We start from the raw sequence: 144,179 nt of genomic DNA, 5'->3' as shown, positions 1-144,179 counted from the left end.
TTTATCTTGTGATAGCAATATTAAAAGCTAAATAAATCTAGTGATATTCGCGTACAAGCTACAATTAAAATCCCTTATCGCTTGAGGCCATGTCATTAACTCCGTGTTCTGATTGTCTGTTGGTCTGTCCCGATTTCACGGTACTTGATTACAATAAATATAAGCTTTGGATGACAGCAGCATCATTCTTTGGTAATTATTCATGCCGGATTATGTTTGTCAAATTTTTATGTGAGACTTTTTCGTTGTGTTTGGTTTGCATCAGCTATAACAATGTTCTGAGAGAACATTGCGTGTTCTCAGGTGACGTCATGTGACCGCGAAAAAAATATGTTTATATATTACTAGATCGCTACTGCCCTGGGCCTCGCTTCCGTGGGAATTTTGAGATAAAATATAGCCTGTAGCAATCTTGGATAATGTACTTTTTCCAATGGTGAAAGAATTTTCGAAATCGGTTCGGTAGTTTCGTAGATTACCCTCAAACATACAAACTAAGAAATGCTTACCTCTATATATAATAGTATAGATAAATATTTATTTAAAACTTTATAGCATAAATAAATAAATAAATGTTCAAATGGTGAACTTAACGCCGTATGGTATTTTCTAATAGATAACCATATGACTGTATAAAGTGCAACTAATAATTAATAATACAAATAAATAAACTCAGAAGTACATAAAATACAGACTCGTATATATATAAACTTAATGATAATAATTAAAATATTTAGCTATCATTTTATGACCGTCAGATGTTAATCCTCTTTGGAAATGCTGTTGTTTTCTATCAGGTGACAAGGTTTCGTGAGACACCCAGGCCCGTGCGTGACATCACTTGAAACTCGGCCACGTTTTTCCGTATAAACTTTGAGAGCGACTTTAAGCACTATCACGTAAGTGATAAAGCTTATACTGCAATGCATTGTGTATCAGAAATTTTAATGCAAGATTTTCATCTATTTTACGTTTAAAACACAATAATCCCTATTCGTCTATTCCATTGTGTTCGCGAACTATCCAAGTATTATTCAAAGCTTTCCTCACGACAAAACTACCCACGAACAGACTTGACATAAGCTTCAAGATATCTGTTTTAATCGTAGGACTTTGTGGTTTATTCCTCTTGGATCTTATTGTATCTGAATGGTTTTATACCACGGAGGAAATTGTTAAGCAAGTTATGAACTAGGTGAATAGTACTTTGTTAGTTTCCCTTAGGCTTTTATTTTTTATGAATCGATTGTATTTTCTAAAAATTACATATTTTATTTGTCAAAGTCGATCTTCAAGGAGTAAAATTAAAAGGTTACATATAATTACTTATTTAAAATGACAAATCTATTACAAACTGACTAACCAACAACATTCACAGATTATATTATGCTCCAAGGATAAAAGTCTGTATAGTTTTAAATTATATAATAAGTACTTAGATAATGTATATTCTCAGTAATATTTATTTTATTATATGACAAGTTATATATTTATGTACACTCATTATTTATCATGAAAATATTATATAAGAAAAGAAATTAAAACCAATAAAAACGTAATAAAAATGTATATTCTTGTATATTAATTGTCGATAAAGTAATATTTGTGATGTTTAACAGTGGGATGCGCAACAGTCAACTTTGACGCGTCAACTTTGACCAGCGCAGAAAAACTCAAATTTTACAGCTGGTTGAAGTTAACGTCAAAACTAACTGGCACACCTCAACCTTAAACTGCTTGACTCTGAACCGAGAGGTCCCGGGTTCAATTATCGGTCGGGTCATGATGGAAAATTAACTTTTTCTGATTGGGTGATCCAAGACACGGGTGGTCTTGGATGTTTATCTATATTATGTATTTGTTATAAAATATAGTATCGGTAAGTTAGTATCACATAACACAAGTTTCGAACTTACTTAGGGGTTAGCTGAATCTGTGTGATAGATAAAAATATTTGAATAGAGAACCCAACTACAAGATACAACAAGAACAAATCTATACAGGCAGGTCAAGGCCGACGTAACAAATGACAGAAAAGATAATTACTCCAACAATTTGTTAGCCCGAGTTGATAATTTAATCTTTTGAGTGGTTCTAGAATAACTTTCAAGGTACTGTTATTGATTTTGACGAAATCGAAGTGAAAACTTAATGAGATTTCTGTGTAAACAAGTGTAAATAAGCTGGCAGTGTTTATTATTGAAATTGATTCTTGAAATTTGTCAAAGATTTGTTTGCGTAATTGAATGACCGACAAAATTTTATATTAACGCTAGCAGTGGCACGAAGTGGCTTTTGTCAGACAAAATCACAATAACTCATTCCTCCGTTTTGAAGTGAATGTAGGACCAACAAATACACTTTCATATTATTAATATATTTTTAATTGCCGATTAAGTCCCACTGTTGGGCAAAAGGCTTCCCTAACTTCCTCCACGCATTTCTATACTTGGTGTTCTCTTGCGATTCTTTGCCGAATTTTTCGATGACATCCGAATATTTTGAAGATCAAATGAATTAATTAATTGATTATAATATTTTTAAGATTTATAATATTAGTCATAAAAACATAAATAAATAAAACATTTATTTTATTCTTACAATATCTAGAATGGAAGATGTATTTATGGAAGTGTATATTACAGCGCCTATTAGTTGCGCCCCGTGGCTTCGCTCCAGTATTGTCATCGCTCCAACTAGACCAAGCGGTCACCCTTTTGGCCCATATTTCCTGCACCATCTGTCTTATATTTATTTTAGTACAATTAAGTAAAAAAGAAATATTCAAATGCGTGGATAAATAGATTACTTTTGAAAATTACATAACACATAAAAGTACTCGCTTACGAATTAACTAATGATAAATACAGTTCACACACGAACGGTTATTCTACTGATTCGGTTGAGGTTGTGCTGAAAGGTGAAGCGTTATTTACATATATAAGTATACGTTTGTATGGTTTCGGATTAAATTTAGAAATTATATTATGACGTATGACAAACCTCAATAAGCGGAGCTATGTGTGATATTAGGGAGAGGCCTACGTTCAGCCTCTGTGGTATTCTTATAGCTGTGATAATGATGTTTATGTAAAATTAAACATAATTACTTTTTACAAAACTAGTACTAAACTCATATTTTTGGAAAATATTTCTTTCTTCCTTCCTTCCTTCCTTCCTTCCTTCCTTTCGAAATAAACTTTTTTAAAAAACTGCCGATATAACCAGCTTCCGCTTATGCGTGTCGACATACACGAATCATACACGTTACGATCCGACCCACAATATATTAACAGGCTAATGTATACCGTTTAAGTGAAGATACACATCCTTAATTATCTTTAAGACTGAACACCATTTTTATTTGTTGTGCTTTGATTTCTTCTCAGTTGGTTTTAGGGAATTTTTCTTCCTGCCCATTTGGGAATAAGGAATGCTGTTGTATCATTTATACAAATCCGTAGATATCCTAACTAATATTAATAAATGCGAAAGTAATGTTTATTTGTTACCTCTTCACGCTCTATCCACTCAACAAATATTCTTGAAATTTTGCATACATGTAGTTTGAAGTATGGAGAAGGACATAAGGTACCTTTCATCCCGGAAAAATTACTGTCCCGTGGGAAATCGATGACGCGGACGAATCCGCGGGAAAAAGCTATTTGTAGATAAATGACTTTTATCTAATTTAAGGAAGGAGACGTTTCAGTTTTCTTCAATGACTACTGTTTTATTTTGGGTAATGTAAAATAATGCGTATGTTTTATTACATAACTAAAAGTTATGCAGAGAAATGAACTGCTTTAACTATTTATATACATTTTCCACACAATTCTTCGTAAAATTACATCACTCAAAAACGTATTATCCTACTAATATTATAAATACGAAAGTTTGTGAGGATGTATGAGTGTTTGTTACTCTTTCATGAAAAACCTACCAGACCGATGGTTATGAAATTTGGTAAACGAGTAGAATATAATCTAGAATACACGGCACTTTTTATCCCGAAAATCCCACGGGAGCGAAGACCCGGGGCGCGGCTAGTTTATAATATATGATTTTCTTAAAACCACAACATATCTATTACAACTAGTGTGAAATAAGAGAAACGTTACGTCAGTAACAAAAGCATTTCTAGAAATAGAGAATTTTCATGTCTATTTTAATTTACACGACGTTCCGTCTACTGAGATGAAAGGAGAAAAACTTTTTCATATAAAATGTTAAGGTTTCCTTGAGTAATCACTTCATGTAATATTTTTATGGCTTTCAAGCCAGACTTACTTTTATATTGAGTTAATGTCTAAAACAAGTGATATGAACAAATTATTATACTTCTTGTAATGCTTTGGTATATAGGTAATGGCTTTATTTACACGCGGAGAATTGAAACCTAATTTCTAATTTTAAACCTATATGTTACTAGCTTTTACCCGTGGCTTCGCCCAGGTGATTACCCTATGTTCTCCCGCGTATTTCAAACTTCAGCAAGATTGCGGTTGAGTAGATAGAGCGTGAAGAGGTAACATACAAACAAAGAATAAAAGAAACATACTTTCACATTTGTAATATGTTTGATTTTAAAAAATGTGCTTGAGATGTACATATTACGTATAATCGGAATTTATTTATGTAGGCAGTATTTTGGGGATCGATTTAGCTGCAATAATTTATCTTAATTGAACTTATGACTTCAACTTTAAATTCAAGAATTGATAAATTCGCATTCTTCTTCATTGCATATCGACGCTTAAAAAGGTTTTTGAATAATATTTTTTCCGAATTTAATAATTAATTGTTAATTTAGAATTTGTATAAGAAGAAAAAAACGATAGATACAGCAAACTGCATTATCAACTTACCCCGCGTAAACCTCAAAGCGGCAGTATTCATTAAAATATAGATATGCTTTTAAATACAGAAAAGAATATTGTTTCTACATGTTCACTATGCTCAGTCAATGATTCTGAACAACTTTTAGTATGGCAGTAATTCCGATATCGTGAAAAAACAATCGGCGTTTCTATACAAAATTATATACGATCGATTTTTTTTTCGCGATTTCAAGGTTGCTTCCATACGGAAAGTTGTTCAGCACCATCGACTGAGCATGTAAATAAATAATACCAATGTATAAGAAATCAATCTGTATATTTAGAAATACTTTTTATATATTATTTTATATGCGTATGAAATGCGAATTTCTCTCTAAAACCGTCCATACGATCAAACCGATCCAATATATCAGGAGAAAATAAACATAAATAATCCGCAACGCTTCAAGATTTTACGAAATATTTTCCTAAGTCCTTTCCACCGTCAGCAATTTTACAAAAAAAACCTTACAGGATAAATAAACAAAGCTCGAACTATTGAGGTCCCGAAGAAAACGTCAATTCATATTTATGTTACTTCGCTGCCCTAAAACACGAAAAAAATATGGCACAGAATAAGAAAATACACATTGTTATTCACGTGAAATTCACACGTGGGCCAAGACCTTCCCATAAGGACATGTGTTTACAGTCAGCGTGATGCTAACCCAAAGAATTTAAATGGAATTAATTTTTTAAAAATCTTGGAAGTGCAGACTTCTGTTAATACATTTATCGCAGCCATTCGGCCATTTAATGAATGAATAAATGAATGAATGAATGAATGAAGGATTTATTTGAACAACTCATTTAATTGGAAGACTTGACATTCAATTGAATGCCTAGGCCGATTATTAATTGAATCGGCATCAATCAAAGTTAAACTAGTTCGCTCTTTAAAAACGACTAACATAAAATCAGGTCGCAGGTGATTTCAATTTAGTTCAGATTTTTTCCACTGCGATTTTAATAGATAGACTCTTTTAATAGATAATGATTCAAGAGAAAGCTACAGACCGGCTACAAACGTTTCGATTTAAGGGACTACAGAAAGGGATACATGTATTAGGGATAAAGAAATAGTTGTAGGACGACCTTCTATTTCTATTTAATACGTGCATTTTCTTCTTTAGACCCTAGATTGCCCCTGCGGCAGATGTGTGAGTAGCCTACCTTAGGCGTATAATTTGTAATGGTTTTAAACGAGCGAAGCCGGGAAGAGTCACTAATAAAAATAAAAAAAATCGCTTACATTCAAGCCCCACCCGGCAACGGGACGTGATTCGTATACTAAATAATAATTATTTACCCTAGGAGGTTACCTTTATAAGGCCAAAAAAGGACGTGTGTGTACTAGGAATGTATTCTGTTAAAACTTCAAAGCTTTGGGATAGTGAAATGTGAAATGCTTTTAAGCTCTTGTTGAGCTTAATATCCTAATTGCATTTGACGCCTGTTTAAACAGAGCTAAGAATTTTCCTCTTTGACCAAAACCTATTTCTTTTTGTAGTAAAACAATTATTAATTAAATTAAAATTTACTTTGAACAGTGTACGTTTCATTTTAGATTTTATGTTAAAAAGTAAATTTTATTTATTAATCCTAATAAAATTAAGTGACAAAATTTGAAAATCTCATTAGGTATATCGTTATTTTTTCTCTTGTTGAATATTAAGATTCTTGTTGAATATTAAGATTCTTGTTGAATATAAAGATTCTTGTTGAATATTAAGATTCTTGTTGAATATTAAGATTCTTGTTGAATATTAAGATTCTTGTTGAATATTAAGATCCTTATTGAATATTAAAAGAAAGTACAGAAAATATTAATACTCCACTGAAGAGGCTTAGTACTAAATTTTATTGATTATAGATACTTAATTCTTCTTCAGTTCTTTTCGAGAGTATTAATCACAGACTTATATAGGATGTTAATAACACTGTCAGATTTTATTCAACTCAAAAATTCTAAAAAGAACTATTTTAGCCTCAATTAGACCCAATAAAGAACCCCATAATTATTTTTCTTCAATATCTCCTATATAAAGACATTTCTCAGTTACAGTTTTACTAAATGTATAGATTTGTGAAACAACATTGAAAATTAAAAATGTTAATATTTCTAAGAATTTGAATTGCAAAAAGAAAAGCAACACAATCTTTGGAATCAACGAAATACCCTCAGGTAATTTTGGCATGTCAAAAACAAAAATGGCGTCTTCCTTAATTTAAACAAAACATAACCTCAATCTTGTTTAGGGAAAATTGAAAGTTATGAGGTTGTGTGATGTTCGGGGATGTGTCTTGGGTGCCATTCGGTATGTCTTATAATAATATGTCTTATAATAACATAGTCATGTTAAAAGTAAGTGTGCCGCGTATTTGTAAATTGCGTACATTAATAGTGAATCCCACTATTCCTATACTACTAATTATTATAAATGCGGAAGTTTATAAGGAGGTATGTGTGTATGGATGTTTGTTACATTTTCACGCGAAATTTAAAAGACGAATTGTTATGAAATTTGGTACACAGATAGAATACAACCTGGAATAACATATAGGATGCTTTTTAACCCGAAATTCCAATGGGAGCGAAGCCCCGGGGCCCCGGGGCGAATTCTAACTCCAAGATAATATTATAAAAGTAAGTTTGTTTGTTACCTCTTCACGCTCTATCTTCTTGACTAATCTCTTGAAATTTTGCATACAAATAGTATTAAGTATGGAGAATGACAAATGGTACCTTTCAACCCGGAATTCCTTTCATCAGCACTTGATCACAATATGTATCAGTATACCTTTTGATCATGTACTTTATTGTGTACTTACATTGTTATATTACTGATAAAAAATTATACATAAATTTATATTTAAGGGACCAACACTGTTTGAATGAGTTTCTTTCGGCATTCTTCTCAGCAGTGGTCGTTCCGAAATGCTAGTAGTTTAGTGTAGCTTTGGTAAACATCATTTAATTTAGAATATGACGTGAAAAAGTGCCCGTGAAGGCCTAATTTCTGAATAAATGATTTGATTTTGATTTTGTGAACATGTTTGTTACTTCTTCACATCACCGGACCAATTTTTAGGTAGCTGATTTATCACACAGGGTGCCTGTAGCCAGTATGCCTGTAGGATTTTGTCAAAAAGTCTGATATTCAATGGCGCTTATAAAATAGATACTGTGCTAAAAACTGTAAGTTTTTTTTAATATAATTACGCAGGTAACCTCATATAGGTTACAAATGAATTAGGAAATATTAACTATTATATAAATTTAGGCAAACTGATTGCCGCGTAAAACTATCAAAAATGGTTTTGAGTTTGCACTTAAATTATATACTTTTAAATATATATATATAGTCGGCGGCTATATAACCTGTACTTGTACTATCATACGGTAACCGCTCGAATACGATCACAAGCCCTTTCATTTGATACCGCCCGCTATTTCATTTTTTACTAACATCTAACTTGAGGCAAGCGGCATTCGAGCTAGACTAATATGGAAAAGGAGTTTTTAGTTTTACTTTTATAGTCCAAAAATATAATATAAATGTAAAAATATATAGGGCAATCATGGATCAGTTGAAGAAGAAGGCAGGAGTTATGTTGTATAGAGAGGTAAAATCGATGGCTGAGGAAGAATATGAAGGCAGCTCCACCGGTAAGAACAATGTTCTTAAATGCTTGATGAGTCCAAAAGTACGTTTGACCTGAATGTCAATCAATATTCTTTATTTAATAATACAAAATATTGGTTGATTTATTGAATAGTGGATCGGCGATACTTAATCCCACCTTTGGTTGGAAAAAACTTATAAAAATTTTAATCGTCTGGCAACTTTACTGGGACCGCAATAAACTAAGACGACGGTCTGAGTTGTCCGAGCATTGTTTCTAAAATATGCTCACTCGGTCTCATTGTAGCATTAATCATTGAATTCTTGGCAGCGTTTTAAAAAAAAAAGATTCGGGTTTACTTTTATGTCCTGTCGCTTTAGTTATTAGTTAAAGCACCTTTATGTTTAATTCATCATCGGCCTTTATATCCCATTTATGGACTTCGACCTCATCCATTAGACTCCAACGTTGGCAGTTTCGGACTTTAGCCATCCAGTTTTTACAGTCAATTTTACGTATGAGATGGATTGACGACATCCACAAAACTATCGTCAAACCATCTCATATGTAAAATTAGTCAGAATGTAATTTTAAAAAATCCTTCTCCATATTAACCAAGCATCGCAGAGAACGGAAGCCTAGAGTATTCGACGTCTGCACCCGGCAATCAGACAGCGATGCCCAATTTATCTCTAATATTGTCCAAGTTAGCCGGACTAGTTCCATGGAACGGGTTTGCTTGAAACATTATACTTAGAATCAAACAAAAAATAAACGTTAAGCGATTTAGAGTTCACATCCACATAATTAATTAAAAGCACTGGTTATTCACGTGTGATTATCGTTAGAAAAGTCGACTATAGTTTTAGTCTAGTAGTAGACTTTTTAGGACGTATGCGACTCTGCCCGCACCGCGCCCAATTATCACATTCCATTTGTGACAGAACACAAAAAATTGTATGTTTGCCACTTCTTCGTGTCGTGAACTTTATATCAATGAGGCAGCGGGAAAAAGTACAAATGAGTATATATTATACGACACGATAACTTTATGAAATATCTGATTGAAGGAAAAATCGAAGCAAGAAGAAAAAGAAAGCCAAGAAGGGCATTCCTAGATGAAATAAAAGAGAAGGCAGAGGTCGTGTCGTATAGGGAGGTGAAATCAATTGCTGACGACAGAGTTAGATGGAAAATGCTCCACCGACAAGAACAAAGTTCTTAAATTAATTCATGATGATGAGTATATATCGTATTCTCCTTTTCGAAAAGTGCTGGGTTATGAAGTCACATGCCTGATGGTGGAAATCATGAGAAATTTAAAAGAAAAACTTGTTGACACCGGACAATGAACTTTGACACATCACTTAACGACTGTGGAATATACAAGGATACCGCTCGTATGTGAGAGTAATGCAAACAAGTTTCATTTATCTTCATTTTCTGCACTTTCAATCACATAAACCAACTAACGCAGGGTATGCTTTTCAAAATGCGTTTGCGGCGAACAACTTGTATTAATTTCATCAGAAGCATCGACATAGGTAGGTATAAATATTCGCTAAACTGTGTGTAAGAGCATTCCTTCTTGCCATATGTTCATTTTTATTCAAGGCAATAAAACATACTAACGTTGATGCGACATACCCTCGCCGTCGTAAACTAGGGGCAATATTTTACTGCTGCGCAGCTCCAATGTCAAAATATGATGAACATAAACATTTTTATGACTATTTAACCGACCATCCAAAATGTTACCGCTACAATTGAATAAGAATGTTACTTATTAATTGAAAAATGTGTAGCGAAATTCGAATTAATCTAGTTACATGGGTATAACGCCCGACTGGCTACTGTATGAGGCAATTGTATACGTGTTACATACTAGATGTTGACCGGGGCTTCGCTTCCTTGGGAATTCTGAGATGAAATATAGCCTATAGCAATCTTGGATAATGTGCCTTTCTAATGGTGAAAGAATTTTTGAAATCGGTTTGGTAGTTTCGGAGTTTAGCACCCTCAAACATACAAACAATTCATATATTCATATGAATTCTTACATAGGTATTCTTACATTCATTTACTTTTCCTTTTGGTCGAATTTCAGCGTAATATATTTTCATACTATATGTTTTATCACATAATTATGGATGAACCGTATATATATTATTCAAAAATAACCTCATTAAATGATAATCCGTCAGGATTAAGAAGAGTATGAATATTAATAAAGCATAGTTAATGTATTGCTACAATAATATTTAGGTTACATTCTAATTTGGTGTCATAATACCTAATATTAATACTTGTGTCAAGGGTGATACTATTTATCATTAAATAGATACTTATTTGGTATTGAGGGATTATTTCTAGCGATCGTAATAAAACCTTGATAGCTGAGAGACAACGAGAGCATTCCCAGGGAGGGTTGACGTCAGGCTAGTGGCCAGCTATTTACAAAATTAAGTTTTTTTTTCTGACTGAGAATAAAACGTAGTTGAGAAAGAGATAAAGAAACACGGTTTGAAAGAGAGAGATCTTATGTAGAAATGCATTTAATACCATTTGAGTGAGTTGCGTTGCTGACATTTAGACAAAAAAAAATCCGCGCTGATTAAAGTTAACGTCAAAGTTGACGAGTGCAACCCACTCTTAAAAAACGTTTACAAATTTGACGATTCACGTAATGAATTCATAGTCAATTTGCATATTTCGTGCATTCGGTAAAATTAAATTTGTTTCAACTCATACTGCGTTAAAATATAATTAGGCCGATATTGATACAGACCGCATTTAATTAAAGCATTTCAATGTTTATTAAGCTTGTACGTACACATTCAATTTTGTGTGAACATTGTATTTTATCATTTGTTTTATCGAATATTGATCGAAACACTTATTATTAACCGCGGCTCCGCCAGTTACACATAGAACTATTCACCATAACAGACCAGACATACGAAACAAAACAGTTCATCTGATTGATATAGCTCTTTCTAACACTCACAACCTTAGCACCACGTATACAGATGTTGACCATATAAATATAAATAAATATATTAGGACGAATCACACAGATTGAGCTAGCCCCAAAGTAAGTTCGAGACTTCTGTCATGGGATACATTATATAGACAAACATCCAAGACCCGGACCAATCAGAAAAAGATCATTTTCCATCATGACCCGACCGGGAATCGAACCCGGGACCTCTCGGTTCAGTGGCAAGAACTTTACCACTACGCCACCGAGGTCGACATAGGTAGGTCGAATATATACAGATTTAGCAGTAGAAATTAAAACACAATAGCGTGCAGAAATCGTTAAAACTATCCCTATAACAATTTCGTCCACTAGTGGCATGCCCAGGGGGCCTACCATCATCTCTTAACGCGATCCACTTTACGACCTAAACTGAACTGCATCGCAAATTCGTACCATCGACTTAATTTTTAGTATGAATGCGATTCATTTTATGTACCTAAATTGAACTGAGTTGCTTTGGAATCGTTCCGTAAAAGTTGATGGTAGGCCTTCAGATCCTTACACACAAGTCTCAATATATTAGATATACATCCATTAACTTTGACCCTACTGCAAAAAGCAGTTATACCAAATACATCATGTGGTATATTCGCAAATCTTCAAACTCTTAATTTCTTTTTTTTTTTCAATTGGTTACGTTTGGCCACAAGCTCGCGTATCCAGAAAACTCCTCAAAGTTAGTTTTGAGTGAAATATAAAAAAATAACCTAATATAATTAATAATAATAAGAAAATTTTATTTCAAGTAACTCAGACAACTCAGATTCATACAATTAAGTTAGTAAAACACTTAGAAGCTATGTTAGTCAGTCAAATTACCCGCTAGATATAATAGACACAGCAACGATTTACATAAGCGCTGTCCAGTCTGCTCGCGAACATGGTCAAGATGCTGTTGTTGCCCCCTGCACTCAATCCAATCCAATCCTTCAATTTCGATTAAGGACCTAATTTATATTGAGTAAATATATCCTTTCAAACTATCGCTAGTTGACTGGAAGAGATCCTTTTATGGGGTAAGTCCGGCATTGCATTACCTTCTGATAGAAATCTCTTAGTGATAGAAAATTCTAAGACGTCAAAAATGCACAATGTTAATATTGAAGTTTTCATTTCTTCCGGCACTCCCGGAGTGCAACCCATTTATTTATTTATTTATTTATAAAGAACAATGTAAATATAAAACTTACAAATAGGAAACTAATTAAAAAGCTTATTTCTATAAGAAATTAGGTACTAATTTCTATAAGAAATTCTTCAAATAGGCTCACTTATTCGAAAATATGAACTTAAAAATCTGAGTAAAATAGCGTATTAATCGCGACTTTCCAAATAAGATCTTCTGCAAACAGTTTTGGGATAATCTTCAGCACGGATAACCTTTACAACTTTATTTGACTTTTACCAAAAGAAAACTTTAATTGGACTTCATGATTTGTATTACTTGTAAAGGGCTGAGCTTATTTAGAACTTTGAATTTGTATGTATCTTTTCAGAATAGAATTTGTTTTTAAATTCTCCTAAACTTATAAAGTTAACAACAAAAATGCCTAATATAAAAAATATATATTATATTTATCAGATTGTTATTTCCTTCATGTGATAAGTCCGCCATTGTATAAGTACTTACTTTCTTGTTATATGTGTTCTTTGTGCAGTAAAGATATTACAAACAAACAAACAAGATTAGGTACTTTTATGTAAAAATTATTCTAAAGTAGAAAAGTTCTCCCAAACATTTGGTCGCAGCTAACATTGTTTTCTTTTTCTGTTGAAAAATTAATTAATTAAAATTGAAACAAAACAAAAACGTATTTAATCAATAAATACGTAGATTTATTTTTGAACTACTTACATGCAATTACATACATAAAATTGAATTCCATAGATTAGATACACAAAGTCAAAATCATGCAGGAATTTCCTGTCCGATTTTAGTTTATGGTTAGAGAAGGTTTCAACATAACTACCTATTTATATTTATACTAATCTACCATTAAACTATTTTAAAGATAATTTAATTATATAAGAAAATATCATTTGTCAATTTTGTATACACAGATATTTACAATTTCTGGTTATATTTACAAATCATTGTTTATTTAATAGGAGAAACGAACAAAGGAAAGATGAAAAAGAATTGTTTGATACAAAAGACAGAAATTGAAGATCATTTTGAGGAAGTACAACAATAATATATAGTACAAAAGACGAATTCATATGAAAGAAATATAAAATAACTAAATATACAAAAAGGTACATCTATCCCTTTGTCACCGGTCTGACTGTCAATCTGTCCTAAATGTTTCCAAAAGCATTCATAAAAAACAACACACAAAACACACTACACTATAAAAATATTTCGCATGATATTTTCTATATCTACTCATTTCGAAATTGAAATTGAGCAGGAACTTATAAGTGATTTATTAAGTGGAGCGTTTTGATCGATACAATCTTTTGTTTTACCATCTGTTTTAAGCTGCTTTTGAGCTGTACCGATTAAGTTTTCATTGAAATTTGTATCTTGTCTCGTCGGTGTAAGGTTTGAATTATATTGTTTGGTTTTAGTATTTATACCATCACGTGTCTTATTGTTTTCAAATACGTTTATCAAATGCGTTTTTTACGGTACCCAATCAGCCACATTATTGATTAGATTAATGATATAATGTACTGCGCTTGTTGCTTAGAAATTTTCATAAGAATGCAATCTTAAGTGATTCTTTAATGATTGCCTTATTGTCGGTAAGCGGTTGTAACACGCCACGTATTTTGATCTTGGGATAATTAATTTTGTAATGCTATGTGAGACTTAATTGATTGAACGTTTTTGATTTCTTTTTTCAATCAGCAATTTTAGAGATGAGTACTTATTGTTGAGGCATAAAAATCTAAGTTATTTTCATAATTTGATGTAGAATTTAAACAGACCAGCTACAATATAACGGCAAAAGTTATGTTCAGCGTAATAACTAATTTTACTTAAGTGTTTCATAGTTTAGTTTTATTATACACAATAACATAAGCTGGGAATATCTCCACGTGGTGAAGGCGGTAACAGTTTAGGCCTAATTTTCGATGTCATATATAATTGAAACTTGCCTGAACTGGCTAATTAAGACAACCTCAATTTCGTATTTATAAATTACTAGAGTCATACACGCAAACGAATTCGCGGGCATCAGCTAGTTTATAATAAAAAATAGCAAGAGAAACATCCTAAGTGACTTACCTTCGGCATGATAAACTTTTAGCAAATAATTGGAACATCGAAAACAAACATTCATTTTTATTTTCATCCAAATGAACTATAGATTGGTTTGTATACAGATGCAGTATATTACATGGTTTTGTTGAATCAGTGCCTTGTTTTATAGAACAAAAATCTCAACAGTGATATTGACATGCGAAACGGATGTGTACAAACTGAATAACGTTGGATTTTTGACGACAGGGCCACAATTTCTGGATTTCGTCTACGACTTTCAACATTTACATCCAAGGATGCACCGTCAAGGAATAAGGATGACGAAGAACACACACAAATGGATGAAGATGTACAGAAGACACAGTAACTTCGGTAACATTTCCAAGAATGTCGCCAACAAAAGAATTTACGGTAGGTAGTTTTCTTGCTAATTAAAATGACGTCGACTAATCGAATGAAGTTTTAATAATTTTATTTTTTTAGTTTAAAAAGCTATTTGACGTGATGGACGATTTCGTTGAATTTTAGTAATCACGTAGTTAAAGAGCCCCGTTTAAACATAAACAACTTTTTTTTAATCAACTCCCAAAATATTATGATAAGGGGTGAAAGTTTGTATGAAAATCATATCTGTTCCGATTTTTAGATATAATCACGCGGGCGTAGCCGCGGGGCTGAGCTAGTGTACAACATAAATAAAAACTAAATAAAAAATTTAAGAAATCCTCGGAAGTAGTGCACCTCACTCACGCCACCATCTCATGCTACAAAAGGACTGTTGATTTCCAAACAGCTCTGATGATTTCCAAAGAGCTAAACGCACATTTTCCGACTATATAGCTAAGATTATTCTCGATTAAATTCTCTTTAAATAAAAAAAAAAACTAGATCATAATGGGTTCAGCCGTTTGGCTGCTACGACACCACGGACAGACATGTAGATTATAGATCCCCTTATGTCATCCAGGGTTTAACAGTTTTTTGATGTACTCATAGATTCAAAATTCGAACGCCAGCAAAAAATGAAAGCCATCGAAAGTACTCGAAGTATCGATTGCAATCCACAGAGCGGGACGCAATCAACTGTAATACCTACGGTAATAGGAGCGTGTGTTTGCTTTCTAGTCCCAATGCAATCCCGCGAGTCAATATAGGAATTGAATTTAAAAAAGTCCACAATTACTTTTTAGTATCCTTATAATTTTCGTAGCTGCTTAAAAGAGCTCGATGGTGAAGTGGTTCGCGCTCTCGGTTGTTAAGCAACTTAACAAGCAAGTTAACTCGAAGTTAAGCAACCTCGTCAATCATCGGTCATTGGATGGGTGACCAAATTACTTTTCTCGAGCTCCTCCGTGATTCGGAAGGTAGCTGAAAAGCAATGGCGTAAGCCAATATAATTCAAGCCAGATGATTTTATTACAGTTCAGCGAAAGGCATCTGACAAGACTCACAAATATATGACGTGACACGAATAATATTCGAATCTGGGACCGTTCGACTGTAGGTGTCTTAACCACTGGACCACCGCCGCTTCACAACACAGTAATAATAGCAGATGCAATTTCAATGAGGACTCTGTAGTCAGATGCCTGACTAACAGGGCGGTTTGAACTGGCACAACACATCGATAATCCAAAAATATGGTAATTCAGAGTTGGTTGCCCCAGTCAACTTTGCCCTCGACCTCCATGGCGTAGTGGTCCCCACGCCCGCCCGCTATCTGGAGGTCCTAGGTTCGATTCCCAGCGCGGACAAATATTTGTACCTGTGATCACAAATATTTGTCTGCGATTCTGGTCATGTTGTGTTTGTGTCCGATCGGACCCGCGATACAAGCTTAGTGCTCAGTGTGAGTAGTTGAATATTGTCCATTGCCCCAGTTGAGTATTGCTCCAGTCAACTTTGACTTGAAAGTACTAGACGTCCTTTGCGTTTTTTTGAGAAGGTCAAAGGCGAGTTTGAGTCAGATTTAAAGGTGCTTTGCCTAAATGACAGCGGTGCGCTGAACTGATTTTGATCAAACATTAAACCACTGCATAAATATTATTATCTACCAAATAAAACAACCGTATCCAAATCGGTTCATCCGTTGATGAGCTACGGTGCCACGTACACAGACAGACATAGAGATGCACTTAGCGGTCAAACTAATAACATCCCTCTTTTTAGGTCGGGGTTTAAATATAACCAAAATCAGATTAAGTAGTATAGTAAGTAAGATAAAAAAGTAGAGAGAATTAGTCATTCAAATAAAATGTTGTATGTGTATCTCTGCGCTTTAAATGTTTTGTGGCGTCAGTGTGCGCACAAATTGAATTTTAGGAAAAAATAGTGCAGAAACCGTATGGAATAGCCTAATAGATATTTTGTACAATGCAACAGTCAACATAAATAAATATATAGGACAAATTTAGCTAGCCCCAAAGTAAGTTCGAGACTTGTGTTATGGGATACTAACTCACCGATACTGTATTTTATAACAAATACTTATATAGATAAACATCCAAGACCCGGGCCAATCAGAAAAAGATCGTTTTCCAACAACTTCTCGGTTCAGTGGCAAGAACTTTACCACTGCGCCACCGAGGTCGTCATACAGCGTCATACACCTAACAGCACAACAAGTTACCCTTTTTTTTCGTGTGAAAATACCCTCGTCTCATCCATCCAGCCACGGGAAGCCGGGCGGGTATGTGGGACTCGAATCCACTAAAACCACACGGTGCCAATGCAAACCGCATTTGTGCCGGGACCATGTGCTACTCTCGCTCCACAGCCCCGGCGCACAACAACTTGGGTAGGTTGATGACGTTGATGTGCTGTTCAACCAGTGTGTCCTCCCTACTATCCTACGTTGCCTAGATATGGACTCTTACAAAAGTAAGCATGTACAAGATTTTTAGGGGGAGGGCAAAGGGCCATGGAACGAGCCATGCTCGGCATCAAATTACAAGATCGAGTTCGCAACCTGGAGATACATCGTCGAACGAAAGTTCTAGACGTGGTCTCCAGAGTCCCGACATTAAAATGGAATTGGGCTGGGCACCTGGCTAGAAGGAATGTGGAGTAAAGTTATAACTGAGTGGTACCCCAGAACTGGAAAACAGAGCGTAGGACATCCGGCAACTAGATGGGTCGATGATGTAAAGGATATTGCTGGTAACAACTGGATGGGGATGGCCCAGGACAGAGATGGTTGGCGGAGACGGAAGGAGGCCTATGCCCAGCAGTGGGTCACGGAGGGCTGCAGGTGATGATGATGATATTGATGTGCTGTTGACCAATAATTGTGGATTTAAATAGTATTGTAGTAAATTATGCATTTGAAATAGTATTATTATATAAATAACTACGTAAATATTATTATTGAGAACAATGAAATAATCACAGCTACTAAGGGTTAGTTGCACCGTCAAATTTGACGTTGAATTTAAGCGCCGCTGACGTTTAGACATAATGGCATACTTTGCGTTTTTTTCACAATTCAACATTCAAACAGTTCAAAATTGACCTTAAGTGCTATTTTTGTTTGGCAGCTTCATAAACTTGTAAAAAAATTAAGTGAGATGACAGACCAATCACTTTTTTTACTAATATCATTGGACATCTCGACACGTGAAGTGATCATTCGGGCCATCGCGGTATAGCGGTATAGGTACTTAGTAAATAGCTCCTGTGTATAGAAATTGCTATAGCTAATAGATAAGGCTGCGGCCAGTAGTTAAGAGTGGGCTGCACCAGTTAACTTTGACGTTAACTTTAACCACTTTAACTTTTTGTCTATACATCGGCGGCGCGCAGGTTAAAGTCGACGTTAATTTGGCTGACGGAACACATCATAATCTATACTATTACAATAAAGAGAAAGGCGTTTGTGAGTTTGTGACTTTGTGAGTTTGTATGTTTGAGGCGGGTAATCTCCGAAACTACCAAACCGATTCCAAAGTTTCTTTCACCATTAAAAGGTACATTATCCAAGGTTGCTAAAGGCTATATTTTATTTCAAAATTCCCACGGGAGCGAAGCCCCGGGCAACATCTAGTAGTGCATAAAGACCCGCTCTTTGAATCTCACATACTTCTGGTTACATTTGAGGCTGTGAGGCTGCGAAGCCCGTAGTCAGCATAAAAACGAATCAAAAAATTTTGAACACTCTGCTGTGATTTCATGACCGGCCGCTTGACGCCTACCCTTGAATGTTATTATTGCTTATCAGTTCCTTTAGTCGCCTCATATAACATCCAAAGAAGAATATAAAGTAGTCGTATTCTAGGGCGGGACCACACATCGTCATTCGGACCATCGAGGTATAATTGCTTATGAGTGAAATTGCTATTATAATAGTTGTAAGTCGGTCAGTAGTGAGATTTCAAAGGCCTGTGCACACCGAACGCGTTAAGAGAACTTACGCACTACGATTTTAACTCGTACAGTCAACAACACATCAAGTTATCCTGTATGAACCTCTATGGCGCGGTAATAGCGGCTAGTTTGCAATGTATTTGGGAAGGTCGATGTGCTGTTGACTGTAAAGGTGTTAAAATCCCATACAACTGTGAGCTTCCATTTTTGCAGGAGTTATGAAAAACACCTATTAAACAGATAATGTACTGAAAACCCAGTATATAGTAGTTTAAAACTGTTAGAACTGATAGATAATATCTGAAATATTTATTTTATTTTTGCACACCCATCCTCGTCCTTATATATTATAAAACAAAGTCCACTGCCGCGTCTGTCTGCCTGTTCGCGATAAACTCAAAAACTGATGCATGGATTTTCATGCGTATGCATGTACAATTTTTATGTTTTTACACGAGCAAAGCCGCAAGCCGGCCGCTAGTACAGTATGAAACATGTAAGTATAATTTCTTTTATCATCCAATTATATGTAGTTAAGTTTTTTGCAAATAAATTTTACTTTTTTCTTGTCATATTAAAAAAAATCCTATCCACTACCCGCTATGTAACAGGTAGCTTTGTGTTATATACAATTAGATCCGTTTACTTTCATGTAGGTTAATACTAACTATTGTTTAGTCGTATCAAATTCCTACATACTTTCATTTAAATTGCCTTGTTCTAGATCTAAATCGTGTTACAATAAAACGACGAGCTTTTAAATATACATAATATAGTTGTTGTGAGTTGAATTCTTTTGTTAAGTAAAACAAAAGAACGATTTTACCTATAATAAATCTAAATTTCATTCATTTTTAATACCTGTGAATTTGAGTTCAAAAAATTCTATACAGGGTGACTTTTCATACATTGGCAATATTTTGTCTACATGCTTAGTCCATGATTCTGGAAAACTTTTAGTATGGCAGTAACTCCGAAAGCGCAAAAAAAAATCAGCTGTTCTATACAAAATTAAATACTTAAAATATTACACAAAATTAAATACATAAGTTGTGGAAAATGTATGGATCAGCTGATGTTACGCGATTTTAAGGTTGCTTCCGTTACGAAAAGTTGTTCAGTACCCGAGCATGTAGATAAAATAATGGACTAATATTGATGGGCTCGACTAGATACCTCTCCAAGATGGCGAGACGACATGGTTGATTTCCTACGGGGGTGTCAGCATACTGTAGTCAACAAATTTTTGAAAGAAGGAAGATGTGGCCTTTTTCCACCAGTGGGGAACAACTACAGCCTCGAAGAATATACAATTTGTAAATAAATTCTTGAACTTACAACGTCAATAATTTAAAAAAATATATCTTCATAACTACAAGTGTAAAGATTTATAAAAAAAGAAAAATTTATTAATTAACTAACGAACTTGGTATTCCAAGCTGCCCTAAGTATTTAAAAACTTAATCAATCTCTCCACAAGCCTGGAGAAATATTAGCCGCTCGACACGAGCATCAACTACGCATTTTTCCGCTAAACAGTAACTCTAGTAATCACTAATCTTAATGTCCCTAAGGCAACAAAATCAGACAACCAATTACTCTGATTTGAACCACCTCTGTTCTAGTAGAACCTACGGCTGTCTTAAATTCCTCCTAATGAAGCAATTATTCGTAACCTCACGTATGCATGGGACATACGGATAACAAGCTTGGTGAATCTTTTATTAAGCGAATTATTGCTGGGTCTAAAATGAAATGAGCCTAGAATAATAAAGCCTTGTATAGAAGTATAGTTCAGAATAGAACCGGAATAATGAATTTCGGAGAAAATTGTTTAGTTACGTAAAAATAATGGTATCAAAGAGAACATTGATATTGTATATAGGACTAAAATAATTGTATGAGCTGCAACACATGTATTTTATTATGTACAGATGCCTTTCTTGTTTTTTTATCTATTAAATTACTTTGGGTGTGTTTGTAGCATCTCAAGAAACGCTTAAGTGTGAATTTCACGATCCGCCCGCGGCGGCGTTCAAAACTTAAATCTTACCTTTATTTCTTGTTTCTTTTCCATTACGTTATTTGTATTCGTATAAAAATATACATTATAAATAATATACAAGGACACAAAATGGAAGAAATAAACATAAAGTAGGTAATTTTTAAGATAATATACTGTAATTGTTTAAAACTTGTGTAACACTTGATTTGCACTTGTGCATAAGTGGACAACACTCAACCGCCCACACTAAGCACTAACCTTGTATCGTGGGTTCGATGGGCTCAAAGACAGAAATGAACACAACACCCAAAATCGCAGACAAATATTTGTGATCACAGGTACAAATATTCGAATCAAACCTCAGACCTCTAGGTAGAGGATAGGCGTAGTGGCATGTAGAAAACAAAGCAAACCTTCTCATTTCGTATCTTTGAAACTCATTCTCCATACTTATCAGCCGTATGTACAACCGATTGGGAACAGTATATACGTTTTGATTGGCGTTAACTCGTATATTTTATTACACACGATTGTCTGCGTTATACGGTTAACCCTTGGTTTATCGATTATGTGAATAGCCAGCTTCATTGTATAGAACACCATTGTAATCGAGTCGATCATGTTTAGACTTGCTCAACCAATTAACTTTTCAATGCTGAACAATAGTATCGATATCTCGATTCTATATGAAAATAACATTTCGTAATTATATGAGGCGACTAAGCGAAAAATACGAAGATAATTTCTTGACGATGATACATAATTCTCTTATTTGATAAAAAACGCCGTTAGAAACCTAAAAGTAGTGTCAAATGTCTTTAGGCGACTTGAATAAAATCTGACAACAGTGTTACGAATAACAGACACGAAAATAAAGAATATTTATACTTTTGCGTTCCTGGAATTTGTCTATTATGTCACGGACATTCCGTGAATGTGCGAGGTACCACACATCCAACGGAACATTGTCATCTCCGCGACTCACAACTCCCTTTTGTGCCGCTCGAGTCCCTGCCAAACGATAGCTAATTATAATTTTCTCCGGCTGATTTCATAATATCACGGATGAGCTGTTGTGTTGTGATGAAGTTTACGTTTGGGCGCAGATGTCAATATCAGAAAAAATGTGTACACTCTTTTTTATCTACCCACACACTATGTCATGAAAGTTGATGGATGTTTTTGTCTTACATTTATTTTAATTGTTAAACGTTTTATGATACTTATGGTATGGGGTAGACCCAGCAAGGGATAAAACGTGATAGTTTTGAAACCTGGCTATGTCTGTTTCAAAACTCTGTTTCGTTTACCTGTATGGCAGACTTGTGGGTGGAATTGATATTATTATAGGTTACCAGCCCATACATAGCCTATGAAAAATCGATTGTTTACAGACCTTTCCCTTAGTTAACTATTACGATCTGCGCAAGTAGAGAAGCAGCTGATATATTCCATTGTTTTTGAGAACTAAGGCTGATTACGAAAAATATGATAGTTGCCTGTGTATAAATTAAAATTTATGTTGCATTCACATAATTATACACGAATCATGATAATCAAATGTCACTGTCTTTAATCGAATTTATGAAATGATGAAATTTAATTATACTTAGAAAGATCTAGTATTTTTTTGTTATTTTTGAATCGCTTTTTGACTTCTTGATTTACGATAACACGTGCCCTCAATCACATACAAGCTCCATATATTATTATTTTTTTACGCATGGATAAAAATAGGTATCTGATTTAACTTGAGGATCCATTGTACCTACTAATTTCGCTTTAAAATCGGTCGCGCTCTACAATTTACAACATATACAAAGCTAACTTTATGAGTAACGCAGTACGCACTCTATATAAATAGTAGAGTACCGGTAACCACTTCTTGAATAGTTTATGGTTTCCGTCTTCGATACCCGGTTGTAATTGCCGGATGGATCGAGTTTCTATTCGTCTTGTATCGATAAGATGTCATATTGGTATATTTTAAAACAAAATTAGATTCTAACATAATATTTAATCAATACGTTACTAACGAGATGATTTGTTAAATTTGTTGTGCCAAAAAGGTATTTAACGTTTCAATTGAGTTTCACAGATGGAATTAGTAGGTACTCCGTAAGTTAGTAGTTACCCTGCATGATACTCTATGGTGCAGTAATAGCGACGAGTTTACAATAAATTTGGGTAAGTTGATGTGTTGTTGACTGTACCTATAGTGCCTAGACTTTTTCATATATACCTAAAGAGACCCTTATGAAGGGCACAAATAATGCGCTGGCCGTGGCAGTATTCTATATTCTGAAAAAAAAAAGCTACATAGGTATGTTGCAATTAGAACGGGAATTCTTGTTCTTCGTCGACTCGAAGATGATATAAATACACACAACTTCTTAGTAAAATATTTAATGGAGCGATTTACCATTGTCTTCTCCATTTCACAATCTTGTAAAATAACTAAAATATATTCCATTTCCAACGAGATATATATGAAAAATGATGTCAAAACTCGCATTTAAACGAATATTTTCCCCAGCGAAATCCCATGGAATCGTAAACCTTTCTATTTTTCTTTCGAAGCGCATTCGATGCACAAAGCGACTGAAGCAAAAAATAAACAATATTAAAAAAAAATCCTTTTTCCTTTTATATTTGTTAGTAATTAAAATATAATTTCCCAGTTATTTAACGTAAAAATAGTATTTATTTAGATTTCAACGAATAAAAGAATTAACAGACTTATATACAAAAGTGTGCCATTATTAAAATAATTTAATAATAATAATAACTTTATTCACCAAAGAAAAAAAGTACAATAATTGACAGAATCATTTTAGTAGTTAGATTTACAATTTATAAGTTGGACTGTGGACTCTGCACTAAGCGATGCTTGTATCGCAGCGTCCAGAACGTTTTACAATTTACATTAAGATTTTTACATATTCATCGTATCGAAATAAACACAATTTGAAGTAACAGAAGAAATACATTACTCAGCGACGCGTTTAGCACTAAAAGCTATACTTAAAAACAAGATTAATTACAATATTGCTTCAAAAATGATGTTATTTATAGTGAAGAAATATACAATGATACATTTTATTAGAATTCTACCTAAAAACTTTTTGTGAAATTTCTTACACGAGTAAAGCATAGATTAGTGCTGTCAATCTAATCTCCGCATGCTCCTGTAAGTTACCAGGTAATTATACTCGTAAGTTTAAAATGAACACACTGTTCACTTTTGTAACATCGAAATCGGCACAGATTATATAATAATCGGTAAGAACCTAATATTTAAAAAAATGCAATGCAAACGCGATTTGACAACCACCAGAATATAACGTAAAAAATTTTGAAACACGTGCAACTTAATTGCAATTAAAGCCAGGAAAAATCTAACTCAGTGAAATTGGTAAGCTGGAGTCTTCTTGAGGGTTCCGTTCAATAAATTTACTTTATGTGAATACAACAAGCAGCAAAATTGATACCTATGAATGTGAAAATGTTTAATTGATTGCGATATAATTATTACAATCAAAAGATGCTTTTTCAGTTGAAGAGTTGGATAATGACAAAAGCTAGGTTTTTTGCCGCAGGCGTAGGCGCTGGCCAGGATTTAATAAATATAGTTTTTCATGTACGTGTACGTACACGAAAAACTATACGTACGTAGGATTATAATTGAAATTGCATTGACCTATAATAGATCAACAAACTCAATAAAATACAAATATTTAAATATGAAATACTAATTCAGATAGAATTGTTTGTACAAGAAATAACATATTACTAATTCTAAGGAAAACTCTATGAACTATTACCATCTTTTCAGCTGACTTCAACCCACATCTATATGAGTCTCCCTTTTTTCGCGCCACATTTTACGGTGAAAACTATTTTATCTTAAACCTCAAACGTTCCATGGAGTGAAGCTAGGGTTAAAGGCTTAGTGAAAAATATCTACAATATTTTACTTTTATCGACGGAACCCTAAAGAGGAAAAAACAAAATTTCTAATTACCGGTCCGAAGCACGTAGCACCTAACCGGTGACCATAATTTTTACAAACAACGATTGCAATTTGACATTTATTGTCGCATTAAGGAGGGCAATACTCGTATCACAATATACGGACGACATTTTGTGCATGAGGTGAATTCAAAATGGCTGCCTGTTGGCGCTGACAATCACAATCGTGTTTGCTTTAATTTGTATGACGAGTTGTAAATTTTGTTTGTTTGCTACACGTTTTGTAGGTGAAATTTAAGTTGCAAGATTACAGACAAACATCCAGACAATTGTGATTAAATAAACGTTTGTAAAAACAATCTTATTGATGATATATTGATAATAGCAATTCATAACAATCTTTCAAATAAACTTAAAATAATAATAAACATGAGGTATATATAACACAGAAGCAACGCCTTTCAAAAGCCTTGATCTAAATCCGGGCTAGATTACCTTAAAAGCTGCCTCAATATGTAACATCTACCGTCTTGCCACGCGAATTTATCATTACGTAAAATCTATTTCAACGACTGTTGGCTTGGATAGGTACCATCGTAATTTATATACTAAGTACACTTAAATGTAAGGAAAATGGCAAACACAAGGCTTAATTACTTCTAAGTTTATAATAATAACTAATATTGAAAATACCTGACCTGCGATGAGATGGGCGGACGATATAATGAAAGTCGCAGGTTGTACATGAATGAGAGAGGCACAGGACAGAGGAGGGTGGCGCACGCGAAGAGAGACCTGTGCTCAGCAGTGGCCAACAAAGAGGCTGGAATGATGATGATGAATACTGAAAATGCCAAAAAATAACGACACATTTTATGGATGTGGTTTAGGTATGTGAACAGACCATTTAATAAGGCTAAATGGTATGCGATAATTTGCTCGAGAATTTGGGATTTGCTTTTTACATAAACTAAACCAAATTATTGTTATTTTACGAATGATTCAGGAAACAATATAGAAGTATATAATAGAACAAAGAATACAAAAAAAAATTAGAAAAAATTGAATTAAATTGAATATACCACCTACCCACATTGATTCGGTGGTCAATCGACCATGTGCGTATATCAACATCGTCTACGTTTTCCGGTATCATTCGCGGTTGTAACGCCCCAAATCCCGGGCCAGCGTAAAGTAAAATTTTCAAATTTGTGATTTTACGACCGGACGTCAAGAATATGACATATTCGTTTAGTTTTTGCTACTATGTTCTACAAATCCATTCTATTTCCTTCTATTTGCAAAGCTATCAAAAGTTTCAAAGAATCGCGCCGTATTACCTTCATTTAAACAAAATTACAAGAAACGGAAATTAAAAATTATACTGGTACAATTAGAAAACATTTCTTTGTTATTTAAATATTTTTAACTAGCTGATGCCCGCGACTTCGTTCGCGTGGCTGAACAATTTTTGGTAAGGTGTCAAAGTTACAACTATAGATAAAAACGTCCCGCAGATTGTGGTCCCGCGGAAGCGTACCTAGAAGGCTGGCAGCATTGCAATATTCACCTGCATTTTAATAGACGTTATATGATGTGTATGAATTGTAAACGTCCACTGCGCAGATTTGAATGAAAGCTAGTTCCAATATATAAGATACTAGTTGTGCACCGGGACTCCGCTCTTGTGGGAATTTCAGGATAAAAATTACCCTGTGTTCCAATATTCGTTTATTTATTTCTACCGATACGAAATTCCCCGTACGAAATTTCATAACAATCCGTCCAGCAGATTTTGCGTGAAAGAGTAACGAACATACATAAACCCATACATCCTCATAAACGTTCGCATTTATAATATTAGAACACAAGCAAATCTCCGAGGCGCAGCTAGTGTTGCATTAAGTTCTTTGAGAATATTCAAGTGTACATTTGTTTTTGTATTCATTTCTACGTGGAGACGTGTCAAAGGATACTGGAGGCGCGGCAAGAAATCCCTTCACTTTACTTACGAATTGACGAGGGAATAGATGTACAACTTGGTCATTTGAACAAGATTTTAAAAAAAAATTCATTTTTGCCACAAGCTTTCATTGTCGTCACAGAGATCTTATGGCGTTTAGCACCTGACAAAAAAACCCATGTCCGTGCTGTAAACGGTTGAGGAGCTCTCTCGTTTGGATCCGATCCGGGCTGCACCATCAGGTCATGCTTATCTTATGATGGGTATTATGTAATCTGTGCTTATGATAAGCATGACCTTTACCAAAGAGTAAAGATTGTATTAAAAAAAAATATAAAAATCCGACCAGAGAAGCGTTTTGTTTTCACGTTCACAATGAAAAAATAAGTTATTTACATGATCTTATATGTTATTTTATTGATTTCTGCACAATTAAAAATTGAGATTCACGTTTATTTTTAAATCAGATAAGATTTTGTAAACTATTTCTAAAATAGTAACTGGGTAGGTAACCTACTAGTGTGACAATTTGACCCATGGGATAAAAAGAAAGACGCATGCATTTGATCTGTTTCTCATTCCAGTTTGTTTTGTTATTAAAATTTGTTTTCAATCTTGAAAGTCTATATATTTAATATCAGATTTTGATTAATGACTGCAGGTATCACATCTGCTAGACATAAACATTTATTATACATAAAATTGCTGAAAACATTATCGTCAGATCTGTACTATTTTTATTGTACTTGCCCTCATTCTAAAGACCCGCATTGCTTTGTGTTGTCACACGTTTTATTTAAAATACCTGTTGCTCTCATGAAAATGTGAGTTTGTTTCGCACTTTATAACACGCTACCGTAGTATGATATTCTAGACGTGCATTTGAATAGAATATATATATTTTTTCCTTTTGAGCATATAAAAATTTTTCAAGTCACCGAAAAGTTGATTATCAATAGTTTGTTTGTAATAACTATAAGCTACGAATATAGGTAATTAGGTGCCTACATAAATTAAAATTAATTTACGCATAATGCTTGAAGCGTAACTATTTGAACTAACCTAACCTTAACTAAAAGTTTTTTTTTAATTATGAAACATTTATTCGTATGTCAAAAATCAATTATGCCTTAAACCTATTATGCCAAAGAACAATGGAATAAAATTAAATATGCGAAAAAATGGATCCCGATCGTGTAAATTTAAAACTAAATTTAAATTTACACTAAAGTTGTGTATATAAATTAATAAATAAAAAAAAATGAAAAAACAAACACAAGTGACCGTAAGTGATAAAAAAATTATTTCTTTTTTTTATTTCATCCTCTTCGCCTCGCTAAAAAAAACGTCGTGACAGACAGATCACCATCTGACCGCATAAAGTTAAGTTCTAAAAAAATATTATGAAATATTATAATATATTTGTTTGGCCAAAAAATATTTTTCAAACAAATAAGTCATATTATATATTCATATTATGTATTCTTGATGTTTAATGTGAATAGGTGCTTAACAACTTAACCCACAATATTAAATAAAAGACGCCTGCATTTCACCCATATGGGATGCAAGCACGATACATTCAAACATACATACAGTTTAGTTTTATCGCGTCCTGTCCTCTTTGTAAAAAGCTAAGGAGCTGCTGTGGTAGATAACGTTTTATTTATACCAATTGCCAAACCGGCTACAGAACGAGTTACATATTGGTCGTTGACGACTTAATGTGTAGATGAAGCATCTTTTTATTGAAAGGCTAAAACATTGAAGGTAAAACTATCAGATCTAGAGATAAATGGATGGTGTCAGAGGCGTTTGGGATACTCTGTCACACACTACAGTGTGTGACAGAGTATTACAAACGCCCTCATTATTGTCTCATCTAAACCTTGTAACTTAAATCTTCTTCTTCTTATTATTTAAGAGCTATGCTCTTGTCGGTGGAGTATACGCCACGCCTCTCTATCCTCGGCTTTGCTTTTAAGCTCTCGATACGACACAACGCCTGCCTTCTCTTTCAGTTGGCTAGCTTTTCCTCGGTCTCCCTGGACCTCTTCTTCCTTTCACCTTTCCTTCAAAAATAGTTTTAAATAAGGCGTCCTGTCGTATCAAGTGGCCAATCATTCTTCCCCTTCTATTTTCTATTTCTGTCAGCAGTCTTCTTTTTTCGTTTACCGTTTCCAGCACTTCCTCATTGCTTTTTCTCTCTGTCCAGCTTATTTTTTTCCATCCTTCTCCAGCACCACATTTCAAAAGCGGCTAATCTGTCGGTATCCTTTTTGGTGAGTGTCCATGTTTCGCATCCATATAATGCTATACCATGTAACCTATTATGTAAACCACCTAGAAAACTTAAAAAAAGGGAAATATTACATATTTTAAGTTATAAGGTTGAGGATGAAAGAGTAATGAGAGCGTTTGTCGTACGCTGTCACACACTACAAAAGAAAGAATGAATAAGAATGGAGCGTTATGTGAAATCGCAAGTGACGGAGTTAAATGGAAGGATGTGGCGTGTGGATAGGATAGGAAAACTATCCATAGACCATATCCTCCCGTGGATGTCGTACGGGGCGACTAAGGGACACAGAGTCAGATGATAGGCAACAATCGCATTTACAAGGAGGGTTGAAGTCAGACAGGCGTAAAATCACAGCTGAATCTTCAAGATTTTAAGCCCGGGTGAGCGTGAAAAGATTATTTACGCGGACGCAACCGAGAACATGCAAAGAAGAAAGAGTGAAGCTAAATGGAAGCAGTAAGCATACTATACCGATAAGCCGATTCTATTTAATATAAGTGGAGAAAAGAGTATAAAATAAGAGAAGTTTCTTCTTCTTCATTTTAGGATTAGCATTAAAGATTAGCATAGTGTGTATTCTATCCTCCATTTTGATTAGTGTATGGCATTTGACGCGCGCGAAGGTTAAAGTCAATGTCAAAGTGTCTGATGCATCTCACTAAGATGAGAAAGGGAAGAAAGAAAATCCCTGAAAAACAGAGAATTTTAATGCTTATAAATTTTGCTTTTTACTTTGTGTCAATATATTAATAAGTTATCTGTGAAATCGAGACATGAATGAGAGAGAGAGACAGCAACATAAGCGTGCCGAGTAACGAAGAAAAAATACAGAGATCGTAAACGAAAGAAGGAGACAGGAGATATCGCGTGGCGGTAAAAACAAGAAACAGTATAAGCTGTATAGAGTTGTCATTTTAACATTATGAAATAGCGAATAACATGATACTTGACCAGTAGTTAACTTTAGTGTTTACAAACCTTCATCCAAACAGGTACTGTCGACAGCACATCGAGTTACCCTGCATGAACCTTTATGGCGCGGTAATAGCGACGAATTTGCAATGAATTTAGGTTGGTTGATGGAGCTAATGACTGTACTATAATGTGGGAATATTATAAAGTTATTGATATATCGTAAAATCAATACTAAGATTGTGGCAATAGAATCGTTTGTTATTTCTTGCATCGTAGTTATTTCTAAGGTTTATTAAGTCGAAGTTTAATATTTTCTTTTTCAGCACATTATCATCCAATGTCGAATTTAGGCATCTATCAGTTGTTGTCATAATTTATCCTCAATTTCTGAATAATGTTTATCCATACTAATATTATAAAAAGAGGTAAGCTTATTTTGTGCGCAAATAACCCGGCACGGTGATAGGTAGCGGTGACGACTGACGCGCAGTCATTCTACCTGCATTCCATTTTTATTTGTAATATTGCAAACATATATACTTTACTATTGCTAAACCGAATGGGTCGTTTCCGCACAGATTGATCATTTACTAGACGTACCTATCATTTCAATATTTATGGGTAAGTGTTATTTTTTGTACATTTATGCGAATGTGCAGCGCTAGACAAACCATTACATGGTTTTAAGTGTTTATAACAGTATTTTGTTTGAAATCCCCGGGCAACATCTGGTTATATAATCAATAAAAAACCTAATCGCCTAATTCTGTCCTAATATAACCACATTATACCTCCCGTAGATGTGTTACAAGGCGACCAATGGACCCATTAGCCTTGGCTGCCAGGGCAGCGGCAACAAAAGCATTCCCAAAGAGGGTGGACGTCAAACAGTCTATTGTAAAATCACAGCGCAGTCTTCAAATCACGCTAAATGGAGGTCTTAATTTGAAGGCTTATTTTTCGCGCTAACTCTTGGCTTCGTGGCATCACATCTCCATATGTAACCGTAGAATGGGAACAATGTGATTTGAACCAGAGACTTCACACACATCGACCGACCACTCGATCACGACCCTAATAGCCCCGGTGATTTATTTACAGACGAACAGACATCAATAACAACTTTATTACACATCTATCACGCAAATGGTTCCTTGTATCAACTCATATGACATACGTACGGCCCAATGATGAAATTAACATTGTTAATTACGTTTTTGTTCTGATATTAAAACTTCCAATAAAAACTAATGTAAACAGACACGTTATGAAAATTGTTAAAAATATAAAATACTTCTACGCGTCGTCCGCGTGAATGTCTCTACAAAAACGGAACCGAGATGATTTTCATACAATTTTTCATCCCCCATAGTTGGGGGTTGAGTTTTGAAAAGGCTATATTTGAACGGGGTTATATTTAACTACATAGGTACCTACCAAATTTTATCAAAATCGATCCAGCAATTAGCCGTGAAAGCGGCAGACAGACGTCCTCCTAATTTTTAATATATGTATAAGACCTATATTTGTTAATTGACGTCCTTGGAGAAAAGGCTGCGGTGAAGTTTGTTGCGCCGCTTCTTCTTCACCTGCGCTTTGGAAGCCGGCAGTAGACTTAGTTTAAGTAATTTTTTTGACGTCAATAAGTGATGTATATAATCTTAAATTGAATAAAGAATTTTGAATTTGAATATACGTTGACATTACAATGAATATATTCTATTGAAACAGGTATGAATTGGATATCTTTACAGAATCACATTTTGAATCAAAACAATAATTTTCGCCATCAAATTATGGTATTTTCCACGTTCAACGACCTTTGACATCCGCGACGCCCACTCCTCGGCCACAGTACAAAAACCAGAAGAACAACTCTTAATTCAAATCATTTTCGATAATAAATAAAAGAAATTGATAAAAATGTGATGGTGGCGGTAGTGTGCGGCCAATCTCAACAGAATATTTTTTATTTTTGTCAACCATAGTTTCGGGCGTCTTCTTATCCACTGGACCAATAATGGAATAGCTTTAATATTTTTATTTCAAGAATTATAAATTTTACAGCGATGAGATATTTTTTTTTCTCATATCTCTATAAGTTCCCGGTTGCATTCGGAGCTATAGCGCCATATAGCTCGGGGCCAGTGTAAAACATAACGATATTTTTTTAACATTCAGCTGTAATTTTACAACCGGCCATCAACCCTGCTTGGGAATGCTAGTGGTGCCCAACAGCTGCTCAGACTATGTTGTATTATCCACCGGAGGACAGAGAGTGGTTTTATTCTTAGATGGGTCCACACGCGATAAGACGTATTTCTTCTATACTTATACTATGGCACAGCCAGATAATTAAGTAGTATACTCGTATCATCATTCAAAAATTGCACCAATTTACGAGTACACCCAAAAAAAAACATAACGACTTCATCTAGCAACTTAATGTGCGGTTGATGAACTTTGTCGTGCAATGTAGACATACATTTGTTAATGACTTACTGCATTCCAGCGCTTCGTTTTAATAAAAAATACAGTTTAACAAGTTTTTTACTGAAATATCAATTTTTGCCAAACGTTTAATTTTTGTCGTCAAATCTATTATTTAGAAAGCTTTTCGCTATTATATCGTTTAATTATGCCCTTTAATAACAAACATTACAAAAAAATAGACCAATTTTCAGATCCATGAATATATATTAAAATTATAAATGCAAAAGTCTCTTTGATATGCATATAGCATATAGATAAAGAATCCCGTTGAAATATTTTATTTTAAATCAACACCCAAATGACTATAACGGGGGGGGGGGGGGGGTGAAAGTCAGATAAATTCACGGGGGCGAAGCCGCGGGCAAAAGCTAGTATAATAATAGCACTGTTATAAATTTTCAATCGTTCACATGTAACAAATTTAAACATTATAAATTAACGGGAACATGTACCTAAAATAAAAGAAAATGTGTCTGTTCCTTTTTCCAATTGGTTTCGTTCGTAACCAAATAGAAACAGAACGAAAAACATAAACCCTGGAAACAATGCAAGAACAGCATTCTGGTATTATTCGAACGCAAAAACGAGACAATTGAATAAACCACGTCTTGTCGACAGCCCATATTTTATTTCGAAAAATCCAAATCCCATCTACACCACAAAACCACTAAACTAAAAAATAAAAACAAAGAAAACTCTACAGTTTTTTTTTTCACGCGAACGTAAATATTTTAATAACGCGCCGTACGCTAAAAAATTACGTACTGAACAAAAGAAAATTTTTCAGTACGACAACGATTAACAGAGAAGTTTAGTATACTGTGGATAATGTAAAGGAAAAATTTCTTACGTCGAACGCACACGTTGATACAAATGTACCACTACCTCGTTTTTGAGGCTCTGCAGTGGTGAGAGACAGGGACGGGTAGATAGAGCTTTCGTGCGGCAGAGCGGGATGGAAACGTTATTGCACCGGTAGTGAGGAGTGAAAGAGATCAATAATGAGAGGCACGAGGAGTTGAAAAGGGATTTCAGATTAAGGTCGTTGTCGGGACAAAGATAAGTTTGGCGGGAAAATGTCAGATGCGACTTTGCTTTGTTTTTCTATTATTTGGAAAAGAAGCCAATTACATATACTAATTGGCTTATTCCACTAAATCCCAAAAATCGTTCCACTTCAAGCCCAAGATGAAAATAGTCAAGATTTTTAAAAACTTGAGTTTTAATCGCTAACAAATTTGAGATTTTAATCTTAATCGGATGATAGAGGTACTTTTTATTGCCCGGGATATAAAAACGATTATAGTTTTTAATCTTCATTTATTAGCCCTAGTTAATAATGTTTAAACTTTATTAAGGGAAGTTAGGTTATCTTCTGAATGTTATTTAAAATTTTGCTGTCAATATTTGTTGCTGTTTCTTTACTAATATTTATTATATAAGCCAACATTTGTGTGAGTTTGTGAATGAGAGTTACCTTAATTATTGACCTAAATTCCACTAAACAGATTTCAAACTTTGAAACAATTATTTGTAACACACGGTATTGTATGACCACATAATACTTCTGAAATATGAATAAAAGGAAAATATAGGTATTAGAATATGTACTTTTTATTCCGAAAAATTCAACAGACATGTTAATAATAATGTAAATAGAACATGTATAAAAAAAACTTGCTAGCATTTGCTAGAAAGTTGCATACTGCAGTTATCGAAGATCACCTTCTGTATAAATGCCTAATCTTTGTCCTCCCGGCTGGCCGGGTGAGTCGAGCTTACTACCTACCCTAGTGTTTCACCTCGGTCCGCGGCGTTCGTACGTATCTCGCGGTTCGTTCGCTTCGGTGTGACGTTATGACGTTACAGTGTTTACAGTGAGAGAAAATTAGAACTAATGTACTTGTGTGTGGATTAGTGTTGACTTCTGTGTGATTAATTGCAAAGGATTTTTTTTTCGTGGAAATTTCAAGGTGGGTTCCTGTGATTTTTTGTTTTTTTTTCAGTGAGATTTTTATCTCGACTAATAATTGATGATGTGGCGTTTTTATGTGTTAGTTTTTACTTTGATTACTTTATATTGTTTTAAAATTTTGTTTAGTCAGAAATTATATTAATGGGTTTTATTACTTAATATTATAAAATAGCTAAATGAAATATAATGATTTATCTCCTATTGGTATTGATTTAAAGATAGTGTAGTATATTTAAAGGTTTATTTTTATAGCATTGAGGTATTTTGGAATAAAAAGTAAAACAATATAAACAAAAAAAATATATAAGTTACGTTTATAAAACATATCTAATAAAATTTAACGACTTATTCATTTGGAAATTACAAATACTTAGCTTGAAACCTGAACTGGCATTGAAATCAATTTGTTCTTTTTTTACATTATCTAATTGCCAGTAACATCCTATTTTTTTCCTGAAAATATGAAATACATACTTTTTAATTATTATTTGAATTAATACATTTTAATAGGTATATGAGTAAATTTTATGTTCAAAATAAATTTTTAAATCCCGGAACATTTTGAAATAAAGATCATTTTTAAAGATTTCTAAATCAATAGTCAATTCAAATGAGATAATAAAAGCCCATTCAAATTGTCACTTGATCCATATTAAAATGAATTTGACATTTTCGAAATTTCACCGCGAAATCAAATTAAATGAGATAAGCCTATCTGAAGTATCGACGATCAACGGCTGAGGAAGGAACAAGAATCCTTGAATGATAGATAGAGTGAGCCGATCTAAAATTCCCGTGATAAAAATAATAATAATGCTCTGTGTAAATTTTCTTTATAAATACTTTACTCTTTACGAATTACTAAGTTGTCTGTGTGAATAAGTATGTACCTAAGTAGGTACTATCCAATTTTTATAGTATTGAATTATAATTATTCAAAATTGTAATACCAATTACTAGGTAAGAAAAATTTGTTATATTTAGTAGTGGATGGATATAATATTGTTAATTATTATCAAATAACAATATACTGAATACTTGGAGACCCGCATAACTACTGGTATTATTATAATTTTCCTAATCCTACTAATATTTTATTATTGTTTGTTAAAAAAATTAAAAAATTTAAACTTCTTGAAAATTTTTATACATGTACTTTCAACTACGAAAAAGTTGGTACATAGACTACCTTTTATCTCGGAAAACAACTTTTCCCGTGGGAAATTCACGCGAGCGGAGTCTCTGACAACAGCTAGTATTTAAAGCAACAAATCGTTCATCAATCCTTAATGACTGAACGGGAAGATTATTCCATGTCATCAAAATACCGGAATGAATGTTTAAATTACATTCATATAAAAGCTTTCGTTTGCTAATTTTGACCCCTTAGGGCGTATTATGGTATCTGAGAATTATCGGGTCATTATTATTGTTTTGTTTCAAATATAAAAAAAAAAAACTTGAATTAAAATCCGTTATGTAGTTTTCAAGATCTAACCATACATAGGGACATACAGCGGGACTTTGTTCAGCATTTTCAACGCGGCCCACGACTTAAACGTCTCATCCATAACATAAGCGCAATTTCTATATACCGCCAGTCATGTGGGGTAAATATGTGCCGGCGCAATTTGTTGATTACTTTGTGACGTCATCACTGTACGCGAGTAGAAATTTGTCTGTCTGTCACGTTATAAACGGGCGATTGTAACTTAGCGAGGTTTTGTTTGGATGGGGTGCGTGATCAGGGAAATTGTGAATGAGAGGTGTGTTTGCACGTGTTTCTATGTTTCTTTTTTAAATATACTTCAATTCTTGTACAATGTACATTTATGGAACTCACACAAAATCATACCCAATAAAAAAACATCTGTATATCTGGACGCTTTCATTCAAAAGGCATATAACGCGAATATCACCCTCAATTCACTTAGATCCATCGGCTATGATCAACTAGGACATTTTTTTCTCTTTGATAAATTGAAAAGTCTGTCTATCTGTCTATCTGTCTAAATTTTGATGAAATTTCACAGGTATGCATGTAGATAAAGACCCCCGTTTAAACATAGTGTACTTTTTTTCAATAATCAGCCTCTAAATAACTATAAGAGGGGGTGAAAAATTGTATGAAAATCGTGTCTGTTCTGTTCTCGTACAGAAATTGGCCACAGAAAGGGGATGATATCATACATTAAATATGAAAAGTCATACAACGAGACCAATACAATACAAATGAATAAATTTTCGTGTGAAGTTAATTCTTTCAAATTGGAAACAGGTTTGTTAGCACGCAACTCTTACATACGTACATAGCATTTTGCCGAATCATGCATGTTGGGCAGAATAAGCATACAGACCAAAATTGCCTTTTTACTCGACTGAACAGAAAAAGAGTATTATTGTTTCAGGATTTAAATTATATACCTGACTGTATAGGATAATTATAGGTAGACCAATTCAAACCTCGTCCAATTTCGATTTAGTCAATTTGCGATTACAGTTGAATTGAGATTCAGTCTATCAGAGATTTAATCCAATTGCGATCTAGTCTATTTATCTACCTAGTCTTATTAAAATGTAGTTTGTAAAGATTCTAACCCGTTTATTAATATGTGAGTTTATTTATTCCGCTATAACTCTTAAAAGCTTTATCAGATAACGATGTGTGGGGTTATTAATTCCCCATTTTACCCCTGATAATAGGCCATATAGCGTACAAAATAGCTGTTATTTTACAACTGGCCGCTTGCCTGATGTCAACCCTCCTTGGAAATGCTATTATTGACTATCGGCTGCTAACGCGTAAGATGTGACTAAGAGACACGTGTAGTCTTAGTCGCATCTTACGATATCCAGGTTATGGAGTGGTCGGCGTTTAGTTCCGTCCTAAAGTAGCGTCCTACTTTAGGACGAAACTAAACGCCGCAAAGACAAGAATTATAACAAGTGAAATATTTTTTAAACTAATAGACTATTCTATTAGTTTTAAAATACAATAGTGATAACTATTTCTTATGCTCTAAAATGCAAACCCAACATTATATAGTTACTTGCTGTTTCCCGCTGCTTCGCCGGCGTAAATATCCCACGGGAGCAGTTATTTTTCCGGGATGAAAGGAGCTATAATATGTCTTCCTCCATACTTCAAACTGTATGTATGAAAAATTTCAAGAAGATTGTTTAAGTAGATAGAGCGGGAAAAGGTAACAAACAAACTTACTTTCGCATTTATACCCTTAATATTAGTTTGGATGACTTTTAGAACGAAACCAATTATTAATAGTGTACACCATTTATATCAATTCGCTTTGTCAAGTGCTCATATTACAAATGAAACGTTGTGTGTGACCTACCTTAAGGTGTATTTCCACTAGAAAAAAATATAGTTTGCTAAGCTAAGGTGAGCTTCGAAAGTGATATAGTACATAACCGATTAGATGCAAGCTTTATGTGCATGGGAGATGTTATGGTCCGACAACTAGGGATATAGGCGACCTTTGCAAAAAAGTTGAGACGGAAAAGTAGGAAAGTGATCCCTTGGCACCAACACTCAATGGTTGAAGAAGAACTGGGCTCAAATTCAACGCTCAGATAAGAGAAAGAGATATTTTGTGTAGATATATATAAATTTGACCATGGACTTTGTTAGAGTATTAGAAAAATATTTATAAATAACTATACTGGTGATTTATATCTTTCCTTACATATTATAAAACAAAGTCCTTTACCACGTCTGTCTGTCTGTCTGTTCGTGGTAAATTCAAAAACTGTTGAACGAATTTTGACAATAATTCAGGATAAAGTGATTCCTGAGGAACGTTTAGGGTTATAATTTATTATGTTTTTACCCGAACGAAGCCGGGACGGGCCGCTAGTACTGTATAAAATAAATTTGACGTAAAAAGTGCCTGTGTAGATCTAATTTCTGTATATATGAATTTCGCTAAACATTATTTACTTATTTTGTACATAATTTTCTACCTAAATTTATACGATACTCTTGAAACTCTCACATTATCCTGTAATTACACTGCACTTAAATAAATATATCACGTCAAACCAGTTTAGCTTGGCTTACAATGTAACCCCAGCCTTATACAATTAAACTGAAACCTTATAACTTATTAGGGTGATTAATCAAACTCGAATTAAATACCCATACGTTTATATTCGCATTTCAGAGCCTTATTAGCGTAACTAATAGTTTTATTCGGAAATTGAGTAATAAACTTGGTTGTTATGTGGTTAAAGAGCTGCTGTGGTAAAGTGTTATGAAAAGAGGGGTGTAATAGTAGATTAGTAGCCAATTATTAGACATTTAGATAGTTCGAGGGTGCAATTGATGCTTACACCCGAGCTGACTACTCTGCTTTACATCTCGATTGTGAGGTAAGTAGAAAAAAAACGTAATTATAAAAAATCCCAAGTACAAACAAAATTCAAAGTAAAAGTTTTCTATTCCCGCCTTTTTTTCATTAAAAAGAAACAAGTAAAGAACTTTTTAATTTTTTTTTTTAAGAACGAAATTGAGCTTCGCCGTTCGATACCTATTTAAAATTGATAACTATTATATTCATACGAAGACAAGGCTGAATAGCGAAGCGACCTCTTTGGTCATTGGGCTGAATGCATGATGTCTATTGCCAGTCTGATGGTTAGATGTACGCGAACTTTTTGAAAGAGTGAAGTGGTTTTTTTAAAATTACTTACCGCCCTAGGGCTTTTCTAGCCACATTATTACCCTAGAGCGCTAATTGGTCACTTACGCCCCATTTGGGGGTAATAAGCACCTACTTACCGAACGTGAGATATATAAAAGTGATTTAAAATCTACAACCAAATATTTTCACTACACAGTATAGTAAAGTTGCCCTCTGTGTTAAGACAAAGTATAGTTCAATGACTATGATTTATTTGGTATTTCAATTTAAACTAAACAAACATGTGGAATTCTGCAGAAGTCTATAAAAAAATATTTATTGGGGGTTAGATTTTGTTGAATTACATTTTTACTTACTTTTTATTATTAACAAATTAAATTACTGCAATATATTTTTAACTGTGATGGATAAGATAAAAATAGATTACCAAAAAGAAGTTGGTTCAAAATGAGAGTTTAAAATTTAAGAACACCAGTAATTTTTATTTCGACACGTATTTAAACCTAACAATACAAAATTACATGTAGAAGCATAATAATTTTCTAAATTGGCAACCCTACCTGTACAGTCTACATATCAAGCTTATTTTATTTATTTATTTGTATATCAAACTTACATTTATATTTACAGGGTAATACGATAAATGCAACAAACTATATTCTAAAATCACATAAGAATGAATGGTGTCAGTATTTTTTTAAATGACGGTATCGACAACTTATTCTGAAACCTCGTATTCTATGGTAATAAAGGTGAATATAAAATTTTGGGCAGGCGTGTAGGTACAGTCAACAAAAACCACAACCCAGTTTTTGACAGTGATTTGATCTAAATCCTTCCATTGCGGCGAACGAACCACCAATTACTTTGCCTGCACTAATCACTGTGATTATAAAAACCTTATTTTGCGATTCAAAATTAATTGTCTTTACTTGATGACCGTTTTCGAGATGAAATTGGGGTCACATTTCTATCGCTTACGGGATAGACAGAGTCAAAATATGCTTAACTAGGAGGCTACGTTTAGCTGTATTGTGGCTTATTGTTAGAAATAACATATCAATTTAATAAACGTCGTCGCCCTCCGCGGTATCTGTTTTCAGCACCCAACGGATTTTATGCAGTTTTTTTTGTTTATTTAGACAATTGATTCCTGAATGTTTTTACACACATAAATGACCCCGTGCGAAGACCTTATTTTGCGAAATCGCTAGTTGGTAATAAAATTTATCATAGATTTTGATCAACTCGCCTATGTTCGATTGAATACAGTGATAAGCTTACTACTTTTGAGAATTCTATGCAATTTACAGCCCATTCCCTTGATTGACGTTTACAATAGGTGCGGACGTAGTAGCAGCTGACACATTACATTTGTCTCTGTCTTACGTCAAGGTCGATCCTCAAAATATATTTTGTTTGGTTATCATGTTTTACATCAACATTTTATCAGAACTCAATCACAATCATAACATGTTTTTTGTACCCTTTTGACCATTAAAGTAAATATTATTTCTAGTGAAGTCTACTGGCGGCCCTGGATTTGATTCCCAGAGTGGGTTATTTCTTTATTAGATATATTAATTTGTACGTTTTCGTAATTTTTCTGTCTTTCTGCACACGAGCTAATTTTCTAAATGTGAGCCGTTTAGTTTTATTCATTTAAATTATAATTTTTATTATCATTTAACTCAGAGTGAGTTTTGTATTAAAGTAAAAAAGGCGTAATAATGTGATTACATATTGTATAGGGACATTAAACTAATGCAATAAAATACAAAAACATTACATAATGTATAAAACGTTGGCGTCAGCTAACACAAATGGAATGGATCGTTTATTTTACCACGGAACCCTTAAGAATAGATTGGACATAGTTCGTAATCATGCAAGTCATTACTTCAACCATCGTGAACCCAAAATAAACAACAGCAGTCTCCACCTGTCGGACAATTATTACAAAAACCCGAATCCGGCAGGGCCAAGTTCGTACCTGTACCGGTATAAAACCATACAGTTGATTTCTCGCTATTACAATTACATATTAACTTCAGAATGAACATGATAAAAAATATATTTAATTGCCATATCGTTGTCGTGCTTATGTTTAATAATTATTAAACTGAATAAATATGTAAGTAAAATAAAGTATTTATTTAGTTATTTGTAAAAACTTACAGAAAATATATTCTAATACCGACAGGTCTAATATTATGTTAAGTCTTGTGACGTGTTACAGAAACAGATTTTAAAAAATGGTAATACGCATGAAAACGTTTTTGACTTCAAGAATATCTTCAGGTCATTCTATAAAATGGCCATTTCTCATTTTGACACGACCAAAATTTGATACCTTTTGATTCTGAGGTAATAACTACAAATACGCTTTGAATTCCTTGTAATGAGACCAATATAAAAAATAAGGTCAAAATTGTATGCTATTAATTTCACATAACAATCTGGCTCAATATAATTAACGGATATATACTACAATTCTTCAAATCCTTAGCCCTTTGGCGTTTAAAATAAAAATAAACGATGATACCCACCTGTTCAGTTGGTCAATTACAAAAACCCGTTCCCGTTATACCTGAGTCCTTACCTGGATGGTGGAACGTGAATGTCATTCAAAAGTTAAAGTGAGATAGTTTTTATTTGCTCCGCTTTTTAATGTATTTTCTACAATGTTTTTTTTTATCCTTCCCGAATCATCAGGATTTTTTGAAAAGATATTGTCACCGATTTTTATTAAAATATTGTCATTTTACGCGGGCGAAATCGCAAGCAAATACTAGTTGATAATATTGCCGAAAATGTATGGGTTCTGAGTAACGTTTTCTCTCTCATCTGAGTGTTGCCGGTTGCTTTCTCAGCCGTTGACCGTCGGAGCCCAGGGTCTGCATTCTTACTTTTTCGTTTCCACACACAGTCGTCGGTATCCCTAGTTGTCAGACCATTGATATCATCCTTGACGACATAAAGCCAGCATTTCTTGAGTGAGCCCCTTTGTTAGAGTAATTCATTTGTTTCTAATCAAATCTCGTACAATCCTTTTCGTTGCAAAGAAAATTTTTTATAAATGTAAGCCTGCATGTATGTAACTGTACTAAGGTACGTTCCATTCACTTTATTAAATTATAAATTGTTTCCCTAAGCACTTTTCATCACCATTGTTTTCGTTCGAGCGTGGCACCTGAGTATTGTAAACCGACTGATAACGTCAAGCTTATCAGGCACGTTACATGTAAAGTTGCTGATATTGTTTATGCTCTTATGAGAATTAGACATTATACTGTGTGGACATAATTTATGATTATTACACAATATTTATGTACTGTCATTATTGACAACATTTAGCGTATTAAAATGTATTCGATAAATCAATTTTAGCCACATCTGTAGCAATGATTGATATAGATAGAGTATTACATCTTTATTCCTTACGGGGCAGACAGAGGCAAGAGTTGCGAACTCTTATGGAATTGAGATTTACATATGGAATTGAGATTGAGAATTATTCACAATTTTGATATCCAAATCGATATTATTGATTAATATTTTTATTCTCTTGGTATTTAGGATTAATAGATCTACAATGTTGTCTGATGAAGCATTTAAGAATTATGGTTGAATAAAAAAACTCACACACATACAACATACATGTACCCTGAAAACATGTCACTCCTTTTTTGCGCAGTCATGTTAAGAGGAGAACTTACAATTGGAACTTTCCGTAACGGAAGTACAGTTTTCATCCCAGGTATCCAAATCGAGCTACCCGATTATATTCGCCCCTATCGCTACCGCTTAAAGGTCCGTCCAGCGTAACTTGAAATATGGTTGACTGTACATGAAGGTCGTAAACTTTTATAATAAATTTTTAGTACTACATTTATAGGTTTTCAGCAGTGCTGTAAATTAAGGTACAGTCTGCTGTAAGTCAAGTTAGCGCGTGTGAACCCCTATGTGGCGGTAATAGAGGTGAGTTGGGTCAGGTTTGTTCTGTTGACTGTCTTATAAGATGAATTGATAGAAAAATGTTGGGTTGATATTGTACGGTGAGTCTGATTACATTTTTAAAACACTTTTATAATTTGTGCGCTTTTTTTATTGGTTTTTCTGATTCTCTGTTTTTTAAAAGACCCACATTTTGTGATTTCTTTGGAGAAAACGTTGCGGTGAAGTTTGCGGTGCGTTTGTTTCAACTGCGCATTGGAATTCTGTGCCGGCTTAGTTTTAAGTAATTTTTTGACGTCAATAAATGATGTTTATTAACCTAAGTTTAAAAAAGCGGCCAAGTGCGAGTCGGACTCGCCCAATTTTCAGAACTCAACCAATTTTCAGTGGAAGTTTACATTTTTTATTTTATTTATTCACCAATCAAAAGTACAATAGTATGTATTCTAATTTCTAATAACATATATAAACCATGAGTTTTGTCCCTATGTTATTGGCGCGTTTCCATCAATCAATCAATCAATACATATAATAAAACAGTAAAAAAAGTGTTTCTGTACATTGAAGATATTTAAATAAAAAAAAAAATAGATAGATAGAGAATCAGTAATAGAATAAGAATTTAAAAAAAGTCGATCTGTTTATCTGTTTGTTTGCTTGCTTGCTTGCACACGCTAATCTCTGGATCTACTGGACGGATTTGAATGAAACTTTTTTGTTGTATAGCTATAAAGCCTGGTCAACATATAGGGTATAATTTATTTTGGAAACTGGAACAGCTCTAGCAGAACCTATAAAGACCAGCTAAACTGTAAGAAATATAGAAAAGTCACCTGAACAAAAATTGTTCGCCCTGATGAGCATTTTCTGATGACGTATAAAAATAGAAGATATGGAACACCTGATGATGAACTCAACAGACCAGATACACTATAACAGATATAACAAAAGCGCCTTAACAAAAGTTGGTCAGCCTGATGAGCATTTTCTGTAGACTTTTAAAAATCGAAGATATGGAACACCTGATGATGAACTCCAACAGACCAGCTACACTATAACAGATATAACAAAAGCGCCTTAACAAAAGTTGGTTAGCCTGATGAGCATTTTCTGTAGACTTTTAAAAATAGAAGATATGGAACACCTGATGATGAACTCAACAGACCAGCTACACTATAACAAATATAACAAAAGCGCCTTAACAAAAGTTGATCAGCCTAATGAGCATTTTTAATATAGGTATTTGTAAAAAGACTCAATTGGTCAACGTTTTTAACCATGATTCACACACATCTTGAGTCTCTCAAAAATCTATTTTATTCCCCATGTCTTCTTTGCCGCAAGTAACAGCTCTTCTATAATCACCTGCTTTGCAATGACAATAAATAAGTCACAGGGCCAGACACTCAAAGCCGCTGGTGTCGATCTAAGACCTGGGTGCTTTTCTCACGGACAACTTTATGTTGCCTTCTCAAGAGTCAGCAACGCTTCTGGACTCTTGTTATTGGTTCCGGAAGGAAGGACCACGAATATGGTTTATAAAGAAATTTTCTAACTTACATTTACTCTTCTGCCGTGGAAATTTCGTGTTAAAAAGTAAATACTTTTACTTTAACAAGAATAAAATTATTAATCAATAACAGTTAGTTGTTTAGATGTAAGTTGGTAACAACATTTTTGAAATCTTTCCATCGGCTATGACCCGAATGAGTAACAAATTGCATTACTTTCGCATTTAAGCATTATAACAAGCCAGAGTCATAAAGCTCACGCCAACGAAGTCGCGGGCAACAGCTAGTTTGAAATAAGAGTTTAACAAACCTATGTATATCTCGGTAAAAAGCCTAGTTTAATTAATAAACTACCGAGGTCGCTGTTTGCGCTTCTCGTCAAGAATATTGTTTGTGCTCTCACACCAATTATTTTTTCTTCAAACGGTATTTGGTATTGGGACGTGGGAGAGGAATGTCAACGTTCATTGTTATCCAGGTCGCTGGTGTACCCTAGGTCGTGGCGGGAAAAAATCGCGAGATTCGCATATTGTTACAATATTTTTGCAAGATTATATTCGCAGTGTTTCAAATGTTTAATCATTTTTTACTGAATGAAATTAAACATGTAGTATTAGTATATTATATAAGTTTATGTGTTCTTTATTAAGTTTAGAATAAAATCTAATACCAGATCCGCACTAACGCCAAACTCGGAAACATGCCGACTTGAATGCGTGAATATTGTGTTTAGTTAATATGTTTTTATCTAGTTACTTCGTACGGTATTGAGTGATCCTATTCTAGGGCGTAACCACATTCATGCGGGCGAAGCCGCGGACAAAAGCTAGTCCCAACTAATGTTTTAAAATATCTTCACGCTCTATCTACTCAACGAATCTTCTTGAAATATTTCATACATGTAGTTTGAAGTAGGTACGGAGAGGGACTTAGGGAATTTTTTGTTCTGAAAAAAAGAAATTGATCCTGTGGGAAATACACGATGCGCGGAGCCGCGTTCGAAAGCTAGTAAGTAATAAATATAGGCCATTTGGCATCTGTCGGTCTATTATAAAACATATTCGGTAGGAGATTTCAAATCTCGAATCGAAGCATGTATTGTCCAGCCTTTTCAAACATACAGTGATAAAAATAATATAAAGAAGTGCAACGGCTTTAATACAAATTCTCAAAGAACTATAATGACGTATTGTAAACCATTGATCTAAATAACTATTGTAGTTTCAAATAGAAAACAAACATAGCAAAACAATAGTTAGTTGGGATTTAAATAAATTGATCTTCCCAATGGCCTTGTTAGACACAAGAAGAGGTAATATTTTATTCTTTTATCGTACGCGTTGTGGCGAAATCCGGGTCGAAAGAGAAAAAAGCTAGTTCGCCCACGCACTATAGGGTCGCTGTGGCGTAACATACTAACCATAGACTCAATTTTAATATCGCATCGTTGTTATTTGACCGTTTAGGAAACTGTTATGAATTGGGTTATCAATATCTGTAATATTTAATACCAGCGGCTCCCGGCTTCGCTCGTGTAAACACATAATAAATTATACACGTAAACCTTCCTCAGGAACCACACTATCCATTGGTGAAAACTTTGGTGGTGGTTTTTGAGTTTATCGCGAACAAGACAGACAGACTTTGTTTTATAATATGTAAGTATAAAACTGTAACTGGACTATGGGTATACATAGGAGATATTTACGAAAAAAAAATTGGAGGGGACTATTTAGGGTCAATAGTATGTAATATCTCGCAACGACAACCACACCGCAATATGATTAAATAAATAATAATAAATATAATTAGGACAAATCACACAGATTGAGCTAGTCCCAAAGTAAGTTCGAGACTTGTGTTATGGGATACTAACCTAACGATACTATACTTTATAAGAAATACATGTATAGATAAACATCCAAGACCGGGGCCAATCAGAAAAAGATCATTTTCCATCATGACCCGACTGGGAATCGAACCCGGGATCTCTCATTTCAGGATGGTCCGGTGGCGCAGTGTTAAAGTGCTTGCCACTTTACTACTGCGCCACCGAGGTCGCCAATTGATTGGCTCTCTACGAATCGATTCGATAGTATAAAGTGAAATGCAAACCCGCACTAAGCCCTTATGTATTTTATTTTTAGTTTAGCTCGACATAGAAATAATAAATGTTGAAGAAAATACGATTTCGGTAAAACTCTTGATGTCTTAAAAGCTAAGTTTTTAATAAAACCGAGGAAAAACATTTCAAAACAAAAAGTTCCTGCTTCAGTTCCACAGGTCACGGCGTTTACTGAATATCAAAATAAGGAAAATGTAGAACAGTTATTTATCAAGTATTAAATCAATTTTTCCACCCACTCTCGTACGCGGCATGAACACAAACGCTGAGTTTCGTGTTGTAGCGTGCCGAACTACTAATCAGCTGTGAAAGCGGAATAGACAGACAGACAGACTGACTTAATACTAGTTGTTCGCCCTCGCGAACTCAAGAAATGTTTGATGAATTTTTACAAAATTGTCAATATGTCAAAAACGACTTAACCGATTTTGTTGCCTCACGAACTAGAAAATTCTATTAAAAGATCATACCTTTTAAATTTCATCAATCGGACCAACGGTTGGACGAACGTTTAACACGTTAACAACGCACATACATATATACATACATAGGTACTTAAACAAATACACACACATACATACAAAAATGTATTTTTGCCCCAAGTCGATTTGTAATCCCCGCTCGCTTCGCTCGCTCGGTCAATAAGTATGGAAGTATGGCTGTTACATCTGTATCTTCCGTATTTTTGTCAACAAAACCACAACTTTTTATTTGAAATCGGAAGCCCATTTCGTTCGGCGTTTCGATCGAACCATATTAATTTCGTTTCGATGGCACCCATCGGTTGTCGTATTGAATGTGACTTTCTGATTCCGCTCCAATCGACCACTACATGATTACAATAATAGTTGAGGAACTTTCATTTCCTTTCTCGTGGACAGAACATTTTATATAGTTCATACAAAATTTTGTTTTAATTGATATTGATTCTGCCTGCAGATGTTTCTGTCAGTAAGATACTTGCTGTCAGTTCAGCTTCAATATTTAGATGAGTTTATGATTGTTTTAACTAAATATATTTATTTATGATTCGAAAATGTGACCAAGTTATTATTTTTCGATATACCGAATTTTAAAAAAAAATAATGTGATATTTTTTCAATCATAAGTGTAAAAATTCGGTAATTGTATTACATCAAGATCGTTTAAAAATTGCTACGGAAGATTAAGCTTTCATCACAATTATCTACTTTCTAAAGACTTTCAATTGTTTTGGTTTACGAAAGTTAATTCAGTTTTGACCGCAGTTATGAGGAAAGTGTATCGTGGTTTAACCACAAATTAACGATTTGTCAGACTAGAGATAACTATTGCGGAGTGGGTTGCACCAATCAACTTTGACGTTAACATTAACGCGCGGGTTAAAGATAACGTCAAATTACGCCCGCACCAACACCCGGTCAATTTTGTTGGGAATTAGGTAGGTATGTCAACGGTAACCAGAGCTCCTACGTTTTTTAAAATTCCAAATTAAAATATAGCCGGATACAATAAATCAACATAAAAAAATGCATTCATTCAATAAAAAGGTAAAATTCATTAGCTTCTTTCTGTTCGCAAAAAATAAAGAGTAAAAATGTTTTATTTATTTTAATGTCATTCGCCTACGTAAATTTTTGTGTGGCCAGTATTAATGTCGGGCCAATTTACTGTAGCATCGCAGCCGAGCAATTTTGATAGCTATCTGTTCTGCATACGTCGCATTTTTGAATAAAATTGCACTGAAAACGTGCTAAAATTGGCAGCAGGATTTTTCAAAGGAACATGTTTTTTACAAGTTAATGTTTGAACTAGTTTTTGCATGTGACTTTTTCGAGTGAATCTGATCAAATAGTGGATTTTAATTTAGTTCATTTTGTCAAACTTAAGGATATTATTATTAATTGTCATTTTGTCCATTTATTCACATTCTAAATCTAAACACATTCAAAGTTTTTAAGACTGGCCATCAACGGTCAACCTTCCATGTTACAAATTAATATTTTCATCTCGTCCGAGATGCGTCAAGAACTACGATTTTTCTAATCTCAATTATTTATTCACTCGCCTCTTTTAACTCTGAAGAAACATATACATCACATTGACAAATTATTGGTCTGCAAAATGTAATGTGCAATATCAACAAGGATTATACAAAATGATACTTTTTAACTATAAAAATGTGTGATTTCAATTTTACATTTCCGAGAAGCAACTGGTTTCATGTCTAATTATATATATTTTTTATTACCATCAAACAGATACATTGTCTTAAAATATGGCAGTGTAAAAAAAAACATATCCAATAAAACTGACTAAATAACTTCATGAATATTAAATAAAAATTAAAAAAAAAAAAAAACTAGGCTCCTATTACACACATTCACATCTGTCGACTACTAATCGCAAAAGAATTTCGATATTATGTCTATTGTTATTTATTCGTATTCCAATATGCGGTTTGCCTACGCACTACAACTTTTTAAATGTGCTCAATAAATCACAAAACGTTCTATTTATTTACGGATATTATAAGGAAATTGACTCCACACGTCGACATGACTGGTTTAAATTTTACTAGCTCTTACTCCCGGATATGCTTACCTAAAATTAATCAGATCATAGGAGGTCAAAGCATTCATTCAGAAATAAAACCTTAACGGGCACATCTACTCAAAATTTAAAATTAAATCAAGTATTTCTCAAAAATCTACAAATCACTGTCATACATTTAATATGGATATTTGTCCTCATAATGCAAACTTCCATTCAAGAAATCAGCATATGGCTAACTTTATTGTACTACTAGATGATGCCCTGGGCGTCGATCACGTGGGAATTTTGAGATAAAATATAGCTTAGCAGTAGTTTCGGATTACCCTCCTCAAACATACAAACTCACAAACTCTTTATAATAATAGTATAGATTTAATGTGTTGGAAATCGGTCAATAATTTTCGCTTTATAAAGAAATTGTAAGCCCCGCGCATTCTCCGTCATTATTATTATTACATAGCATAAAACAAAGTCGCAGCGTGTTGTCTGTCTGTCCCTATGTAAGCTTCACAATCTTTAAAACTACGCAAAGGATTTCAAAGCGATTTTTTTAACAAATAAAGCGATTCAATTGGCCAATTTAGGCGTATAATTTATTATGGTTTTACCCGAGCGAAGCCGCGAAGTGCCGCTAGTAGAAGATATTGAATGTCTTTTCTTCATTTTATTTACCAAAGACATAATACACCTATGATAATTCTTATATTTTTCACAACAAATTCAACCGGAGATTTCAATCGGAAATATCGCTTCAATTATACGAATTTCCGATTTCGGAACTTCAAATCGGCGAACCAAAGCAAATAAGTTTGTAAAAGTATCGCCATTCAAAAGTTCAACCGCTGAAAGGCGCCGATTGATTGATTGATTTGTTTGAGGAAATGAAATCTAAACTTTCAATTTAAATATACTTGTTTTAATTATTAATTACTAAAGCTGTATAGTGTAACTGCTTTAGTAATTAATAGATTTAGTTTCACGTCGATATGTTTACCTGGAAAATCTTGCAAGTTATTTAACTTGCAAGATTTTACACCTAGTTTTCTTTAGCCATCAACTGCTGGTCAACCTTCCATGTTACAAATTAATATTTTCAAACTGTAGGATCTTGTCTGAGTATATATTTATAAATAATTATACTCGGTATTTGACAAAGATTATTTTATTTAAGGGCTGGTAAATCACGAGCAATACATTTCAAAATCCAACAGCCAAGAATCGTCCATGACAGCATTTGTTTTTTAAAGAAAAGAAACATCGCGCAGGCGCGAGCTCGTCGTCACAGCGCATTAATAATACATTAATTACTGCCTTCGTCTGTTTTACGACGTCCTCTTCAGTAAACCCTCCACTGAGATAATCGTCAACGTAAAAATCCCTTTTTATAGAATTTTTTACAAGTACATCATCAACAGTTTCAGACAGAGAAGAAAGGCACTTGGTCGCTAAATACGGGGAGGATGCAACTCCGTATGTAACAGTATTTAAAGTATATGTCTTAAGAGGTTGGGACGGGTCTGATCTAAATATTATTTGTTGTAACGAGCGCTGAGAAGGGTTAACATCTATAGCCCTATACATTTTCTCAATATCACCCGAAATCACATATTTATGTTGACGAAACCTTATAAGTATAGACACAAGGTCGTCTTGGACAGTAGGCCCTATCATTTGGATGTCATTGAGAGACAGCCCTGTTGTAGTAACTGCAGAAGCGTCAAATACCGTACGTAATTTAGTAGTGGTACTTGATTCCCTAATTACACCGTGATGCGGTAGGTAATAATTTACAATACTACTACCACGTAAAGACAATGTATTTTCAGTCATATGACCGAGTTCTTCGTATTCACGCAAGAACTCCAAGTATTTATTTTTAAAAACAGGATCTCTATTGAACTTTCTTTCGAGAGAAAGGAAACGGATCTTAGCCATCACGTAAGAATCTCCTAATTCGTGAGGATCCTTTTTTAAGGGCATAGTCACAACGAAACGGCCTTCTTCATTACGGTAAGTATCTAACTTAAATTTATTTTCACAGGCACGTTCTTCAGTCGTAAATGCATATTTAGGCGAAATCGAATCTAATTCCCAAAATTGAGTTATACTATCATCTTGATTTATGAAATTACACTGGTATGATTTAGTTTTGGCACGTGCTACATAACCTGAAACTAACCAACCTAATTTTGTTTCGTATAACTTTGGCATATTTTTACCCAAATCAATAGAATTGTTGCACAGGACGTTCCAGAATACCTCTGCACCTACCAGTATGTCTACAGCGGCGGGAATATTAAATGAAGGGTCAGCCAACTGTACACCTGAAGGTATGAGAATGCTATCTATGTTTACAAGTTTGGACGGCAGTGCTTTTGTAATTTCGGGCAAAATAAGACAATTTATATCGGTTTTATAATCACTATGTAAGGACTCAATAGTAAGCTGACACGAGTATGTAGTTTTACACGTTTGATTACAGATACCTGATACCGTGGAGCGTACACCTCGCCTCGACAATCCCAGCTTACCGCATAATTCGCTGGTGACAAAATTTGCTGTACTCCCGTTATCTAAGAGGAGGCGAACAGTGTGTACGTCGCCCTTGTTATTTCGCACCCGCACGAGTGCTGTTGATAAAAGTACATGCGGAGAAGTATTATATGTAGTGTTAGCCGACAGAACGATAGAGTCTGTCAATTTGTCAGAACCTGACTGAGCAATGTCCGTTGTCAACGCGACAGTCTCTTGCATAGGCATAGATGAAGTTGAAGTTTCATCATGCTTGTGTAAATGTAATAATGTACTATGTTTGTACCTACAATAACGGCAGTGTGAAAATCTGCATTTTACATGAGAATGGCCTGGGCGTAAACAATTTAAACAAACCTTCAAATCTCTTGCCTTCGAAATACGGTTTTCTATGGACAACTCCCTAAACTTATCACAATGATATAATAAATGACCAGATTTACACATAGGACATAAGTTCTCTTTGCGTGTATTAACTTTATCTGAACCACTGGATACATTTAAGAAAGATTTATTTTTCGACGTGTCAGGGCATTGTCCTTTGTGCATTTTATTATTTTCCTCCAAGGATTCTAGCAGGTCTGCCCTGTTTCGTACAAATGTACAAAATATTTCGAGTGTAGGCGGTTCAGACAAGGTATTCCTGTATTCCTCCCATTTCCTAAGAGTGGTGGAATCTAGTTTCGTAACCATCATGTGAACTATAAGAGTATCCCAGTGCTGGGTAGGTTGCTTCAAAATAGTGAGAGCCCTAATATTTTTATTAGTAACATCAATCAAAGAACGCAGTGACTTGCTCGACTCTTTCGTTATTGACCCTATATTAAATAATGCTTGTACATGGTTATTCACCAATAGCCTAGAATTATCATAGCGCGCACACAATAACTCCCAAGCGGTTATATAATTCTCACTTGTGAAGTCAATATTTCGTATAATTATAGCGGCGCTTCCTACTAAAGAAGCTCGCAAATAATGAAATTTACTAATATCATCCAAATCTTTATTAGTATGTATTAAAGAACTAAACGTATCTCTAAATTCGAGCCAATTCTGATAAGCACCATCAAATTTAGGAATATTAATTTTCGGCAATTGAAACCTCGTGTTATGGTTGCAAGTCCCACCTGTTTTGGCGTCGCCGAAGCTCGACACGGAACCTGACCCGCCTCGACGCACTCCAGCGCCGGCTGTGTCGAGCAAGGTGCGGGCGGCCGCGGTCAGTTGGTAGTACTGAGCCTCAAACTTCTCTCGAGCTGCGTACTGCTCCTCAGGGGATTCAGAGAGCGATTCGATCTCAGTCTGCAAATCATCGAATTCCTGGATAATGCTTTCGACACGCGTAAGGCGTAATCGAAGCTCATTGGCATGGACTTCGCTTAGCTCCTTATAGCCTTTAGCTGAATCAAAATATGTTGCGAAATGAGTTAGCTTAGCTTTTATGCTTCCTCTCTTTTTAATAAGTTTGGCAATATTCTCACTAGCTGTTTGCGCCATCATTAAATAAAAAATAATTTATATTTAAAATAATTAAATTTTGTGAAGCAGAGCAAACAAAGCAAACTGCAAAACTGATAACATGCGATTATGTACCAGGTAATACAGCGCAAACAAAGAAATAGACGTTTTGAAATATGTGAGAGAAACAAGAAATTGAAAAGAAAAATGTGTTAGAATTAATGGAAAATGTAAGAATTTATTTGGGCAAATCGAAATGATGAATTGGAACGAACTCACAGGAGGTGCTCTCGTAGCCGGTGGAATATCACGCCTTTTATTTTCAGAATCTTTTTTGATCTGCCGCTATTGCCATCAAACGCCGTCGCGTAGATATCCATAAATTTTCATTGTTCGTCCATTCGATTGCCTTGCTCGCTTTTCCGCGAAGGACCAAACTGTAGGATCTTGTCTGAGTATATATTTATAAATAATTATACTCGGTATTTGACAAAGATTATTTTATTTAAGGGCTGGTAAATCACGAGCAATACATTTCAAAATCCAACAGCCAAGAATCGTCCATGACAGCATTTGTTTTTTAAAGAAAAGAAACATCGCGCAGGCGCGAGCTCGTCGTCACAGCGCATGCGCGTAGACAGTTTAGATTTAGTTATTTTACATTTTCACCTAGTTTTGTTGGTGCTACAGAGTTGAAATCTTTTAATGGTAAAACTGATTTTTCTAAGCTTTTATTTAACTTGCAATGTAACTATTTCCCGGATGGAATATTGCAACTCAAATTTGAAGCAGATATCTTCAAGCGATTGTGCTGAAATTTTGTACATAATAATGCATTGTATACCAAACTAAGCATAGTTTGGATGACAATGCATTATTATAATAAGAATGACCTGATAGTATTCCCAAGAACGGCTTCAGATGTGGTCCTCAACAGTTTACTGCACCGACATGTTTTTTCTTTTGTCATAATATATTGAATGCAGTAAGATCTCTGTGACAACAATAAAAGCTTGTGTCAAAAATTACATTTTTGTAAAAACTTCTCAGTTAATATTTCAGTCACTGCACCAATCGATTTAATTCTAATATTGTAGATGCTATTCCATATCCTCTTGTGGCTATTGCAAGAGGCGATTAAGAGAATAAAGCATTAAAAGTTAATGAGGAAGAATAATGAATAATACAGTGTTATCAGATTTCGGGAATAATTGTCAAAGTCACGAGGCTCAAAGGTCTTGATAAAGACAAGAAAATTGAATATTGATTCATTCTATGTAGGTAGGTAACAAACGTACTTCGATTATTTCATACGATATCGTATAGAATATAACCATTAGCAAAAAGCCCTCAATATCGAAACAGATAGTTTTAAGAAAAAAATTGGACATTTATTGCCGCTATGAATAACTGCCCACCCATTTTGGTAAAATACAACGTCCCTAAAAATATAAAACTTGATTTACTGTATTTTCCGATAAAGTACCATAATTGGCGTATATAGGTACTATTTCCGATTGGCGATCGGTTTAAAATGTCGTGTGGGATGAAATTGTAAATCATTTTGATCCGATTCGAATTTTTTTGAGCGGTGTTGTTTGTTGTCAAAAACAATCATTCAAAATTTTGTTATTGACTTTTTACTTATAAATTGGTAATATATATGTAATTTTTGTATGGTAAATAAAATAGTTAAGTTACATTCATTCAAATAGCTTAAATAGTTTCTTACAAAAATCACATTTTTGTGTCAAGTTTTTATTGTCGTCAGAGTGATCTTGTTATATTAACATGTGTCAAAAAAATGCGTGCAGAAGAGAAGTTGGTTGAGACCTATTCAGGTCAAGCATATTATAATAATATATTGTCATCCAAACCTATATATAAAAATCAGTAAAATCGCTTGAAAATATCTCCTTCAAAATTGCAAGTTTCATCCAAACAAACATAGTTATCTAGTAAATACATACATACATTGCAAGATAAATAAAAGCTTGTAAAAACTTTATCGAGTGGACTGCTCTTGAAAGTCCATCAGAAAATTTAAAATAATAAAAATATATCTAAAAAATACAAGTACTTACAAGTATGCAATCAATTTATTATTCAAAGTTTATTCATCTGAATCACCTTTGGTGATACCAAACATGAGCAAAAAGAAAAAGTCAAGTGCGAAACGCTCAACCACAACTCAACCGCATTTCATTCGAGGTATTCCGTTTAGCGCACCATTTTACCATCGATTCGAATTGAGGTTCCGTTTGAGTTTTTGTCATGAAGAATATTCAGCAGAACAAAAAATATGACAATACTCATGTATTTGTTCTGTTGAAATTATTTAAAGTAAATTTGCCCCTTCACTACTAGCCAGAGCTTTAGCGCAAAGTAAAGTCAACTAAGTAGTTAAGTCTGTGGTAATTTTGATTAATTACTCGACTCGCAGAAAAATATTGTGCTAAACGGAACCCTGTAGGATCAAGTGATGCAAAATACAACTTTTTTATTTTTGTTCTCGAATTTGCATAATGCAAATAAAGAAATTATATTTTCGGTAAAGTGTCCGGAATATTTTATCCGGTTTTTACAATTTTATTTTCTATAAGATATTTTTTATTGTCACACTCAAATCTTTATCAATTTACATTTGCGTGTCATAACCGGTATAATTTTTCATAATACGTTATGCTTAGTTTAGTTCTTGTTTATTCCCATTTCACAGTAAATTGTACGGTTTTGTTTGGTATAGTCTAACACAAAAGTAGATGAAATGCCCATAAATTTGATCAAATTGTTTTTTTAAAACAATGAATTTACAATGATTTTTTAGTAAACTTTCTCATGTGGATGCTTTACAGCTAGATTTATTATTGTTCATCGTGTTTTTTGAAAAAACAAAATTGTCATTGTGCTTTATTTTGCAAAATGCCTATAAATTATTTAGCTTAGTTAAATAATTAAACTCTGTATTTATCGTTTCTGAAATAAAACTACACACCTAGGCGAACATATAAAACTAACTTATTTACGAACATATAAAAATAACTTATTTATTAATCTAAATGGAGCCACTCAAGGAAATCAAATGTCAAAAAGAAAAGATAACGCGTCCCATCTCATAAATTCAAAAACCAATGAATTTTTATTTATCTCAACATACAATCACTTTTGAATGTCAGTGTACTTTTTTAAACCGGTTTTGCATGACTTGTCGGTGGGGATTACGTGTTTTATTGCGATTTGAGAAGGATTTAAAAATAAACTTTGTTTAAAACGAAGATTCGAAAGAATTTCCTTGATAATGTTTTCAATCCATCTTTGTGCTTTTCTTTTGCATAACTTTAGCTTGTTCAATTTTGCAAAATGTCAACTTAAGTCTTTTTTGAAATAGCATGTGTAAGTAACACATTTTTCGATTTAAAAAAAAAAATATGTATTTATATATATATACCTGTTTATTTATCTAATATGGTTTGTTATTTTTTTCAGGTACATGTGCTGTTATTTTAGCATAAACAGTCTTTAATTCGGTGAAGTAAGTAGGACGTAGGAAATTAATTTTATCACTATATCACTATACATCACAAGGCAATCGATCAATAAGTTCGAAGCTGGGACGCCGTGAAATCCGGCGTTTTTTAATTCAGCTATTGCTTTAACCAGCTACAGTCAACAAAATTACTAGCTACGATAATTCATCTATTTTTGTTATATGTATCTCCAACAATATAACAAGTTTTTTTTTAGTACTTATGTGTTAAATGTCATACGATAGCAGGATTTTTATTTCATCGATAAATACTATATTTCACTGATTCATCCTTTGTCGTGTTGAAACTAAGAACGTAATCCAAAGCGACATATCCTGTGACAGAGTAACGTGTACATTAATTTTATGTTATTTTTTTATCTGAATATTGAGTCTGATTAATTTGACGCAAATGCTAAAAGGATATTAATGTTCTTGTCTGGTTGTAGCATTGTGAAATTCCAATAGTGACTTTCATATGTTTTCTTAGGTGAGAATTTTAAAATGTAATAATGAATCTTTTGCTAATTGATCAAGGGCCCGATTCTCGAGTCGATATTTGATTTAATTTTACAAATTTTTCATAGGTAGCAAATTTTCAATCGAAAAAGTCCGGTCGATAGCTGTTTTTGCTTTCGATCGAGATTTTTAAGCTTTTAAAAAATATTTGACAATTGAATTTAAATGATTGCATGAGAATTGTGCCTCAGAGCAATATTATATATATTTAAATAAATATTTTTAAAACTATACATATACATATATATAAGCTACCTACATCAGTTCGTATGAACTTGCAAGGACAACTCCAATCTTATAAGATCTCCCTATTTAGAAATGTCTAATAGCCGACATGCTGTGAGCGTTTTATGTGCCGAAAGGGCACGATACCTAAACCGGCACTTTTTAACTCTAGTACCAAATACGGTACTAGTGCCACACACATTATGTGGTACTAATAGATACAGTAAGCATTTTACTAGTTTTTTTTTTTTTTCACAACTGGCCAGTAGTTTATAAAACGAAAAAAAAAAACACAAAATTTTCCGAGTTGAAACCACCACTTTTGAACGTGTTTACGTACATGTCCAACATGCAGACGTTGATGCAAAAACATACTACTTCTAACCAGTTCTAGAGTGGTTATTATTGATATTATTGAACCATTTATATGGCGACTTGTGGTGACTGGCTTAACTCAGAAATGCAATTTACCAGACTAGGTTAATATTAGACGAGTGAAATAGCTTTTTGTGCATGGTTTTCATGTTTAGTAATTGCTCACTGACGCATACACACGTTAATGTTTACATGACGCTGCAATATTGGTCATTAGCTATTTACCCGCGGCTTCGCGGCGGGAACAGCTTTTTCTTCGTATTAAAATGGGATTGGGATACCTAGTTGAATTACAATATCCATAGCGCAAAATAATACACACAGCGCCATCTAGTATTCTATTGCAAAGTTTTTTATTATCATTTTGCACCACCTAAAAATACACATAGCCCCCATCACTAGATGGGGGCTTAATATTTGTATTTTAATTATTATTTTAATTTTAAGTATTTTAATATTTGTCGCCACTTACTTATAATAGAATGTAGATTTTTTTTGCAAATCCAACAGGAACAATAGTTTTTTTCCGGGTTGACAAGTACCCTAAGTTCTTCTGCTTAGGTACTTTAAATATGCGAAATTTCAAGAAGATTGATATGGAAGATATTGGCTGTAGAAGAAACGGGGAAAACACTTTAAAGAAATAATTTAACGTTTTCATCCCACACGGGGTAGACAGAGCCATGAGTCGTGGAACTCGCAGCCCAACTTTATCTTTACACAATCGTTCCTTTCCATCCGAGAGACAGTGACTGATGCATTCCCCTATACTAGCATTTCTCTATTGCAACCATGTAAGGAAACTACTTACTGCGTTAATGCTTAGTTTACACGGACTTAGTAAGCCAGTAGAGTAACTTTTCCATTTTAAAGTTTAGAAATTGACCTTTTAACCCCCGACGCAAAAAGAGGGCTGTTATAAGTTTAACGTGTCTGTCTGTGTATCTGTTAGTGTCATCATAGCTCCCAAACGGATGAACCGATTTACGTTTTTTTTTGTGTCATAGATAATTTTTTTATCTGTTCTTGGCTATGTTTCATGAAAATCGGTACAGCCGTTCAAGAGTTGTAGCGAAATGAATATTGAAATTCGGAGTTTTTTAATTTGTCTATCAAATAAATTTGTTTTATCAAAATATTGTGACGAAATTTTAAATTGTTGATGATTTATTACCCAATAAGTGAATTACAATTCTTATATTGTCTGTTGTCGTTAAATGGCAGTATTTAACCAGGTAAATAATTAAATATTACTCTCTCATTCATACAAAACAAATTCTTGGAACCCTGCCTCGCTGGATGAAATATTTAATTTGTAAATATTAATAATTTAGGTATATTGAGTAATTACTAATTTTTTCTTTAACTGATCCAAATTATTGACCGAGCGAGCAAAGCGAGCGAGAATTCCGTTTCAGCTTGGCCAAAAGTGCTTTCGTATGTCTGTCTGTTCTCCTCTAGAGGTCGCATTTCTGAACCGATTCCCGTGAAATTTTGGGAGCAGGTTCGAAAAACTTATGAAAAAAGATTGTCGAGCCATTTTTTGGAAATTTTTGAAAATAGCGGAGTTGGCACAAATGGCCTGAGCGCCTTTGGAATTGATAGCTTTCACGACTATTTCGTGTTTGTAGTGACAACGAAATAACAAAGTAATTTCATTTTCTATTATGACATACACATAGACATAATAGACGGATATTTTCATCAGCGTTGTCAAAAGATGAATAGTCCAGTTCGTTTACAAATAGATAATGACTGATTGACTCGAGCGTCTAAAGTTCGAATCCCGCTGGAAGTCGACCTCTTTTTAGTTCACTATAGGTATTTAGTTTTATTTTTACGAACGCCATTTCAGAGTTTATTTTACAAATTATTTTCTTACATTCTACTTGGGGCAAAAATTATTTTATCGTATGTATGTATGTAGTTCGTAACGCGATAACTTTTAAACCTTTTGACATGGATATGCAAATGAAATTTTTAAGTTCGTGGGGCAACAAAATCGGTTAAGTCGTTTTCGAAATATTCACAATTTTGTAAAATCTCATCAAAATTTATTGCATTCGCGAGGTCTACGTTCGCGGCGAACAACTAGTATTTATCTTGTATAATTTCATTAATACGTACTTCATTTCTAATTTACTCTATAATTAGAATACTAAGAAATAAATACATTTTTAACTTATTATACCGAAAATATAGCCTGTAATAACACGTAGTATTCTATATATTGACAGTGGAGCAAAATCGTTCAAAACGTAGATAATAAACGTAGTAATTTTGTCATTAATAATAGGTGTTCCAATTACTTACTGAAATTATTTCGTTACTTAGATGGTAAATTGCTAAGCACCTAAACTCGTGTAAGTTGGCCACAAATCAAGTTTAAAGGCACTAGTTGAACAGGTAGCTAAACGACTGGGCGAAGCATAGCGAAACATGGCCAGTAATAAACTATGCAAAATTATTTACAAACGTTACTCAACTCTATGTTGTTGAAGTTAAGGCTTAATTTTGTACTCACATTTTCTTCAAAATACGATCGTTTGAAAAATTCGAAAATGGAAGCCACGCGAACGTCAGAATGTGTTTCTAGCTCGATTTTGAACTTTATTTTGATGAAATAAAGATTAATGTTGTTTGAGATTATGTATTAGATGTTTTAGTATGGGTATAGCGATGCCACGCGTAGTGTAGGTACCTACTTGTTTTATTTTCTTGGATGAAAGATATTTCTGTCGTTTAAAGTGAAGATATGCTTTAATCCTGACGAGAAGGTTTATCCATGTTTTATTCATGGTGTGATGACGTCATCATATCATCCACCTTTGTCTATCTCTCATGCATGCATTCGGGATTGTGAAGCCGCGAACCACGGGGTTAGCGTAAAAATTTACCTTAAAATTTCGTAGATTCGGCTGTGATTTTACATTTTGCCAACCCTCCTTGCTAAAGTTGCCTATCACTTAGGATAGGTGTCCCTTGGTCGCCTCGTACGACATCTACGAGTTCAACATTTTTTACCCATCACAAAAAATGCACAACGCCATTAAATACAATCAATATTTTATTTTAAATACAATTTTGATAATTTTAGCCATGTGCATACGACATGGCTAAAATTATCAAAATTGGTAATTTAAGTAATTAATTCAATACAGAAATGCACATACCATGCAAATACATTACCAAGTTTTAATAAAACAAACGTAAACAAAAATATTAAATGGTATATAATATAAAAATATATAAATAGTGTCGTCTATATAAGTACTCAAATGTGAGTATTAATAGGTGTAGAATAAAATTAGAAAAATATAGAAGTGTAACTTTTACTGAGCTATTAATTTACCGGAACGAGTCTAGGCTACATAGTTTTGATGAGTATGATCTCACCTTGGAGTAGATCCACTCCACAACCACTCGCAGATATCGTACGAAGCGTCTATGGAACATATGAAGCGTCATAGCTGTGAATACAACAACTTTACGCCTGTCATAAAGACACAGGCTGATCAAAGGCAGCTAAATATGTAATGTCAATGATTAGTTAAATGTACTCCTAGCTAGCGACTGTAGTTGTTGATTACGAACTGCGACATCGGAAGTCCCGGGTTCGATTCCAGGTTAGATCAAGAAATTACCATTTTCAGAATGATTAGGACACTGGATGTTTATCTAATGCATTATTACGTTTTATAAAAAAAAATATTTTAAATGAAGTATCTCATAAGCTAAAATATTGAACTTTAAATCGTGCTACGACGAATGCCTAGATCAACGGTGGCGATATTATGATAATGCTAATTTAAAAAAATATTTCATATGTGTCCCACCTGCTGCTCCCCTTTCTGCCTTCAAAGGGGTTTGAAGATTTTACTATGGAGCGTGGCATACCTACTGCCGCCATTTTGATTTTTTTTCAAAATCGCGGCCAGCCATGAAACTTTTATAAATCGATAGCTGACATTAATGCCAACAAAAAATATTAATTCAATGACCTTCATAAAGTGTCAGGTTTCCGAGAAAATAACCGACAAAGTTGATCACGTGATTTTTTTTTAATAGCGACTATAATCACATCTATTTGGTATAACAATGTGTAAACATACACAAAATATTCTAATAGGTATAGATAATATTAATAATAAAACATAGATAACTATGCCTCATGATATTTCTACATGTTGCGGCTACTATGTACTTATAAGAATATTTCATACTACGACAAAAAAGTCAATGGTGACGTACTGTTCATTAGGTATTGTTTTAGGTGTTATATATAACAAGAAAAAAGATTATATATTGTATTATTCTAATGTGCAAGCGAGACGGAAGGGGGGGGGGGGGCACTTTTATACCCCCGACCGCTGCACTCAGTTTGCTACCTGTGTTCTTTCTATGCGGGAGTAAACGCGTCTCTGTACGAGTTATTCGTTATTTAGTATTTGTATTGATGTTATGAATGTGATTTTTGTGTTTGTAGTCTCAAAAGTGTTTAAATTGTGTATACTAAAAGCATGATGCCTTAAAATGTTTATCGGGCAATAAAAATACTGTTCCTAAACTGTACTTCTAATTTTTTTCCCTTTTGTGCCAATGTAAAAAGAAATCCAGGTTTATATAACTATTTTCGCAAAGAGAAATTGTAGCCATAACCATAAAACTATGCCACAATATAAATGTAAAGAGAATTTTTAATTTTATGATTATTCCTATCTTATGTTATGTAGTAAATGGTTTTACAGAGGTACCTATTACTTTTATTTACCCTATAATGTCAAATGTCATATTAAATCAAATGACGATACTGCACTCACACATAGATGGTCACAAAATATGTTATTAAGTTGAAAAATATATCCAGATACAATGCAACATACATATTTGTTCTAAAAGTTATTTTTTTTAACATCTTGATTAATCAGAACACATACCCTTGCTTATAATTATGGATGTCACGTGATCAACTTTGACGGTTATTATCTCAGAAACCTGACACTTTACGAGGGTCATTGTTTTAATATTTTTTGTTGGTATTAATGTCAGCTATCGATTTATATACGTTTCATGGATGGCCGCGATTTTGAAAAAAAATCAAAATGGCGGCAGTAGGTATGCCACAAATCTTCAAACCCTTTTCCCGATCCAATGCGGTTTCCCGCCATTCTACCACTTTTTATTAATATAAACTATTACATGAAAATTATCATTTGAAAATCACCGAATGCCCTCGTGAAATACATTACCCACACCACATCAAATTTAAAGGCACTATTATGGGTGACGCGAGCGTTTTGAACGCCGCCGTGGACTCTCATTAGTGTTCATTAAATTGTACCCATTTTATAAATAAGTGAAGTACTGATACAATGATAATTTTATAAATGTTGAAATAAAAAATTATTTTTTTTTATTAAAAAAAATGTGCGACACTAATGAAACGCTACACACCGCGTTCAAACGGTCGTGAAATTCACCGTTCTGTAGTTTCGTCAGTTTAGGATCGTGAGACCACTCGACAGGTGCAGCGGCGGATGTGGGACCGGTTGCACACAGCCTCCTTCACAATTATTCTGTGCATTCTAAAACGAAGATAAATTTCCAAGTTATTGTGTGAGAATTATAAGGTTTTGGAAGATTAAAAAGCGGCCTTTTCCACTAATTTATGCCCGCATTAAGATATAGTGCGGGTTTATGAATATAAAATTAAAAATTAACTCGGAAACTACTATTTAATGGTCACATTATTTTGTTGTTAAATTTTAGTGCGTCTGACATTTGATTTGAGATTTCTAGGTTGATTTTCACACGTGAATATTACAGAAAATAGTATACGATAAATACAAGTAAAAAGGGTTCTCATTTGTTTCATCTCTACTCATTTCTGTGAATGTGAGTCGACTTGTTTAAGATAATAATTATATTGTTTAAAAAAATTGTTTTCTAAGAAATTATTTTAAATGCTTATTTATAACTTTTGTATTAAGTACTTTGGCACACATAAATGCTTTATGATTAGTTTTAAGTTTATTTTATTATTAAGTATTTCTGTCTTTTGTTTTTATCTATTTATCTACATAAAGTACTCACTACACAAACATCTCTACATATATACCTAAATATTTTAAGCACAATATTTGATATGAGACTTGTATGCAAGCTTTTTGATTTCGCACAAACTGTAATATACTGTACAGATACATGTGATGCGTACAATGTGTCTTAATAGATCCAGTTTTAATACCGCCTTTTCTCTTGATGGGAAGTTAATGTGTTTTTTTCTCAAGCCGCCAGGTATTAAGACAAATATAGGTGCTATGGGAAGAATGCTGTGGTACTAAAGTCTAATCAAGGATTTATTAATGCATTCAGACGTTTAATAAAGACGTGACAAAGACTACATGTAGGAAACATACTGTCTTGTTTCTCAGTATGTACTCATTTAGTGTTTGATGGCACACAATTTGAAAACTTTATTGTTTTCCACAACATAAGAGTTAATTTCTTAACAAAACCACATATATACAATGCTAATATACTTACCATTTTTTTCGAATGTATAATCTATTGTGAAGTGAGTTTTATGACAATATACATAAGACGACAATAAGCAAGTAAATACCTAAGTTTTCGTAAAAGTGGAATATAATAGACAAAATTACCAAGAATTCAAATTAAAAAATAAAACTTGATGTCCCACACAGCTCATAAATAAAAATACAAAAAAAAAACAGGAAATAATTCGCATTCGTTTGATTTATTCATTAAAAGGCGCCAATAGAAAAAGTTTTTGCATCAAAAAAACATTAAAGGCGAATAAGAAATTGACGGATGAATAAAATAGCGAACACGTCTTTATTTATCATTTATATGGGTGTCTTTCAAAATGGCTACTGTTTACCATGTTATAATTAAACAAAAAATATCTGAATTTGCACAGTTCAGCCATACTCCATACTGATATTATAATAGAGATTTATGTTTTTGTTATTCTGTTTGTAATTAATTAACTCAAAAACTAATATAGGTACTGAAATTTGGCATAGAGATGAACCGACGAAATCTTCAGAAGTAACATAGGATAAATAAATATATATAAATAAATATATTAGGACAAATCACACAGATTGAGCTAGCCCCAAAGTAAGTTCGAGACTTGTGTTATGGGATACTAACTCAACGATACTATATTTTATAAATAGATACATATATAAATAGACATCCAAGACCCGGGCCAATCAGAAAAAGATCATTTTCCATCATGACCCGACCGGGGATCGAACCCGGGACCTCTCGGTTCAGTGGCAAGAACTTTACCGCTGCGCCACCGAGGTCGTCAACTCGAGATACTTGTTTGTGATGGTTTAAACCGAGCGATAAAAATAGATCCCATTTAAATTCAACTTTTACTAAAAGATTGGTAGAAATGAAACAGAATTTTACAATCGGAAACTAAACATAATGAATCAAAAAAAAAATTAAATTATGTAATCAAAATTTTAATCAACTTGGTCTTGATTAAAAATCACATAATTTGAGGTTCTATGACATTACGATCATTATGTCCCATCATTATCGTCAGATTTTAATACGTATTGCTTCCTAAAGGCCCTAATGTATCTGAACTAGCTTTTGCCTGCGGCTTCGCCCGCGTAAACTTTCCACGGGAAAAGTATTTTTTTCGGGTTGCTTTCATGCCGAAACCCTTATGTCCTTCTCCATACTTCAAACTACATGTATGCGTAGATAGAGCGTGAAATGGTATCGAACAAAGCCGAAAGCTAAAAGCTATATGATTATCTGTTATCCAATATAATTTTACGCATGCTAAAATATCTTAATTCGCCAATATTAATTAAGTTAAAATCGACAGTATCAGATAAAAAACGTATCCAGGCAGTCATAGAGATAACGCAGTCATTTCAATTATCAAATTGTTAATAGTTTAGGAATAATTTTCTGCGGTTATGTGAGAAATATTCAGATTAACACCGGATACCAGTTATCGGGACTAGAAATGAGGACGTTTATGTCAAGGCTGTTTAATATTGGACATAGAATTATTTTATTTTATTAGTTTAAGGATTATTTTATAAATTTATTATTAGATTATTTTATAAGTTTATTTTATTTTATTCGTTGTCGCTGTCGGCGATAGTAAATATATATAAATATGTATGAACAAATCACACAAATTGAGTTGGACCCAAAGTAATTCCGACACTTGTGTTATGAGTTGTTAATGGATGAAAATGTTACTAGGACTTAGGTATTTAATAGGGCTGATGTAATAAAAAGTCCGGTGCTCATTAAATGCGTGTGTTCGTCCAGAAAAAGAGGTGGAGAGAGAGAGAGAGAGCGAGCACGCGGGAAACATAATCACAGACAAACGTCATAGACAATACTAAAATGTTCCTATTTCCAACGATGCTATATTTTATAACATACTAGCTGTCCGTCCCGGCTTCGCTCGAGTAAAACCATAATAAATTATATAACCTTAACCTTCCGCACGATCTATTGGAAAACCGCATGAAAATCCGTGCAGTAGCTTTTGAGTTTATCGCGAAACAGACAGACAGACGAAATCAAATAAACATCTAGTCATGTCATATTCGCAATGGTCGGTCAATCATTGGATCAGTCAGTCGACCTAGCTACCCGCGCCGCACGAGTGCAATAATATGCATGTTACGTAGAATTAATTTCCTTGTAAATATCTATTAAAAAATCCCGAATCAAAATCCGTTGCCTAATTTTAAAGATCTAAGCTTAAAATTGGGGACAGATATAGAAGCGGTGGTGGTGGAATGGTTAAGACGCCCGCCTGTGGATCGAAAGGTTCCAGGTTCGAAGCCTACTCGTGCCCCATGAGTTTCTATACCAATCTGACTCGTGTATAGTAGTTTTCATTGTCCACGACTTGCTTCCGGTGAAGGAAAACATCGTGAGGAAACAGCAACTGTACACTGGTTTATTCTTATTAACTCGTATGTGAAATGGAGAAGGCAATGGCAAACCACTCCATTAATAATGCCAAAAAAGTTGTTGTGTCTGTTACATTCCATGTTATAACCACGACCCTCAGCCATGAGGAATACGACTATGAAGATAGACAGCAAGAAATGACTTTGTAAGGAAAATGATTTAATCGAAACTATAAATGGTGCGCAGGATGCGGGCCAGCACCAACAGCATCCTGAGAATGGTGGCCAGCAGACTGGACTGCGTGTACATCGGTCGCCGTTGCGCAGTCTCACACGGAACTGGGCAGCAGTGGCTGATGGATGTTTTGTGTGCTTTTTTTTTGTATTTGCATTTACTAACAATAGGTTAAGGTTTCATTGTTACTAACAAAAAAAAATGGACTTATGGTCTGAATAAACAAAAATTGGAAAAATTTTATAAATGATACATAATTGTACGTATTTAAAAATTTAATTCGAAAAACTTATTAATACACAATTCATCAGAACATTATGTTATCATAATGCTCTCATGATTCTTTGATTAATAAATATATATTTTTTGGAACATAAATAATCGACAGCAGAAACTTAACATTATACGTTATATAAAAAGAATTCATTACCAACTGAACAGTTTGTTAAAATATGGTCACACCAAAACTAAAACTATCAAGCCCAGCGGGAGGTACGTACTCGTATTTCGACCTAACAGGTCAACGATTGAACGATGTACATTCATAATATCCATACAATTTTATACAGTAGCAGTATCAACTTCAAAAATGTCCGGTATCCAACCACCGTTTTACAATTTCAAGTTGTTTTAATGACTCGTTCCCATGGGCGATTTTACATCGCGCGTTGAAACCCCGTTGCAATGAAACGTTGCGAATTCGATTATCTGTTTATACGTCAATTAAAGCTTTTATTCAGAAATTAGACCTTCACAAACACGTTGTCACGTAAAATTTTAAATATGACAGTATTTCTTAAAAAACTGCAAATTATTGGCATTACGGAATGACCACCTGTTGAGAAACTCAAAAGTTTTGGTCCCTTTCATGCCAAATAAAGAGTTTACGTATATTGTTATTTTATAGTATAACTAACAAACACTAGCACTTTTATAATCCAACTGTACTTTAAAACAGAGTAGAAATATAAGTAAATAAAAAAATATATTAGGACAAATCACATAGATTGAGATAGCCCCAAAATAAGTTCGAGACTTGTGTTATGTGATACTAACTAAACGATACTATATTTGATTATAAATACATATATAGGTAGATTAACATCCAAGACCCGGGCCAATCAGAAAAAAATCATTTTCCATCATGACCCGGTCGGGGATCGAATACGAGACCTCTCGGTCCAGTGGCAAGAACTATAGAAGAAAAATAGAGTACCTATATGTAAATTTTACATGGCAAAGCATGTATTTATTCACAATGCAACGTCAACGCTTTCAAACTTTTTATTGTATTTTAATTTGGTATTAGACGGTTTGGAATGTCACTTATTAACAGCGTTTTAAAAACGTCAATGACGTCATATACTTATTAAGTCTTGTCTCGCGTGAACGAGGCTTTATAGTCATTTTAACATTGACAACAACAAATTGATCGTGTCTTGAATATTAAATGCCTTACTACAAAACGAATGTCCAAAGTTAAACAGTTGGAAACATTATCGACGCATAACCAATTTGGTAACGACTATTTTAGAATGTTATCTAAACAGGGTGATAATAATTTTTTAATGGTTGGATTAAGTGTAAAGTTTACTTAATGGATGTTTCAATTATGGACAACTAGCGTCCCGTCCCGGCTTCGTTCAAAAACAAATCACCTAAAACCTTCCTCAGGAACCACACATCTAAAATCAAAATCAAATCAATAAATACCTTCACAGGCACTTTTTCACGTCATTTAAATTAAATACAATAAAAAAAAAATACAATATTTACCAAAGCGACAAAATACTAATTACTAGAATTTTGGAACGATTTGAATGATTCGAATGATTTCTAATAAAAAAATTCCGCAAAAATATCTGTTGCGTAGGTAGTTTTACAGATGCATACATAACGACAGACAGCGGCAAGCGACTTTGTTTTATACTATACTAGCTTTATCCCACGGCTTCGCCTGCGTGTAAATACATCCCAATTATTGTCATTTGGAAGTTGATTTTTGAAAAAAGCCTATCTTTTGAACAGTTAAAAAATTTTTAAGTAGCAAAAATCATTGCTTTTTTTATCCCAATTCCGATAGATTACTTTTTATCTCATTACATTCATAACTCACTGATCGATGATCGATTATGCCCGTCAATCGATTATCATATTGATTACGAATTAACATACCGTCTCCCGCAGACAAGAAATCAAAACATATCAATACGCTTAAGTAATAATATTTGAGTGATATCACTCATTAGGTTTAAAATTTAATCGCCGTGGGTGTGTGTAAGGATTGCAGATTAATTTTAATTAATCATCATCATTATCATATCGAGTGTGTTATTTGATTTTATTCAAGTCGCTTAAAGGCATCTGACATGACTTTTACGACTACCGCCATCTAGTGGCAGGTAGTCGCGTACACACGAGTGAACCTAACTATGCTAACTATTACTACCAGTGTGCAGGTTTCCTCACTATGTTGTCCTTCACCGGAAGCAAGTGGTGGTATATGAAAAGTATTATACATGAGTCAGATTGGTATAACTCATATGGCACGAGTAGGATTCGAACCTGAGACCTATCGATTACATGCGGAAGGTTTTATCCACTGGGACATCACAGCTTCATTGATAACGACGTAAGATGAGTTGCACTTGTCAACTTTGACGTTCACTTTGACCGGCGCGCCGCCGCCGCTGACGTTTAGACAAAATTGCGTACTTTTAATTTATTTGCGCAGGTTAAAGTTAACGTCAAGTTGACTGGTGCAACGCACTCTTACCATAATCTAACAATTCAACAATTGCAGCCAACGGCCGAAGCACGGAGGAGCTCAAGACAATACATTTTTTGGTCACCCATCCAATTACCGACCATTGTTGAAAGTGTCTTAACCGCTACTATCATAGGCCGAGCGCGTTAACCACTGCACCATTGAGCTCCTCCTCTTATAACATAGGTAAATATACTTGACTCACCATTTCAGACCATGCAGCGAACCTACCATTTCCTTTATTTGCATATCAATCTAACTTTCATAAATAAATTAATTTGAATCGACGTTTTTCTGTGCTATAAAAACGGTACAATAAATTTAAAACGACTTGAGTCATACCTAATTTAATGCAGAGAGCTGTATTAAAAATAATCCAATAATAATAAACATTTTTATGAAAGCCGGTAAGTAAAGAATAGAATTTAATTAACTAGGTTTTTTATATAATTAAAAAGGTAAACGGCATTTCATCACCACTGTTTGAACGCGGCAAGTACCTTGTCATTAGTCAAGGTACTTGCCGCGTTCAAACAGTGGTGATATTCACCCGGAAACATATTAATAGCGTTCAATTGTTATCCTATGGGGACTGTAAAAAAATGCGTATCTATTTTTAGAATACATCACCTCTCTTTTATTTCGAGGGTTGAGAAACAGTGTTAAGCAAACAAAGGTAACATTGATTAGTTTCGCTATGTATGTATACACGCTTTATTCTGTTGAGCGTTGGTCGGTATATGCCACACTGCACACCAATTCCGACGGCACCAATTTAAACATTTGTTAGAGGACCGGGTTAATACTCATCAATCAATGGATCTTCAATTTTGGGGTCTTGGATGTTTATCTATATAGGTAATGTATTAGTTATAAAATATAGTATCGTTGTGTTAGTATCCCATAACACAAGTCTCGAACTTACTTTGGGGATAGCTCAATCTGTGTGATTTGTCGTTATATATTTATTTATTATCAGGTGCTATTCAAGGGGTAACCAAAATATGTTTCTCTTAGAGCAAGTCGAGATTTAAGTAGTTCCTAGTTGCGTTTGTTTCGAACAATAGAAATAAAGCTAAAAATCTTATAAATAAAAACAAATGAACCCCCACCAATAGATTCTTCGAATCGGTGTTATTAGAATTGGTGCACAGAAAGGAATAACTTCGTTGGTCGATACGCCCGTGTTAGATGTATTTACTACGTGACCGGGAGAAAATGGGCCAAGTTCCGTTGTTTTTGTTCAAGTTTTTACGTAGCCGCGTAGGTCGTTCGGCATATTAATTAATATTTATACTTGTATCTCTATTTTGTTCTACCAAGCTGTATTTATGATTGTTTTGTTGAAATAATTTGTTTAATTTGCATTATTAAACGTTTATTTTTGTTTAAATTAGCTGACTAGGAGACGTATAATGAATTTGAAATGTAGAATACATAAAAACAGAAGAAAATCCACATGTCACACATTTAAAAATACTATTTATCACTTCCCAGTCGCTCTTATTTGTAAGGTATATTGCAATCACTTATAATATAATAATACTTAATTAAGAATACCTAAGAGTTGCTAAATTATATATAAGTACAAAAAAAAACTTTATTTTTTGTGGAAATAAAAATAAACTTGACTTGGCTCTGAACAACCGTGCGTCGACAGCAGTGAAACTCGAGGGGTTGGGAAATTTCATTATACCGGTCAATTTTGACATCCTTTTCAGGGTTGACTGATGAAAGTGACTTGTCATATTTACTTATTGACACATTGCCTGATATCATTCACTGTAGTCCTTGTACATATACGTAGACATGTCGATTTTATTTTGTTGTACTTTTATTTGGTTTCGTTTGAACTTGGCGGAAGGTTCACGTTATATATATTTAAGTGAAGATAAATTATGATAATAGTAACAATTAAAATATTTATATAATATATTATTGTATTTAAGATATTTATTTATAGTTATTCTTATTATTGCAGAGGCCTACAATGAGGTAATTTTGAAAAGTCGTAGCATAAATAACATGTAAAAAAAGCTCCTTTCGTCTGTCGGACAAAGGAAATCGGACAACGTGGCCGGAGTGTTTCGTTTTCATAATTTCTTATTGAGTTTTTTTTACTTTCCCCTACTCAGGACTTCCAAAATCCATTGCAATATTACAGATATATTCATGAATAAATTATTATCAAGGAAATTTTGAAAATAAGTCACTGATGTCATAGGAACTTTAGCTCAATAGCAGTAGTTTGTAGCTTTTTGAGAAATTACTATATAATAAAAACTTTGACGTGAAAAAGTGCATGTGAAATTCTAATTTCTGAATAAATGATTTGATTTGATCTAAATGCGCGACTAGATCATCTGCAAATCTGCAATAAAACATTGTAACCCGATCGATGTTAGCTGTTTTCTTGTCTTGGCTGTGAATCTAGAAAAGTTTTCAGTCAGTAAAACGGTTAACTTTTTAATATATATATATTTTTGATAAGTCAGTACTTTATGTTTTTCTCAGTACATGTTACGAATTTATCGCTTAATCTGGTTTCCAGAATAAAAGATTCCACAGGGATGTAGGACGCAGAAATGTTTACGAGATAAAAGCATTAAATTCGGGCAAGTAATAAAAATCAGAATAAACATATCGAATTTCAAGTTTTGGGCCAACCGTCATTAAAGCTACGGTACAAGCACGATACCATCTCAAAAGACAAACTTCAATTTCAAACCTCAACGCTTAGGAATAAGGTGCATAATTGAATGTTATCTGTAACAGGTAAAGTCGGTACTTTTATAGTGTTCGATTAAACGGATGCCTGTTACATCCGTTCCCAGAAGGATTGAGAGTTGAGAAAAAAAAAAAAGAAAAATGTGACATACGGCCAGCGAGAATGTACAACATAAAAATTGATATATTGGTTTATTGGTGAAGTTAATTAATTGATGATTGATAACCTTTTAGATAAGTTAAGATAATTTTCCGGTTAGTTTGTTTTTTCAAATTTATATTTAAATTAATGACGAGTAAATAGTATGAGATCAGATTTAGTTCAGACAAGTCACTGTACATTTTATAAATAACAAAAAGACTAGGATCTGGCTGAAAAACAATTCAAAATAAAATTATGTTTCATTCGGAACAACTGGAAAAATATTGCATCAATCATCAATTCTTGTATTAATTTTGATTAATGTACTTATTTTCGTGCAATAAAGTTATTACAAACAAACAAACAAAACAATCTACATCAAAATAAAAAAAAGTGAAAGTCTTTACACATTAATCAATTTAATGTTAAGCTCAAGTAAAAAATGTACAAAAAAGTCTCTCTATAAAGTTGTTCCCTCAGAATATTACTTTAGAAATTAATTTAGTATTATTTAATTTTTAATTTTAACATATGATTTATGTTCTTTTCATTTATAATATATCATTGTTTCTAACATATGTAGATTTAGTTGTTTGTTTAGTAATAGAGTCTGTGGCAATACAAATAAATGTTTACTTTACTTTAGAATGACGATCTCGGTGGCGCAGTGGTAAAGTGCTTGCCTCTGAACCGAGAGGTCCCGGGTTCGATCCCCGGTCGGGTCATGATGGAAAATGATCTTTTTCTGATTGGCCCGGGTCTTGGATGTTTATCTATATATGTATTTGTTATAAAATATAATATCGTTGAGTTAGTATCCCATAACACAAGTCTCGAACTTACTTTGGGGCTAGCTCAATCTGTGTGATTTGTCCGTATATATTTATATTTATTTATTATTTAGAATTAGTTCCGAGGATGTTCCAAAAAAAAATGTTCGACAGCCACGTCGCGCGTGTGTCATTAAACAAATAACCATACCGAAAACTATGTTTGCGTTCCTTTAATAAGGAGATTGTACAAGAAGGCTAAACTTTAATTGGGTGAAATTGTGGGCCAGCACAAGCACGGCATATACCACAAAATTGCTTTTACGAAACAGTTTTGCTTCCTTCGTGTATGCTCAAAATTATATGGTTGAGTTCTGGACAGTATGGGAAACAAGAAAAGATAATTACTTCCCTCTAAGGCTAATTATTATTATTCCCCCTGTCGCATTCCCTTTTTTTATAATATATTATATGTAAATATAATTAGATTTTTACCTATGACAGCACGTTTTGTCTATGGCTTTGCCCGTAGTAAAACCTAGCTAATGTCCTCTATCCTTCCAATTATTTCCACACAAAAATGGCAATAGTTTTTCTAGTGATCTGATTCTTTTCTTTTTTTTTGATCAATGTTTGACTGTAAAAAAATAAATTAGAAAACAGTGTTTAATGATTTTTTAAACGATATTTATATACAAACATGCTGTAAAAAACCCAAGTCTCGCAGCTCAGTTTTTCTACCATAAAAAATTGTGAGATCCATGTTACCAAGTCGATTAATTTATGTAGTCCCTACTTAAGGGACCTTCTGTCTTAAGTTATTACGGAAGTTATTATCATATCAATTATAAAAATCTTTTAGGCTTTAAATAAATAGATCGACTTGGCAATCGCATGAAAACACAATGTATCTTACAAGTAACACATATTATATTAGATTGTTAAGTCTATGGCGCCCCACGCGATTGAAACTCTCGTCTCCAAAACGAATGTGTAATTTTTCCAAGCGGCTCATCGAATGACATAATGATTTCCTGGTTCAAATTGAATGAATTTTGAAATTTACAGTGTTTATACAATACCTGCTTAATTACTGAAAATGCAGGCTTCCTGTTTTATCCACAACGAAGTTATTGGGCCTCGAAATTGGCCTGAATTGCTTAGAGAAAAGGATGGTACGGCCGTGCCTTTTTTTGCTCGACTTGCGGGGGCACTGCCGTGCCCCCAGATACTATAGAGTCACGTTTAAAATAAAAAACAAAATAATATCTATTAGTTTTAACCCACGTTTTTACTGTCGAAAAACTAACATCCATCAATAAGCCGAAATTGTTAGTTCACACCAAATTACATAGGGCCATAACCGTATCGCATCGTCTAGAGGAAGTTTGGTAATTAAAACAAACTGGACAAGAGTGAGTTGCGCACACAATTATTTAGGGAGTTACCACCACATTATATAATATTTTAAATATAAGAATAAATGTGAAACGGTGTTTAGTTTTAGTTAAGGACACACCTTAAAAATAATTCGAAAATCGTTTAGTTTGCTAGATTGATATTGTGATCAACATTCATCTAGTCATTTCAGTAATCACTAAAATATGATTCGGGAAGAGCACAACAGTAAAATATATTTTTTTTGACGCCCCATATTTTGTAACGATTTCCTAGAATATTCCCAAAAATAAACGTTAGTTTTCACGTGTAAAATTTTCCTTGCCAATTTGTACTTACTTCATCCTCGTCCTATTTAAGAGCGCTGTTTTTGTCCGCGGAGTTTGTGTCCTTCTGTTACTTCGTTTACTGAAATTTCGTTCTTTTTTTTTACTATAAATTTAGAATACATGTACATGCGTATTTAGCTCACCTTCTTTGATTTGTCAACATACTCATTTCTAACCAGTTCTGAAAACCAGATCAAACTAGATTGAACCGCCGGCGACTTGTAAGAATTCTCTCATTTCCTGGCGCCAAATATCATACTAAATATAAAGCCGGTTTATGAACTTCAAATTCTAAGTTAAGTTAAAATGTTTAAAGTTCAAATTCGAATGTCACATGTTTCTAAATCTATTCCAGATTGAGTTTTCGTGGTATTAAAAGCATAGGAATTTAAACCTTAAGAAAACAATGAGTTGATTGTCTGCGTGCTAAGGATTTCCTTAAATGTCGATAGTACAGTTAAAGACAGTTGTGGAGTTAATATTTGAGAGCATAAATAGCTCTTAATTATACAGATAAAAGAATACAGTGTATATAATTTTATTTAGCAGAGAGTGAAAATACATTTGCTCCATTTCAATTGAAATTAAAACTACCTACTACAATTAAAATTAATTGGAAAGGATAGCTATAAATTGTATAAGTGAAATGAATTTTAAAGGAAGTCAAAATGCTTAAATTATTACCTGCCGGGCATAAGGCAGTTAATAATTGAAGCATTTTGAGTGTTAAACTTATATATACCAAAAATTTCCTCTTAAAAATTAATAGGTGATAACTACATGTAATTTTTTTAATTACTCGAGTTTCTTGAATCTGCTAGACTTTTAGCTCTGTCTAACCCGTAGAGAACCAAAACGTGACGCTGCTAATGTATTATTATACTTCCAGTCATATTATAAAGAGAAAAGATTTTTGTTTTTTTTTTTCGAATAAACTCTAAAACTACTCGAGGGATCTTGATGTTGTTTTTTTTACTATGTACATTATGTACTTTTATATATTATGAGAAAAAAAAATGTAAGAAACAAAATAATGTTAAGCCCTTCTGGCATGATAGGGACCAACACTGTTCAAATGAGTTTCTTTCGGCATTTCTTCTCAGCAGTGGTCGTTTCGAAATGCCAGTACTTTGTAGCTTGTGAGAAATGACTATTTAATATAAAAAGTACGTGAAATAGTGCCTGTGGAGGTCTAATCTCTGAATAAATGGTTTGAATTTGAACACAGAAATAGACGCAACGTTCAGGAGTGACATAGGATTTTTAATGTTTTATTCTTTCGAAGGGTCGGTAGGCTGATAGTTATTGATAAAGTTTCAAGCAATTTTTTTCATCAACTGTACTGAGTGAGTCACTCTGAAACTTTAAGCCCACGAGGGGGTATGTTAAAAATAACCATCGGACCAACACCCATCTTAACAAGTAGTCACGATCCGTCTGTCTGTCTGTATACAGTGAAGTGTAGTGAACGAAATAGTTAATAAAAATAAGGTTTAAATATTTTTATAGGTAAGTCTTCATTGACGAATATTTCAATTCTGCAATCATTTAAAAACAATTAATGTTTTTTTACCGAATTTTATTTAATGGATTTTATAACTAAACTAGAAGTCCGTCTCGGCTTTGTTCGGGTAAAATCGAAATAAATTATACACCAAAACCGTCCTTTATCTATTAAAAAACCCGATCCAAAATCCGTTGCGTAGTTTTGACCTGATGGTGCCAGGAACGACTCCAGACGTGGCATCTCCTCAACGGTTTACTTGGTTCGACTTGGTTTTAATACATCAAACGGAATAAGATCTATGACAATAATAAAAGCTTATTTTATGATTGTTGCCGAATAATTTCTTAAGAAAATAATTACAATTAACTTAAATTAACCTTCAAAATAAACTAAATTAAACAATATTCAAATTGTACAGCCCATCAAAGACTTTATTTGTCAATTTATTTCTGTATTTTAAAAAAGAATTCTGTCGAAAATATTAACAACCCTTCTCATTGTTACAGATAATCACGTGCCGGAAGGACGTGCAAGAACAAATCAAGCGGGAGCTGATAAATCATTTATATTATAACCTAAAAATAGATATGAAGCTCGAACAACGGGACTTAAAAATAGACGGAATGGTCGAAGCGAGGTGAACTTCCTAAAATGTGAATGCATTTTAAATACATCCGGATGTCCACAGACTAAAAATAGTTATAGAAGTGTCATAATGAATTTAAGAAGACTCAAAGTTACGAGTAGGGGTGTTTCGCCACTGTTTCTCTTGTTGCGGACTCGATGTGTGTTCACGTGTTTTTTTCTAGTGATGTGTCAAGTTTTCTGTGTGTGTGGTTATCGAGAACAGAAGTTTGCTATGGAGCCGCAGGATCAGGTATGTGTATTTTTTTTTATCTGTATGGAAAATATGTTTATAGGATTTAATAGTTCCGTAGCCGAATTTCAAATCTCGGATTTCTTTCAAGGTCAATAATTATGTTATATTGGTAAAACATAGTGAACGTCTCTTAATTTGTCTGAGAGTGAAAAATTTAAAAAAACATGTCCTATGAAAACTGTAATCAAAAATTGATATTTTCAACGAGATACCAAAGTTTAGTAGCTTTGTCTTTCATACATACACAATGGAAAACAAAGTGAATATTTTTTGTTTAAAACCTATGATTGCAACTACAGAACCCTTCTAGGCGACCTGCACTTGGCCTTTTCATTTATTTTGACCGGTATAACCTTAAGTGGCATCTTAGAAGATATAGAGAGTGTAAGCGGTGGTGAAGCTAAAAGCAAAAACTTGTTGTTAGGGTTCCGTAGCCAAATGGCAAAAACCATAGGCTACTTATTACCATAGGCTACTTATTACCATAGGCTACTTATTACCACAGGCGAAGTTCTTCACGCTTCATATCAAAAAGGAGATAGAATTGGCTACTTGACTGGGAAAAATATAATACATAAAGGTTTTAAAATAACCAAACATACATGGCGACTGAGATATATTGGATTTGGTGAAAATAATTTTATTTTTTTCTAATACAACAAATTAGAGTATCAAATTAAAGTGATAACACAAAGATAGTTAAGTCGGCTTTTATGTTTTAAAATTTTTTGCTAGCTTGTTATTAAAATTTATGAGAAAAAAGTATCTAATTTCAAAAGTTGGAAAGTAGCCATTTCTATTTATTGATTTGGTTATTTATTTTCCCCCGTAAAAGCTAATTCACTAATGCTAATTCTCACTTGTCTTCCAAAATTGAAATATATATTATAAAGAAGGATTTACATTCAACTACAGAGTTAATCCGAGCGTTAATGGACTAGCTAACAGAAAAAAAGATACTGGCAACTTCGCAGTTCAGTTCGCTACTCAACTTTATGAAAAGTATTTTTTTTCTTTTAAAAATGGAAATAGTCTGAAATGTGACTGGTTTTAAATGAAGTTTTTCTTTTAATCAGAAACGAGTTTTTACCTTTATAAGTCTTCAAACTTATTACTGAAAAGCTTGAAAAAAACAATTATATTTTGAAACGAGATGTACTTTCTTAGAAAACAATAATGGTAGTAAAAGGGGTAGTTACAGCAGTAGTTAAACGAGATCCATGCTTCCATTATTAATATTAGTATAAATGTAAATGAAACTGTGTTTGTTTGTTCTTCTAGTACGTCAAAGTGAAGCAATGAATTGATTTTTATTTGTGTGGAGGTCCCATAAAGTCCCCCCATAATAATAGCCCACATTCAGTTTTATTATACGTATAAACTAGCTGATGTCCGCGACTTCGTTCGCGTGGCCGAACAGTTTTTGGTAAGCAGTCAATATTATTCATGGCTCTCCATCAGGAGTTCCAAATGTTTGTTCAAAATAACGTATGCCCTATATATTGCCCAGGTTTAATAGCTATATAACAAAAAAAAATCATTCAAATCCGTCCAGTACTTTAGGAGATAAGCGTGATCATACATACATACAAAAGCAGAATTTTTTTTGCTTTCTATTATTATTTTTATTTATTTTTGTCCCTTTGTCCATTTCAGTCAAAAATACTAAATGTACAGACAACATATTTTTACTGTTTTATTATATGTATAGAATATGGCATTACACCGAGCGCTCACAAAAATAATAGTTTAAACAATAAACTTCACAAGTCCGTAAAATCGTTCATCTGTATTACAAGTTGAAAACTATAGCGGTTCCCAAGCTTCTATTTCTAAGTTGGCAACACTGTGATTGTTATCTCATAAGTAATTTTCGAAGTAATTTGAGTTGCCCAATTTCGTGTTCCGATGACACACTGCTTTTGTGTGCTAACTTAGTAGTTTTGTTACTTTACACTTACTCGCATACCTTCGGTTTTGATGAGGTATACGCATCTCAGCGCACCAATTAAAGTTACAGCATTTCGTATATCAGCTATTTTAAAGGCAACACTTTTTGAATTCATCTCTCCAATCGCAACTGACTGCGAAAATATTTACTGCGATTCCAATTAGTGCCGTTTGAATAAGGTTTTTTGAATTGACGTTTTCACGTGTGTTTTCATAGATTTACCGCCATGTACCTTGATGATATCTCAACGTAAAATATGGCCGTAGAAGTGAAGATTGCATTCCTGGAGTTTGAGTTTGCAACTCACGAACATGTAGTTGTAGGCATTTATAATTATAATTTCATCAATAAACAGAAAACAAAGTCGCTTCCTGCTGTGTTTCTATCTCTATGTTATGCTAGATCTTTAAAACTACGCAACGGATTTCGATGCGGGTTTTTTTAATATATAGATTATGATTAATGGTATGCTTTAGGTGTGTAATTTATTATTGTTTAATATGGCCGCTAGTTATCAATCAATAAATTAATTTTGGGCTCCAAGTTACAAATATCTTCAATTTTGAAAATTATAATGAGATGAAAACATTCTGGAATCGAGCCGGAATTGAACCCACGCCCGTTTATCCGGTTTAGTGCTCCTAACCACTGAGCTAGCGAGACCATGCCAGTTCGGCTGAATTACTTAATCTCTTTCTGTTTTTAACCCCTGACGTAAAAAGAGGGGTGTAATAAGTTTAACCGGTAATTGTGTCTGTCTGTCTGTGTACGTGGCACCATAGGTCATCAACGTCCGAACCGATAACGAAATGAATGTTGAAGTTCGGGGTTTTTTTAATTTGTCTAACAAATAAAATTGTACGGTCATTATTTTCATTAGAGAGTAGGTCTCTTTAATTTTTTAATACATTAGTAGTATAATGCTAGTCCTTTGTACTAGGAATTTGTTGGTACAATGTTAATTCGAAATACCAGCGAGTTTCCTCGAAGCTAACGGAACAATATCTCGAAATCCTAGAGCGTCTGGTTTCTCAGGTCTTTGAGCTGATTATAACTGAATGAGTATTTTGAAGTGAGCTCTTACTTTGAGACGCTAGTTGTATCTGGCTTTGAGGAATACTGTTTAATTTAGAATTTGACGTGGACAGGTGACTGTGAAGGTATAATTTCTGAATAAATTCTTGGTCTTTGAGAATCAGTCTTTCAAATTGTTGGGTTGATCAACCATGCTTTATCATCCTATTCTACCTACTAATATTATAAATACGAAAGTTTGTGTGTATCTTTGTTAGGTGCTCATTCACGCAAAATACCCCCCATAATTATTTTTCATTCACAACAACCTGAAACTTAGATACAATTTGTGTCTTAGATACAACCAACTGAAAATAGCGGCTTCTAGGATTCTGTATCTCAAAAGAAAAGTATCTCAATCAAAGTTGTAAAATATCTCAATCAGTTCCAAGCCGAAATAAATATATTTTGGCTTTGGTTCCATTTTTTGTCATTCGATTAAGAAATCCTAAAAAAAATATCGTTACAAAATATAAGATTTAAAAACATTATTTTTGTATAATTGCTCGCTTCTCCGGTTTCTTTCCCATCTGTAACGCTTTGGAGCCCAGGATCTGTTGTTTACCTACATGATTTTTAGTAACTAGAATATTTTAGACAACATATAAGATTTCTTAAAATCGTAAATTGCTAATTAGAGTATTTTTTCCGCAGACTGCAGTAGTGGGCTCAAGGGTAACATTACCCTGCCGAGTTGAGAATAAAGCTGGCCAGTTACAATGGACTAAGGACGACTTTGGGTTAGGGTTACACCGTGATTTGAGCGGATATGACCGGTACAAGATGATCGGGAGCGACGAAGAAGGTAAGTTATATTCGTTTGAGGTAAACAATATTCGTTTGAGCTAAGACGAGCTTATATTACACTATTTTTTGATACCTTTTCTCAAAGTATTTCACAAATTGAGCACTCGAAGCGTAAATGAAAATATTTAATTGTAAATGTCTATTTCTCAAGTTACTTTCAACCATATTACTCAAGGATTATGCCATAAATAATATCAAAAACAGGCTTAGGTAGGAGGAGTAATGCCACTTCTGATAAGTCAATCTTAAAATAAATTAATGTCATCACACATGACACACGCAGTGCGCTTGCCTCTGAACCGAGAGGTCCTGGGTTCGATCCCCGGTCGGGTCATGATGGAAAATGATCTTTTTTTGCCCGGGTCTTGGATGTTTATCTATTACATGTATTTGTTATAAATAGTATATATGCGATAGTAACTCAATGATTATATATAAAATATAGTATCGTTGAGTTAGTATCCCATAACACAAGTCTCGAACTTAATTTGGGGCTAGCTCAATCTGTGTAATTTGTCCCAATATATTTATTTTATTTATTTCCATAATCATCGACAGTAGAGCTTTTCTGAACTCATTTCTACTTTCAACTTAGTTATTTGTTGTTCCAAGAACGTGTTCACTTTCCCGGAGGCATTTCCGGTTTAAGGGAAATTTTTAGGGAACGCGAATCTAGGAATGTTCCCCAATCCTTTTCCTGGGATCGAAACATTGCCAGTTTTGAGGTAACTTTACCCGGAATAGATGGGGAAAGTTCCACAATAATGACTATACAAGAACGTCATATCACTCCCCCTCAATTAGTCTGGGAAAATAAATTCAGAAAAGTTGTGTGGCAACAGTACAACCAGAAGTCGTAAATTTAAATATATAGTTAAAGCGCCAGTCTAGGTTCTTTGACGTTAACTTTTTGTCACTGGCGCGCAGGTCAAAGTTAACGTTAAAGTTGACTGGTGCAACTCACCCTTAGTATATTTATGGTTTATACCATGTATAGTTAGAAAATTTTAACGTGAATTTGTAATTTACGGTTCAAGAGCCGAGTTGTGATCCCGAAGGGCCTCTCCCAAGATATTCTTATCACTATATTCAAAGTTAATTACATTGGCCGAGCCCCGGGTAATCTAATTAATTTCGCCATTATCTTCAGACGTGTCTTTTTTTTCGCTTTGAATTAATGCCACTTGAACTACTTCGTTTTATTGCTGTGTTTTTGTTTTTTTTTTAGTATTTTCTGGTAAATGTTCAGTGACGCCTTGTAAGTTATGGAGCAAGAAAAAGATAATAATCGAAAGTTAGAGTCATCAGTACATCAACCTAACCAAATTCATTGCAAACGACGCCTCTTAGCCTTCTTTATAATAATTAATAATTGATATATTTTAATAACAATTTTGGTATTCAATAGGAAAGAATCAGTCAATCTTAATAGAAAAGACTTAGCACAAAATTAACTGTATTCTCCTATGTTAGTTCTTTTTGAAGTAAAACTTACAACATTTAGTGCGACTTCAAAAAAATACTTGTTGGCAAATCCTGCACACTCCTTTTCACTCACACCTCACGAAAAATCGTCTAGTAGGTTGCGATTTTTCTCGCAATCGCGAAGTTCCTTCACTAAATAGGTGTGTAAACAAATATATTTATTACATAACGTATTTGTTGCAGGCGACTACTCCCTGGATATCAGAGACGTGACCTTGGATGATGACGCCAAATACCAGTGCCAAGTCAGCTCTGGATCCAAAGGTATAGTGTTAATTTACACTCCAAGTGATCTTTGTAATAGTGTCGAGTTGCAATGATTGTGGGTAAGTGGTTGAGCTGTTGACTATAGGATACATCGAAATTCATTTGTACCTACGAAATGTACAGTGAACGGTATATTACGTATATTTTGCACATGATTATGATAATCGTTATAATCAATATATTATCACGGTCTATCTCTCTTCATAGTCGTATTTCCTGATAGCTGAGGGTCGTGGTTATTACATGGAACGAAACACCCACAACAACTTTCTTGGAACTTGAATTATTTTTTCCATACAACTCAAACTAGGACTAAAAATCGAGACGCAAGCCGACAATGTTGTCCATTTTTGGACAACATTGTCGGCTTCGTGGATAATGCCGCCTTCAATAAAGCACAATGGACAGAAGTGAGTGGCCGCATACTTTGGACGCAGGTACACAGAGGACTGTCCGGGAAGTTCCATCTGCACAGCAATTCGGCGCACCTTCCTTGCGAAGTTCGGCACCTATTTATTTGAGTCCAGTATTTTCGCGGAAGATCAAAACCAGGAACTGGCAGGTTGACACTATTAATGGAGTTTGTTTGCTGATGCCTTCTCCATTTCATACACACGTTAACAATTAACCGGTGTGCAGGTTTCCTCGTGATATTTTCCTTCATCGAAGTGAGTAAGTCACTAGACATGAGAGTGGTATACAAACTCGAGTATGGCACGAGTAGGATTCGAACCTGGGATCTTTCGATACACAGGCAGACTTTTTAACCATTACACCACCACCGCTTCAATAACGTTCGTAATAAAATCACAAAATTATCGTACGGTCGTTTTTAAATCAATCCCAAATTTAGATTAAGTATATTCGGTTTCGTTCCAGAAGGCTCTTGTTCAACAAATACGTTTAATTTAATTTGTGTAATAATTTACTCATATCTAAAATTGCTAGTTGCATTGATTTTGAACCAGTATGTGTTTCAATTATGTTTTTTCGTCGATAAACTAACACGCTTTCAAAAAATATCGGTTTCGTTCGGATCGGTTATTACACTGTCTAAAAATAAATGAGCCTCAATACTGGTTTGCTTTTTAAACCAGCTCATAACATACTCACTGTTCAATAGATAAATAGAATACAACAATTTCCGAATTAGTTACGTTTAAAAAGAGGTCCGAATAAACACATTTATCATCAATACAATGTTTTATAATAATACTTACAATCATTCGTACAGTGCATACATTGCAAGTTAAATGCTTGAGAAAAATATAAATTTTAGATTTTTCATACTAACTCGACAATGGGAGAGCAATTTTTGAACACTGAGGTTGATACTGGGTAACTTGATGTGCTGTAGACTGTACAGGAAGTACTAAAATTTAGTTGTTAAGGAAACTTTCGTAAGAAAGATGTTGTTGCAAAGTTTAAAGACGTCTTTTCCGTAGAATGTGATACTTTTAAGACCATAATGTGACTTGTAGTGATTTCAATATTACACAGCACTAAATGACAATGTCAACATTACTTATTTAAACTATAATTTTATTATTGAAATTAAAATAAAAACTAAACCATGGCATAATTACGTTAAGTTTATTTGTTAGACAAAATAAACCTCCTAAATAACCTAACCTCCTCAAAAACCTAAATGAATGAATATTCAAAAGAGGTTTTTTGAATATTGATTAATTTCACCACAACTTTTGAATGGCTGAACCGATTTTGATTAAACATATCTAAGAACCACTAAATTAGCTATCAAATAAAAATATACCGTGTCTAAATTGGTTGAACTGTAGAGCTACGGTGTCACGTAAACAGACACATTTACCGGTCAAATTTTAACACTCCTTTTTTTTTCCGTCAGGGGTATTAATTAATATGAAAAATTATATACTTCATTATGACTTTGAACCAAAAATATTAAATAGACAACATTTTAATCAAATGTACCTAAATAAATTAAACCAAAATACAAATAAATAAACATATTAGGACAAATCACACAGATTCAGCTAGCCCCAAAGTAAGTTCGAGACTTGTGTTATGGGATACTAACTCAATGATACTGTATTTTATAACAAATACATATATAGATAAATATCCAAGACCCGGGCCAATCAGAAAGAGATCATTTTCCATCATGACCCGACCGGGGATCGAACCCGGGACCTCTCGGTTCAGTGGCAAGCACTTTACCACTGCGCCACCGAGGTCGTCAAATGTATCGTAGGTAGGTGTAAATTTTGTGACACCATGTACAAAATATTGTTTCTCTCGCCTCAATACTACTCGCAGATCGTTACACGGGTTTTTGCGAAATTCTGTTTGTTTATTAAATTAGAAATCTTTTTCCATTTCTGCCTTCGGACTTATACAATTTTTCATATCTCTTTGTACATTTTCCCCATTTCATTATTCAATTGAAATTTTTGTTCGGCATATTAATTTGTTTTTAATTTTGTCTTCACCCCTTTTTTCATTTCATCTTTTGTGCCTTTGTAATTTCGAAAGATCTAATTTGAGATTGTAAACAAAAAAAAAAAAAAGCTTTTCGTGTTACATTAAAGGGAAATTTATTGCTTTTTTAATTTTGTGTGTTCAATTCTTTATTACTTTATTATAATATATTTTGACACCGTCAAGGGTTTCTCGGATAGAATTTTCTTTTAATTATAAACATTTAATACAAAAACGTATGTATCAAATAATATCTAAGTACTTGAACACACGTATTAAGAAAAAATATGTTGCCATATTAAGAAGATTTCAAATTCCTATAGTTTGGTACAAGTTTACTATTTTTAACATTTAATTTGTATTTAATATGCTCGAAAAATTATTGTTTTTAATTTTATTATGAAACAATTGATTTATTATTTTTATTTTTAGTAATGAAAAGTACCAATATCACAATGTTTCTCATGGAAATATATCTTTATCGTTACATATTACAAAACAGTGTACTTCCGGAGGAAGGTTTAGGTGTGCAATTTCTTATGGTTTTACTAGAGCGAAACCGGGACGGGCCGCTAGTTTCAAGTATAAAATGAAGATCACTTATCATTAAGATCTTATATATCTGATCTAATTGCTCCAAATTAATTTGGAATCATCATTATTAAGTATTTATGCGAATTCTTAATAAGCCGTCGCAGAAATTTCAAGTATCTTGATCCTTTTCAACCCAAGTGGGGGCCATTCAGATGCAAACGAAAAGGTTCATGAAATTAATTTACATAGTCCTTTGTGAAGACGTTACTGTCTCCCCGTAACCTTTTGATAAATCAGTTTGGCTTTGAGCTGCGTCGTTTCTAGAATATTCTTATCTGTTTGCTAAGCTCCTGTGGCTAGTGAAGCGAACAGAACTCGAGCTGTCGAGTGTATATCGATGTTTTATGCTATCAAGTTATATATACCTACATTTTATTCGCAAAAACTATATTCGACGACCTCGGTGGCGCAGTGATAAGATTCTTGCCACTGAACCGAGAGGTCCCGGGTTCGATCCCCGGTCGGGTCATGATGGAAAATGATCTTTTTCTGATTGGCCCGGGTCTTGGATGTTTATCTATATATGTATTTATTATAAAATATAGTATCGTTGAGTAAGTATCCCATAACACAAGTCTCGAACTTACTTTGGGGCTAGCTCAATCTGTGTGATTTGTCCTAATATATTCTATTTATTTATTTATTTAATATAATAATTACAGTTATTTTGGATTTTTGAATTGGTGTAATAAGTAGATGACTGTATTTTATTTTGATGACTATTCGGAGGAGGCCCATAATATTAGAAGCATCAGTGAAAACATTACTGTGATAATGACAATGCTTTCAAAGATAGAAACAAACAAAACTCTGAACTGTTCAAACCGTGTCTCAAGTATAGTTGTGTAGATGACTCGGACTGCAAAACTTATCAGAGCTCGAGTTTCGAAAGCATCGATAACTCATTCCCATTACTACGGTGCCCTTTTCAGCCTTTGTTTTAGGATTAACATTTAATGTTATATTTCTTAAGTAATCGACATTATCTCCACTTCTTTGATCGTTACACTCAAGCCATTAAGCAAATTTGATACCGTTTCGAGATATAATTTACTTAACAGCTCAATTGTGAGAATTTTACTTGATGACTGAAGATTTAAGTTGAATCCTAAAACTTAAGGTAATATTTAAATGATAACACAAACTGGATTAATTCTAGGAATGTATATTAATAATCGTTTGATTAAAACTTTATTATTATAATTTAATTTAATCATATTTCGCAGTTAATTTATTCGTCTAGAATCTAGCCGATTATAAAAAGTTGCTAAAATATATCGATGCAATGTAGAGGTACTATTTATTATACGTATAGGGTATTAGGTATGCAATATATAATATCTTATAGTTCCTAAAAATATTACGTAGTTAGAGCAGGAGCTGATAATTACAAACTAACCGCCCGTTCCGGCTTCTCTTGGATAAATCCTTATTCTTTAGTAAATTGTAGCACCTAAACCTCCACCAGGAATCATATTTGTGAACACTATATAGAAATCAGTCAGGTCATTTTTGAGTTAATCGCGACACAGCCAGGCAGGCGCGACAGGGCGAATTCATTTTATAATATGTAAGGAAATCTTACATTGAAATACACAAATGAACAAAGAATTTGTGAAATAAAAAGGCAATAAAATAAAGAAACTAAATTAGAAAGCAATGATTTCCTTGGAACGAATCGAGAGACTCGTCTGTCATTTTATTTTAAACCTACATTTCAAAATGTGCAGAATTATTGTCCACGCCCGCGCCAATGTAATAACAGTTTTTACGAATACCAATGGAAAAAGAGAAATAAGCACTGACGAAAAAGCGAGAGAGTATTAAATTTTTTATGCTCTTCTAAAAGTGCAAACTCATGGAAAAAACTAACAATTGTCATGACGAACTTTTTGCTCGAAACAATAGATAGTTACAAAATTGTATCGCCAGTTGAGACAGTAGGTATTTAAGTTGGGGCTCAAGTTGTATGAAAACTTCGTGCTGAACCGACTTTGCCTTTATTCGTTTAAACTAAGTTGCGGGGAAATTCGGGAACGAAGTTTCATTACTTGACAAATATGATACTGTTTCGGAACTAATTTCAAAAGACAAAGACGCATATTTATCGTTGAATTAAATTTTAAATGTGACTTTTTAAAAGAAGAATAGTGAAGGAAAAGTGCTGCTCCATCACGCAAATAATTGACGTTGGTAGGAAGTCAACGGAACTGAAGTGGGATTAGGTCAGAAGAGTGACTACTTGAGTCCCGACTGATGGGAAAAGATCGCAAGGCAAGCCGAAGATGCGATGGTCCGAAGAACTGTCGGCCTTCGATAAGGAATGGCAACAGTAGAAGTGGTTGGAAGGAGGCTTTTGCCCAGCAGTGGGTCTCAGGTCCCACTGCTGGGCAAAAGCCACATAAAAAAAAGCGAATGAAGCTCAAACGAGTAATTTCTTAAAGGCCGTGTCAATTCCCGCATGGTTTAGAAGGGTTCGAGATCATCGATGATTATCATTATTCAAAGTCATACTGTACTGAACATAGTAATCAATTTAATTATCCTATTTTATTAATAAGTAAAGTACTGATACAATTTTAATTTTATAAATGTTTAACGAAAAAAAATCTTTATTTAAATGGATTTGTTATAATGCATGTCACACATGGTTTTTAACTTATTTTTGAAAATATTGAGCTGAAATCAGATTTCAGAGTGGGTGAATTTCAGGAGCGTTTGAACGCGGCGTGTAGGTTTCATTAGTGTCCGACATTTTTTTTGAATAAAGAATTTTGGTGTTATGGGATATGACTTGTGTTATGGGATCTCAACGGTACTATATTTTTATAACAAAAATACATATTATATAGATAAACATCCAAGACCCGGGCCAATCAGAGAAAGATCATTTTCCATCCTGACCCGACTAGGGATCGAAACCGGGACCTCTCGGTTCAGAGGCAAGAACTTTACCACTGTGCCACCGAGGTTGTCGGTTTGGAGTCAAAACCTGGAAGGAAATAAAAAAATAGTCATGTTTGAGACCATTCTATAGAGTCTATTCTGAGTTGGCGTGTGGAATTGAATAGAATCACTTCGCAATTGTTTAGCAAAAATGACTTTCCTATGTAGCGTTGATGTAAGGCAAGTGGCGAAAAAAATCACGGGAAAACTTTTTTAGAAATTAGAGGGGCTTGGTGACATCACAGCCCCAAATGAATCCGCGTACACGAGAAAATGAGTCAGAGGAGTTAAATATATTGATTATTTTTGTTTGACCTCGATTTGTGAATAAATAAATGGTCATGGCCATTTTCTGTCAATATAAGTTTTTTTTCATATGTACAGTTATGTATGTCAAGCTTATTCATAGCAAATTCGACGCAATTACCGCGGCATAAAGATCTATGTAGGGTAACTTGATGTGCGCTCGGCTTTATATTGCACTAAAGTATTTGTTGCAATTTAAATCTATACTATTATTATAAAGACGTAAGTGTTCGTGACTTTGTATGTCTCTCTAAATAATAATAAATCTGAGAAACTACCGAACCGATTTCAAAAATTATTTCACCATTAGAAAAGTACATTATTCAAGATTTATATAGGCTATATTTTATCTCAAAATTCCCACGGGAGCGAAGCCCCGGGAAACATCTAGTTTATATATATTTTTGCACATAATGTAATGATACAAAAAATGTATTATGACAAAGTAACTATGGATATTAACTATTATAATATAAATCACCGCTATCATCGGTGTACGTTTGGGAAGAAATATGCAAATTTGCGTTATGAAACAGTTATATAGTGCTATTTCACACTTGGGACTCGCTTCCGTAGCGGAGCGGACTGTATGCTGAACATAGTATATTACATCTAGGGAACAGTAAATCTATAGAATTGTCTTTGTATTGAACCTCTCAGGCTATGAATATTAAAGTAGGCGGCTAAAAGCGTACCTACTGTTGTAGTAAGGGTGTTCGTACACTAGATTTAAATGAAATTGTTTTAAAAGCTAATTTGTATAAAAGGCTTGTTCTTCATTTATTAGGATAGGACTAATCTATATAAAATCATAATAATAATGAGTTTGTATACCAATATAGTAGTTTTTATAGACCACCACTTGCTTCCGGTGAAGGAAAACATCGTGAGGAAACTTTCACACTGGTGGAGTGTAGTTCACTAGTGTGTATGCGACTACTACCTGCCACTAGATGGCGATAAGTAGTCGTAAAAGTCATGTCAGATGCCTTTAGGCGACTTGAATACAATTTGACACAAGTGTTAGCAATATCACACTTAATATGATGATGATGTTGATGATAATGATAATATAAATAATCTTAATAATAGAATAAGATAAATATTCTTTATAAAAGTTCAGACCCATAATGATCTATACCTGTCATTTAATTATAAGTACGTTGAGTTTTACGTGCTGCTGTGTGTTTTCCTGTTCTGTGTGTCTGCCCGTCTGTCCCTTGAAGGGCTGACTTGAAGGCAACTTCCGATTATGCCATCGAAGTGGCTCGGTTCTGGCAAGAAAATATTTGTCCAATTAATCGTTATATAAGAAGAAGAATAATCGATCTTCGCAGCTCAGTGTGCTAGTACCATTAAATTTGTTGAAACCCCAAGACCCAAATGTGAAATCTTAATGTGCTAACAAGCAAGTCACACAACACAAAGGACTGAATCGAGTTACATTAATAATTACTCGATTCTAAAGTGGACAATTCGGCTAATATTTTGAATATTAATTTGAATGGCGTATCGCAGCTTGTGGTTCCGCCCTAGAATAGGACCACTACATATCCGCCTTGGCAGTTTATAGGTAACAATAGCCTGACGTTATAAAACGTCACAGCCAAAATTGGCACACGGCTGCAATGCCGCGAAGACCTGGGTCCTCCTTTTAATTATGACGATTCGGCCTAATATGATTTTATGACCGGTCGTTTACCTGATTTGAACCTGATTTGAGAATGCCGTTGTTGCCTATCAGCTATCGAGACTTATCCGTCATCTGTTCGCATTTTAGGGCGGAAACCACATCCAAACCTTTCATATAATGATATAGGATAAATAGTACTAAAGCCTTTGTTTATTATTTTGTGAAACCAGAGACAAAACAATAAAATAAAGGGAATCACCATTTTCCCTACATATTTCAAAAACCTTTGGTCCTTTAGATAAAAACCTTTAATTTATTTATGGAACTAGAACGTACTATACAAGAATAAATAAACAGACAAAAAACCTTTTTTATCTCGTATGAAATTTCTTAGATAAGCGCGGTCCCATATAACTTTTACGGGAGAACGAACACTGTATACAGAAGTTATTGTGTCTCACAAAATAACGCAGCGAAACAAATAAAGAATTTGCCGAAACAGAGGACCGGACTTTGTATGAAAAATGTTTAAAGTATGCGAGCTGTATACGAAGTATACTAGCTGTCGCTCCCGGCTCCGCTCACGGCAGGAATAATCGTTGGTTTTTCATATAACCTTCCACCCCTTAACGACTTAGTTGACCGAACGAGCGAAGCGTTTTTTGTATGTATGTTTGTATGTGTGTACCTATTGTATGTACGTTTGTGACGCGATAACTTATTATATAATCGGTTAAGTCGTTTTTGAAATATTCACAATTTTCGTTGCCCCATGAACTTAAGAATTCTATTGGCAGATCCTACACACCTTTTAAATTATTCATCAAAAACAGACCAACCGTTCGAAAGTTTTCAGACACATACAAACAGATTATTTTTAGAGTTGCATAACCATAATTTTCCGAAAAAACACTAATAATGTAAGAAATATTGGAACGCAAACGCAACGAGGTGCCATTAGCAGAAAATTGGTCACTGTGTATGCTACGTTCACTGAAGACAATTTACCATTTCCTGTACTAGAGTGATTGACAATTAGATCACTGTTATTTGCATGTAAAATTGAAAATATAATATTTTTCTTTCCTGTATAAATTTGTGCCACTTATTATATAATATATTTATAGTTTCCTTTTACACTTTATAATCATACATACAAACACATTGCAAGTTATAAAACTTTCAAAAATATTTGTTGTATTTAATTGTAATGTCATAATTGTCTCATAAATACATAACATTTCCCAATTTAAATTAATGATTAATTTGGAAAACTAATTAAAAACTGAAATCTTTAATCAGAATCTATTTTACGTTATACTAATACTAATTAAACCTTTTGTAGGTGAACCAGCTATTAGGTCACGGTACGCTCGGCTGACCGTGCTAGTACCGCCCGAAGCGCCAAAAATCGTGCAAGGGAAATTCATCTCTACACAGGAGGACAGAACGATCAAATTGGAGTGCATATCCGCCGGGGGAAAACCGCCAGCTGAAGTAAGTTTTGTTTTCTATATGTTTTAGTAATTGAAGTGAGGTCCTTTGGGTCGATGCCACTTGATTGCTTTGGGCATTGTTTTCAGGTTTTATTTGTATGAAAATGTGTGTATTGTCGATAGAAATTGGTAATTAATGTAATGAGGATGGGAATTTGTGTCTCTCTAGAGTGTGACGTATATTTATCAATTTTATTCATAACAAAAATTAGTAAGCTCTTCTGGCATGATAGGGACAAATAGTGGTCGTTTTGAAATGCCAGTTGTTTTGGTAAATATTATTTAATCTAGAACATGACGTGAAAAAGCGCCTGCGCAGGTCTTATACTAATACTATAAACGTGAAAGTGAGTTTAGTTATTACCTCTTCACGCGTTATCTACTCAACTAATCTTCTTGAAATTTCGCATGGAGAAGGACATAGGACCTTTCATCCCGGAAAAACTATTGTTATAGTGGGATTTATTTGTGAAAAACGTGAATTCTATTATAGGTTGCGCTAAATGCTAATAAAATCAACTTTTGTCTATGTCTACGCGGCTTTTGAGTTATATTGTAAGCTTTATTTATATAACACAAAAGCACATTGTGAAAGAACACTAACTCAATTCGAGGTATTTACTGAATTTTCATTCGACTGAAAAGATAATAAAATCACACAGCAGCAGCAAGCTGACCATAGACATTGTATCCAAATAGATAACACTTCTTTAACTTCTTTAACACTTAATATACTTACTTACTTATAATACTTAATTACTTATAATTAAAAAAATCACTTCATCACTTCAAAACAATCATCGACTTTCAATATTCATTTCGCTACAACCTTTGAATGGCTGAATCGATTTTGATCAAACATATCTAAGAACCACCGCATAAAAATTAACTATCAAATACAAGAAACCGCTTCCAAATCGGTTCACCCGTTGATGTGCTACGGTGCCACGTACACACAGACAGACACACTTAGCGGTCAAACTTATAACTCGCCTCTTTTTGCGTCTGGGATTAAAAATAGGATGAAATTTAAATCATTATACAATATTTTTTTCGGGACGCAAATAGTGTATCTATCTGGACACATGTCCGCGGTAGCAACGTAACGAAATGGCGAACAAAAGCATCGAGGCATGAAATGAAATAGAATAGAATAGTCGCCATTCCATATGAATTTTTATAGCGATTTTGCTTTGTTGGATTTGCCGACAAAAAGTGCCACCTATACTTTTATTCGTACAAACTTTTAAGCTATGTGAACCACTCGCAATTCTATAATATGAGGTTGCGAATTCAATTCCAGATTGTACATATTTACAAATTATATTAGACTAGTGTTCCGTTCTGGCTTCGCTGGGGTTACACTGTAATCAATAATAGCTTATGTTATTTCTGAATGATTCGTCAAAATCATCAAAATAGGCTTAGTCGTTTATAACAACAAATATAAAATGCAAATATTTTCTCTTTATAATATTAGTATGGACTGGTATGGATAGTATACGCATATATTACTATGATCAATTACATATCTTAAAATACTTTATTATCATCATTGACAGTGAACAAAATATGATTCAGGTTTTTCCAACACACACATATATATATATATAGGAAAAACCTGTATATATATATATATATATATATATATATATATATATATATATATATATATATATATATATATATATATATATATACATTCCGCCATCATAACATCCAATATCTAATTTGAAGAATACATTTTCAAGAAAGGCGCTCGTGCAAAATAAATTTGAATAAAAAGAAAATCTTAAGAAAAACAAAACTGAAAAAACAAGCGCGAGACATAAATCATCCATTTAAATAAGGGCTTGATAAATTAATATCTTCGCAAGATAGCGAGGTGACAATTAAAAAATTATAAATGTTAATATTTTTGCCGCGCTGAAAAATATTGTTTGCAATTTTCGTAGATTGCCCTCGCAATGTAAGGGGAAGATGGATTAGAATATCTGATATATATTTTCCTTTTTTTTTTTGCCATGGGGTGACAGAGACAGTGTGATGATTTACATTCAGTTCTGTCGAATCTATACTTTCTATGGCAGAGTGATATTATTTAAACGTTGAAAAAGAAGTAGCCTATATTTGAACTACATGCATAGCAAATTTTATCAAAATCTGTCCAGCGTTTTAGCCGTGAAAAACGGAACAGAAAATGCTAACACTGCAAGTTAAATCAAATTTTGTTAAAATCCCATGATTACACTCGACTAGGTAATTTCTTTATTGCCCAACACACTTGTTCTACACTATTAACTAAACAATCATTGTTAGACTATGATAATAATTGAACTTATTAAGTAACCAAGGATGCTGCGGCCATTATTGATAAAATCCCTTCCCAGTTCTCACCATTGGAAGTAATAAAACAAACTCATTAAGATCAAAATCGCTAATAACGAGTATTAACCGGTTTACAGTAGTTCAATTACGCCAGTGTGCTTCGATAGATGATACAATCTAAACTGATATAGAAATGGCATGGGATGTCGTCAAATTTGATTATGGGAATGAACAAAATGTGAATTGGTTTTGGTAAATTATCGTAAACTTTCGGCCCGTCCTGGGTTCGCTCGGGTAAAATGACGACCTCGGTGGCGCAGTGGTAAAGTGCTTGCCTCTGAACCGAGAGGTTCCGGGTTCGATCCCCGGTCGGGTTATGATGGAAAATGATCTTTTTCTGATTAGCCCAGGTCTTGGATATTTATCTAAATATGTATATGTTACAAAATATAGTATCGTTGAGTTAGTATCCCACAACACAAGTCTCGAACTTACTTTAGGGCTAGCTCAATCTGTGTAATTTGTCCTAATATATTTATTTATTTATTTAAAAAACCATAACAAAAAGTCACATTTGTGCAAATTTCATTAAAACTAACTTGAAACTGCGCCGTCGTTTATATAAAATGCGTCATATTGCGCATACTTTGCGTTTTTCTGAGCAGGTTAAATTGAAGGTCAAAGTTGATCGGTCTATGCCCAATAATATGTAGATCTATCAACATCAACATAGTTGGGTCATAAACTTTGCCAATAAAATTGTTTACTATCAACAAATGAGTAGAGAAATCGGTTTTAATATCTGTCAACTTCAATTCATTCGGTTTTCAAATATCCCAAAGTTCAAAGTCGTTTCTACCACAGAATTCGAAATAATAAGACAAATAGAAGTACTATGTTGTAAGAGAAGCATTAAAGCATGCTTAGTGTTCTTTTAGAAAATCTACGGCATAACAACATAAATACTACATAAAATATTAAATTCCCATGCGAAAAACAATGCGACAGGGTTTTGCCAAACCAACAATGCTCTACGGATTCATTAGTAACCCAAGTGCCCAAACTAGATGGCAGCTTCTGATGAAGTAGTTCGGTTATGGCAAGGTAGTATGGGGACAAATCACACATATCAATCAATAAATCAAATCATTTATTTGTGAGAACAGGTACATATAGATAGTATAATGTTATTACATAGCTCACTGTTTTCCACCTGTCAGGCGTACGAAAAAATGGTACAAAAGATAAGTTTGTACTGTATGCGTCTATATTCACTACCACCCCACTACTATTATAAGTCATAGCGCTGCGAGCGAGCGCTCAATTGTTTACGAGACAGCGAGACGCACGGACGTTGGAGCATCAGTAATGTGGCTGTGATGTACAATTACGTGCGAGGATGGGGCACGTAATCTCGCTAGTATACCACAAAGTTAATTAGTGATTATTTATCATTTGATTACTTAGTTATTTATCTGAATAATCCAGTATTTGGACTATGCTTTTGCCTGAATTAAAAAGTTTAATATATTATTTTTGCTTTATGGCACTTCTGCCGTGTTTTTATACCTAATTCCATGCCTCTAACAGGCAATAGCCGACGCGGCGTCGACCCTTTTCAACCTGTTTATCTTTTGAATTTAGGAATGAATCACTGGAAGCATTACCTTAGATTTAAACAAATGTTTTGATAAAGCAACGACTGAGAAGTTTAATGAAAACCCGGCGATTTGTTAAGAGATTGTTATTTTTATAAATCTTTCTAAAGTGTTGGGTTTATTATATACTACGAAATGCGGGGTGCTAGTAGCTAGATAAATATTTTATTTCAAACTTACCGTAGTGGTTCTTGTCAGTTACTGATCGACTAATGATTTGTAGACCTTATTTTTGAAAATATTAATGAAATTTAAAAAATCTGGAATCGATATCTTTAAGAAAAGAGACCCATAGATAAAAGAAATATATATAGGTAGACCCTTTTTCTTTTTGTCAAAAAGTCGACAATGCTGGTGTCCAAGTGCTCTGCGGTGTTTACTTACCATCAGGCGACCTGCGTGCTCGATTGCCCACTATTTATTAATTAATTTTATTACACTAACAGCTAACAACGCTGTTGAGTGCGTATCTTGAAGTTTGGAAATTTTGTTTAATCTGGAGACTTACCATCCTCTCTTAACGCGATCCAATTTACGACCTAAACTGAACTGCATCGCAAATTCGTACCATCGACTTAATTTTTTGTATGAATGCGATTCATTTTAGGTTACTAAATGGAACAGAGTTGCATTGGAATCGTTCTGTAAAAGAAATATGTGATGGTAGGCCTGCTGTTCTTAGAACTGTTAACTGAAAGTGTAGTGACGGCATTCTCAATGAGTTTGCTCCAGTCCCGTACAGTCAACAGCACATCAACCTAACCAAATTCATTACAAACTTACAAACTCGTCGCTATTACCGCGTCATAGTTTCATGCAGAGTCACAGAAAAACATTTTTCAGTTTCCTCTTGGTTGATGTGCGACCTAACTAATATTATAAATGCGTAAGTTTGTTTGTTACCACTTCACGATTTATCTACTCAATCAAACATCTTGAAACATGTGCAAACATGTGGTTAAAAGTACCCTAATTCCTTCTCTATACAATAGTATAGAGAAGGAATTAGGGTTCTTTTCGTCCCGTAGTAATAAATATGCCCGTGGAAATACACGCGAGTGAAACCGCGCGCAATAGCAAGTTATGCAATAAATAGCCTAAGTAAGTTTATGATATCAATGAACTAATACCATTACTTTGTTATTGTTTAGATAACGTGGGTGGACAGTAACGGTGGTGTTTTGACTCAAGGCGTGTCATACAATGTCGAGCCTTGGTCGGACGGACAGAGATTTACAGCCACGTGAGTATTTATTTTTATTATTATACAACTAGCTCTTGCCCGCGGCTTCGCCCGCGTGAATTTATAGTGCGTGAAAGCCCAACAGACGTATTTCATACAAACTTTCACCCCCCATTTTAGTCATTTGAGGGTTGATTTTTGGAAAACAAGTAGCCTATGTTTAAACGGGGATCTTTAACTACATGCATACCAAATTTCATCAAAACTGGTCCTGCGGTTTAGCCGTGAAAGAACAACAGACAGACAGACAGATGGACATTTATAATAATAGTATGGATTATATAGGTCGCGTACTTCGTGTGGCGTATGGTCCCGCCCTAGAATAGGACCACTCCAAAACCTCCCTTGGGTGTCTTACGAGATCACTAAGGGACATTATATATGGCTTAACAGCGGCATAACAGCTGATATGCAACAAGAGCATTCCCAAAGAGAGTCAAGCTGACAGCCTCGTGTAGACTCTCTCTTACATGACGACCCTGCCGGCTAAAAGAAAACTAAATTATTTAGCCGAAATGTTGTTGCTTGTTGTACTAGCCCGATATTTGAAAGTAATTTTTGTCTATGACTGCAGAGTGCAGCTATTCTATATTGGATATAGGAAGAAACCTGGAATATCCTCAGATTGGAAAGAGATGGAGATACTCATTGGGATTCACTAAAACAGGATTTAGAATTTTACTAATCATAAGTAACGTTTTATTCTACTTTGTTCACAGGTCAGTGTTGAAGTTGGTGACGAGAAAAGACCATAACAATCAAACGTACACGTGTCAAGCACAAAACACAGCCGACAGGGCGTACAGAGCCGCCAGTATAATAATAGAGGTTAGTCTTCTCTTGTTATTCAAATGACATCAGTTACTTCGCAAAAAAGCAATGAATCTATTTCCAGCATACATAAAGAAGGCCTCGACATAAGGACAAACGGACTGACGGACAACAAAAACAAAATTAAAAACAAATCTCCTCTCTCTATTTATCTCCTACAATGTTTCTTTCATCCACCGGTAATAACCGGTTTCATTCCATGTCTGGTACCGGCTTGTTATCAATTATGCGAACCAAGGGAGGAGAAGTGGAGAGGAAAAAGTAAGAAAACGGTCCCTGGGTTCCGATGCCGTATAGCTAAGGAAGAACAGTAAAACGCTTAGTTGAGATAGAGATTATGTATGATTGTAATTTGAGTAATTAAGTACTAATGAAATTTTATTGAAGTTCATGGTATTGTTAGATAGAACGTCTCTCTTCATAGTCGTATTTCCTCTTATATATTTTAACTTGAAGTTAAATAAATAAATACAAGCCTCCTTGTCCCCATATTGATATCGAATATCGTATCGTTAACGAATACTCGATACCGAGAAGTGGAGAGCGATGTTGGGCCTCAAGCATTGTGTCAATAAATCCGAAAGTTATAAGGTATAAGAATAACTGTGTTTATTAATATACAAATACCTTCATAGCAGTTATTCTCGAACTGTTTATATATCAAAATTATGAATCGGACATGTTTTAATATTGTTTGTAGGCTTGGTAATCTTCGAAACAATAAATTAAAAAGCTAAATTATTCTGCCTTCAGTGATGTGTGGTATTTTTAACCCCCCGAAGCAAAAAGAGGGGTGTTATAAGTTTAAATTGTCTATGTATCTGTCTGTGGTATCGTAGATGCCAAACGGATGAACCGAATTTTTGTGTCATAGATAATACTGTCCCGAGTGTTATTAGCCATGTTTCATGAAAATCGGTTGAGCCGTTCAAAAGTTGTAGCGTAATGAATATGGAAAGTCGGGGTTTTTTTAAATTGGTCTAACAAATAAACTTGTTTTTCCCAATATTCATGAGAATTCTTGATTCTCCATTCAACTGTTTGAAACTGTTTTGGAGTAAAAAATACATAATGAAATTTGGTACACGATTAGAATATAACTTGGAATACGGTTTTCATCCTGAAATGCCTGCAGAAGCGAATTTTAAAACAAATAACGAACTCCGTTTTACAATTTAGTATATTGAAATGGCAGCTTAGATCGGCTTTTAAAATCTCCAACAGTGGGTCGTATAAATTCGATTAAATTTTACAAGCACTAACAGTTTCAGTGCCACTACGTTTCTACGGTACGTTACGACATAGACTCAAATTATGGTGAAGATACTAGAATGATTTACTATTTGTATGATCGTATTAAATTACCTATAACCAAATCTTTTCATTATAAGCTTTTATTTAATTTCACCTGTCCCGTCGTCTGTAATCAAATCTTGCAAATTAGATTTCTCCTACTTCCGTTTTCAATTTTCCATGTCGCTTCAGTTTCCATGACAGTGCATTATTATGATAAGCATGACCTGATGGTGCAGCCCGGGTCGGCTCCAAACAAGGGAGCTCCTCAACGATTTACAGCAGGGACATGGTATTTTTTTTCAAGCGTTAAATGCAATAACATCTCTCTGACGACAATAAAAGCTTGTGTCAAAATGTAATTTTTGTAAAAAAACTTGTTTATTCGACTTTTATGTAATTTCAAACATAGGTGGAGCTGAATTAAATTTAGACTATTTATTAATACTACGAATTATAGTACATTACTATTTACATAAATAGATTATGTGTTTCTATAAAGCATGTGCGAAAATCTAAATTAAAATTAACCTATCTACCCTTTGTTTTCGTCTACGCCCGTCAACAATGTTTGACACTATTAAAACACCCAGGTGCGGGTGTTAGTCGCTATGTAGCAGTAAAACAGTGAAACTAGATAGTTGCCGGAACCGCTGGATCGTTTGCCTAACAAAACAGAGCCATATGATATGGTTGTTCGTATTTCGAAAAAAAAACGACTTTGTAAAAATTATTACATTCTATTTCTTTTTTTTTGTGAATGGCCAGATCTATATTCGATTTTTAATTTTTTCAAAATTACATTTTCAAATAAGGACAGAATATTTTTTTTTTCTTTAGCAACAATATTCTTAAAACTATGTTAGTGACTTGTTTAATTGAACGTGGGTTCAGTGGTTGAAAGTTTCATAATATTTAAATAAATTTGTGTATTATAGCTATTTAGAATGTCGCTATCGATCGACATACTTAATAAAAACAACGATAAAATAGAAAAGTAATCGAAGAGATCCAATAATATTATTTGACAATTTATATGTACTTAATGATATTGCGTCGCTTCTGGACTGCATCAACATAGACCAGAGATACTCAAACTGTAGCTACTGATGTTACTAATAGATGAGTTATATTATTTTTTAACTAGAGAATCTAATTTTGTCAAAGATGTTTTATTGTTAGGGTTCTGTAAAATTGCTGCCTGTATTTTATAGGAAGCATTCTCCGTTGAGTGTTTAAAGAGTGTTGCAAATTTGATATTATATTGTAGTTATCTGTGTATAAAATAACATGTATATAAATGCATTCACATACTATATGAAATTGAATACTTAAAGTGATATTTAATCACCGATTTTCATTAAACTCGATACTCGGTGATTAAATATAACTTGTATTGATCGATTCCATTTAGTATTTTTTTTGTTTTCATTAAAGTGTAAATAAAACGCTTTTTGACTTCAACATTTGTGACGTCACTTGTGCCCAATGTCATATTAAGCCCTATATTTTTTTTTGAGACAAGGAAAGAAGTGCCTGATTCAACTTTCTTTACGATTGATTGATTGATACGGCAACTAGCCTATTGAAAAAGTTTGACAGCCACTGACGCATACTAATCCAATAAAGTACGTTACTGTCATTTTCTTGAAGTGTTATGGCGGTAGGAAGACATAAAAACAAACATAAATACACGCGATCAATGTACCGCGGCGTCGTAAACATTATGGTGCTTTGTGGACTGGTATTACTATAAGCCTAACCCGGCAACCGGGCGCTGCACAATGCGGTGCGACAATATGTGATTATGGCGACTACATATGTTTCTTATGTTTATATAATGGTTAAATCCAGAAATGCGGCTAAAGCTAGGTTTAATCGATATCATCCCGATTAGGCCTTAGGACTAGCTATAACCATGTGATGTGTCTATAAGCCTACCAGGGATGACAGGTTGTGCCGAAGATAAGTAGGCAACCTCTATGTGTAACCAACTGAGACCGGCTGCACTTAGGTCTAACCAGCTAAACCTACCTTCTTCTTACCTTCGTAAGCATAGCATTGTGCCGCACTGCCTTTTCTCGTTTGTCGCTCACTTAGGACATGAAGCTACTTTCATTAATATAGTGGGCTATAGTAGCACTGTGGTAAGGAAACTATACCAATATTAACAGTAATGGTGAAGCAGGTTATGAGCAGAATAATAAAATCGAAGTTGGTATTGCACAGCACTGTTTTACCGTTTCCCTTACTTGTGTTGAGACACCTAAATCAGAGATGGACTTACGCTATTAATAATTTATTTATTTGAATAACTAGCTGCGCTCCGGAGCTTCGCTTCCGTGGGACTTTCGGGATTTAAAGTACAGTATGTGTCCAGGTTATATTCTACCCGTGTACTAAATTTCATAACATAGTCCAGATGATTTTGCGTACACACACACATACTTACGATCCTCAAAAACTTTCGTATTTATAATATTGGTAGGATACGCCAACCATTACAGTTCTGGTTAAAAAATACTAAATAATTTATACATTTTATTGGGTTTAAGTTTCATAAAAAATATGGAATAAAAATTCTAAAAATGGTTCTGACCATATCATATCTGAACTGAATATCAAATAAATTTCCAATTCAAGTTTTGAATGATTATGTAAACTGATAAAACAATAAAAGTTAGCTTTAAATGATACATAATAACCATGATGATACTTGTTTTCCGTATATATTCGAGTGTCATAAAATAAAAACCCTTTTTACGGTGCCCAATTATTTTTTACGACACGATTCGGGTGAGACTGCCCTCATATTAAGATGGCCGACATTCGTACACATAATAAGACCGTATGGGTTTTTGGTCGTATACATTTCGGCCGTTTTTTGCCTTCAAATTGCCCACTGTGTGTTCATTATGCCTATAACTTTGGTATTGAAAGATAACTGTGCGTTGTAAAAGTTTATTATGTACATTTTGGCTTCGTTTTCGAAAATATTTGAGGTTTTATCTACGAAATAAACTTGCTTCAGCTTTTCCGAATATGTTCGATATAAGGGGACTTAAAAAAAAATAAAAACCTGTAAATAATCTCTTACATTCGTGATTGTGATGCCCTAAATCCCAAAATCTGTTTAAAATATAAAATTTTATATACCTACCTGTCCAAGTCCGAGACCGGCGTAAAAAATATTTTTTTTTTTTTTTTTTACATTGTGCTCTGATTTTACGACCACCGCCAACACCTGACGTCAACCTTCACAGAGAATGTTGCTGTTACCTATCTAGCTGTGAAGGTTTCATCTCTTACTCCTACGACATCTACGGCAGGATAGTGTCTCTAATCGAGGGCGGGATCCATTTGCTACAAGAAAAGATAGCTTTAAGATAATTATTGTCGTCAGAGAGATCTTGTTGTATTCAACGCGTGTCTAAAACCATTGAGAAGTTCCTTCATTAGGAGTCGATCCTAGGCACCCAGCACAATCAGGTCATGCTTATCATAATAAGGCATAGTCGTAGAAACTGAAGCGACAACTGTAGATGAAATTTAACTTGCAACATTTGATTACACAGACAGACACACATTCGGAACAGTTGAAACTAAATATAAAAGCTTGTAATGACAAAAGTTGACTGCCTAATCCTATTTAAACTTGCAATACTTCTATATTTATTTATTCGTGAATACATATTTGTACTCGTGTTTGCGAAAACCAATCAAACGACTTCGTTGAAATTTTATATTAAATCTCGTCTATTAGGGTATATTTGTTTATTCCATATTTTCATTGAAATATTTTAACAAACAAAAACCTGAATATTATAATTTTTCCTCTCATTTAATACGTTTATTTATGTTCTAAAAATGTAAGTACAGACGCCATGATGAAATTATAAAATGTAAACTCTTTTTAGGTACACTTTTATGTTCGGAAAAAAGTGTTAATTTTCTTATCATTAACTGATGAAGGAAAATGATATAATAATAAATATTATCTAGCATATGTTTTCTTCATTTTAATACTGTAAATAAGTACAAGTTGCGTTGCGTTACATTTAGCTTTGCTCCTGCGAAATGTTCGGGAAAAAAGGAAACTTGTCGCGAAAATGTCACAAGTATTGCGGTCTGTTCCTGCCTTAATCGTAGAATAGCACAATTGGATTTTCTATTCTAGTATTAAGGTAGGTACAGACGTGATGCGCAATTCGTTGCGTTGCATATATTTGATAAAAAAATCTCCCATTTCTCCGTCGTCCTCCGTTACGTCGACATACATCGATGCACACCAATGTCAAAACCAATATAAAACAATGGAACGGCAACGCGCTGTGTCGACGCAACAGAGAACGACGGAGCAATGGGGCTGGGCCTTTATATATTCAGTTTGTTGTATTTAAGATGTTTTTGTCCTCAGGTCAACTATGCACCGACAATAAATATGACAGTAAATGGCCACATCAAAGGGAAGACATATGTACCGGAGGGACATGACGCTCGTATTGGTAAGAATCTTGTGTTTCTTATGACATTTCTAACTTTAGTAAGTTCACGCGGGCGCCCACGTGAATTTCCCACGGGACCATTTAATTTTCCGAGATGAAATTTATGGTTGAATGGGCTAAGTGTGTGTAAAGGTTCGTTGACAAATTTTCGTTTTGATGACTGTTCAAAGGCCAAAGGGCCTTCATTAGAAACACCAGTGAAAAAATTACTGTGATAATGACAATACTATCAAAGATATGACAAGAATAAAATCACACGATTTTGGACATGTAAATATATCTATTTTACCTAGATTATACATTTTTTTTTCAATTCTCTAACCTTGTCAACTGCCGATTGTATTACTAATATTGGCTGTGTTTTTGATAGCATGCTTCGCGGATGCAAACCCATCCAATATGACATACAAATGGTATATAAACAACCAGGGATATGCTGGAAATACTACTGAGTTGGTGAGTAAATAATTTTTGAAGTTAAAACTTCTTTAGCGGCGTTGTGCACTTTTTGCGATGGGTAAAAAATGTTAAACTCGCGTCAGGACACGAGACCTGATCGAAAATTCGAAGACGTCAAAAATGCACAACGTTAATATTCAAGTTTTCACTTCTGCCGGCACTACAGGAGTGCAATCCGTATTTTTCTATGTGAACTCTATAAAATATATAAATAGTTTATCCATAGCACAGGAGTAAAGAATTTGAACCGAGGCAGCTTTCTAAGGACCGTCCTAAATTGTAAATCTATTTTAGTAGGATTGGCAAAGAAGATTTAAAGAGAATAAACTTTATTTACTAGATTTGCACCTCCGAATATAACTACACTTTTTTGAGTATCTATTTACACTTTATTCCACAGAAACAATTTAAAATTCTTAAATTTTTACTGAGCAGAATCGCGAAACGTGTCCCAAAAAGTATTAAAATATGTGTAGGTGAATTTTAATGTATCATATCCTTACAGGTCATTCCGAATGTGACAAGGAATCATCACGAAACATCAGTCACATGTAAAGTCCAGAATGCCATCGGACCTTCGGAAGACACCCTCACTTTACATGTTACATGTAAGTATATTGATGTAATAAATTAATAGTTTTAAAAACAATAGAAAACACGCTTTTATAAGTAGTTCTCCGAGTGTTTCGAACTCTGCGGTCGCGCGTCGTTGTAAAATTTTCAATTTTTAACAAAGACTAGAATCTGTTTTACTATCTGACTTTAAAATAATTAATCTGTACCTGTGGTCAATGTAAATTTTATAAATGATTGATTTTGGATCATAATGCGCGGCGCGGCCGCAGCGGTCGAAACACTCGGTGATTCAAAGAGCACTTAAAACCCATAAATAAATTATGGATCGTTCAAGTTGTGTCTATTTCTGGGCTAAAGTGTAAACTATGTGCTTTTAATTATAACATTCGATTGTAAAAGCGTGCGGCGCTGGAACAGGAAAGATTTTTTGCACAACTCGCTGAGAATTCATCAGAATTTCATCATTTTCGTAAATTCTCATGACGCTACGATCCTTGGAAGATGGTTAAATTAGTTACCATAAATTCCATTACATAGTTTCTTACATACTTCCAGGCTTCGACCTAATAAAATATGTCAAAAATAGGGTAAGGTCGTATGTTGCTTGGAAAAATTGCAAGCAGCGATGAGACCGCCTTTTGCGCAATTTATTGAAATCGTTATAATAATAATATTTGTATTTATATACAAAATGTAACACCGGAAACAAGTGGTGACCTGTATCTATATATGAGTCAGATTGGTATACAAATTGGCACATAGGATAGTAACTTCAGTCTTTCGATCTCTGACGTGGACAATGAGAACTGATGAGAGAGAAATTAAACATTTTAGTTTAAAACCATTTTGTTAATCTTTCTTATATAACTATTTGTTATTCCTGAATAAATAAAATAAAACATATGGTGATTTTTTTCTCTTAATATTAACAGATAATAAATTTCCAGATGCACCAACGTTTCGGAACCCCCCTAAGGACGTAGAAGCCGAGATAGGGACGCCCATTACATTGAGCTGTGACGTCGACAGCTTCCCTGAGCCAGAAGTGGAGTGGTACCATATTGAGGAGGATCAAAATATTGTAAGTCATTTTATGAAGTGAAAACTTCTTTAGCGGCGTTATGCGCTAATTGTGATGGGTAAAATTTGTTAAACTCGCGTCAGGACACGTGACTCGATTGAAAATTCGTAAGACGTCAAAAATGCATAACGTTAATATTCTGCCGGCTCTCCCGAACACCCGGAGCAACCCTTTTTTTATCAATGTAAATGTAAAACTGCTTTTATATTTACGCGCTTAGAAAATAAAAAACATTTTTATTTCATGTACTTAGCTGACTTTTCAACGACCTTACTGATTTGATAGATATCTGATAGATTACTTTTTAGTTTTCACTCTAATGCTAAATAAAAAACTAAAATACAATGTATCTACCCATAATTGTAAACCTTTAACTAATCGAAACTTAGAGTGGGTTACACCCAGTCAAATTTAACGTTAACTTTAACCTACGAAGAAAACGTAAAGTACGCCATTTTGTCTCAACGTCAACGGTGCACGGGTTAAAAAAGTCAACGTCAGAATTGACTGGCATTCATCCTAAGAAAGTAAACTAAAATCTTATCTTAATCGTAATCTTCCCTCAGCAGCGTCCGCTGATAATTTTTACATTGGGGTTTTCAATAAAAGAGTGTATCGCTTTCTCAAAAAGTCGGCAACGCAGCGGTGGCCCGTATTGAGTTGCATTTACTAATACGTACGCATTGTCAACAAGCTGCATGCTCGTTTGCCCACTGTACTATAAAAGGAAGCTTAAAATAAATTACAATTCAACCTATTTCTAGCTAGGTACACATAATTCACAGATTTAGCAACCACACACAACAATAGAGTTGAAATCCCGAGTTGAAATACATAACTCATATTACTTACACGCAACTGAAATATTAATGTTGTCATACCTAAGATGAAAATTAAATGGAAGATTCGCTACTTCTATGCTTGTACTTAATAAAATCATTTATATATGACTAGATGATTTTAGTAACACATACTTGTGTACTTACATTGTTATAATACTAAAACAATGATACACAAATTTATATTTTAAAAAATGGTAAGCCTTTCTGACATGATAGGGACCGTTTGAACAATGTTTGAATTAGTTTATGTTGACCATTTCTTCTCAGCAGTGGTCGTTCCGAAATACTAGTAGTTTGTAGCTTTGGTAAATATAATTTAATTTAGAATAGGACGTGATAAAGTGCCTGTGAAGGCCAAATTTCTGAATAAATGATTTGGTTTTTATTTTAACACATTGAAACATTTCCGATCAGCTTTGCGATTCCGTAAAACTCAAAAGTCACATCACATCACTCACACTTAGCAAATCATTTTCACTTCTCCTTCATACTACAGTTAAAAAAAATAATCATGTCGTTTCTTCCAGTATCACATCTTTGTATCGCCCTTACCCGTTGTGAGATTTTATCATTGTCTCTTGTGTAATTATATTAAGCTTGGATGTTCACCAACTTGCCGTAATTTTGATGGAACAGAAATATCCCGACATCGTCCTTATTTAGAAGGTTATTTAATTATAATTGTTATTTATTTCAATACGATTTATTAATAAATGTTTACTTTTACGATAAAATTACAGATACAGACTATGTTTTATCCCTTACTCGGTAGGCAGGGTCACGAATTGAGAAACGTGATGACAAGCAACAAAAAATATTATATACTAGATGTTGCCCGGGACTTCGCATAGTTTCAGAGATTACCCGCCTCAAACATATAAACTCACAAATGCTTATCTCTTTATAATAATAGTGTAGATAAGAAGTGTAAAAATTGTTTTGTGTAAATGCTGTCTTCAAATGTACTTAAAACTACATCTAGTTGCCGATCTTTACAGTTACCTATTCTGTTGCTCTCAATAAATCCACAATAGCTCTTAAAATACTCAAAATAATATGTAATTTCCTTATTGCACGAATATAAATTAAGATCACCTACCACTATTATTTCACTAAACGTACTACAAAAGTTTTCAATAATATTAAACATCAACATATATTCTTGATCACTACTACTAGGGGGGATATAGATAACACAGCACAGAAATAAAAAACGACTTTTTAAATATACCGCTGCACACACCATGTCGAATACTCGCGCATTGATGTTTACATCTCTCGGGACCGGTATATGACGTAACTCGTAGCGCGGTGTGGCCACGAGAAACGCGCCGCCTAGTTTGCGTCCGTCTGAACGATCGCAACGAAGTATAGTGTATCCTCTTGGTACAATTTCAGCATCGTCTATTCCTTCATAACAACTTGTTTCAGTGATGGCAATGAGGTCCGCGTCAATGTTCAACAAATTTGTTTTAAATTTGTTTAATTTAGTACGTAAACCTCTCACGTTCTGGTAAAAAATTTCTATAGTACTATGTGTTTTTTGACTTAGGGTTTGGTTTTCGAAACCACACCCACTCGCAAAATTCAATGTTGACGGCCCAATTTTCCGGTTGACATAGCTGAACATATTGACTCTCGGGAACTCCTATTATGAACGATGCATAGTCCCTCTCAGTTTTGTGTTTGATTCTATCAATCTTTACTTGTACATCCTTCCCACATACATTTTTAACGTGCTTTTCTAACGATTCTATTGTTGTATCCAATCTTAATCTCCACACATGAAGATATTTTTTCCGCTCAGTACCTTGGATATCAGCCACACTGGTGCTTCCTCCTTTTTTGACGTCACTGTTAGGATACCTACTCCTTTTTTTGCTTACGACTGTCCAATTTTCCTCACTCCTGTTTCCATTTTCCTTACCATCTATTTCCTTTACTTTGTCCGGTATCACAGTTAAATCAACCTCTTCCGCTGTCGTAGGTCCGACCACAGTTGGTTTTGTGGCCACACACACTTGTGTGGATTTTTGTTTTGCTACCTCTGCAAATAATGGTTTATTATTCGATTTGGAGATTATGTTTCCAGTCACGGGGGTTGCTGTGGCTCTTTTATGCTGGAGTAGGCCTTCCAAGTGTGAATTTTTTTCAGTTAAGTCCTTAAGTTTACATTCTAGTTCATCGACCTTAGTAACTTTTTCTAAGACTACCTTCATCATTTGCTTCAGATGTAACAATTCTGTTTCTGTATTAGCCAGTTTATCCTTTAGTATCTCAAACTCGCTTGCTTGCTCGACACGTCGCGCTTGTGATTCCGAGCGAAACTCCCTTAGTTCCTCCAGCAATTTATTATCAATGTCCATCAGAGAAATGTCATTCTTGTTGAGACGGCTTCCGCGTTCATTGTTGACAAAGTTTCCCGGTGTGAATGTTTTGTTCATCAGGATGTTGCCTCTAATTGGAGTATCCGAGTTGCCCCGCTTCGGGATTACGCTTACGCATTCCGGACAAATCCAGGTATCTTTGTAAGCCGTAGACATTTCTTCAAACTTGTCGGTTGATATGCTCAGGCACTTCAGATGGTATAACTTCTTACAGGCATCTTGCGAGCATTCCATAAAGGAGATATCATATATCGCCGTATCACAGGCTTTACACTTGTTATTCATTTTTACTTGTTAAAATAGAATAAAAATAGAATAAAAATTTTGGCTCCGCTGCCGAGACACGCGACCGTCGCGCGCGGCCGTTTTTTAATAATGTTTTTTAATGTCTCTGTGTGAGACATGTGAGGTACCCATGCAGACGATCATTGTACCCAAGTCTTCCTCTGTGGAGTAAGTGGAGCTCTTATGCTTAACGGCAATGAATGAATGAATTAAAGAATTAATAATTTATTTGAACAACTCAACGTACACAAGCTTATTAATACATAAGTAACGATACTACAACAAAGCAGGTGTGCCCCGCTGCAATTCAAAAAGGTCATAGCTCAACGAACGAGATGAGAACATGAGCAACGAACATGAACAAAACACTGGTTTTCTGCTATAACCAGGCAATGGAAGGAAACAGAATAACACTCAGACGAAAGATACTAATTCGCATTTTTGTTTCAGCGTATCGGGAAAACCATGAACCTGTCTCTGATAGCCGATACACACACATCGGGTCGTTACCTGTGTAAAGCATTTGTCGAAGGATATTCAGCTGTACAGGCTGAGGCATCTGTGTTTATTAAAGGTAAGAAACGCCATGGGCATTGAACATCTTAGAGGCGTAGCGGACGCGATCGATGATCTGATGACTAGGATTGCCGGCGACCGTGTTAATTGGAGATGAAATAAACGCCATTTTGTTTTGTTGACAAATTAAAAAACACCCGACTTAATATTCATTTCGCTACAATATTCATTTCGAACCGATTTTAATCAAACATATCTAAGAACTACCGCATAAAAAATTGCTATTAAATAAAAAAAAAACCGCATCCAAATCGTTTCGGTTCACTCATGATGAGCTGCGGTGCCACATACAGAGACAGACAGACACACTTAGCGGTCAAATTTATAATAGCCCTCTTTTTGCATAGGGGCTTAAAAAATTGGATAAGTACGCACTGGATAAGTAAGCACATAATCATGAATATATTTTAATTACTTTACCTCTAGTGGCAACATCACTGCTAAACGGAACTTGTTAAGCTGAGAAAAACGCTGTGGGTTGCATAATAATTATTATTATTACAACTATGTATAAGTATAGTATATACATATAGTATAAGTATAATTACTTATACGAAATAAAATAAATAAATGAAATAAGAAAATGGATCCTGGGTTTCGACACTCAACAAGAAAATTTCTCAGAGAAAGTGTGGCGCGGAGGATGCGACCTCCATCAGTGGTCTGGAAGTTTTAGGCTCGATTCCTGACGAATCGTACGATTTTAATGAGCAAATATTTTTACTTGTTTCCACGAAATTTTCTCGTGTGCACATAATATTTGTAGCTATCAGACAACATATATTTGTAGCTATCAGACACAGAACACAAGCTTAGTTCTGAGTGTTTGTTGTTCAGTACTGTAATTATTTTTTTATGCGCGATGTATATGCAAATTTGTACGAGCCAAGCAAAGATAGCTTTCAATTTATTTTCTGAAACATTCGGTACCCTAAATCTACGTCGATATTATAACGACGCAAAGTTGACTATGTGAAAACATATTAATCAAACGAATTAATCGTTCAGTATCATCAATAATGTTGTTTGGCCAGTCTCATACTTGTACAGCCTACGAAAAGCAAACAATTAAAGTGCTAGCTACTTTGCCGTGTAGGTATATCAATGGATCTTCAGTCGTTTAGTATCACGAGTGATTCGGACGTATTCAAATAATATTATCATTTAATAGAAGAGATCGAACGTAAGATCATCAGTCGGCTTTTTTAATTTTTCTTCTTCACTTCACTTTTCGGCAGCATTAGTTATAAGAGCATTCACTATATTTTCTTCTATTTCGTGGTGACAGCATTTGACAATACCAATAGCTCAAAGCTTCGTTTGTCCTGAGTGCTCAAAACACCTGCTCTTGGGCTGACCTTATGGCAACCATATGAAGCCAATTAGATGGCTTATTTTCAAAGACATTATCATTATTAATACTAGCGACCCGGCCCCGTCTTCACACAGGTGTAATATTATGCATGTTATACACAAACCTTCCTCTCGAATCGCTATCTATTAAAAAAAACAAAATTCGTTGCGTTATTTTAAAGATCTAATCATACAGGGATAGATAGCGGTAAGCGACTTTGTTAAATACTATGTATTGATAATACAGCGCATTCTATTGTGATCCCACTTCGAACCTTTGCTACTTTTGTACTCACCTATAGGGGTAAATCCTAATGGGGATATTTGAAGGACTACTTAAAAATATCTACTTGTATCTATCGTATCATGACAATTAGTAGCTAGTATTAGGAAAGATCCCATCATCAATAAACTACGTAAGTAAAAAACAAAATCGCTTCTCGCTGTCTGTTCTATGTATGCTTAAAAACTACGAAACGGATTTTATTGCTGTGTTTTTAATAGATAGAGTGATTCCAGAGGAAGGTTTATATATATTATATAACATGCATAATATTGTACCCGAGTGAAGCCGAGCCGGATCGCTAATCTTCATTAAATTTAAGAACGAGTTTCTTGTCGATTGCGTATTGTCCATTCTACTCTGTTTCTTGCCATATATTTTACCTCTCTATTCTAATGGTCCCACAGGCTTTAATTCAATACCTCGGAGTGTCCCATCGCGGTCCGATTCTTTTGTGATACGAAACGACAACATGCCTATTTCAATAAGCATAATATGTCGATACCCCGCCGTTCAATCAATAACTTCAAGGGCGCAAGAAGATATATTTTCTTGTATTTTTGTTAGCAACTAGGTATATTTATTATTTGATTTATTTATTATTTATTTGCAAGTAAATTTCTACTTTTTAGACTTGAGAGAATATGTTATTATTTATGTATTTTAGTTGATTAAGTTAGAAGCTTTATTTCTTGGAAGGTTTTTTATTAAAGTTTCACGATACTTTTTCTATTATTCAAGTAATATTGTCATTACTTTGATAACAAATATTTTTTGTCAGTCTCTTTAATATTTGGAAATTAAAGTCAGTCAGAGTCTTCAAGTAATAAAAAGTATTAAGTTTTTGGGACGCGCAACAATTTTCAGTCTATTCCGGGTAAGCCGAGAGAGTTCGTCTTTGTTCACAAATATATTTTTAATAGTTGTGTCCGCAACTTCGTTTGCTTGCGATTCGAAACAAATAGGTATACTCACGACTACGTTTGAGCAATTGGAATTATTTCGTAGCGTTTCAATTTTAATGTAGAATTCAAAGAAAAACAATGAATATTTTAAAAAAATCAAGGTTAAGAATGATGTTACAAATAATGTTATCATACTCATATATTTTTGTACAATAAAAATGCCGCGATTGGAAGTAACATGACAAACCAATATTATCCCTTTATTATTCTTCTAGGTCCTCCGAAGATCATCTCCAATAACACACAATTCGGTACACAAGGCGACACGGTCAACATAGAATGTGCAGCATTCTCTATACCTCGCATAGACAATATTATATGGACTTTCGAAGGAAAAGAAATCGACAGTATACATGATCAGGTAACTTTTTTTGTGGAAAATGACACATAATATTATCTGTGGACCTTTTTCTTCTTTTCAAGTTATTTTATTTTTAAATATTGTTTTTATTAGTCCTCTTTTAATAATATTCACACTTTATTGTACATAGTTATTATACTATTATAAAAAAAATGTAAGAAACAATAATGGTAAGCCCTTCTGGGATGATTGGGACAAACGATGTTCAAATGAGTTTCTTTCGGCATTCCTTCTCGACAGTGGTCGTTCCTAAATGCTAGTAGGTATTTTGTAGCCTTTTGATTTTATTACTAGTTACTAGTGGTCTAATTTCTGAATAAATAATTTGATTTTGATTTTTGACAGAAACCTGGCTTTTGTATTTCTATTTCTATTTGTATTTTTTTTAAATAAAATAAATAAAAACAACGAGCAAACGGGTAACCTGATGGTGAGTTAGCACCGCTGCCAAACAAATGCAATACTAGAGGCATCACAGGTTTTAGTGTCTACTAATTAATTAATTAATCGTAACAGTTCACGGTTGAACATATGCTTCAAAGCCTGGTTTACACAAGCGTAATTTCATCGCATGAGTGAGTTTGATTAGGTTTGATTGCATCAGTCCATTTTGACGTTAACTTTACCCTCGGCAGAAAATCACAAATTACGCCATTTTATCTAAACGATGGCGGTGCACAGGTTAATGAACACTTGTTCATTAGCCTAGTCAAAGTTGAGTGGTGCAACCCACCCTTAGACGACAGTATTATTAGTCTTAGTAGTCGACAGTCTGATAGGCTTAGGAATTATCGGTCAAGAGACTGGGACTAGTCATATTTTATGAGCCTCAAAAACTCGACTTTTCCCTCCCCAATGCAGTGTTTGCTCAAAGCAAACACTAATCATGATTAAATCCAAAGGTGGACCTTTTCACGTCAAATTGTATAGTATAAAAAATGTCTCAATAAGCTACTGGAGAAGTTTAAAATTAAAGTACTTACTTAATTAGGTAAAAATAATATTTAAGAACATAAGTACATAAACAGTTGCTAAAATATTATTTACTATTGTATTGGCCACAAATGTAAAAAAATGGTTCTTGTTTTAAATCGTCAGTGTCAAAAAGAAAGAAGTTAAAATTTTTCTTTACGATATCCCGCCTATTTTTGATAGTGTTATCATAGAATTAATAGGTTAGCTAAGTTGTTACCATTCCTATATACGTTATTTTTGAAAATACAATGTATATTATTCCACCAACCGCAAGTAACGGAGTTTTATTTAACAGTAAAGAAACTAATTAATCGACATAACAATTTATTCTGTAATGCAGTTCACTGGTGAAATACCAGATGGTTTAACATCCAAGTCTGTGGATTATCAACTACAAAATACTACAGTAACCAAATTACTCAATCACGCAGGACTATGCTTTCCTTGAGGACCTGCAAGCTGGTGGAGTGATCAATTCCACATTGATCATCCGAGAGAGTCAATCCGGACACTTTGGAAGGTACAAGTGTAATGTGTCTAATGATTTCGGAAGTGATGCAATGGAGATCGTACTAAAACCTAATAGTGAGTATCTACATCTATCTATCTATATGCGAAAGTTTGTGAGGATGTATGTGTATATTTCTAACTCTTTCACGCGAAATCTACTGGACGGATTGTTGTGAAATTTGGTACACGGGTAGAATATAACCTGTAATAAAACATAGCTTACTTTTATCCCGGAATTTCCACGGGAGCGAAGCTTCGGGGCGCAGCTATTATTATATAATCCCACTAATATTATAAAGGCGAAAAATTGTGAGCATGTTTATCACTGCCTCACGCTGAAACTGCTGGGCCAATTTTTAAGAAATTTGGTATTGTGGTAGGATCTTGGATTAACATACATAAGGTACTTTTATCCCGAAAGTACAGTACGATTCTCGTAGGATTTGATCAGAAAGTCTTTGAGAGTAGTACTTTTGACAAATACGAAAAAGGTTGACACACAACGTTCATGTGATATATTAAGAGTTACTGACATATTTGTTAATTCATATTTATCAATATTTATGGCTCTTACAGAAATAAAATTATTATATGTTGTCCTTTTAAAAATTCACGGAATTAAGTTCGGTCCTTTGAGAGTCTGCGTAGGGATATGAATCCTATTATTATTATTATTATAACTGTTTATGAATACCTCAAAATAAAGTTATGTTTGTAATGTGGCGGTGAATATGTGTAAGCGTATTTTTAATAAGTTATTAGAAAAATATAATATAGGGTTCTGTAAATAAACAAACGATTTCAGATCAAAAGGCAGCCATCAAACGAGAAATATATTCGACGGCGACGGTTGAACCAATAATGATTATATGTTTGAAATTGAAGCATTCCCACATATATTAGCTTCGTAAACATAATATCGTCCTATATACTGAATGATATTAGTATACATTTTCAGAAAAATCTAAAATGTTAAATATTTGATCTTTAAGTGGTTTATTTTTATAGATTTATTAAAATGAACAAGTAGAAAGCGAAACCTGCGTTACTACGTTACTTAAAGGCTGAGGAAGATACGTGTATCGATTCAGAAAAGATTTCAACTTTTTTTCTAAACGTATAAAATCCTTTTACAGAAAAAACGCCTAAAATATAGTAACATATCGTGTCAAAAGACCGCCTTATCGCAACGGGAAATTCTTGCAACTTTTCACATATAAATGTTTAGTATTAAAGTTTTTACATGCTAAATTTGAGTGCTTGTAAAAATAAAGTCACAAATACTATATTCTACGAAGTACAAACTAGTATTTTTAACAATTTATAATTCGTTTAAGTTTCAGTACTTATTTGAACCTATTACGAAAAATAATGTGCAAGAATAAATTTCACTGAAGTGAACATCTAGCCCTTTAGGGACATTATTTCTATTTAAGGTTCATTAAACTCACATGACATAGTCACAAGCATAAAAGATAAGCTTAAAATAAATATGACGTAGGTACGTTAGTAGTCTGGTCACTTAAATCTACTTTGTGTGAACACGGCATGAAAACACAAATTATACATACACGTCCACTAAAGTCGAATGGCACAAGTGATGAGAAAATTACAATAAATATCAATAAAATGTAACGGTATAAACTCGGGGTAAATATGTATAATCATAGATTTGTCTCTATAGTGAGTATTGAGTCGAAACGCAGTGAGACGCAGCGAACCAATAACATTGCAGTGTGGTTGTTGTCGCATCACAATGGCTTATTGTGATTGGTTAGTTGCGTCTCACTGCGAATCGACTCGATAGTGAGAAGTGAACACATATCGCCTTCTGATAAATAAAGTGTCACGGTTAAAATGTAAAATAGGTTTAATCAGAGTTTATTAACTTTTATGTGGGTATCGTAACTTTTAAACTGGCCAGTTAATTTCTGCCCTAGATTTTGGTGCTGGAGAATATTTTTACAAAATTCCACCCTCCATAAACATTGGGGATATGACCATTATTCTGAATGGTGTCGATCCCCATTACGTCCCAAACGACCGCGTATTATACCAATGTATCGCCATTTTAACTTTATGCCTCGCTCATAAGTGTGCGTCTATCATTCGCTTCACTGAGATTTTAAGTATAATAAGCTGAGATTTTAAGCTGAATAAGCTAACTTTTGACGTTAAAATTATGATACTGCAGATCAATTTGTTTGATTCCATTATTTTTGGCCCTACTAGATCAAGATGTGTTTATAATTATTATATAAAGAGTTCAACAAATCATCTGATTGAATCTAATCTAGAAGCGAAATAAAATCATTAAATAAACCAGCTGTTTCTCCTCCCACGCAGATTGTAAAAGGTCTTTAAATTGGAGATTATGTACATAGGCAATGGCCTAGCGACTAGACACAATATCAATATCGCCAATAAATCCAACGTACAGCTAAACGTAGCCTTCGAGTTTCACAACTCTTGGTTCTGTCTACCCCGCAAGGAGTGGAGATTGATATACGCTGTAAAATAAATACGTTGCGATAAAAATAAACAGTTACATCTTGTAAACGAATTAAAATTTTTCAGAAACCTTTCCACTCCTACTGATTCTATTCGGAGTGACATCTGGCATGATAATGGTGGCAGCGCTGATCATGCTGGTGATACTCTGCCAGAGGAAGCAGAGGAAGAACAAGCAGACCCAAGTGGCGGAGAAACCTGACGTAACGGTCACTGCTGAAGAACTGTTTAAAGATAATGATAGGAATTCTAATATAAGCGATTTTAAGCTGGAATTGAGGCAAGCAAATGGGAGCTGTGAAGTGGTGAGTATTTCACTTTTATAAAAACTGATTTTTGATCATCACAACCTATGTACGCTATCAAGTTGCCGACTTTTGCCGCAGCATTATTCTTATAATACAATCATGCAAAACACCTGATCCTGCTGTGTGGTGGCTGAAATAGAGGAGCTTACCCGTGCAGACGAAAATTGAACTAATTGATCGTTCTGTCTATTTGAGCAATATACAAGCTCATTATCAACTCAATTGGAAATTGAAGCAGTCGAATAAAGCTATCACAAATTATGGAATTTGGAATTTGCGTAGGTACACTAAACTAAAGAAAGAACTTCATAAATGGCGCGTATTTATGAAGCAAATAATTATCTTTCCACTTATTCTTAGTAGAATGATATCGTCACAATAAAATGAAGGCGTGAAATAATTCTTAAAAAAAATATATATAAAGTTCTTTTGCATATATATAAAGTAAAATATATATAAAGTTCGGCTTGGTAACGATTTATCGAAATCGTACTGTTTAAAGAACCTCTCCTTGTATATTTCTTGTTTAATTCTTGGCTGTGCGCCCAAATTTTGCGAAAAAATTAATATTGAATATTCGGCTGTAATTTTGAGACCAGTCACTTTTCTGATGTCAATCAACTTTGCTATGTATAAAAACAAATAGGGTTGTCAATGCTTTATTTTATATCCCTTTGTCGCCTCATACGACATCCAGGAGGATATGATATGTTGCTGGTATTTGAGGACGAGAAGCACACGGCCTTTGTTTATATACTGAATGTGTAAACTTGAAATTTTAAAGATAGGCTGCAAAATATTTAGTTTCTACAGTCAGCGGTTTCGATATACTACTAATCAGTATTCAATTCTTCTTCTTCTTCTTCTAATAGTAGAAAACTAATAATAATAGTATTTAAAATGAGAAAGTTTATAAACGAGCAATGTTATTGTGTACATTTTGTCCAGAAATTCCTTGAACAAAAGATTGCATTTGATTTTTCAAGTGTGCGAAAGATAGCAAACATCATCTTAAATTCAGTACCAAACAAAACCTTGGACCTAACGTAATTAACCCTCCCACTTGTTCCAGGACTACTCAAACACGGGTTCAGACAGTACTTTATGTTCGAATGCCAAGCTAGGCTCTATCCCCACCGTCGCACCGCTTGCCGTCAACCAGAACTACCCGTACAGATATAGCAACGATTATAGTGATCCCGCCTATGCTGATTGTTATAAGGTAAATATATACCGCCTTTTTTTGTATACCACCAATAGGTAAACAGGCGGCTCACCGATGGTAAGAGGTCACCACAGCCCATGGACACCAGCAATACCTGACACGCGCTTTACTGACTTTTTGGCCTAGGGTCTTTTATCCTGTAATTCACACTGCTTCTTTTGTCATGTATTCGGTTATTGAATATTTAGTTTCATTTTGTCCGCATTTGAGCTCAGTTTCATTATTCTGGCTGATAAAATGTAGTATCCTATAGATTCTAGTGTCGAAATTTCTAATAACTTCTAATGACTTGTATTCAAATATATTATTCTGCCCATTGTCTAATTACGTCCAGCCCTGAAACCTAAACCTATTACATTTGCCAAAAAAAAAAAATTAAAAAATATAATTACGTAGTATTTGTAAATGGTGCGGTAAAGTATACCACTTCTTACATAGTACCTAGTAGTTTAAACTTTCCTAAATGCATATTGATTGTAATTTAGAAAATCAAAGACTTTTCAATCTGTAATCAGATTAGGACTTATTCTTCTCAACGCACAACGCTGCTTTGTCGTATTTAGTGGTGTCGTATCGTGGAATTTTTTTGAAGTGATTTTCCGCCAAATTTTCTTGCTATATTCTAAACCTGATAAAATTATGAACAGTTATCTAATTAACAGAAAGTAAAGTACTGGAGATGTGACTAATCGGGACTAATTAGCTGACCATCTGGTCAACAATGAGACTAAATTAAATTTGACACAGTTTAGTTAGAAATCTGATCTCAAAGATATGCTTCAGTGGTGTTTAATGGTCTTTTAATTATTCCAAACGGAGCATCTTGTAAAAATATTATGACACTATCCTTTTTGAATGAATAAATCTTACATCACCCAAGTTTTTGGTTAAAAGTTTTGCAATGTTGAACTGTGAATTTGTCCGAACTAAAATAGAATCATACATTTTCTTTTTGAATGATCCTTTGAGTGGACTCAGAATCAGGAGTTAAGTCAATAGTTTGTGCCCGCAGTACCAATGTTTATTTAGATGACATTTTATTATGTAAAATGGATGGATTGGGTCCATATTTTGCTTCGATTTGATTTAAAATTTGACCATAGCAAAAGACTGATTGAAAAAACTGACTTTCTAATGATTCTTGTCCCGGTTTTTTTTATAAATCATGTACTAGTTTGTATTTTTGTCTTTAGTAACTAATAAATAGGAGTACTGGGGTTAATAGGCTTTCTTAAATATATGAAAGCCTTATCTTATTTATCTCTTCAAACTTAAGCACAAGAAATTTTTCCTTTATGTTTATTAATAGCGTAAAACTTTTGAACATTTTTGTAAGAACTCCCAAAGAGTTTCTCAGAATTCTCGAGTTCAAAGGGTATTTTTTCCCATTTGCAACTTTTTAACTTTCTGGCTTTGCTATTGGTTATTCTATTTTCTGAGTGAAATCATACAAATATACATTTGTTAAGGTTGTATAATTAGTGAATTTGTTACTTTCAAAAGAAATGGAAATGCTTCTTTGTTTTTGCATCTTACATTTCTATTTTTAAAATAAAAGGGGTTGTTTATTTAGTCTATTATAATTTTTTTTTCAATTTTATTCTCAAAGGGCTAAAAATGTATTTTACTAGTCACCTAATTACTTTTTACTTTAATAACTTGATTTTTTATTCACAGGTAAATGGATTTGGCAACGGATATCAAACTTATGTTCACTATGCCCACGACTATACTCCTGGCTCTTTGAGAGTCACCTCACCTACCATCGTTGGTGATAAACTGACCCCTAACAGGTAACAATAGCACAAACACTATATTGTCTTTGAATGTTTGTAGGTAAATTTTACTTTCGTGACATTTATCATGATAATAATATGCGGTCATTATCTAGCCAACAATGCCTCTGTTCTCAATTACTTTTATTTTCATTTGTTTTTAGCCTGCTTAAAATGCAGATTTTCCCAGACACATATGACTTTTTAGCATGTTTTGTTTCCTTACTCTGCTGTATACTGCCATAAAATTATGTTAAAACGGTTACGTCTATAAATATCTTTGTTCAGATTATTTAACTCTTGTATTATACCAAAATATATTTCTTGTATTGTGTGCTAAAATTAAAACGTTATTATTAAATTAGGTCTGTAAATGGAAGTCTACCGAGAAGCATAGATACGCCGTCAACAGTGCAATTCAATCCAAATAGCGGGTCCCAGAATAACTCCCTGCAGCGAACCACTAAGAGACAAGACAGCTCGAATGCTTTAAATAGTTTAGGATTACCAAATCCTGAAGGTAAGTTTGTACAAATAAAAGAGAATGTTTTAATTTTCTTTGTATTATAAAATAAACTTTAATATTATTATTAAAAATCACTATTGATATGCATTATTTGCATTGTCGAATGCATGGAGCATTTCTAAAAAATATTTTGTTATATCAACGGTCAATTTGTAAAATTAAAAATTGCCTAAAGTTGTGTTTCACAAAAATATTGTAGTTCCCTTTACTTGGCTCTTTGAAGTTTCTTTGTTTTTTATTTTTGTAATTACGATGTTAAAGTCAATATTTAAATGTGGTCATATTTATAGATATAATTTAATCTCGTAGCAACCGATTTAACTAGCATTGTTAAAAAAATGGTCATTTGTTTTAACAATACTAGTTGAATTCTTTCAAACTTCTATGACCAGACGAAATAATTTCAATGAAATTTCGGAGTATAACTTAAGTGTTTTTATTTTAGCAGTGAATAGAATACCCAATGGAGGTATCATTCACGGTGTGGACGTGAGATACGCCGCAACATATGGCAACCCTCATCTGAGAACTGGAGGGGGACTAGGATTTAACACAGTAAATACAGCCAAACCTGCGTCTACCCCTGCCCCGCCGCCGTATTCGTCAGTTAGAAGCTCTGTAGTGTTGCCTTCAGGTAAATATTTTTCTTATTATTCCGCGGTCCTTTCAATGTTTCATGTTGTTTCTTGTTTCTTGACATTTAAAATTCTTACTGTGTTCGTTTTATTGACGTATTCTGTATTTAGTTTTTACACTTCTGCAATGTCTGTCATTCTAGACTTAACTGTCCGCATACTTCAAATAAATTATTTAAAACAATTTCTTAAATTTGGTATAACCTTTAAATAATTCAATAAAAAAAAAAACACAATTTAAATTCTTAAATTGCAGTTTAAATTGTTGTACATAATTAAATATATATTATAACTCCTGAAGGTAACTCATCGCATTCAATAACGTCACCTACAAGTCTTGCATCCCCTCAATGTACGACAAGTCCAATCACTACATCTACTATGTCTACGGATAGCACACAACCTGCGGTAAGTATATCATATCCCTTTTTTCATGAGTGTTATTGATAACGTTACTATGTTATCTGAAAATCTGTCTGAAAATTGTTTTACATTATTTGGAAGGAAGGGGTTATATCTTACACATAAACTTGTAACACACAGTCGTAAATACCAATCTCATAAGTAAATAAAACTGACATTGAAAAAGGAAATTTCATTTGGAAGACATTAAAGCTAGTGATTATTTTATTTTGTTGTAAGATGAGAGTTTGATTATTTTATACCACGATTCCATGTTAATGAAAAGTCTCCTATCAAATATTTTGCCTAAACATAGCTTTCTCTTTGAAACAGATCGGTGTTGCCACATCGTCGGGAACCCCCCAATCTCCCAGTGCCCACTACATATTAGCACCCTCAACTAGAACTATTAGTAACGCCACAGTGACTAAGAAAGGTGAGTTAACATTTTTAAGTATGGTTAGACGTTTCGCACCAAGTAGAATTGTTTAATTATTTTGTTACAAGGTTCTTTCAAACTAACAATCTGCGTCATCATCATCATGGGGTGCCATCAACATCAAAGTTACTCCGAGATGCTTCCTTTATAAATGTCACCAGATTTTTGATTTAATTTTAATATAGATCGCTTATGTGAAATGACTCGTTCTACTTCTTCATTTTTATTTCTTTATTATCATATTATATTAATGCCAGTTGCATTAATATGCAATTTTGTAATATAATAAATGTGTGTGCTCCAGATAAAATAGATATTATTTAAGATTATTGTGATAATTCATAGGCTATAATCATGCCGATGGATCATTACCTATACGAATATTTAAAGTTGGTTGGAAAGTTCATTTCAAAAAATAACAAAATTATAAAAATAAACTCAACCATATAAAAAATTTAAATTTTGACAACTTTTATTAAGAAGTCATCACCATATAGGTAGCTGTCGGACAAACATAACTTGTCTATCTAGTCTTTAAAAACCTACAAGTTATTAAGTAAATGTTTTAACACTATAAAACCGAAATTTAACAGTTCATTTCTGTTTTTCTAGGTAATGGTTATCAGACCCCGTTGGCGACACACGTATAACCAAAGTTTTGAAAAAATAGTGTAATATAATAAGATTTTTGAGTGATTCCAGCGTAATGTTCTTTTTTTTAAATTGGACAGTGTACTCATTAAGTGACAAAAATAAAAGTGTTGTGAACTTTTATAATGTTGATATTTCTTATGTGTTTCTATGTGCTTAATGTATTACATTATAATTATATGTATTTGCGTTGTAAATATTTCAATTAATTTTATTTGTGTACTGCCTGGAACTAGATTGTGCACATAATATCCTATTAATAATTGTTATGTTATTTTTTTCCTAATGCGGTATGCAATGTGCATTGAGTCAATTCATATAAATAAATTATCGTCAATTTAAAAATATGTAGATCAAGTAATTATCTATTGATTGCAGAATACCTTTTTTTTCAAATAAATGTAAATCTTTTGTTTTGACGTGACAACGTCTTAAATTAGGTTGCGGCTGGGAGTCACTTATGAAAAAGTGTAACGCCCGGTAACGTTACGATGAGTCACCGAACGAGAGAGAGGCCCGCCGAATGCCTTGCGTCTCTCTCCCACTCAACTATGATCGGTCTGCCGCGCGCGTAAAAAGACTTTACAGGCAACCATTTTTTTTTTTTAAATTGATGTTGCTGCATGTTTCATAGGTATTCAGAATTAGGGTAAAATAAAAATAGGTCATTTACCATTAAACGAAAGCCAAGGTTGCTGGTTGCGTGTGTGGTAAATTTACATAAGTCCAGTTCAAAGAAAACTGACTGATTACACTTTATTATATTTCATACAATATTTTTTCTTGGAAAACGTAAGTTAATAATGTACAAGGAAATTGAATGCTTTCGTTTACAGTCTTATTGTGGCATATGTTGATTTAAAAAAGCGCTGAAATGAACGTATTGATAGACAATCAAATTAAAACTAAATGTTTTATGATAAAATAGTACATATTAATTATCTAATTTATCCTCCTTTTATCGATTTTTGATACCTTTCAAATTTTAGTAATCACCTAAGCATTAAGTCTAGAAGTCTAGATTCTAGATTGTTTGTAGTATTAAATATATAAACAAAAAATATTATAAGAAAAACAACTACCTGCGTTTTTTTATCATGTAAAAAATATACAAATTATCATGTTATTTACATTTCTTACTTACATTATATCTGATTCAGTTTTTGTAACAATTAATATAATGATAAATTATCTTGTTTCGAAAATTTAATAATAATTAAATAAATAACAGATTTTAAAGTAGATCGTAAACTAAGCTTTAATTTATGTGAGCGAAAATTGTGCCATCTCAAATCTCATACATATCTAAAAATATTTTAATTAAAATATTGTGTACACTTTAATCAGAACGGTTCTTCCACGTTTATTTTTTATTATCTAAGATTTTATATTACTTTCCCAATATTAATTTTGTTATTAATAAACTGTACAAATAAATATATAGGTATATAAAGTTTTAATATTCGAACATTCACTGGTATTTTTTTTAAATAATCATAAACATGCACATTTTCCATTACCTTACGATGGCTTTTTTTGTGAATAAATGAAGCCGTGTTTTTTGTCGTGATTTTAGTAAAGTAATGTATCTATGTATTTTTATTCCAGTCCAATTTAAGTGAATCATTTTTTTCCTTACTTACCTTAGAGTGGGTTGCACCAATCAACTTTGACACTAATATGCCATTTTGTCTAAACTTCAGCGGCACTTAGGTTAAAGTCAGCGTCAAAGCTAACTGGTGCAACTCAGCCTTAATGTTTAGTCTCAATTTTCAGTGAAGTATTTTTATAGATAATTTTCTACGTCAGGCTCAATAAATGTGTTTAAAAAGTTTCATTCAAAAATATCGATCTAAGACTGATTAGACTAACCTACACGCTATTTTATTTTAAAAAAATACAGATCTTTTTCATTATTATATTTCATATACTTTATGTAGATTATTTTATACAAGTACAGAATTGGTATAGAACTTTTTTAATCATAGATATAAAAAATGATTATAGAATGTTCTAGAAATAAATATTAATTTTACCTAACTGAAATCATGTTGATAGGTAGGTCTAGCACGAATTAATGCATACAATTGGAAAAAAAAAAGATTTTTAAGTAAAAATACCTATATAAACAATATAATGTAGATAAATCTAAGTTTTGTTCTTTTCTACTGAGTAGTATTTAAGAATAGTTATGAGACATGACAACCTTTTTACTGGATTTATTGAATATGGTTTAGTAGTAAAATTTTGAATATAAATGTACTATGTCAATTCTATACTATTTTCGTTAATAAAATTCTATTCACCAGCAGTCTAGATATAAATTTAGCAAATTAGTCACTTTTCATCCGTCTTTCGAAGTAAGAAAATGGCTTGAATTTTATAACGATATTTATAGAAATCGTAAGACGTTTACGGAATTGCTTTTAAAATTAACTTTGAAATGTATCAAACATCCATTTCTGTTCAAATGGTTTGACTTTTAGTCAATTATCAAAGTGATAATTTTAAATATAAAATTGAAATAAAATTCAAGTTTATATAAATAACTTCATTTTAGCTATAATAATGGTTTCTGTATTTCAAAAAGCAACAGCGGAACAACTTTTTTTTTTCTTAAAAGTAAATTGTCAGTTCGAACTGGCAATTTATTATTTCTTTTAAGAAAAAAATAATGCTCTCGAAAATCTGCTTTTCGAAAAAAGAACCACTTTTACATTTGTGACATTATAGGGATGGGAAATGCCCGAGATGAAGTGGGCAGATTAAAATATGTCCAGAAGCCTAAAATATCATCTTTATATGTGAATGTTTGCGGATATCCATATCCGCACAATGCGTGTGCAAAGAAAAAAAAATGTCGATTATTCCTCTTAATGTAAAATTACGATATTATAGACTGGATGTAGCCTAGAACAGAAGACAAATAAATGATTATGTACAGTTATACATATACGTTTTAATGATATACCTATCTAATAGATATAAATTTTCTGGAGAAAATTGTATTTCGAGCCCACTCTCTCGGTACAAATTCGCATCAAAATTAAGTCACTAGAACAACTACCTAGGCTACGTCTAGTATCATATCAAAAACTATGCTAGAAATAATTATTTTTTCTGTGATACATAGATTAAAAATGTTTTTTGTAAATACGCTATGATATTATGTGAGTGAAATTGTTAAGGATTTAATATGTTGTAAGGCTTTCGACTTTGTGACTTTAGGATAGAAGTTGTTTTGAGTTTTGACGTTGGAGGTTGTAACTCGATCTTGTAAATTAGTAAATTGTAAAAAATACTTTTCTATAATAAAACGAAACTTTGGCCTATGTAAAATTTCTTTTATTGCACGAAATTTGTATGTACCCTTGATTTATTTCATTAATAAATAAATAAAATCTTTATTCAAGTATCTTAATAGCTATGTTACAATAGTACATGTGTAACAAAAAATATAAAAATAAATGTTGCCTGAGCTAGAGTGAAAATCACCCTACGTTTCAGGAGTTTAAAAGCCAAAGCATGAGTAATAAACAATTATTAAAAGCAATAAAAATAAAATCATTAATAAAATAAAAAGGAAATTTAGAGAAATGCAGGTATGCTTAAGATATAACTGTTAATAATTCCTCTGCATCTTCATACGACATATTCTGGAGGGCTTCTTGGAGAACTTTCTTAGTCACACTAAGAGTCCAGTGAAAAAAGTCTAGTTGTTTGTTATGTCTATTATACAGGAGAGGGCCGAGGGATACGAAAAAACAAGAGGAGAAGGCTTTGTAAGTAAGTTTTTGGAGCAAGCAATATCTTTCCGTCTTTTGTTAGTAATTTCAGTGCTATATGGTAATGCGGCCTACTGTTTTATGACTATGCTCAATATAAATAATTGCTTAACTATTAGTACCTTACAAGATTTATACAGAAGCTCAGTGGAGAAACAGAAGGGCGGAAAGTTGAGACCTTTAGGACGGCTCGTTGTGCTCTCTCAATGGTTAGTAGCAATGATTTAGCAATACCTCCCCATGACGTAAGTAAGTTAATAACGATTGGCAAAAAGTAAAGTAAACTTATCTAATTATTTTGAAGCCTGATATATATCGCAGTTTTCCGAAAACAAATATTAACTTACGTATTCTGCCATTTAAAATCTCAATTTGATTCATTAAAATTATCATATTTCGAAAATATCTTTGATTTTTCTGTCTGTTGCATCAGTTGCATAATTCAATATTGACGCAGAAATGTAATGTATCTAGCGGCGGCGGCGCATAGGTTAAATTTAGAGAAAAATAACACTACAAATTCATAAATGACATTTTAGAGTTTTTGTATTGTGAAATCTTGCAACTTAATAAACAATGATTTCTCATGAAAATCTAGAGCTAGAAGAGCAAGAATATGTATTATTTTTATTATATAATTTTTATTTCGATACCTATTTGCTAGGCAATGTTACAGAAACATCACCATACCTAAAGAAAGCGAGACCAAACAAATAAACTCTAAACATAGCATCAATTTCAACGGTGTGTTAATTCGCAAAACGTCTAAATGGGAGCGCGCGGGATTCTCACCTAACTGAAATTATTTCAACTACGCCAGTGGAATTTTTACGACACACAGGATAAGGCAATTCTGATTCATCTCTTATACGGGCATGCGCGTAAAATGTTTATTGTGCCTATTAACGTGGAGCCGCGGGAATGGCGGAAAAAAGATTTTTCAGGAAAATGTGGTAAGATTTTCTACTTAAATGTTTTGTTATTTTGTATGTTCGTCTTACAATGATATTTGCATCTTGTACCGTAGATATTGTATAAGACGATTAAGGGATAGAAAGCCTTAGTAACGTATTACTAAGGCTTTCTATCCCTTAATTTTTGAAGACTAACTGACATGAACCGTACCTAGTTCATATCAGTTAGTCTTCAAAAAATTTTAACTTTATTTTTCTATCTGCCCCCGAACTGAGGCGTTACTTAGAAGTAGTTAGTATTCTTAGAAGAATATAACTCTTTCAAATAGAAATGTTTTCTGAATTTCAATAACTCTTGGTCGATATTTTCTCAAGTCTCAGATAATGTCATAATATTAAAGATATCAAAATAGATTCATTTTAATGGCAATTTAAGCATACAAGATATTTTTGGCAAAAAAAAAAAGATAACTTATCATATCTCACAATTAGTCACTTTTTCGCACCTTTTTCAACTCTTGAGTAATTTTTTTTTAACGCGAGAGGTAAGCAAACGCGGAAGCGGTGGTGGTGTATTGGTTAAGACGCCCTATCCTACTCGTGCCATATGAGTTCATAATTATGCCAATCGGACTCAAATATAGTAATTTTCATAGACCACCACTTGCTTCCGGTGAAGAGAAACATCGTGAGGAAACCTGCAGACTGATGAACAGTTTAGTTCACTAATGTGTATGCGACTACCTGCCAATAGATGGCGGTAACATGTCAGACGCCTTTAGGCGACTTGAATAAAATCTGACACCAACGTTAGCAATAACACAGTCGATATGATGATGTTGAGTCCATTTACCTAAATGAGCAACCCGACGAGATTCCCTTATGTTTCACCCACTTTTTGACCTAAGGTTTTTTGCCCCAGTACCTACTTTGTTTTCACACTGCTTCTTTCACCCTTATCAAACTGGAACACAACAATGCAAGCATAACTGTACGGCGGCAGAAACAGATGAGAGTGACTCATGCAGACACCTTACCAAGTCTGCTAGATAGAAACCATGGTCTTAATTTATATATTTTTGAATATCCATACTCGTTAAAACGTGTAGGTACCTAGATAGGTTTAACTAATTTTATTAGCAATTTGTAAGTATATATAAACGAAACCATACGTTCGGGTTGAATCTCGTAACTCAAGTTTGAAGCAGATATCTACAAACGATTGAGCTGAAATTTTGTACACACGTTTAGTTTGAATGATTATGCATTGCTATGATAAGCATGACCTGATGCTGCATCCAGTAACGGCGCACTAAGAGGGAACTACTCAACGGTCTACTGCACGGACACGATTTTTTTTGTCGCGAAATTTGAATTTAATGCGATAATATCTCTACAAGAATAATTAAATCTTGTTTTAACAATGTTATTTCTGTAAAGAAAACATTGCAAATAAAATTTTCTTTTTTTTTTCTTTGGTCATTTTTTTTTTAAATCGTGTATTTTGTGGCCCCAGCTTTACGTAGGGGGATCAGCTTGGTGTTCGTATTAGATGTTTATCTGTGGAGCTTCAGGTATTGTGCCGCGAAAACAATTATTTTCAACCCACATACACAAAATAAGGTTATCAATTTTGTTCCTAAAAACACTGGATTAAGGAATCGGAATATAGGCAGCTTTCTAACCAATTTTAGTAGGATTGGCAAAGGAGATTGAAATTAAAATGAATAAAATAATTATTATATTTACCTCCCAATCTATTTACATTTTATTCCACCTAAAACAATTTTATGTGGGTTCAATAAAATGATAAACTTCTCGACAATATCAATTCTTTTTATTTTTCTCCACTTAACACGTCTTTACAATTTCGTCTTACATCGCGCCATCTTTTTTAAAATTTTCCTCTGTCCCTCTCACACCCATGCAAAATCTGTGAGCTATCTTTACTTGCTATCTCACCTACTTATCGCTCACGTCTCGAGACAGTGTGTAGGAAAGAGATGGAAGAAGGTTGGTATGGAAGGATGGAGGAAAGTTTTCGTCCCTTTTCCATACCAATCTTCTTCCATCTCTTTCATAAACACTATCTCACATAAACGCTATCTCATTCTTACAGTGTTGCAAACGCACATTTATATTCTTCAATTTTACTCAGAAGGAGCGCGAAACATTGTGACAACCGTTGCGTAGCTCATGTCCACGGCCGAGCGCGCATAAATCGGTTAACTAGTGGCGACGCGTACGCAACAAACGGTTAGTAGACGCGCACACACGTGCTGCATGTTTGTAGTAGTGTACCTACGAAAACGTAATTTTATAAAGCCTAGCCTCTGTTGTAATTCCTTACTCTTGTTAAAATTATGAAGGATGTGTGCTGGATGTGCTTTGATAGATCTTCATTTTTCTTTCTTTGAGCTTGTTATTGCTAACATTGGAGTATTCGTTACGTCGGAGAGTCTTCTTAGGTCGCCTAAATGTAGACAAAAGTAGGTACGTACTAGCTATCAATAAATATAACAATAGCTTTTTGCTGTGTGAAAAAAAGTTTTCAAGAATACTTAAAAAGAAAATCTTCAATGTCAACTCGACTTTCACATCAAGACTTACTCGAGTAAGTGGAAAAAGCGCTTATAATAATGCGTTTTACTCTTGCTTTATGAATTTTTTATGAATTAAGCCGATTGCATTAAGATGAAATAGGTTTTAAGTAAACTCAGAATAAGTGCGACGCCTTTTATTGGAGCGTTTGTCGGAAATCTCTTTTATTCTGTTTTACGTTGACTTTTTTTTTGAGAAGGCAATGGCAAACCTCTCTATTAATAGTGCCAAGAAAGTCGTTGTGTGTGTTTCATTCTATGTAACAATCACGACCCTCAGGCATGAGGAATATCTACGCCTATGAAAAGAAATATTTTTTTATATTATAACTTAAGGGTCAGGTTGCACCTGTCAACTTTGATGTTAACTTTCGAAATGTTCGCTATTTTATTTAATCAGAGGCGGTGCGCGGATTAAAGTTAAGATTTTAAGGGTTCATTTTTATGTTTTAATGGTTAAACTTTGTACGATTTTTTTCCTTGACGTATCTTGAAGCGTCTTGTAAAATTTAAGTAGGTATAATCTAGATTTGCTTCGAGAAAAGGATGGTACGGCTGTGCCTTTTTTTTTGCTTGACTTGCTTTTGGGCACTGCTGTGCCCCCGAATCCCTGTTAAATATAAAGTATAATTTAAATTAAAGTATGTTTTGTCACGATCGCTCTATATAAAATTTGACATTGACAGAACGAGACAAAACGTTCTTTAACTTAAAGTAGGTACGCTATATCTAATAAGATATTTACCCATTCATAATAATGACTGGGTAAATATCATGGAATTAGTAGGTACCCGTATTAGGTTTTGACAAAAAAAAACTCAACTTGTAAAAAAAAAATAATGCCAGCCTCACAGACTTTGAAATGTTTCTACTTCCAGTTTAGAAGGCTATATCGAAAATCCAATGTCTACGATTGAACTTACGCTCACTATTCTGGTAAGCGCTCCATTCCTATTCTATAAGGCCCAATATCCCATATAAATTCATGCTTAAAGGTACTTGTACTTCTCCGAAAGGCTTGCCAATCTCTAAATGTCATTATGCAAACTGCAAAGGCCGGGCCGCCGAAGACAATTTAAGGAACAATGTGAGAGTTACGCCTAAAACGGGCCAATGGGGGTAAACGCTCACTAGTATACTATACACGGTAGTATGTACGCAACATACTGCTTTCGTAATATTCCGGATGAAGACTTTATCAGACTCAAATGTGTTGGAACTTTTTCTATTCCAAACATTGGGTTTGGAGTATTTACTCCGCGGTTTTGCTCGTGCAGGAATATCCAAATACTTTCAAGTTGTTATCGAAAAGTAAAAAAACATTATAGGCTAACTACACTTAATAAATGCTCTTTTACTTAGAAACTGGTTTAAGAAACTGTTACCTTTGTAACAAACAATTTCATTCCATGTTATCTATTGATAGAATATCAAATAACATTGCACAATAGTCGAGCATCGCAACAACTAGACGCTTCACAATGTTATTAAAATTCCATGTAATACCAACTTCTCCAAATTGCATCTTCGAAATGCAACGGTTGCTTCCAACCCTCTTTTAAATGCCTAGCTAAAAGTATATAAAATATTTTTATTAACAAAAGAGATTGATAAAAATTTTATGGTGGCGTTAGTGTTCCGCTAATAGCGCATTAAATAGATAATATATTAGCATGGGTTATTAAGTAAAATTTTAACAAAAGATGATGTTATTTTAAGACGCAAGCTTCTCACGTGGTACCGAAGTTTGTACTAAAAGACATACATTTCGGCATACAACCAATAAATCTTATAACTTTGTGGAACTTTGCACATTTATCTCAATTCTGCACGTAATGTCGTCTGTGTGTTCAGCTTTCAGGTGGGATGCTATCGTGATGAATAACTTTGTATGGAATTATGTTTATTATCTATATTTCTGATTGGATTTTACATTTGAATCATTTAACGTAACCGACATTTTACATTAATAGAATTTAAAATCCTTATACTACAAACGCAAATACCGAAAATTATATAATCAATCACTTAAAAGTTTACGAAAACTACGTGAGTCAGACGTACAAACTCATTTGGATAGAGTAGGATTTGAATCTGAGACCTTTCGATTATAGGCGCACGGTATTAACCTCTGGTACCGCTTCAGTAACTCATTTTGAGTAACGTAAAACGCATACGAGCTATGCATATAGGTACCTATATTTTTTTTCCACTTTTACGTGTACAGTAAAACCTTTTTATGTACCTATATACGCGGTCCTCATAAACATGCTACGTGATGTTTTTGACAACAGAATCTGACTATGAATGGAGAGTTTGCATTTTTATTTTCGGAAAAAAAATTCTGTTTTCTCCCCACTACAATGAAAGGCTTATGAAATTTTGTATGAAGATTTATAAGAACTAAGCATGCTGCGCTCATTCTACTAGGTATTGATCTATTGTATTCTCTCTTCCTGTACTTACAATCTCGGCTGTGTGGCCATGAAGCCATCGGTATGCGATTATCAAGGTACAAGTTGTTTATTTTTTAGACAAATTAAAAAAAACACTCCGATTTTCAATATTCATTTCGCTACAACTTTTGAACGGCGACACAAAAAAAAACTAAACGAAAATCGATTCATCCGTTTGGGAGCTACGATGCAGACAGATATATACAGATAGTACACAGACAGAGACATTAAACTTATAACACCCCTCTTTTTGCGTAGGGGTTAAAAAGTGTAAAATTATTCAATAAACTCCCTGCAGAGGCTATTAATCTGTCAATGAAAAAAATTAAAACTTATGTTAAGAAAAATTGAATGGATAAAGCGTATTACACAATTATCGCCTATTTGATATTTGATAAAAACGCATGGATCCTCCCGACAACTTTGCCACACATGATCTCCTAATTTTTATTTTACTGTTTTTTATATTATTTTTTATTTATAATTTTTATTATCATATATTGTGAATTTTATTTGTAAAACATTCAAGTGTCTGAATTATACTTCTATTTCGACGAATAAGATTTGTAATTATGAAGTCATGGGAATCGAGTGTGTCATGCTCACTCAAATGGTCAATCTAGTAATGGCGTAGTGGGCCGGGTCGTGAGGTTCCCTCTATTATGGGTGAGCTACGCGATGGCTGACCTGGTGGAGGGGAAACAGGGGAAAATATGCCCAACGTAGGTTTTTCTTTGCTATATTATATTAGCGACCCGACTCGGCTTCGCACCGGCGCAACCTTCCTCTTTAATTAGATTTTTTAAATAGAGTAATCACTCACATCTCACATTATTTAAAAAATCCGCATCAAAATCCGTTGTGTAATTTTAGGGACAGACATCGAGAAGCGACTTTGTTTTAAACTATGTAGTGATTAAAGTACCTAAATTTTATCAAACGAATTGGATATGTTATAATAATAATGATCATTTTTAAACCACTGATTGGGCAATAAGTGGAGTGAAAGAAAAACAATACGTAATACATTCGTTTACTGTAATTGAGCAAAGTTTTGATTCTTTCATTACAGATTCGATTTCACAGTTCATCAAATCTGAACAATTTCTTGACGCGAATAAACCGATCAACGAGAACTTTGCCATGGAGGTGACATCAGTTGAAAATCCTGACACTTCTCAACAGTTAATAAGCACGGACTTAAAATTTTCAAACGATAATATAGGAAAATATAAGAGCTTGTCCCAAAAATGTAATTTTTATAAACACTTATCCGAATGATTATTGTACTGGTTTCGCGAAACGCTGCGTTAGTCTATCTCATTCGTTAACTTTGCGTGCAAAAGGGATGAGCGAACCGCCGCCGCAGTCATTATTCTGTCACGCAGCGGATTTTACTTTTTCATATTTGGATACACGTTAATTTGACTGTAAAAATAATAATTTCATCAACATCTCATCCTATGTTTTCATTCAACGATGTCACGTCAGTTATAAAAACAGCAATTCGACTACAGTTTTTCCGCTAACCCGAACAATCCAAAAATGCAGTAGTAAAATGCTTTACGGCAGTTTAAAAAACACCATTCGCTTTTACGAGCTGGCCCCTAAAGAATTTTATTGATATTATCTTAGGGCGAAACCGTTTTAAAATCTCATTTTTTATTTCTCCCTTTTTCATCTTCGCGTAGTCCCCGTTTCATTCGGTGCTATGACGCCGCGACAAATATAAACCTTAAAATTTTCTAGATTCAGGAATTTTACATCCTTGATAAGACGTGACGACTACTTTGACTTGCCACTAGATGGCAGTAGGTAGTCGTAAAATTCATGTTCTAAAAATGCTGACATGGCCTTCGCTTTAATTCCGATAATAGCTTGTTCAGCTGTCAAAGCGAAAAGCAATGAATTGGCACTTTAAACGGAAAGTTGACGAATATTAAAAATCTGACAAAAGGTTCTTGACGGAACGCATTACTTTTGTCTTCGAAAAATGCACAAAAACTGCGTTAAAAATTTTAAAAATGACCGTGCAATTTGAATTTCCTATTTGGTCCGTGCTTGCTTTTGAGTCCAAGAGCTAGTGGGCTTAATTAGCCGTGTTTTTGAACTGCACCCTTATGAAAATAGGACAAATTTGTTACGAATTGTTTACAAATTAATTAATTTGGAAACATTTAAATAGAAACTAAAACAAAACTGGAAATATACTATAAAATGTTGGTGCTCTTATGCGGTCTGTAGAAATCAATCGAATTTGTATTATCCGAACTATCTCAATCCTAACTTCCTATTCTAACTAATATAAGTTCTAATCATAACGAATTGAGTATGTGACCCCTTGCAGAGAAGTTATAAAAATTAAATTTATTTTGTGTCTCATTAAGTGTCCGTGGTACGGTTAAAACGGCTGTGTCTTTGCCATCCGTGATTTAATATTTTATCTTAGCCATGTTTAACAGTAAATTAAATGTTTTACCTCGAATTTCAATACCAACTTATGATAATGTTTAAATAAAAAATATATCCGAAGTACAAATTCATTATTCTAATTTTGTATAAATTCTCGTATATATATATTTACGAGTATCAACCACATCTTGAACTGTTGTATCTTCTACTTTTTTCAACGGCAGCGAATTATATTGTTGGCAAATGTTGTGCTCGCTGCTAACTGGTGTTTATGTATCGCATTAAACTGCAAGTACAATTTACTTACTATAATATTATATATATGTAAACACTGTAAGCGTTCCTAATATTAGATAAGTAAATAAATAAAAACATTTAAGAAATGAGAGTGTTATAACTTGTCAAATACATTACATAACCTGCCCAGTATCTAATCAAATGAGAAGCGTAAATTGCAGCGAGCTCCGTGCCTACCCAGTTAGCACGTTTTAATGAAGTGCATTCACCAGATGGCGCTAGTTGCTACGAATTTCAATTACTTCACGACTTCACCACTTCATTAGGTAGTTTCTGTCTTAACTTGTTTCTTCTTTGGCATAAATAACCCAAACCTGGTAAAAAAGATATCCATTTCCATTATTCTGTCTTATGAACGACTTTCTGGTTGATTCCTCCGCAACAGATCATAGAAGTAAAGAGCCTTTTCCTACATTATCTCAATTGTTTCACATGTTCTTCGGCAACCTTTAGTTGTCAGACCGTTGTCACGCATATCATCCTTGATGACATCAAGCACTTCGTTTCCTCTTTGCGAAAGCGGCATAGACAAATAGCTCCAGAAATATATTTTTTAATTTGCGTTATAAAAGAACTTGATAAGTGGCGCTAGAGTGTATCGATATACTGAAGCTGTAATGGTTAAGATGCCTGTGGATCGAAAGGTTTCAGGTTCTGACTCATTATATAGTAGTTTTCATAGACCACAACTTGCTTCCGCTGAAAGAAAACATCGTGAGGAAACCTGTACACTAGTGGACAGTTTAGTTCACTAGTGTGTATGCAACTATGTCAGATTCCTTTAGGCGACTTGAATGAAATCACACACATGCATTTTAACACCAGTGTTATCTTAACGCACTCGATATGACGATGATGACCGATATGCTTTACAAGTTTTTTGTCCAATAGATATCTACTTACTAAATACTTATTTTTTTATGAAGCCACAAGAAGTTATAGTTACAGACTTAGAAAATGTTAGAAGTATAATAAAGTAGGTAAATAATAAATTTCGCCGTCTAATATTCACAACACTGGTCGATCAACATTTTGCTTTTGAAGAACTTTGCGTGAATCTTTTATAACAAAATCGTAAAAATATCAAATATATTCTATTGAGCGAAACAGCGTATGAGTAGAATACTAAAGTTCTGTTTGAAAAAACTTGTAGGGACAGCAAAACTATGTGAATTACTAAAGTTATTATTATATCTAAAGTCACTATCCTTTTTTTCACATTGATGATTATTTATCACTCTTGATCAAATGACATTTTGTCCGAACATGTATTTTTACCGTGTTTGCCTGCAAATAAATGTATTTAATTTCATTTAATTTTTAACAATATTTTGTTTAACTTATGTATGTATATATTTTTATATCATTCTTCGGCTAAATATTGCAACTCAAATTTTGTAACATAATACTTATCAACTAAAATTAAATGAGCTTAAAACTTTTGTTTAAAAAGTTTGGATGAAAACGCATTTTCATAAAGTGTATGACCCGATGATGCAACCATAATCGTCTTCAGACGAGGGAGGGAAAATGATGTAATGTCACTCAAGGTGACGGTAAAAAATAATTGCTGGGAATTTTGTTCAGCATACCACTGAGAGACAACCGATCGATTGATATGTTTTGTATTTCACGAAGTCATGTACTACTTTTGTCTACGTATTTTGTTTCGACAGAAAAACTTCGATATTTGAACGTGATTAAGACAACAAAAATAATAAAACATATAATGTTGTTGCTAACCCTACAACTCTCAGTTGTATGAAGACGCACCGTGTAAGAAATCTTTTCGACTTTGCAACAAAAGAATTTTATCTTTACCAAAGTTTTTTCCAATACTTCGTCTTCATTAGATATCTAACGCGTTTTTTTATATCTTTCACCTATATATAATAGAAATTTGGGTCATTTATGCAAACATCACATTTTTTATTTTAGTGTAATGACACTAAAATAAAAAATGTGATTTTATTGAAGTCACATAAAGATACCACATCTTGTAACATAAAAACATCATTATTTTTTACTAGTGGCCCATCCCGGTTTCGCTTTCCATGTGCTTCAGGTCTTCTAGCGTGCATAAGTCTGGGCAATCCAGAAGAAAAGACATAGTCTGATTTGGGTCTCTATTACGACCTCGGTGGCGCAGTGGTAAAGTTCTTGCCACTGAACCGAGAGGTCCCGGGTTCGATCCCCGGTCGGGTCATGATGGAAAATGATCTTTTTCTGATTGGCCCGGGTCTTGGATATTTATCTATATACATATATGTCTATGTTATAAAATATAGTATCGTTGAGTGAGTATCCCATAACACAAGTCTCGAACTAATTTTGGGGCCAGCTCAATCTGTGTGATTTGTCCTAATATATTTATATTTATTTATTTCATTAATTGCGTACCTATGTAATTACGTTACTCTAGTAATTGTTATATATGTTAATTAATAAAATAAAAAAAAAACAAATACGCTGGTGTACGCGTATACAGATCCTTTACGATCTTACGCGCACACCAGAATAAAAAGGTGAAGTCGCGGGCAAAAGCTAGTAGTCTAAAATTATGTACGTAACTAAATGTATTCAGTGTACTAATGCAAAGGCTATATTCACACTAGTGTAAGCGAATAAAACACGTCTTCAAGCACAATTTATTAGCACTACAAGGAAATATATATTCTCTTTAGTCTTATCATGTCAGCTTTAGATTCTTGCGTTAAAATATTACTGTAGAACATGTTTGACCTATTAAACTTTTGAATATCTATTATTATTTTCTAAAATCATTCCAAATCAAAAATTCAAAAAATAAACCATCTTCACGGGCATTTTTTAACATCATATTCTAATTAATTATTGTTTAACAACGCTAGAAAATTTCGGAGCAACCACTGCTGAGAAGAAATGCCGAAAGAAACTCATATAAACAGTGTTGGTCCCTATCAGACTAGAAGGGCTTGCCATTTTTATGTATGACTATTTTTCGTTCACGAGTTGACGCATAGGTCAGCCATTGCGAATAACCACAATAGATGGAACCTCACGACACGGCCCAGAACGCCTTTTGCTAATATTAATACCGATCTTCTTCATAGTCGTATTCCTCATGGCTGAGGGTCGTGGTCATTACATGGAATGAAACACACACAACAACTTTCTTGGCTATAATGGAGTGGTTTGCCATTGCCTTCTTCATTTCACACACACGTTAATAATAATCAACCTATGTGCAAGTTTCCTCACGATGTTTTCCTTCATCGGAAGCAAGTGGTGGTCTATGAAAACTATTATACTTAAGTCAGATTGGTATACAAACTCATGTGGCACGAGTAGGATTCGAATCGAACCTGGGACCTTTCGATCCACAGACGGGCGTCTTAACCATTACACCACCACCGCATAATAGTGATAACCTATATTAATTATATGCTATCCTACCTTATATTTTAAAGCTTCACTATTTCATTGGGACCTGTAATGTTAGTGTAATACATAATGTTTCAAAATTAATAAAAATATTCAAAAATGTAGTAGGTATCCAGATTGTTTGTTGTTATATCTTCCATTAACAACAGCAAAATCTTCAAAAAATTCAGAACTATTTTCAAACAGATTCCGCTTCGCTATTATAAAGCCATAATATTTTATGGTTTTTACCATATAATATTTTATACTATATATATATACTATAATATTTTATAATACAACCTGCATAATAAAAATCTATAAGTACATATAAAAGAACAAGCGTTATTTACTAATCAACGCCCAGCCTAAACCATACAAGCTATAAACGCGAAATTTGGGCAGTAGCTTTAGGTTATTACGTAGTGCTCAGATAAGAAAGGAATTTTCAAAATTCGACCCCTAAAGGGGTAAAAATTGGGGGTAAAGTTTGTATGAAAAATAACGAAAATCTTTATTGATCTACTTAAAAATTGCCATAAATGCTATGCAACCAAAATAATGAAACCTGTATTTCAGGATTTCTTAAAATTTTACCTTTAGGGTAATAAAATGAGTGAAAAAAATAACGAATACCTAATCCCATTTAAAATTTCGTCAGCTAAAGATATGAGTAGACAGCTCAACGGTAAACACCATTGTATTCACGTTGTTACTGTTGATGGTTCGAATCCTGAACTTCAATTATTTTGAATTAAATCTGATTATATATGTAGGGTTATTTTTTACTCGAGCATACCCTGGACGGACTGCTAGTCCTATAATAAAAAAGCGCTGATTCTTTATCTGTAAATTTATACCCGTGCAAAGCCAAGGCAAAGAGTTTGTGTGATATAAATTCAATTGTCTGCCATTTATTGGGCGACCTTAGAGCGTGAAATATCTTAGAACGGTTAATCGAATGGAAAAATCTAGTCGGGTAGAGAAAGGGACGGCCGATGTTTTTTCTGCGGTCGTTTTTAGGTCATAGATATAAAACGTATTGGTTTTGTAGAGGAAAAGTTCTATACACGATTTTTGTGTACCAGGAATATATTATCCTCTCCATATTCTCCTGTGGATGGTGACTAAGGCATGCAGAGTTTTTGCAGCTGACAAGCAACAATAAAATTCTTAAAGAGTGTAGGTAGGCGGCCGGTCCTACACAGCAGAATCTCCAAAATTGTAATGGTTATTTTTGACTTCGGGTTTTATAGCTTCATAACTCCAATGCAACACGCGGTCATTAGCAAAAATAATAGAAGTTTAAAATTCTATCCTATCCTACTAATATTATAAATGCGAAAGTTTGTGAGTATGTGTGTATGTTTGTTACTCTTCCACGCAAAATCTATTGGACCGATTGTTGTGCACTTTGGTACACGGGTAGAATATAACCTGGAATAACACATAGGGTACTTTTGATCCCGAAATTCCCACGGGAGCGAAGACCAGAAGACCCGGGGCGCAGCCGCTATTATATATGTGTGCAAGACTAAACTGTCCACATCCTAAAAATTTTAAATGTGTTAGGTACTTTTTATATGTTGCAAAATGTGAGTATAAAATTGTTTGTCTGTCTACTACTTAACTACTCAATGTTCCTCAGTCAAAGGTCATTTTTGAGAGGTACTGAAGGAATATATTTTTGTCCATCGGTCGGTCATACATTATGTATGGGCTAAAACAGGACTATTGTGTTTTTATGTATTGACGTTTCTTGCGATAAAAAGCTGTTGAAAATATTGACCATATGAAGGACTCATTTAAATTTACTGAATATCTAAAGAAAAAAAAAGCCAAAGTAAAGTAAGATTAAGGCTATAAAGTATTCTATTTTTCATTTTATTATCAACTAGCGACCCGTCCCGGCTTCGCACGTGTAAGAACATAATAAAATATACACACCTAAACCGATACAGATACGATACGATATAGATACTTACCTACTTGTACTTACCACAAAAATACACCCAAATTAGACTATACTCAACGGTTCACACTAAACACGAAACTAAAACAAACATATGTAATTTTTTTTTCTATATTAAACTTTATTTTCATAGTCAAAGTAAAATAAAAACAACACACCAATTTACTAACCTATGAAAATAGGCACAAATCTGTGCTGGGCTGGGAATCGAACCCAGTACTTCTAAATAGCAGACGGACGTGGCGACGACTACCCGCGGCGCCTTTTTTATATACTACCAAACAGGCAAACAGCGGCAAGTGGTCACCACAGCCAATGGAGTAAACGCCTGCAACAAAACGGGTGTCACTTTGCGTTGCCGATTTCGATGAAAAAATACCAAAATTCAATGATACAGCTTCAATTCAATTCAACTATCACCTCCCGAATTCAAGTTAACGACTCAACTTAAACTTTAAGTTGGGAGTTAGTTCCCCTTAAGCCGTCTAGTTCCATAATAGGAAATGTTTGAGGATCAGCTTAGTATAAATTCGATATCAAATTGATTCCAAGTTTCAATGACCTGTTAGCGGACTTGTTTGAACTAATTCCTCGTCCGCATGGACGTTATTTCAAGGCGCGTTTATAATGCGTTTGAATAGAACTGTAATGAAAGACACAACGTAAATGTATTTGCATATATTATATTTTATAGACTCGATGAATTATGTTAGTAAAGACCAATAAGACGTAAATAAGTATATAATGTAAATAAGTATATAAGTACACAACGTAAATAAGTATATAAAGATAAACCTAGTTATCCACCTAACATACTACCATATGAGTTTGTATACCAATCTGACTTATAGTAGTAGTTTTCATAGACCACCACTTGCTTCCGGTGAAGGAAAACATCGTGAGGAAACCTGCACACTTTGTATGCGACTACCTGCCACTAGATACTGTAAGTAGTCGTAAAATTCATGTCAGATGCCTTTATTCGATTGGAATACAATCTAACACCAGTGTTAGCAATAACACACTCGATATAATGATAACTATCGTATAAGTAAGTAAAGCATGTAATAAGTAGTTGTTCTTTTGTATATTGTTGGCAAATATATAGATATTTGATATGAGATAAAGAGTCATATTTATCTGCCCCCTACTAAATTTATTCATACCTAACATAGCCATGTTACTACTATGTACCTTTGAGTACATTTGAGTATCCGTGTATCTGTTCACACAGAGATAGTAGGTGGTTTTTATCATTGAAAAATGCAATATTATTAAAAATTTGAAGTGAAAAAATATCTGTGAAGATTTAATTTCTGTACCTATATGCTTCAACTTTTACTGGGCAACGATTTTTTGTCGCGAATATTTGTCACTGCATATTAAGCGCTATGCTTTTTACTGTAGGTAAAAAAACGTTTATGTCAAAAGCTATAAAAATGCGCCCACGATGACGACAGGAGTTTTTTAGACGACCATACGAACGAGGGGTTACGTACTGAAGTGGTTTCTTCGAACTGAAGTGGTTTCTTTGATGCATACATACTAATATTATAAATTTAATATTAAAATCTGTTTCTTTGTACATACTTATTTTATGTCAAAATGCAGCATTGTATTGAGGTAATATTGGTGCGCAGATACTCCAACTATCTGCGCACCAATATCACCTCAATACAATACTGGAAAGTGGCATAGGAATTTACAACCAGCCGCTTGCCTGTCGTCAACCCTCCTTAAGAATGTTATTGCCTTAGTAGCTGCCAAGGCTAAGCCGTCCCTTTATTGCCTAGTACAACATCTATGAAAGGATTTGGTGTGGTTTTATGTTTATTAGTAAAGTAGATTATATTTCAGCGTCCGCTAAACATGTCGGGCACTGACTAATGAAACGCTAGACGCCGCGTTCAAACGCTCGTGAAATTCACCCGGGTGAATTTCATATTTTTTAAAATAAAGAACCATTTTTTTAAATTAAACATTTATAAAATTACCATTGTACAGTTTATAGCACATCAAGATACCCAAATTCATAGCAAACTCGGCGAACTCTATTACCACGCCTTAAAGGTTCATGCCGGGTAACTTGATGTGCTGTTGACTGTACTTATTTATAAAATAGGACAATGAAATTGATTACTGTGTATGATACAATTTCATAAACCCTAATGACAGCCCGCGGCGGAGTTCAAACCACTCGTAAAATTCACCCATAGACACTTACAGTTTTATTATATATGTCTATTCTCTCAGTGGTATAGTTTTAGACCCACCATAGCTGCAATAGTCCTATTCTAGGGCGGAATCACGTGTAATAACAAAAGTAATAATCAAAATAAATTTGGCATTTGTTCCCTCTCGACACACGCGGTAGATTGCGTGTTCGGCTTGATGTGATAATTTACCGGAATAATTATGTAATAATACCATTTATTTCGGGAATCGTTGACCTTTGCGTCATTTAGGGTGAGTTGCAACGTCA

General features: G+C 33.9%; 1 protein-coding gene across 3 annotated transcripts; it reads left to right on the top strand.

Annotated features, from left to right (window-relative positions):
- Positions 1–34,580: 34,580 nt before the first annotated feature.
- On the top strand, positions 34,581–127,198 carry LOC128681145 (irregular chiasm C-roughest protein-like). 3 transcript variants are annotated; one of them, XM_053764794.1, is made up of 22 exons: positions 34,581–34,746; positions 77,484–77,854; positions 81,537–81,687; positions 83,358–83,438; positions 92,726–92,877; positions 98,014–98,105; positions 98,825–98,933; positions 104,647–104,734; positions 105,105–105,190; positions 105,699–105,801; positions 106,717–106,850; positions 110,815–110,938; positions 113,757–113,902; positions 115,309–115,462; positions 117,965–118,203; positions 119,279–119,428; positions 121,109–121,224; positions 121,572–121,726; positions 122,181–122,366; positions 122,669–122,775; positions 123,103–123,205; positions 123,821–127,198. In XM_053764794.1, the coding sequence occupies exons 2-22, from the start codon at positions 77,693–77,695 to the stop codon at positions 123,856–123,858; spliced, it is 2,676 nt and encodes an 891-aa protein (XP_053620769.1). In that variant the 5' UTR covers positions 34,581–34,746; positions 77,484–77,692; the 3' UTR covers positions 123,859–127,198. The 3 variants fall into 3 exon arrangements, with proteins under 3 accessions (XP_053620769.1, XP_053620767.1, XP_053620768.1); XM_053764792.1 differs by having other exon boundaries at positions 122,178–122,366; XM_053764793.1 differs by lacking the exon at positions 34,581–34,746 and adding an exon at positions 76,912–76,979 and having other exon boundaries at positions 122,178–122,366.
- Positions 127,199–144,179: the final 16,981 nt, after the last annotated feature.

This window comes from Plodia interpunctella, chromosome 26, assembly GCF_027563975.2.
Source record: "Plodia interpunctella isolate USDA-ARS_2022_Savannah chromosome 26, ilPloInte3.2, whole genome shotgun sequence".
Classification (NCBI taxonomy): Eukaryota; Metazoa; Arthropoda; class Insecta; order Lepidoptera; family Pyralidae; genus Plodia; species Plodia interpunctella.
This window is presented reverse-complemented; position numbering and strand designations above follow the sequence as displayed.

Coding starts and splice junctions, on each gene's coding strand:
- LOC128681145 (XM_053764792.1), top strand. CDS start 77,693: ATGAATTTAAGAAGACTCAAAGTTACGAGTAGGGGTGTTTCGCCACTG. Junction 98,106..98,824: donor GGACAGAGATTTACAGCCAC/GTGAGTATTTAT, acceptor CTTTGTTCACAG/GTCAGTGTTGAAGTTGGTGA. Junction 113,903..115,308: donor TCGACAGTATACATGATCAG/GTAACTTTTTTT, acceptor TCAATCACGCAG/GACTATGCTTTCCTTGAGGA.